At 45.9% G+C, this 130,790-nt stretch overlaps 4 protein-coding genes, 1 long non-coding RNA gene and 1 other non-coding gene across 6 annotated transcripts; 4 read left to right on the forward strand and 2 right to left on the reverse strand.

The window, feature by feature from the left end:
* The first annotated feature begins 7,430 nt into the window (after positions 1-7,430).
* LOC144104731 (venom metalloproteinase BumaMPs1-like) lies at positions 7,431-21,411 on the forward strand. The gene is made up of 13 exons (XM_077637892.1): positions 7,431-7,534; positions 7,979-8,151; positions 10,432-10,524; positions 10,827-10,965; positions 11,988-12,145; positions 14,299-14,370; positions 14,458-14,588; positions 14,676-14,725; positions 15,921-16,029; positions 17,236-17,403; positions 18,419-18,560; positions 19,349-19,489; positions 21,050-21,411. The coding sequence occupies exons 1-13, from the start codon at positions 7,489-7,491 to the stop codon at positions 21,122-21,124; spliced, it is 1,497 nt and encodes a 498-aa protein (XP_077494018.1). The 5' UTR covers positions 7,431-7,488; the 3' UTR covers positions 21,125-21,411.
* A 10,710-nt stretch (positions 21,412-32,121) lies between these two features.
* Positions 32,122-36,018, forward strand: LOC144104732 (uncharacterized). The gene is made up of 3 exons (XR_013308625.1): positions 32,122-32,255; positions 34,670-34,824; positions 35,946-36,018. It is a non-coding gene; the product is annotated as an uncharacterized LOC144104732 (long non-coding RNA).
* Positions 36,019-36,106: 88 nt separating this feature from the next.
* On the forward strand, positions 36,107-41,234 carry LOC144103762 (venom metalloproteinase antarease-like TserMP_B; the record flags this gene model as incomplete). The annotated part of the gene is made up of 5 exons (XM_077636416.1): positions 36,107-36,237; positions 36,327-36,376; positions 39,440-39,548; positions 40,577-40,744; positions 41,225-41,234. Coding segments are annotated over 5 exons (468 nt in total), but the record flags the coding sequence as incomplete, so codon positions are not given.
* Positions 41,235-53,377: 12,143 nt separating this feature from the next.
* Positions 53,378-65,126, forward strand: LOC144105692 (venom metalloproteinase antarease-like TtrivMP_A). Its single transcript, XM_077638798.1, has 12 exons — positions 53,378-53,542; positions 54,474-54,566; positions 54,957-55,095; positions 56,557-56,711; positions 58,226-58,297; positions 58,387-58,517; positions 58,605-58,654; positions 59,870-59,978; positions 61,963-62,130; positions 62,740-62,881; positions 62,982-63,122; positions 64,019-65,126. Exons 1-12 carry the CDS (start codon positions 53,432-53,434, stop codon positions 64,067-64,069), a joined length of 1,362 nt encoding a protein of 453 aa, XP_077494924.1. The 5' UTR covers positions 53,378-53,431; the 3' UTR covers positions 64,070-65,126.
* Positions 53,784-53,857, reverse strand: TRNAT-GGU (transfer RNA threonine (anticodon GGU)). The gene has a single exon. It is a non-coding gene; the product is annotated as a tRNA-Thr (tRNA).
* A 2,924-nt stretch (positions 65,127-68,050) lies between the features above and the next one.
* Positions 68,051-87,169, reverse strand: LOC144105693 (A disintegrin and metalloproteinase with thrombospondin motifs like). Its single transcript, XM_077638799.1, has 14 exons — positions 87,018-87,169; positions 86,384-86,553; positions 82,735-82,827; positions 82,523-82,646; positions 82,398-82,436; positions 82,212-82,336; positions 81,479-81,550; positions 79,000-79,133; positions 77,833-77,882; positions 76,558-76,666; positions 74,705-74,872; positions 72,571-72,709; positions 68,660-68,779; positions 68,051-68,144 (listed from the first exon to the last, which is right to left on the reverse strand). The coding sequence occupies exons 1-14, from the start codon at positions 87,088-87,090 to the stop codon at positions 68,103-68,105; spliced, it is 1,458 nt and encodes a 485-aa protein (XP_077494925.1). The 5' UTR covers positions 87,091-87,169; the 3' UTR covers positions 68,051-68,102.
* Positions 87,170-130,790: the final 43,621 nt, after the last annotated feature.

Here is a 130,790-nt window from a genome sequence, read left to right on the forward strand (position 1 = left end):
CTACTTTGTAGAGCTCACTGCTGCCTGAGGCCTCGCGCTGAGGCGAGCACTACCTTGAAGTAAATAAGTAGATATATAAGTGTATAAATACATAAACAAATAAATAAACAAGTAAATAAATAAATAAATAAAACTGTTCAGTAAGTTGAAAGAAAGAAAACTGACGGCAGCAGAATCCCGGACGTGCCGGATGGCCTCCGATCACGTGGTCAACCCTACAGAGTGTCTCACCTGAGAATGTACACAATTTTTAAAAATGTGCATTTTCAGTTAGAACAGCGCTTTTTTCGCCATACCATTGTCAGCGATGTAGTGCATCAGAATACCGCTAAGATGTGCTAACTAGCCGGATAGTTAACCGATACTGAATAGTTAAATTCTAACTACTACTGTTAGGCTCTTTAATTATTCAGAGGCGTATAGCCCACCATAAGTAATATTCATATCAGTTCTTAGAACTTAGAAAACGCGGTTACCCTTGGCGCTGTGGCACAACAAATGTTGGCTACATGGAGCCAAAATACAGCGCTTTCGAGAAGCATGCAGGCAAAGAAACCTCATCAGTGCACGTAACTCGTAGGAATAGCCAGAATTTGTTGGGCCACAACGCCATGGGCAACCATGTTTTCCAAATTCTAAAAAAATGATATGAATATTACCTATGGTGGGATACATGCCTCTGAATAATTAAAGAGCCCGACAGCAATAGTTAAAGAGATAGTTATTCAATATTAGTTAACCAGCCTGCTAGTTAGCACTTAGCTGCATTCTGATGGGTAACCATGGTAACCGTGGGTAACCATGTTTTCCAAATTCTAAAAACTAATATGAATATAACTTAGGTTGGGCTAGACGCCTATTAATAATTAAACAGCCCAACAGCAATAGCTATAAAGATAGCTATTCAATATTAGTTAGCCAGCCTGCTATTAACACTTAGCTGCATTCTGATTCTGATTAGCTGCATTCTTAGCTGCTACACCGCTGACAGCGCTGTGCCGAGAAAAGCGCTCTTCAAACTCAGCAAGCCAAGTTTTAAAAGTAGTGTAAAGTCCTAGGTGAAACACCCTGTATAACGGCAGTGATGGAAGTGGCGCTGAACCGTCACGGAAGCCAAAACACGGTGCTTTTTCGTGACTCTTGAGCATGGCTTCGAGCTGACGATGGCTTCTCACGGTTACAAATTTCAGTGACCTTAAACGCCGCGCGAAAATTGCTTAAGGAAGCAAAGGCTCTGATGAGGTGACGGCGGTCTGTGAGCAGAAGCCACTACATGCCCCTAGACAAAGCATGACGAGCTCGTGGAGCCTGTCGGCGTGCACCCGGCGTTTTTCTGAAGTAGCGGAGCAGTGCATAAGAGCAGCCAACTGCACTGCTTAATCGAACGACGCCGTTGTCTTACCGCAGTTAAGGACGACTAAAACCGAATTTTAAAAAAAAATTCGTTGGAGGCACTTTGCCTTCTTCCATTTCTGACCGCCGCGACCATCCGTTTAAAGTTAAGCGCTTGTCATGCCGTACATCTAACCATGCACATTCATTCATTCCACGCACTATAACCAACTGAAACGCTCTCCCTTCAGATGTTGCTACCACCACTGATCCGGAGAAATTTTATAAACTAATATCTGCCACTACTTCTGCGTAACATATTTTAGTGCATTGTTAACTTACCAGTGCATCAGGTTTTTGTCTTTTATTTCTGTTATTGATGATTCTCGTTTTGTTTTCATGCCGTTGTGGATAGACGTTGTATATATAACTTGCATTAAGTTTACTGACTGCTGCTCTGTCAATGTTTCCGTTTCTTGCCATTTATGCTTCCATGTTTAATTATGTCGGTTTTGTATCTTTATTCCAAGGATCCATATGTTTTTATCTAATTTTTGTTTGTAGTTTCTTGAATTTTTGGCTTTTTTATTTCTTTCTTTTGATTACTTGCCTGTGCCGCCCCCCCGCTATGTAATACCCTCAAATTAAGGGACTTTAGGGGTATTTTGTGTGAATAAATAAATAAATAAATAAATAAATAAATAAATAAATAAATAAATAAATAAATAAATAAATAAATAAATAAATAAATAAATAAACTGCGGGAAGGCAAAAACCATTTGCGACTCATTGGACTGATTTGAATTTGCGCGGTGACGTCACGCTGCGCATGCGCAGTTGTTGCTTGGCGGCGGATCACACCACCCGCCACAGTGGGCAGTTTGCTCACAGTCCAGTTGGCAGGTTGTGATCACGTGACAAGGTCACGTGACCTAGGATGCAAAGGACGGACAATGTCACGTGACGTAAAATGTAACGGACGGACAAGGTCACGTGGCCTAAAACATAACGGACGGACGCGAGTTTGAGCCATTAAACGCTATCTCAAAATAAATTCGCCGTACGTTAACTTTGCTGGTTAAACCGAAGACTCCAACCCTTAGTTACACGGCAAGCCTTCCATTATTTGATTATAATACTGCCCCACTCACACACTATACGAAACGACTGACCATCATAGTGTAACTCGCCAAAGTCTCGGCTATTAGGCACGGTTGAAGTGGAGGGCTCTGGACCATGTTTAAAAATTTCGTTAAACAAACCTGTTTTCTTCTCCCTCCCACATGGAAACGTGATTGCCGCAACCGAGTTCAAATCCTGCTTTTCACGCTGAATATCAGGACGTCATAGCAACCGACCTATAGCGTTAGCTCGATCATCACAACGGTCATCCGAATACGGCAATCGGTGGCAGCGGAAAAATCAGACGAGGTCTTTACTCTCTGGCATTGCAAGACAGTACAAGGGTTGCTTTTGAAAAGGTTGAACTTTATCTGTGTCATACGCTCCTTGATAGGGATGGCCCGTCAGAATGGCCAGACAGAAAGGATACTATCGGATGCAACTACAAATATCCTTCCTCTCCACGCAAAAAAAAAAATAACAGCACATTCATACCTTAAAGACAATTAACCTTTAAACTCATCTCTGTTCACGCTACCATCAAGTGTCACTCGTAACGCTGCACATTGAAATTTCCTTCTTCCGAAGACAAAAACGTCTACGAAGAAAGGACCATAGGTAATGTAGGGACAAAGCTGTGGAATGACCTTCCAGGCGCGATAAAGCAGAGCAGTACTTTTCCTGCGTTGTTAAAAAAAAAAAACAGTAAACCAGAGTGACACGTGTGCTTTTTCTTTTCTATGTTGAGACATTTGTGCTCCGAACGATTTCTTGGTTTGGTTTTAGGTTTTAGGGGGGTTTAACGTCCCAAAGTGACCCAGACTATGGGTGGCGCCGTAGTGAAGGGCTCCGGAAGTTTCGACCACCTGGAGTTCTTTAACGTGCACTGACATCGCACAGTACAGGGGCCTCTAGAATTTCGCCTCCATTGAAATTCGACCGAACGATTTCTTTTAGTTGTTGTTCTTGTTGTTTTAGCTGCATACATTAACTGTCTACATAAGAGTGTCAATGAATACAGATATTTGAATTTTTCTGTGGTATAAGCGCGTGCGTCGATTGTATTTAAATTTCTGTTATACCTGCGATTTACTACTAAAGGAACTTATTTGTATGGATCCCAACTACCATTAGGATAGGGATCCAGACGTTAGTGCAATCATGCCTCTGTAATGATTGAAACTAAAATTCAAATAAATAAAAAATAAATCAAGTTGCGACTGCTGAACAGTAGCATGCGACGAGCTGGCGAGCCGAATTTACCCAGCTAACCGCATCCATACGGCTAAGCGCGTCTATTGCTGTCTTCATTTGGTAATCACTGGAATTGTTTGGCATTTAGCGAGCAACGATATGGAAACGGCGCAAGTTGTGCGACCCCATAAGCATATCACAACGCCGCCTAAGACTCATACTTCTGCAGGGTTCTGTGAGGCTATAGGACGAAAACATGGAGCGGTATAAATTGATATGCAAAACAGTGAAAATAACGGTACCTGAACATTGTCCCCGCGAATGAATTGACTTTTGCATCCTTGGTCAAGGCAGTCAGGCAGGGAACTATTTTTGGAGACCGAAGTCAGAGCAAATAGGCGTACCACCTTTAGCAGTGTTGCATGCTAAGTGCGAGAGCAATTTTCCGGCCTCAGCATCTGCCTTGACATTTCCAAGTGTCAGATAGTCCTAACGCAGACGCCGCAAAAAGAAAAAAAAACACGAGGGAGTGTTCTTGGAGACTTAAAAACGCTGCAAAGGAACAGTGACATTTTGGGAATAATCCCGTATAAAGGTGTTGCTATTTTCCACCAGCAAATGAAAAAAAAAAGAAAAAAGCGAAAATTGAATAGAGCGATTTCAGTGCTTTCATTTTTGAGTAAGGCTTCAAACCCTTCACATGTGTGTCCAGGCACACGTCAAAAGAACTTAAGGATTTTTATTCTGATACTCGCACGAAAAGAGCTTTGCAGAAAATGCAGATTGATCCCGAAAACCTACTGCCTACACGTGACTTTGTTCAGGCACAGATTGAGTGCATGGTTGGAAATGTCAAATGAGTAAATAATTATCCAACACGCATTTAACACTTCAGTAGTGTTTTAAGAGATATGTTTAGAGTGCGAAGAATAACTCGTCTTACGAGATGCTAGCAACGAACAAACATTTTGATATTCGTTGCTAATGTCCACTTATGAAGACTCCGTATTTTCAAATCAAAATTTCCAATATTACGTCATGGCCTGTCTTCGAATTGACCTGCGGCGCCAGAAAGCCAGGTTCCTTTGTTTGTGTCTAGCGGACACTGTACGGCACTAGACTTCAAACTGAAGGTAATCGGCATTCAGTTACACCCCAATGTTGCCAATATACTGTCGACGCAACATGTCCCGAAAACAGGCACATGGACGAAAAGGCGCTGTTTCGACGGCGCTGTTTCGCTGGTCCTATTCACTCGGCTCCACTGCCGGCTGCCGACGCGCGGGAATTCCCCTGGGGGAGAGGGGGCGGGGGGGGGGGGGGGCGGAGCATCCTGACCCACTGAAGGAGCGACGCGGCTGACTGGCCTCGGCCATGGTCGCTGTGTGACGTCTCAAAAATTCTAACCAATACCCATCTCTGAACAGACATACGCAGGAGCGTGAGATGGAGCAGGGCGCGGGCATGAAAAAGTCGCCGGAAAGGGCTCGCCAACTTTGGCTCTCGACTGTGGCCTCACGGCTGCGTGTAGAAGTGTATTACCTGGCTCGGGTGTTCATGACAACGCAATGTACGGACTGAGCTGGTTTATGTACTCTCCTCAGAAGGTGTTTCAGAGTCCCTTTAAAGCCAGAAATCCTGAGAAAACCATGCCTTCTCATGTGCGCACAATGCGCGCAAATCAGCGAGTTCCTTTCGTAATAAGGATAAGCACAGAAAGTTGACACGTTTCTCATGATTTAAAACCGCATTAGACAGCTTCGGTAAACTTTTTTGTCACATTACACTTAAGACGGGTTTACTGTGCGATGTCAGTGCACGTCAAAAAACCGTACGTGTTCGAAATCTCCGGAGCCCTTCACTACGGCGTCCCTCATAGCCTAAGCCGCTTTGGGACGTTAAACCTCCATAAACCATAAACTTAAGACGGGATATGTCCAAACATTGCAACATGATCAAAGCGTACTCAGTAATGGAATAAGACTACATGCAGAAAATGTCTGTGCCCGCGCCTCAAAAGTATAGCGCCTAGACAGAATTTCCAAGAAAACTGCCATGCGCAATGCTGAAATGACACAGGAACGCTTTAATAAAGGACTATAGAGTGGAGAATCAGGCCGCTTACATGGGGCTTCGACAATCCGCTGTCCCCTAGGAAGAAACGAAAACTACCGTTCTACCACTACCCCATCCTTTACTACAGCGCCGCCTACCAGGTCTACCTGCATCGCATGACGACACCATAAATGTCTCTCGAGTCCCCCTCACACATAGCTACTCTTCAGGTCCCTCTCTCACAACATTAAGTGGGAAGTGTGTCAGCTAATGTGTGGTCATTAGTAATCTTCAATCTGAACAGGCTATTTTGGCGTTCACGAAATGGTAGTTTTCGCATTTACTACTCTACTGCCGCAGTCTCCGTCCTGCTTTGCTATGGCTGTCGATAAGGTTCACAGGGCGCTAATTTCAGGAGACAATTTTATAGCAAGTCTCAGTTTGCTCAGCGCTATCAAAATGAAACAAGAACGAGTCGCCTTAAATTCGCGGCGCCAGCTTGACAAGCTTCACTCACGCGCATGTAGTGTGAACGCGTGGACAGTGGAACAAAATGTCAAAGAATCGCTGGCCAATGATCCGAAAGTGATTAATGCACTGATTTAGAGTTGCAAGAGGCAACCTTATTCGCGCAGTGTTTGCGTGCGGTGTTTTCTTCGACATTTCACGAGATTTTTGTTTATGAATGAATAGGAGCAGTAATTAATAATTAACAAGCACTGACATTTAAATTTACCGGGAAACTATAACTGGAAAGATCCCTAAAGTTTGACGGGAGCAGATCTTCGGCTGTACTAGATGCCGTAAAAAAAATATACCAAGGTGACCTTAACCATGCACACTGGACGGCAGGTTTGTAAAAGTTACGACGTCAGTATCTTGTCCGTCGTTTGGCTGACAGATCTGACTTTTGGTGCACTGCTTTTTTATTTTGGTTTTATTTGGAACATTCGGACACAATTCGGTCGTGGACAGCAGGGCAAATGCCAGGTGCTCTCTGCCTGATGAGGCCCATGTGACACATGCACTGGTAAGCAAGTAAAGGTAAAGGAATACATTATTATACAAAAGCTAACAAAAATAAACAGCAATAAAAAACAGCGACACACACTCGCAAGTTTTCAAACACAGTATCCGCGATTTGCATGAAAGAAGAAATGGAGAATAATCACGGCAGTGAATAAGACAGCATGTTAGTTCTGAAGGCTTTCTTAAACCTTCAAGGGGATCTATACACTGCTGAAAGGTATCAAGGAAAGACGGATGGGTGTTGAGAAAGTTAGGGACTAAATTCATTAATGTTTGGGTACCATAACTGATTTTTACGGTGGCTAGTTTTAAGAAGCTGTGTCTCACATGCCACGTATTACTGGGCAAGCCCAATTTAAGTAGTTTAGTTGGATCTCTCAATTTAATTCCCAATATGTGTTATAAGTTTTAGCTGGTATAAGTGGCTAACATTAAGCACGTTACGCCTTAGCAACACCGGGGCCGTGTGTTCCAGCCGCTCAAGGGTATATAATGTTATCTGATTTGGCAACGTCTTCGTGTGTACATAAGGGTAATTCAAATAGGAAACGACATTCAACGAGAAATGCTACAGATAATGTTATCAACAAAGGTGACGGCCTGTGCGTGACAAGTAATATATCCTGAAACCTAAAGTTGGACAGAGAGACTAAATGTCAAGATGAGAGTCACCGCTCAGAGACGCCAAATGTCTGCTCCGAGAAGTCAACTACATAAGAGGCCAGCACTGTGCTTTGCGCGCATGCGCAGACGACAATGAGACTCATCGTCTTGGTTGTGCTCGTGACAGTGCCCACGAAAGGTAAGCCGCCTTTGTCGGATGAGGAGGGATGTCACCATGAATTCAAGGTGGTTGGCGCATAATGCATGGCAATTTTCAGTACTACCGCGTTATAATTTCGTTTCATTTCACACAGGTATAAATACAGGAGCGTTGACCATAGTCCGTTGATGGCAGGAGCGTTGCCATTTTATCCATTTATAGCAGAGTAGGAATCCCCCAGAACTCTATTAGATTCAAATATTTTGTGGCGGCATTTTTTTTTTTTTTTTGAGTGGGCTCTGCCGCTGTCGTAATCAGCTGCTGGTGCAATACGCCCCGGCAGAGAGCACAGGATGGCTTTCAAGATTCATCAACACATCTTTTTGAGTTGCATCCTCTCTCCTCTGTTACCTATGTAACCTTGAGAGAGTTAATTAATTAATTAATTAATTATTTATAGCCTGTCCCACGCGTTTACCGCAGGGCTGGAGCAGCCGATGCTGGTTTACCCCAGACTGCTTGAAGAGCGGTCCTCCGATGGAAGAATGCTGGTGCACGTGCATGACGACCTGACGCTGAGCCTCCGGAAAGCATCCGTGGCTGCTCCTGAACTCAAAGTTCTCATGGCGGAAGATGGCCGCCCCGTGACACGATTCGTGAGTAACGAAAGAAAAAAAAAAAGGGGGGGGGGAGTCAGCAAGTATCCTGCCCTTGGAGAACCTACCGAGAAACACATATTGTCAATCAAAACTAGTGAGCCGAGAATTTTTCTGTATTTAATGTAGTTTATTTGTTTTTGTTCATTTATTTGAAGTACTGCTAACCCCTCAGGGCGGGGTTGTTTCAGGGTGGAAAATACAATGACAATGACAATGACAAAAATACAAAAATTTGAAAAAATATAGAAATTGACAATACACAAATTTTCAAGCCAAGGAATAAGCAACGTAATGCAGAAGCTATGCTAGCCAAGAATATAAAAAAAAAACAGAAGGGTTATGCCAGAACCAGAGATAAGAGTGTTTGAATATCGTTTTTTTTTTATTATATGGTCATCTAGCTTGTTCTGTGTATAAAGTGACAGCTCTGCCTGGTGTAAAATCAGCTCAATATGAAAGGGAACATTCAGTTTGCACACAAGAACAAATTTTGCCATTACAGTTGAACCTCGCTATAGTGATGTTGAAGCTGTCCGGCGATTACTTCGTTATAGCCGTAGCTTCGATATAGACCGTGTTCACCGAACTTCTAGAGGGAATCGTCATGCTTTCGTTATGTCAATTATTTCGTTATAAATCGTTCCGTTGTAACGAGATTCGACTGTACTTGCGTACTGAAGTTGAAAATGTCTTATGGGAAATTATCGTTTCGAGAAAAGCTATTTAAAAATTTTGTTTCCTTAACACTCATGCTTAAACATAAACCGTTGGTTCTGCCTTGTCTTCAGTCTCCTTGTGCGCTCTGTTCCTGCGCTGGGTGTTCCATGAGCAGGCAACTAGCTCAAGTTGTGTTACTCTTGTTTAATGCTCATAATCATTCAACATTTTAAGCTCATAATCAGTTGTCATTCATGTTGCCCCTACCTCTACTTTAATAAACCTCTACACTTTTGAGTCGATCACAGCGGGAAATTTGCAGTAATTGGAATAATTCCTCACGCCGAATAGCTCCGGTATAAATTAGACACAGGCTTTTAACACGTAGTTCGTAGTGCACTAACCTAGAGCACCGGAAAACTCAAGAAACTGAGAAGGATGGAAAGGAGGATAGATAGAAAGCTTACACAACGCTCGAAAAGAACACTCCGCATCTCGGCAATATGTGACAGTAAATGAATAATAAAAGTTGACACGCATATTTGTGCATCACATTCTCTTCGATTTTCTATGGAATGTTGCTTGAGAGGACAACTACCTTCGAATTTTTGCTATAAGTAACAATCGATTCTATCGCTCATTCTGCCTGCGTTGGAATCTGCTCGGAAGCAAACGACGCATATTGCAAGAAAACTGGATTAAAAAAAATTTCCAGCGTTCGTTTTAGTCTCGGAAATTCATGATCACCTTCTGGAAGTCAATTCGATTTTAAGCTAGCCTCAGAGACACACTCCATAAAAATGTTTTGATGCAATCATGGCTTGCTTCCGAAAGCCGCCAGCGGTGGCAACATCTGTATTTTATTTTTGAACTTTTCTAGCTTACAACATCTCTTTTTTTTTTTTCAATGAAAGTAGACTCTTTGCAGTCAGAACGCGGTAATTTATCGCAAGGCGCTTCGGCACTCAAATGTGGTTCCCGCTGTGTTCGAGTTGGAGGCGTTGCGTTTAATATGCCTGCGCGTGATCTTGTAAACATCATTTTTTCGGTAGAAACCACGACACAGACATGATACATCATTGGAATAGTTCTGCGACATGCTTTATTATTTAGATGAAGATAGTATGGTATTCTGCGTAGATGTTCCACGGTTTCTTATCCCGCCCACTGAACGGCATGAAACCAATACATTTGATGCCACTACCGGCTCTTACACAGCAGTTCATAAAAAAAGTTCCACTAACGGAAGTCCCTGTGAAAGTAACATTTTTATTGTTCTATTGAGCAGGACAGCTAAATATAGATGATACACCGAGCAAAGTTTGTCCTTCCAGAAACACTAGCACTCTTGAGTGCGCAAGCACTTTAAGTTCTGCGATGGTCAAGCCACCCCCCCCCCCCCCCCTAAAAAAAAGAAAAAATTTAGCACTCTTGAGTGCGCAAGCACTTTAAGATTTGCGATGGTCAAGCCACCCCCCCCCCCCCCCAAAAAAAAAAGGAAAAATTAAGAGACATCATTTTACGTAATAAGGTGACGCTTTCTTTCATTTCAATTTGCTATGTTTGCTATGCTGTTGTGTGTTTCATGAGCACTGTCAGCAAATGTGTCCTTTATTACAGTACAACGGCGAGCACATCGAGCGAGATCTGTATGAAGATGAAGAAAAAATTGCCACCATCACAGTAAGGCAAAGCAGGAGTGGCGTCCGGATGGTACGTACAAATAAGATGCCACACACTTTTGAAAAGAGGCCAGTGTGACCCTTTGCTAGATAATAGCAATATACAATACCTCGCACAAGGCTTCTCAGGATAAATAATTTTTTTTTCCAAAGCACTCGAAACGCTTGTTTGCCAAAAAGGTTTTATTTATACTAGTTTAACTTAATTAAATGTACTGAACACAGAAAGCTATAAGTTTTCTTCGGCGTATGAGTAATTAAGAGCAAAAATGGAACGCCGGAACCGAACAAGTGCAAGTTTTCGAACTGCTTCTTATTTTTTGCTTGCACCAGGAAGGGCTAGTGGGGCCACATCACAGAATTGAGCCACTGTCGGTCTCAGAAAAGTCCGAAGAGGGGGCTGTTGCTCACCGCATTTACGAGATTGAGCAAAAGGAGATGCTGGACAAAACTATGAGGTATAGGGGCAAAGGTGAGAAACTTCTGTCATTATTCGGTTATGCTTCACATTTAATCTGCAGTTTCTTAATAGTTAGGCGTTAAATTTATGCATGCCCAGAACTTTAGCTATAAAGGCACATGATTGCATATAAAGCTGGCTAGTTCAAAGAAGACCTCGAGTTTCTATATCTCGAGCAGTCGTTCGCACCACTCTGCCTTATGTATCAATCCGACATACGCTTAGGTTCATCATCATCTTCATCAGCCGGACTACGCCCACTGTAGGGAAAAGGTATCTCCTATGCCTCCCCAATTAATCCGGTCCTAGAAATAATTCGCCAGCGCGATGTTTTCGCTATTATTCTGTTTTACCTGCAGAATGAAGGCTTATCGAAAGAACGAAACCTTACGAGAAAAACTGAGACGGCCGAGAAAGTTTTTTCAGACTAGAATTGTTGTCCGTACGACAGGATCGCAATCCCAGGAACGACATTATGATCCGATGGCACAGAACCGTCACCGCAGCAAAATACTGGCGCCGTACGGCATAATCCAGAACAATCTTGATTGACTGGCGGGCAATAACGTCATCAGTGACGTTACCATAGCGGAGAAATCTCATTGGCTAGAGGGCGTTATGTCACCAGTCCGGAGAATCGCCGCTGGCTGGATGGAGGTGGTGTAACCTGACCGGCCGTAACGTAACCAGGCGAGCTTCATCTGGAGAGGAGGCTCCAGAAATTGAAAAGGTCTAATCCTCCGATGCGTAGCAAAATCTTGCTTTTAAAGTTTGTCCTGCGCTTGCACCAGGTAGTTAAGGCATGTCATAGGCAACCAATTGGGAGAGTTGCGAACAATAAACAGCAGAAAACTAGCGTTCTAAGGAGGTACCTGCTGACATATTGATTGTTATGGTGCAATCTTGCGATATGCTCAAAAATTGTTTTCATAAACAGCTTCCGGCTGAAAAAAATGCGCTTGTTCAAAATTTCTAGGCACGATGTATGTGAACACTTTTTTGCCTCTTTGTAACCAGCATGTTTCGCATTACAGCCAAAGATATTGCCCTTAACGAAGGTGACCTTCAGGCCCGACAACTGGTACCAGAGGAGGTCACGATTGAAGTATTCATTGTGGTAGACACTGCGCACTACACGAAGTTCAGAAATACCTCGCTTGTGCTGAAGTACCTATGCGTCGTAGTCAACGCAGTGAGTTCCTGCTTTCGTCAGAGTTTCTCACCCTACTTGCGGATGAATTGGCTAGCAAAACTAAGGCTAAGGTGTACTGACGTCACGCGCTTGAGTATTTTGACACAACGCGTATGCGTTAGGTGTAAAAATCCGAGAGGATATCTCAGACTCTCGATGTCCGGATGTCCCGATGTCCCGATTTCCCGATGTCTGGATGTCAGGATGTCCGGATGTCTGGATTCCCAGTACTGGACACTACTTATGGGAGTCCAGAATTGCATGCAAGCTCCTTCTCATCCTCGCTACCCCGAACCTGACGAAGCAACGCCTCCTTGATTCAGGTTTCACGTGGCATTGGACAAATCTACATCGCTACAGCTATACACCTATTGCAACTGCAGCTTCCCTTTCCTCTTAACCTCCTTACAGGCTCCCACGCTCATATTCCCCCTGAAATTGAACTCGACGCCCCCTGAAAGTAATCATTCCCTCAGAATGCGCCGTTACCCCAGCAGACCAATGACGATTCGTTGTACGCCTTCCGCGCTGCGTCTATTTTCCCTTTGATTTCAGCTATTGTTTTATCTAGAGCTTGTTCTCTATAATTCATGTTGCTGCCTTTCTGTCGCTGAAGATCCCTTTATAATTTTCCGGTCCACAGCCTTCTGCGTGGTTCTTAATTTGTTATCAAGCTTTATCTTTATGTATCGATCACATACGCAATTACTGCCAGGATGCAGCCTTTGTATACTTTTGTTTTGAGCCATGTTGGTAAGCTGTGGCTCCTAACTTCAGAAGTGCGTGGCGTTGGGCTAGTTGGTGTCGCATAATGTAAAGAAATTGGCGCAAAAATAAAGAGCAAGGACATGGAAAATGACACATACGATGATTAACAATTTCTTAATTGTCAAATGTGTCTCCTTGTCCTTTGTCTCTGTTTTTGCACTAATTTCTTTACATTGTAAAAACTTCAAATTGGCTCCCGCATGCACACCTCCCGATTCTTCTCCTCTCGGTAATTTATCATTGTCCGTATTTATCATCGTCTTTACCTGGCCTAGATGAGCTCCGTTGCTATCTGTGATACTTCACTACCTATCGTGAACTGTTGATGCCTTCCCAGATTGTTAAAACAAACTTTCATTTTTCTTTTTTTTCCATGTTAATATGGAGGCCTGCCGTTGCTTTTCTCAGTTGAGTTTCAGGAGCATGCTCTGCAATTCATGCCGTGAATTACCTTGCAGGGAAATACCGTCAACAAATCAGGGGTCGCTGAGGTGTACACCACTAGTGCTTATGCCTAGTTCTTCCCAAATAATGTTTTTACTAGCCCTTGTAAAGATGATGTGAACAGGTGCGGAAAGATTGCGTAGCATTACCCGATACCCTTTCTTACTGGTACCACATCGCTTCACTTGCAAAGCACTATGATTGCTGGACAATGTAGGCATTTTCTATCCCTTTAACGTTTGCCTCCTTCATATGCACTATGGTTGTGCTAAGGGATGAATAAAATGGTTTTTAAATTAATTAAACAACTATACACAAGGCTTTGTTCTATTCGCACATTTAATGGGATAAATACAGTGTACTGTAAAACACCTGCTGGAAATCCGCATATTTCGTTGGTTGACTGAAATCTAAGCGGTGTCAGATTCCATCCGCAGTTACCGCGGTAATTGCGGATGCAATTGGTACTGTCCGCGTGCAGCGTAGAGTAGCAGATATTAGTGCTTATGGGCGTCAATACTTCCCACGGGAATTTTGTTCCGCCAGATTTACGCAAAGTAAATTTGCTACTTTGGTCGATCTATTCCGTGCAGCAGCATTTCTCACAAATTTATGAACCACCCATCCGCGTACCCTATTATTTACCTTCTGCGCAATATGCGCTTTTTACGATAAAATACCGTCGGAGTTGTTGTGCTGCGTGCAAAAATACTAGGGATGTTTACGTAGCTTAGCGAAAGCCCACTAGCGGAGACGCGTATACGATTGCCGGACGCTTTCTGCGCACACGCAGTGGCAGGGGTGGAGCAACTGCGCATGCGCTGCCGGCGTCCGGTAGATCAGTGTACACCTTACCTGGTTTGCCTGCGCTATGCTAAATCTCTCAACTGACTTTTCTCTTCATGAATGTTTCTTAACACGTCATTTTTTTTTTCTCTCAGGCAAACATTAGATACAGGGCCACATCAAATCCTAGGGTGAAGCTGATGCTCACAGGCGTAGAAAAAAGCGAGGTAAGAATGCGAGACGTAATACGTGTGTAATAACTAACAACTCTGTCCCGTGAAATTTGTTTTCTTTCTGCTTTTCAGCCTGAAGAGGAAAAGAAGTACGCTGTTACACCTGTAGATGGCTATCTTTTTGACGACTTTACAATAGCGAACTTCAAGCTATACGCTCACAGAAAAAGGAAGGAATATGGCTATCCAGACGCCGTCTATCTGATGACAGGGTACAGTTGTCCTCAGACTCTCTAGAAGCTTATTGAAGAGCTCTTAAAAATTTCATGACGCAGCACATTTTTTTGTAATTAATGCAGGCTCGACGTGATGACAATTCACAACGGGAAAGTTACGGACGGTGGTTTGGGTGAGTATGCTGGAGTTTTTGGTTATTTAAATGGAGCATTAAAGGCATACTCTTCCCAACGTAAACTGATATAGATGTTCCCAAAACGAGAACAATGAGCCAATGTGAGTAAAAATGCATCACGGTGCCTCAAGTGAAAGCAGAAGGAACTAGTACTTTAGGAAAACTATAATTTTGTGTACCTAAAGCCACCAGTCGTGAATAACGTATGAAGAGGAATTTATCGTCACTTTTTCAAAGCTCGGACCTTTCGGTTAAAGGCGTAGAGGACTGAGAGGTGCATACAGGATGTGCATATTTTTTTCTAGAAAAAAAAAAGCTGCATAAATATAAAAAAAAGAAAATTGGACTTGAAATGAAGAGGCGGCTTAGCTAGAGCCAATGTGCATGCCGTTTTTATTCTTCGTTCTATTTTTGTTGACGAAGACAAAAAGTTTGCGTCACCTGTGAGCTTTTTTCAGTGTCTCGTTGCCTTTTTTTTTCCGATCAAAGGAAAATTAAGTTGATAATTTAAACAACTCTCGGGGCGCTTCGCCCGCCGGGAGGTGTTTGGGAGCATTCAACGAGGTATGGGAGGGTGTGGCTGACGGCAGCGGTAATTTGAAATCTTTACATTCCGGTGCCCTCCACTACGGCACCTCTTTCTTCCTTCCTTCTTTCACCCCTTCCTTTATCTCTTCCTTTAAAGCGCGGTTCAGGTGCCCAACGATATATGAGACAGATACTGCGCCATTTCCTTTCCCCAAAAAAACCAATTATTATTATTATTACCTTCCGTGACGTCAAAACGAACTTCCTTGCACTCCTTCACTACTCTAAGGAGAAGCCTCAAGTTTATTCGTCAATTACTTCACTATTTTAAACGTTAGCGCAAAAACACTTGGCGTACTTCACGTAAAGCTTCTTAGATTTGATTCCTTGAATATCACGGAATTCTCAAAAAGTGGTGCAGTTGCCCTTTAAGTCCCAAATCAGTGTAAGGTAAGGTGAACACCTGTCACTTTTGAAGACTGTTTGGACTTTAGTGGTGCCGTGAGGTCTCCAGTAAACGGCTGATAATCAAACAGCGTTGCTTGTGGCAGAGACGGGACCTGATGCCTCAAGTGTTCAATGTTATAACGTGAGTGGCTTAAGTAAGTTCACGCCGTTCTAGATAGGAAAATGGCGTGCAAGGTATCGAGTCTTTCCATCGCAGGCATCGGCTTCGTCTCCAGTGTCTGCACACATTACTCCGTAGCCCTGGGAGAAGACAGTCCGGGACTTTTCACCGGAGTGCACACCTTCACGCATGAAATGGCTCACGTGTAAGATCATTCTTCGGAGCTCACTATACACTATGCATAATTGCGCCACGGTCTCTTCATTTTTGTTTACAATACTGTAAGCAATATGCGGGCTGTTGTAGAGTGGGGAAGAAAATACAAAAGAGAGGTATCTTATACAGTATGAAGGCACATGATACGGAAGAAATGCACAATAGAACAAGAAGCACAATTCGTTTTTTTTTTGAAATTATCATCTGTATTGGTATTGTGGAAAACGTGCGGATCCAGACTATTGAGTTCAACCATTGTTTTCGAGAGGAACGAGTACTTGAAGATGTCAGTTCCGGATTTGTACGGCATAATGGCGCATAGGTGGTTAGTACGAGGAAATATTCTGCCTAGTGGTCGGATATGCACAGTAGTGTCTAAATTAAAATTGTTTTCACGGAGCATGCAAAGAAACTTGAGAAGGGCTGTTTTTCTACATGTTCGGAAAGTTCAGCTTGATGTGCAGAGCTGTCACTGACTGTGTTTTGCAGAAAGCGACGAATATAAACCTTAAAGCTAACCTTTGCACTTTCTCAAGTTTGCTCATTTGGTATTGGCAATCAGGGTCCCATATTATCCTAGCATGCTCGCTGGTCTCACTAAGCTCTTATATGCTCGAAATGTTTACACCTGGTGTTGCATGTTGCAGTTTGCGTTTTATAAAGCAGAGTTTTCGTTGTGCTACACCAGTTGCATGTTGCAGTTTGCGTTTTATAAAGCAGAGTTTTCGTTGTGCTACACCACATACAGGAATACATCATTTCCCTTTACGGCGAAAAGGACCCCAAGCCATCTCCGGCCAAAGCTGTCCTGTCTACGTCTCAGCTGTTCTAAAGAGCGTTAGCTCTTATTACTCGCATTCGAACGTTTCTTTTCCGTCCGAGATTTCAAAATGGCGGCCAAAAATCTCAAGTCAGCAAAATGTATACAGCATGTAAGCAGGTATACCCGGGACAGCCGGCGTCTTTCCCCACTGACACTCAAGCGATGCCCTCAGAAAGCCCTTGCGAAAAAGTTTCCCACGGAAGCGGTAAACACCCACTGAGTGATTAATAAAACAAATGTGCTTTATCTGACTCTGTGAACTGTTGCTATGGTGAGGCGGGGGTTGGGATTAACCGTTACCGCTGTCGTCATCGTTTCACGGTCACAGTGGCATCATCTCAAGGTTCGCGTCCTCACACGCGTTCTTTCTAGCCTCGGCGCATACCACGATGGAGAGGGCCCCAAAGACAAGTCCGACAAGCACCCTGGTGCAAGGGACTGCCCCTGGGACGACGGGAACATCATGAGCTACGTTAACAAGGGCCCAAGCCACCACCAGTTCTCCGAGTGCAGCTTGAAACAAATTCGATACGTTGTGAGGTAACACCTTGCCTTTACACTCAACTCAATATCGATGGAGCACGCTATGGACGGAAAATGACAGCGATCACATTAAGAGACAGAAAGATAGCAGTGCGGTTATTTGAGGATATTTTGATTAAGTTCCAGGAGTAGCAATAGGAATAAACAGGGCGTGTAAACCGGAAACCACCACTTCTCTCAATTCAACTCGGACCAGATTTGGCACGTCGTGATGAAAAAAATCGTTAGCGAGACATAAAAGCCAGCCAACGCAAAAGCGAAATTAACTAGCGCAACTTTCAGGCAACGGCATGCGGCAAAAGAAAAAAAAAAGCACCAGTAGGAACAGCATCATTCTAAAAGCGCATCTTGTTCACACAGTTCACATAATGAGATATAGGAGCGTGTGTAATTTTTTTCATCTTCTCTTAAGCATGATATGCTTAAATACAGCGCTCTTTAAAGGAGAAATACATCCCGGCTAGATATTTCCGGCACATATTTTCCGTCCACGCTTAAGAACCTATCTGAATTAAAGCAAAGACCACCGACTTCTTCACAAGCGCACACTCATACCGCGTCCACGCATAGCACACGCACCCTACATGGTCGCGTACACTGTAAATAAAAATCACTCTTAACGGAGTAAAAAGGGTTTATTCACGGTCCTTCAGCGCAGTCCGTAATAGGGCCAAGGTATGTTGCCCAGGCCTTCGGGTAGATTTCCATCACTACTGTATCCATGGTGGCAGGTTATCTCTTCAGAACATGGGAGATTCTTTTTATTATGCTTGGGAATATGTCTCCACTGCCGAGAGTAAGCATTCCGTACATTTAGTTATCTAAATCTACCCGGGGCGTGGGACACCATCAGTTGTGGTATAATTTAGCTTTTTTGTTGTTTGTGGCGCACTGCTCGAAGGCTCTACGGAAGTGACTATTACGCTTTATTTGCTGTCACCATTTGTTTGTTCCGGGACAGTGGAAAACGTCCAGATTATTGTCAGCTCATCTGCTATTCATTCTGTTTTAGGAACGCAGGAAAAAGCTGCTGGAAGGTGTTGTCGAAGGGACACTTTATGAATGGCGTTTATCCAGGAATGACGGTGTCATTCGAAACGTTCTGCAGAGCTCTGCCGACTGACAAACAGAACTCGACATTTGAATACGCCAGCGTAAGAAAAGTTCATCCTTCGTTGTTGTTTACGCTTTAAGCCTGGTAACCTCTAATGTAACTTTTAATTTCAAATAATCTCTAGACCAGAAGGAAATTCCTAATAGTTTCGTAGTGTGAGATAACTTCGAAGAGTCTAGAAGTTACAAGGAGAAAAGAAATTTGCTCAGGTGTGTTTCTGAAGGTAACAAAGCGCGAGCTTTCTCGTGTCAATGTGCCAAATATATTTAAATACTTGAATCGCAATCTTGAAGATAATATTGTTTGGAGACCAATTCATTTCAATAACTGTTTCGAAGTGCAAGATGTGCGTGGCGGGTACTGCGGGATATACTAGCGTGGGATATCATTACAGTCAAAGGCTAATTTTAAAACACACAGGATAACATGAATAACTCTGAAAGCAATCAACAAAATTTCGCTAAGTTGGCAAACTATGACCGTTGCCTTCTTAGCTTGAGTCCGGCGGCCCTGCATACTTACCACTTTATCGTACCACCTTACCACCTTACCGCCCTTTACCATAACTGTAATGTTTTAATAAAGCTGCAAAGACCGAAAAAAACTATTCGGTATATCCGTAATAAGTCTTCTCCATCTGCAAGAATACCTTTTAATACATTTGTAAGGGTTAGTTGTACATTAAAAACTAGAAATGCACAAAAATTTGAAAATGTGCACCCATCATTAGGGTTACTAGGCTTAGAGCAGCAGCCCTGTCGTGTTTTTACTTGTTACACCGTTTAAGAAAGACACCAGAGTTGATGTGGCTATTTTTATCTTTGTCAGGTTGAAATAGCGACGTGCAAGGTGCAATGCTTTTTCCACAAATTCTACACTTCGGAAGTGTTCCCCGAGCTGGGCAGAGTCAAAGTACCCTTGGATTATAAAGCGCCAGCACTTGACTACATGGCTTGTGGGGACCACCACGTAAGACCCTAGTTACTCCACTTTTGCGGCACTAGGAGACTTATTTTGATCCGCGCTAGCACTTCGTGATGCGTGTAGTAATGAGAAAAAACATGGAATGCACTTTAATCCTCAACTAATCCTGTTCAGGTTGTTGTAGGCTACAAGTGCGGTTAGCCTTGCGTTAATCTGCCAGCAATTGTTTCACTTTAGTGAGGCTAAATAATAAAGTGCGAGAGTTCTCGGCACACTTCTGTTAATTAGCAGGGTACCGTCATCAAGCACGCAACCACCCACAAGTCTGCTTCAGTAGAACCTTTATAACGGAGAATGCATTCCGTTCAGGCGACCCGTTCGCCATGATGACGACCACAACTATGATGACGACGATGCTGCGCATTAGGATGAAAACGGATTATGGAGGATTAATTTACTGTTAATGATGACTCGGTTTAATGGAACTAGAAACGCGCATTTTTCTCTGCAACCTCCTCGCCCTGATTTGCCTGTCAAAGTAACGCACGATAGAGACAAGGCACGAGGATGGGATTCTTGATGCTAGCCAACCTTGCAACAAGAGGACTTGTCTTCGCGAAGACAAGGTCTGTTGTAGAAAGGCTGGCTAGCAAAAGTAGAGCACGGATAATTAGGTACTTTTAAATTTAATCTGCAGACGGTGATCAGACTGAACATCAGTTAAATGAACTGAACATGGAACAAGTGTGTCGTTTTAACGTTCTTCAAGCTTCCAGTGCTTCAGAACTAAGTCTAACATGAAAAAAAAGTATTATCCACCGTTTTCAACGCGCTTATTCAATAACACTGCTATACTGTTTTCAAAGGCTTTTTTTTTTCTGTTGTCAAATACAAATGGCAGTGCCACTTTTCTCACGTATTTCCGGCTTCACTTCTCTGTGGACTCATTCTGTGATCTCCTAAATAACGTAACATTTCCTTCCAGACAGGGAGAAATAGAAACAAGCTATTTAAGTGTACTTTCTGAGAAAAATATTCCGAATTCCATCAAAACAGTCTTAACATGCACTGAAAATGGCCTAGAGATACTCCATTTCATTTTCTTTAAACAAAATCGCGATCCACAAAATAGTATTTAGTGTCCCTTTAAGTAACTCGCATGAAATCTCAGGATATTTTCGCATTGAAAGTTCCTAAGGGCATATTTCTCACTTCTGTGGTGATTGGCGCAATTCTAAAGAGTGCGAGGAGGGACAAAGGAGGGGGAGCGAAGCAGGAGCACCGCGGCGTTGATTGGTCAGCACGCAGTGATGTCATACATGACGTCACTGCCACGTGCGGCCACGGCAACGCGCCATGCTGTGTGGTCCGAGCTCAGTGGGATCATGAGCGGCAGCACAGTGACGTCAGACGCACTGTACCAGAGAAGAAAATAAATAATGAGTAAACGGTATTATATTCACCAACGCAAACAGCTGTCCCACAGTCCAGCTTTACACAATAGTAACCGTCCTGCGAGTATCTTTTTTACAGATAGGGTTTCCTTGCTTGTCAGCACTTCATTTTGCCCACTCCTCTTCACGATTCTATGCCTTTCTTTTTCAGGCGTGCATCCAAGGAGTATGTGAAGACATGCGTTCATATTCAAGGCAGAGACCCAAGAACGAATACCGGTCTTGACAACGTCAGTTCAAGAGGACCGATTCCACGACGTCTAGCAGAGCCACACCGAAGAAATTTTGGTTGCGGCAAGGAATCACTAAAGCACACAGTTCAAGCTAACAAGATAACGCCGGGCTGGCCCGAGCTTTCTATATATACGAGAGTGGCATATGTCTGTAAAAAAAATGTTTTCAACCACCTCTACTCGTGTTATTATTCATACACAAGATCTAGTCCCAAGCAAGTCGGAATAGCTGCCGTTCAATCCCTGAAAATAAAATACCACTATCGGCTGCTTTAAAAAACTGGCACTGGCTTAACTTGGCTAACCCTAGAATTCAGCGAAAAGCAAGCACGCTTGCTGAGCGTCTGAGGCTCGCTAATGGCAGCTCCGCTACACGCTCGCGACAGCCGTTTTATATATACCCCCACACGACCACGTGGCTATGACGTGGTATCACGTGGTCTTACGACACCCCCATCGGATGTCATCACGTGGATTCATATCGCCCCATCGGATGTTTTTAAGGTCAAAGGTCACCCAATGTCAAAGGTCAACTAAAGGTAATGGGTCAATGGTTCGACACCATAACTGTACCGACACCATAACTGTTAGTGGTTGGGCAGAAGGTTGTTCAAGGTCATTCTCCGGCCTACGTGACGACTGCTTTAAGAAGTGTACATAGTGAAGCTTTTCGCTTCAAAATTAGCGAGGATAGCATTTCAGAATGCACATGTTGTAGATAGGACCAATAGCAGGATCCAATAGCACAGAAGTGGACGTATAATTGGGCGAAATTGACTCGGAATTGATTCTTTATCGGGGTTTAGCTTATAAGCCGAGTTTAGATAATTCGAATTCGAACTTTGTTCATATCATGCGAAGTTCAGACTAAAGGGAGGCTTTTTGAACACAAGCGATGCTGACGCAACCAAGGTGTTGGTTCGAATAATACGTTTTTTTTTAGAATTAGGGGAGTTGGAATTGACGAGGACTTACTAAACTGAAACACCAATGGAGTGTTCAGGCGCGTAGCGTATTTGAAGAGACCAACTTTAAAACTTTAGGACAACTTTCGACAAAGCCCCCCCCCCCCCCCCCCCCCGTCTCGCCTTTCTTATTTTCACTATAAGGCAGATTGACTGCGCAGTATCCTGATATATTTTTCATGTGTCTCTGGAGCGCCTTCCGGCCACCAGCACAGCATCATTCTTACGGTCAGTAGGCTACCATTCAAAGTTCTAGGAAGTGTAGAGCGTGCTGCGAGCTCAAACTTCACGAAATTTAACGCCAGTCATGCTCTGCGGCATACTCGGGCCTTTGCGTAAACTGTTAGAGAGATTCTGCCAAATCATCATGTGCATAAAATTCGTGCCGCGACGCCAGGCACAAGTCCTTCTTGCAGATTGCATTGCGAAATTCTAAGGCGCCGTTATCGACCTATTCGCAACGGTAAATAGAGAAATAAAGAAAACAACTTTCAAAAGAACATCGCCAGGCACGTGCACGAATGCTCTTCTGAACTATAACCGCAAAACTAAACCACCTTTGTGAGCAAACATGACTGCAAGAACCAACGGAGGTGATTATCCGGCAAGCGAACGCTGGTGATTGCTTATAAGGGTGAATGGGTTAGTGCAGCGTGTGCTGCACTTAAAAAGCCGCAAAATTGACTCTGTTATTGCAATGAGGTGACATAATATCATGCGGCTCCTCGTCTGACAGAAACAGCTTTTTTTTTTTGAAGCGGAAAGCTTCACTACGCTAGGTAAAGCAGTCGTCGAGTAGGCCAGAGAATGACCTTGAACGACCTTCAGCCCAACCACGTAAGGCGTGTATGACCATATGTGGTACAGTTATGGTGTCGAAACCTTGACACCTGGCCTTAACACGTGACCTTTAGTTGACCTTTGACCTTAAGAACATCCGATGGAGGTGTCGTAAAACCATGCTATACCACGTCATAGCCATTGGTCGTGAGGATATATACAGAACGGCTCTCGCGAGCGTGTAGCAGAGCTGCCATGGACAAGCCTCAGACGCTTAGCAAGCGTGGTTGGTATTCGCTGAATTCCGGGGTTAGCCAAGTTAAGCCACTGCCATTTTTTTCTGGATTTACAAAAATTCAGATTTTTTTTTGTTTCCTGGCTCCTTGTTACCACGTCTTCTCGAGGGGACCTTAAACATTTCAAAATAAAGAGTTTTTAGTTAAGCTTCTGTCTCTCTATTCACGTTCTTTTTATAAAAATGGGGGCACTTTCGGGGTGTGGAGTCACGTGGAAGGGGCAGGCTCCCAATGACGGCGCCCGCGTTCCTGACAGAATAACACCACCACTGCAATCGCAATAAAATAAGACGGTCTTTGTAGGCTAAATGCCCTGCGCACCTCATGACGTAGAAAATCTAGGACGGCTATTCTGCACTGTCGAAAACAGCACTGCCTTCTAGAGAGGTTCAGACTGTAAATTCGGATTTGATGGTGATCATTTTGTTACCAGTGCCACGAAAATGACATAAGGTGCATAAGCACAGGTAGCGTTATATCGCCAGAGGCCGATACACGTTGCAAAACGGCTTCATACCGTTTTGCACACGAAGCTGAATGCCCAAATGCAACGAACGCACAAATACTTGGCACACGCGTGACCCAACAAAGCTGCAAATGGCATTGAACTCAATGACAGAGTTTGCAGTATGGCCGCAAGAAATAACGCCTTTCATATGTACGCAGTTGAAGAGGTTTCGAAACGTTGCCTTGCGGCCATCGAAAAGTGAAGAACGGTCACTTTTTCCGAGTGACCAGCACGAAGATTTCATCCGACAGCATTTCAGAGTTTTACACTTCGCATCCTAAGTTTTGGTATCACTCACATTCAGTAATTCTGAGCAGTTTTACGTGACTTTTTCATCGCCACAAATTTAGAATCAGGCTCAAATGTACGTGTCCCTTGGTTCGAGCATTTGGAGGAAGCAGTCTTAAAAAAAGAAATTAATAAAAATTTATCTCGCGTAATCTCAGCATGTCACTCAGAAACGATAACAGTGCAGGTTTTACTATTACGATTCCCCGGAATGAGCAAAACTCCAAGCAACTGGAATGAAAATAAAGACTCGTTTCATGTTTTTAGTGGTCAGTTAAAGCGCTGAGCCACTGAAAGAATTTTTTCAGCGGTACCAACCACCAGCTGCCGAAACTATGCCTGCACTATCACCCAGAGGTAATCAAAGAATCCGTCTATTTCAACGCCAAGAGTTACAGAAACCACAAAAAAATTGGCAGTGGCTTAACTTGGCTAACCCTGGAATTCAGCGAAAACCAAGCACGCTTGCTAAGGGCATGAGGCTCGTCCATGGCAGCTCCGCTACACGCTCTTGACAACCGTTTTGCACATATACCCACACGACCACGTGGCTATGGCGTGGTATCACATGGTCTTACGACACCCCCATCGGATATGTCGTCACGTGGCTTCACATCACCCCATCGGATGGCGTTAAGGTCAGAGATCAACCCAAAGGTCACCCAATGTCAAAGGTCAACTAAAGGTCACGGGTAAAGGTCAGGGGTCAAGGGTTCGATACCATAAGTGTACCACATATGGTCACACACGGCTATCCTTGGTTGGGCTGAAGATCGTTCAAGGTCGTTGTGCTGCCTACCCAAAGAGTGCTTTGCCTAGCGTAGTGGAGCTTTTCGCTTCAAAATGTTTTCGTTTGTAAGACGCACAACTTCTACGCTGAACCAGAAGTGCCCTACAATGGGATAGCAACACATGCTGCGAATCAATTTTAAACAGCGCGTGCTGGACTCCTCTGTGTTTTCGCCACCTTCTCTTACACTAACCTCATCGTTATTATTATGATCATACTCTTAATATCCGACACTGAGTACCCGACACTGTATTCGAGATATTTTTCCGCTATGTCAGTTTTTTCCAGGACAGTGATTGTGCTGCACGTAGCAGTTGTCAGATTTTACTCCGATGTGCCTCTTCTTATTTATAGTAACAATGGTGGTACACTTCCTCATTAGATGGCTGGTTGGACTTGCAAGAAGGCTCTTCAGTCCTAAGAGAAAGACAATGGTCTCCACTTGAGTGCAGGAACTTTTTTCTGCTCTAATTTAAGCCACCTACATTTTACGTTTAGTGCTGGTAGGAGGTCAATAAGAAAAAAGTGGAATGACTAGGCGCTTTTGCACCACTTTTGGCGCCACTTTTGCTCCAGCCCCGCACACTTTTTGGACGTTTCTGGCTCTAATTAATTAACTAATTACTCCAGATGCACCTAATTATTTCCCCTACGAGATTTTTTGATTCTCTATTTATTTCAACCGTTCTTTTTCTTATAATACGATTTGTTCGAATGTTACCGTGATGACAAGCTCGTGATGACACGAAATCGCAAACATAGCCCTACAACGCTTACGCATCAAAAAAAATGCAGGTTTCCGCGGTTCGAGTGCGTGGGTGGCCTGTGCGTCAGTTGGCTGACAGGTTTGATTGTGTACTGGCGTTTTGCAAGAATAAAAAGTTCTTTTATTACTGCCCTCCATGCATGCGCCTTCTAAAATTTGTACGCAGGAAAAATCGACATTTACCCGACAAGAAGCAGCGACGCTGACGAAGGCGAATGTGACATTGCACAGCAAGCGAACTATACGCAGAGACCGTTTTGCCGGAGCCCAGTTGAATACAGTCCATCTTTATTCTAACGGGATATGGCGTTAAGGAGCCCGTGTCCCTGAAAAGCCGGGACACGGGCAGGGAAACGGACCCAACCGCGGCGGCAGCGTTTTGATGGAGGCGAAACGCAAAAGGAGCCCGTGTACTGCGCGATGTCAGTGCACGTTGAAGATCCCCAGGTGGTCGAAATTTTTCCGGAGCCCTACACTACGGCACCTCTTTCTTCCTTTCTTCTCTCACTCCTTCTTTTATTCCTTCCCTTACTGGGCGGTTCAGCTGTCCGCCGATATATGATACAGATACTGCGCCATGTCCTTTCCTCAAGAAACCAATTATTATTATTATTATTATTATTATTATTATTATTATTATTATTATTATTATTATTATTATTATTATTATTATTATTATTATTATTATTATTATTATTTCCATCTCATGATCTCGCTCAGCGGTCACTACCTGCTCTAAGTACTTTACCACTTCCAGTGCCTCGCTGCCAATTGTGAACTGCTGTTCCCTTGCTAGACTGTGAGACAGTTACTGCATCATTTCCTCTTCCCAACAATTTTCCACCTGGAAATCTTTAACGTGCACTGACATCGCACAGCGCACGGGCGCCTTTGTGTTTCGCATGCATCGAAACGCGGCCGCCGCGGTCGCGTTCGAACCCAAATGGGATATTGGCGGGAAAAACTGATGTCCTCTAGTGAATAGTCCGGATGATGATAATGATGATGATGGTGACATCGCCGGCGACAATGGTAATGAGAAATTTTGGTTTCCAAAGTAACTGAAAAATCGGCGACGTTCTCACAGAGTGTTAATTGCAAATTCAGCAAAGATTTTAGATTTTGGTTTTGCAGTTGTGCCTGCAGCTCGGGAAACCTAGCGAAACTTCTTATTTTTTGTTTTATCTCTGAAAGTTGGCTACTTTCGCCTTACTGACGGGGCCATCATTTCCCAGAGCGGCAACTTCAGCGCCTACATATTGAGGCACAATGACATTCTGTTGACAACTCTCCTCAGAAGGACCGTCTGCCCTTTGCGCCGTTTCGCGCGAACAGTACTCTGCAACCGGATCACACTGGGTATACGCCAGTGCATAAGAAACGCACTGGCAGGAGCGGTCAGGCGAAGAAAATGTCCACTTTAAAATCAGGAGCAAAGTACAAGAACACGGAGTAACCTTTATGCGAACGTCAGTTGTCAGGCGGGAATTGCCGTTACGGCAGACCGTATATAACTGTACTTGATCAGCTGTATTCCGATACAGTTTCTTATGGCCCTGGATGAGTGCCAAGTGCAAGAGGTGCCGCTTTAGCACTGGCCTGCGATCCCTTATGAAATGTACTTCACAGATTTCGTCTTCGTCGCCTTCATGATACATCAAGCAGAAGGTGAGATATCTCTTCCGCTAAAGCTCTGTTACCAGAAAATATTGCAGCTACAAGCGATCTTAGTTCTGAGATAACAAATGCGCAGCACTAGGTGACTTCGTAATGGCAGAAGTACATATATGCCGCCATGGTGGCTCAGTGGTTATGACACTCGGCTGCTGACCCGGAAGACAGGGGCTCGATCCCGGCCGCTGCGGTCGAATTTAAATTCAGGTGAAATTCTAGAGGTCCGTGTGCTGCGCGATGTCAGTGGACGTTAATGAACCCCACGCAGTCAAAATTATTCCGGAGCCCTCCACTACGGCACCTCTTTCTCCCTTTCTTTCACTCCCTGCTTTATCCCTTCCCTTTCGGTGCAGTTCAGGTGTCCGCCGATATATCTGGAGTACCCGGGTTCAAATCCGGCCGCGGCGGCCGCGTTTCGATGGAGGCGAAACACAAAAAACGCGCCCGTGTGCTGTGCGACGTCAGTGCACGTTAAAGATCCCCAGGTGGTCTAAATTATTCCGGAGCCCTCCACTACGGCACCTCTTCCTTCCTTTCTTATTCTTTCACTCCCTCCTTTACCCCTTCCCTTGCGGCGCGGTGGTAGATTCCAACGAAAAACTGAGACAATTACCGCGCCTTCCGTTTCCAGATAGCCAGACATTTTAGGCAGGATATTTTTCATCGCTCAACAAACTTCACTGCCCCAGATTATAGCACGTGAGTCGAACTTGCAAGTCCACAGTAGCGAGCTGGAGCTGCCGGTTATAGCAGAGTTATAAACTTCGGTTTCGGCTCACGCGTCCTGAGGGGTCTTTTGCCTCCGATGATAAATCTCACAGCACGGTTGCAAAACTTCACTATAGATTAAGTTCAGAGGTGACTGGCTGCACAGGTCACAGCCTCTGCGTTGATAAACTGCTGTCACGTGGACGTTACTAAATGCTTGTTTTTTGTTGGTTACAGCTGGTCAGTAACCGTCGCTGTCAACGCATTGAAAAAAAAAGAATCAGGCCCTGCTCACTTTTGTTGTTTAGCGCATAAACTTACTTGGCAGCTTTGCCATAAATGCGGCTTTGGGGTCACTAAATAGTACGGTACTAATTATTTATTCAACTTACTCACAGGCTCATTTTCCATGTCAGTTCTATGTCTTGTGCAATGCTGTCAGTGTGAGAGATTAAGTCAATACACGTCTTTCTTTTGGTCGCTATAGCGTTGCTCCTCTGACGCATCTTTTCTAAGAACCGCTCACGCATCGCTCCTATGTTAAAGTCATCCAGAAACACTAGCGGATCTTACGTACGGCTTCAGATGTCCCTTGATGAGGCGCTCAAACTTGTGGACGGGTGCAGTTGACGAAAATTGGGCGCGAGCCACCGCCATACCTTCAGGCCGTTATGACACAGCTTAAGCTCTATATACAGGGTGTTTCACCTAAGACATTACAATATTTTTAAGATAGGCTTCTTGAGTTAGGAGAGTGCTTTTTGCGGCATAGCATTGTCAGCGGTGTAGTACATCAAAATACAGCTAAGATATTCTAAGTAGCAAGCCAGTTAACTAATACTGAATAGTTAGCTGCAACTATTACTGTGAGGCTCCTTAATTATTCAGAGGCGTGTAGCCCTCCGTAAGTGGGCTAGGCTACACGCCTCATAATACGCATAGCTCTCACCAAGCTTTTTCAGCCCTGGATGCCATTAGCGCTAAATCAATATATCCACCGGACTAAAACAGCAGTTTGCAGCTAGGTGTTTTATTCGCGTTACACCTCTAATAAATAATCATCGTGTGCAAATCATAACTTTCATCACTGAATCGCACTCGATGAATTCCGTTACCGTGAGCCCATGCCTCGGCACGTGGGAGTTTTTTCACTTCGCCTTCATCGATGATGATGACAACGTTAATTGAAGCGGTAGCTTCGCTACTAGAGGTAACGGGCTGAGATCACCGTGTCCTTGCCATGCCCTTTAAGGCTCAGTTAAGGTCAAGCCTTCAGTTTATAAGTTTGGAGAACCGGTGAACAGTCAATGCTCAGACCAATTGTCAAGTCACTGCAAGAGGTCGAGGTCAAGGTCAAGTCAAGGTCAACCAAAATCGAGTCACGTGTTCGACTCTTGGCTCGCCGAGGAGCTACCACTTCTGTTTCGGTTTAATTAAAGCTCAACCACCGTTAATTTTGAAATGCGGCTGCCCCGGTTGAGCTACAACTTGAAAAGTTGTACAGCCTAACGCTTATAGAATTAAGTCCACGAGGCAGAGCTTGAGGCACGCTGGGATCGCCTTTTAGTGTCTGGCATGGACTTTTTCACATTTCACGATCTCGTAATGACGCCCCCATTAATATGCACATTTCGGCCACGGAAGCATTAATGCGTGGTTACCGAGCTAATCTTGGCACTGATGCAATCTGTTCAGCGCCGGAGCCACCCAGGCTCGTGTACCCGAGGCTTCTGGAAGAAAGGTCGGCTGAAGGGAGATTGCTGCTTCACGTGCACGACGGTCTGGTCCTGAGCCTCAGGAGAGCGACGGTGGCAGCACCCCGGGTTCGCGTCTTGACGAGTGAGAACGGGCGCTCCGTTACACAGTTCGTGAGTACGGAACACATTTCCCGGCCCTTTTGTTGCTGCTTCGCAACAAGATGCCACGGCTGCTTTCGTACGGTTTTGCACGCAATCATAAAATTTCTGACAAATTTATGAAATCCGAATCACATTTTAAACGAGTATAGGCATCTAACTTTTGGCTGCGTTTTCCTTCTTTATAATGAGGCGTAAGGCATTATTATACAGGGATTACCTCGTGTAACCGCCTACGACCGATAAGTAATTGATAATCGAATTTTTTCTGCCATGCTGTTTCGGTTTCAACAGCCGAACGATGACTGTGACGTCAAAGAGAGGGTATAGGTCACGTGCATAATCGTCACGTGCATAAAAACTGCATAATCGGAGCTTCTACAGTCGTTGTCATTCCAGCTCTTGAGGAAGGCTGGCTTCCGCACTGCGGTGAAGTGAAACGATAAAGTAGCGATTATATCGCAGTTTTTTCATGCCTTACGGGACCTAAAACCTCTCTTTAACGTCACAACTATCGTTCGGCTGTTGAGACCGAAACCGAGAGAACATAACAGAAAAAATTCGATTATAAATTATTATGCCGCCGTAGGCCAATATCACATGTTGATTCATGCATAGTAGTGTCTTCCGCATCATCGTGGGGAAGAAAACATGCCGCTAAAATTAGGTGTATGTACTCATTTAAGGAGCTTTTGTAGCATTTGATACCCGGATAGTTTTAACAACAGAAGTTTTCATTTTCATAGTCACAGTCAAGATATCTGTAGAGTGCTGGAACTCTAGTTTTCGGAGCTCCGGTTCCTTGGACATTCGGGATATTCAAGTTCAGTAAAATTTAATTACGCAATTTCATTATGGTGTGACTCCGCTGAATTCTCGGCATGATTGCCTCGGTGCCAGTGATGTCAATTCAGATCGACAATATTTATAGCCTCCAAAGTCGCCGCTGTTGCTTCTGTAAAAAATTGAGGATTTTCAAGTCCCCCCCCCCCCCCCAAAAAAAAGTCAGTCAGAGCAGGGCAACACCACGTTCATCGTTTTGAATATGTCCATGTTATTCTGTCACAAGAACTTGCTATGTATAATTATAATCAGGGAGTAATTACTGATTGGCATCCACTCAAACGCAGCCATACGGTTGCAAAGGAAAGCTATACAGCTCCCACATAAACATCGTAGTTGAAGGCAAATTCGTTCAAGTCTGGGGTTCGAACCAGGAACCAACGCCTCAATAGGGCAATCGTTTCACACACCGAGCTAACCGGGACGGCTTGCTTATGGTAGAGCGAGATAGAATTGATCAGTATCTCTAAAGGTAACGGTGAAAATGGGATGCTAATGAGGGTGGATGCTAATGTGTAATTATTTCTTCATTAAAAATCTACTCCACCTTGGGGACTTCCCCTAAACATCGGACCAGTGTACTGTTTTCTGGTGTTTTACAGCACGACGGGGATGAAATCAATCGAAACCTTTACGAAGACGAAAACAAGCTAGCCTCTCTGGAAATAACCAAAAGACAGACAGGTGTCACCATGGTGCGTAAGAATTATGTTTTCGTCCAGCAAATTCTTCTGCACAGATTGTGTCTATGACTGGCTCGCTGTACGTAAACTACTTCTACCATCGGAATGGTTAAAGAAATATTGCTGAGTGAAAATATTTGCTTCCATGATTATAGTCATATTTTTTTATCTCGATGTAATTATGTAATTTAGTTGATGCAATCGCTGTCGTTGGACTAGACCATCCACCATCTTGTGAAGTTTGTTTTCTTAGTGCTTGCTCGCTTCATTCCGCTTTAAAGACTGACAATTATTTTCTTTGTTTTATTTTAGCTCAAGTATGCTGACTGCTTTGCACATACTAAGAGCACACATTTCCAATTTTAGTAGTATCCACTTATTTATTCTGTATAAGATTTCTGCTTTGTATGGATGATTACTCAATATATGAGAGTGCTACTTTATTGCATTTTTGTACAATTGTTTGTTTAAATTCGACTGTAATCCTTCTGCAGTTTTCTGTGTTTGCTGTCGATTGTGTACGCGAGAAGCTGGCCCCTCCATCAGGCACTCAAATGCTTTTAGTCCCAGCCTCTCCTCGTACCTCAAAGGTAAAGAAAAATAAAATCCTGAAAAAATCCTGAAAATAGCTGTAAAGCTAAGTGATATCATAGCCTTTTATTTGGCATATCTAAATGTTGTTCTAGTAAGGTGCGATTATGAGCAAAAATTTCTATAAATAGACTCTCTATGCATTGCTAGAGCAAGAAAATAATGGTGTAAAAACAGTGAAACCCAATAAATTCGAATCAATTTATTTCAAACTTGCCATTCTTTTATCTGTTCTAGAGGGGGTTAGTCGGTCCTCATTACCGAATTCAACCGATGCCCGTGATGGAAAAATCAGGAGATGGCGTCGTCCCCCACTTCATTCACGAAATCGAGCACAGTGAATTCCTGGACAAAGTCCTCACGGCGAGAGAAGAAAGTGAGAATTTGTTTATGAACTCACCCATGGTCTCAGAAGTATTTATTACGAAATATTCTTAAACCGTGAGATAACCGCGTATGCCATCCCATATACAAATTCGCAGTACTCATTGTCAGCATTTGTGCAAGCATTGAATCTGAAAGCTGTCGCAGGCTCAAGTTTAGTAGATTTTGCTCAATAATTTCGCTTTTCGCAAAGTTGTGCAATAACCAGAGGAATCATAACGGAATTTTTGAGCTTTAGATTTAAGGTGAACCACATGAATAAGACTCAAAACGTGTAAAAGTGAAAAAAAAAATTATCAGGCAAGCGATAGCTGAAACATCAAGGCAGTACTATGGAAATCAGCAATTACATAAAAGGTATAAAACCGAGATTTTCGTAGAATTTATTGCCGTACGCGTGTCAAACCTGAAGGCAAGCACTGCGAAGCAAGGCGTGCGACCAGAAGTTTAAAATAGCATTTCCTTCCGAAAACTTGCTCCCTTTATCTAGTCGCTCTTCAGTCATTTTTTCGCACATTCTTTCGTTTACTTTTATTTCATTGGAAACGTGCCTAATGCACAAAACTTTTATTTCAAAAGGCGCGGAAACAATCGATGGGACAAATAACAATATAAAAAACTCGTGCACAAAGCAAACGTTCGGTAACTGCCTTATTCTGGTGCGTTATTGCCTCAACCGTTGCCTGAGGGAAATGATGAAGGATGGAGCAAAAGAAGAGAGAGAGAGGCGCTGTAGTTGAGGGCTTCAGTATATTTCGGGCTGCTTAGAGTTTTTTTAACGTGAACGGAAATTGTACAGCGCATGAGCATCTCTTGCATGTATAGCCTCCATCGAAACGCGGCCTCCGAGGCCAGTATTAAATCCAAAGTCCTCGTGCTCGATAGCTGAACGGTATAATCATTGAGTCACCACGGCAGGTGACTTACTACAGGGGGTCACGACTCCGTCTATCGGATATTTCGCTAAGAAAACTTGTTCCTTACCTCCAGTCTATTTTCAGTGGATCCTTTGCAAATGGTGGCATATCTTTCGGTAGAAAAAGACTCATAGGAAGGTTACGAGTACGCTATGGGAATGTGTGAGCGTTACCTGCGGCGTGAAACGGAAGAATTTTTTGACAGACGCGTCCTGCTGTTACTCGCCCCGCAATGTCTCGGCGCTCTGCCAAGTTCCCCGATCCGGTCATCAAGGTCAGCGCCTTCGCCAAAACGTAAACTCGCCGTGCAGTTACTGGCGTGCATCTCCTTGGCGTGCTGCCAAGGTCTGAGCTGCGGACGGCGCCGACGACGGCGCTAAGCTGAGGAATGAAGAGCTAACGCTCTAAAACGCTTTAATGCACACTGCTTGTGTTTTCCAATGCTTCTAAGCCGCCGGTGACGTCATTCATTGCCCTAAAGTATCCCTTCGCATCCAGGATAGAAACAAACTAATTGAGAAAAATGAAGCCGCGGCTAGTTTTTCATAAGAGAAAAGGTAGTGGTCTATTTTCTCAGGTTCGACACAATATGGGCACATTGGGGAGGCCGCCAGACCAGGTGCAAGAAGAATACGCAATTAGAATGTGAGAGGGAAAGGACCATAGGTGATCCTGCAACAAACCGTAAAGGAGATTAAAAGGGAAGTAGCTTTGCACTCGTTCGTAAAGTGGCATCAAATGCAATCTGGACTGAAGGAGAGATGTTATACATTGGGAGGATATCTGTAAAATGAATGTCTGTCTTAGGGATCAAGGAAAGACTGCACGAAACAAATCTGTGGAGTATGCAGGCGGAACCACACGGTAATTAAAGGGGTTGCAATTATTCCGGAGCCCTCCATTAGGACACCACTTTCTTCTTTCACTCCCTCCTTCATCCCTTCCTTCGCGGCACGGTTGAGGTGTCCATCTAAAGAACTGAGACAGTTACTGCACCCTTGACCCGCCGCAGTGGCTCAGTGGTTAGGGCGCTCGGCTACTGATCCGGAGTTCCCGGGTTCGAACCCGACCGCGGCGGCTGCGTTTTTGTGGAGGCAAAACTCTAAGGCGCCCGTGTGTTGTGCAATGTCAGTGCACGTTGAAGATCCCTAGATGGTCGAAATTATTCCGGAGGCCTCCATTACGGTACCTTATTATTCCTTTCTTTTTCACTCCCTCTATCTCTTCCCTTACGGCGCGGTTCAGGTGTCCGCCGATATGTCAGACAGATACTGCGCCATTTCCTTTCCCCAAAAACCAATTATTATTATTATTATTATTATTATTATTATTATTATTATTATTATTATTATTATTATTATTATTCTCTGTTATCATTCCTTGATTGAGTGGCCCCATGTTGTGCAGTGGTAGTGTTTTCCACAGGTTCCTTATTATTATTACTGCACCCTCTCCTTCCCTCCCCCTCTCCAAAATAAAACAACTGCAGACGAAACGGTTATTGAAGAAAGAAGATTTGGATCATCTGCCGAGCTTCCAGACACCGTGTACATCGAACTGTTTGTGGTAGCCAGCAAACCTCATCACCACCGCTTTTCCAAGACAGAACACCTCATATGGTATATATGTGTCATGACCAACTTTGTAAGTTCTTTTATGCTTGCAAATATTCTGTTGTACATCGCGGGAATATTACCTTAGATGAGCAGTGAAGCTGTCACACAACCCGCTCGCGATATGAAGGGTTAGCACTCCCTTAAGTTGTGTACTAATTGATATTTAACCTTTTTCAACAAGTTCTCAAGTACTCCTCAAAATTTAGGATTTCTGTTGTAAAGAAAGTACCTGGCAGGGTTGCCAAAGAGGGACTGGCGAAGAGGCTTTCTTCCCCAATTGGTCATCGATAGTAGCTGGATTGGCCACCTCTACGAAGCTGGAAATTGTTGTGAATGAATGCCGCGGTTAATTGTCGAGATTCAGTTGACCAACGTGTAATTTTGAACTTTAGTGCATAAATTTTTCTTAGCTGTAAATGAAAGCCATGCAGTTAGCTCATTTTGAAAGCATGGATGCTTGCCATAAGCTTCGAAAATTGATCAGAAGCTACATACAATCCATATACTACGCAATGCCCGCCGGTACCTTCCTCCAATGACGTCCGATGAACTCAACACCTGTGCAATAAATTTTCACTTTCAATTATGCCCATGGCCTTCACTGCGGTGTCCTTGGACCTCTCCCAGTAGTTTCTTTACTAGAAAAAGAGCCAGAAATTTTAAAATCCTGTCTTGTAGCAAATATTTCAGACTTTTCTCCTCTGACGTGCGAAAGAAAAGTAAACGGCCTTTTACTCTCAATTCTATCTTTCTTCCCCCTCGAAAAAGCCGCTAACAAATATAAACAAACGTGAAGTTAAATGACGAAAGAAGGCAGCGCTTGTTTTCTTGCCACGTTAATTTTTTACACATTAATGAGCTTTCATGGACGCATTTATTTTGTACTCTGTTATTTGCGACTCATGGCAATAAGATAAAGCCAGTACAACGGCGGTTAAACTATTTGTTCAACACTGTCCGAATATTTGTTCAGTCTTCTTTGCGCACCGTTCCTTATTGCTCCTTTTTTATTTTTTTCCAATTCCATGAATAATCAATTGCCAAAGCATTTCCTCTATAGGTTTCTTGCTAACTAAACCATTTCGCTGCATGTTATAGCCCCAATAATTTACGCACAGCGCTGTACCATCTTCACTTTTTATTTTTTAGGCAAATCTGCGATTAGCGCAGCTGTCCGCTCCAAGTGTAAAACTGGTTCTCGTCGGAATGGAGAAAAATCAGGTACTTTTTTTACTACGTGTTTCGCAATTTGCACCTCTAACGCTTTTCTTTGCTTCATATTTTGTGACGAAATTTTTTTTCTTTACTAGGAAGAGCCTTATGCTCTTTTAGTCGATGATGAGTTCCTGTTTGATGAACCAACGATAAAGGACTTCAAATCATACGCCACGCGAAAGAAGGTTCAGTATGGCAACCCGGACATTGTCTTCTTCTTGTCAGGGTACAGTTCTTCTGAGCCAGCCTCATATACTACTATCGTCATCAACGTATTTTCCCAATGGGTTAAAATATACTTATTTATACCCGCAGGTACGATGTATTCACAATATACAACGGGAAGGTTACTACTGCTGGTTTAGGTAAGCAATGAGAGAGTTGTTTTTTTTTTATTTCAATGCCCTAAGTGCCCATGCGGGCACTACATAGGGTGGGATTCACCAAATAAAACTTCATATACAACATAAAATACAAAGTGCTGAAAGCAGGAATAACCAAGCTAAGGAGCCAGGTACGAATTAATAAGATAAAGTAAAAAAATGGCTAGGAACAGGTACTTGAAGAATAACAAAAATTGCACATATAGCAAAATAGGAAAATAAAGTAGTTCAGAGAAGATAACAAAAATTCCACCTTCGGAAGTTACGAAACGTAGCATCTAACATTTCTCGGAACTTAACAGCCTACACACGCACACCGAAGCAAACGAAAACAAAATATTAGTGAACCACAAAGAAAAAAAAAAAAAACGAACATCACTCTAGGGTTTTTTAATTGGTTCTGGGGGGGAAAGGAAATGAAATGGCGCAGTATCTGTCTCATATATCGTTGGACACCTGAACCGCGCCGTAAGGGAAGGGATAAAGGAGGGAGTGAAAGAAGAAAGGAAGAAAGAAGTGCCTTAGTGGAGGGCTCCGGAATAATTTCGACCACCTGGTCGTACAGCACAGCACACGGGCGCCTTAGCGTTTTTCCTCCATAAAAACGCAGCCGCCGCGGTCGGGTTCGAACCCGGGAACTCCGGATCAGTAGTCGAGCGCCCGAACCACTGAGCCCCCGCGGCGGGTCACTCTAGATTGGAATATTCTAAATAGGACAAAAGAGCGGTTTGAAGTAGAAGTTTAAGGTACTTGGAGAAGCTGAAGTAGAAGCTGAAGTTTGAAGTAGAAGCTGAGTTATCTGTAGGTTCAGCTTCTTCGTGCCTTCCCCTCTCCTCTTGTCATTTTTGCTCTCAAAGGTCGGCGCTCCTCCGCCGGCCCCACCATCGAGGAGCGCGGGATTCACTGGGGTGCGTAGCTTCCTGAACGAACCACCGGGCGTGCGCTGCTGACTGGCCGCGGCCAAAGCAGCTGCGCGATGCCTGAAAGAATCTAACAAATAGCCACCTCTGAACAGAATTACCCAGGAGCGTGCGACAGAGGATGACGCAAGCATGAAAAAGCCGCTGGAAAGGACTCGACAGCTTTCGCGTGCGATTGTGGGTTCTCTGCTGCGTGTTGAAGAGTGTTATTTGACCCAGATGTTCATAATGAGAGAATGTAGTGTTTGAGCGAGTTCGCGTACTTTTGTCAGAAGGTGTTTTACAGTCTCTTTAAAAAAACCGCGTGTGAAGATAGGAGAAAGAGAGAGAAGGACGGAAAGTCAGGGAGAGGTTAACCAGGCGATGCCCAGCAGGCTACCCTACACGTGGGGAGGGGAACAAAGGAAAAAAAAGGAAAGAAACTGCACCTTCGCTAATTTTTGTCTTGTCTATTTCTTTCCGGCTTTTTTCTGCTTTTTTTTTCTTAACATTACTTGATATCAAGCCTCGCGAGACTAAAAACAAGTGAAGTAAGAAATCTGGGAGGTTGGCGGGTAGAACGAACATTTTCAAGTCAACGTTTCTCAAAGAATAAGACAAACATCGACAGGGCCTAGAGGTCAACACACGGTAACCCACGACATTAAAAAAAATATGAAGAAACTGAGCAGTGCATCAAGCTATATACAACGGTGCTGCCAAGAGTTATCGCGTCCCTATACACACTCTAGTTTATGAACACGAATTAGCGCATATGGGAATAAAAAGGGACCGAGCTCACCTCTAGAGCCCCCCATCTCTTATAGGGGCAGGACATGCTGCCCAAGTCCCGGCATAGATTTCGACAACGCAATATATGGAATGTTTACTTTCGGCAACGGAGGTACATTCCCACCGCACATCATAGTAATTTGATGCAGGTGATAATAAGAGGTGGCATTTCAAACGCGCCGCCTGAGGTCTTGAGGTTAGCAAGCAAGCAGAGTTGATTGAAACTTTGGTAAAGATTATTCGTAACTGCTTGAATTTCGCGTGATTTGAAGAGGGCATTTGTTTCCGTTGCCAGTCGTAAGTATTCCGTATATTTCGTGACAGAAATCTATCCCAGGGTATGGGCAGCATTCCATGTCTCTAAATAGAAGTGTGCTAGAAGACAGCTTACTCCCTTACTTCTATGCAAGCTAATTCGTGTTCAGAGTTTAAAGACACCCTCCACGAAGCAAATGAATGCGAACGACAGGAACTGTGTGAAGTTTCTCTGGAATCTGAGCGGCGCACTTGTTTTTGCAACTAGCACGAAAAGATGCTTGTTCTGGCGATGGAGCAAGCTCTGTTCGGTCTCACCTGCAATCACGTCCAACATTCCACGATCACGCACAGCTAATCGGACAATATCGCGTGTCCTTTTGAAACAGACGAAGAGCTAGAATAACAGCTGTGAACCCTTAAAAAAATTTTAGACAGTCGATACATTGTACATAGACTTGTCTATACAGTCTATAGACTCTCTATAGACAATCCATAGAGAACAGTCTATAGGCACAACAAGTCGTACACAGTCTATGACAATTAATTGATTTATGGCCAAACACTTTTAGTAGACTTTAGTCTATAGACAGTATACAGACTACGAATAAAGAAAAAGAAATATATATAGAAAGGTGATAGATTGATATCAAGTCTACAGACCGTTTTTATGACTGTCTATAGACCGTTTTTATTAGAGGCGGGGGAATGGGTTTGGTTCCGGTTCAGCTGAAATTTTCATATTCATTGAGCTTGATGCCACGATGGTTGAAAATAATCGTAGTGTTTGCTTTTTGATATTTGTGAAAAATATTGATATTGATTGGTATCTGTGGATGAGGCTACGTTTTGCAAGTTTGTGCCGCGTTCCCCCCCCCCCCCCCCCTCCCCTCTCCTCTAACTGAGCTCAAAGTGCGAGCACTTCTGGGCGACAGCGGAGAGGTTGCTGTAGATTTACCGCCGAATCTCGAAGCGGTGCCTTTGCGACTATATACTGAGTCATATGACTTATCCATGGCTGTTCACGGTCATGGTTATTCACAGTCGCGGTTATTCACATCCGGTTGACCTATGAAATGTTAACGCATCACCTTTCCAGGCATTAGCTACCTTTCCGGACTCTGCACTGAATTCTACGTTGGCCTTGGAGAAGACATGCCGGGGCTTTTCAGCGGGGCTCACACCTTGACGCACGAAGTGGCTCACCTGTGAGATTCGCCTCAGCGTTTCATCGCATGATTCCGAGCAGCTTGTGACGTCTACTGCACCCGAAAATATTTGCTCATAATACCGGCTTTGCGTTCGAGAATCTCAGCAGTACTACCGCTAACTAGAATCAAATACGTATACGATTATGTGTGTGCGTGCGTGCGTGTGCGCGTAAGACAGGTAGAGCAGTACGCTGGGTCTAAAAATTAACATGCAGGAAACCAAAGTAATGTGCAACAGTCTAGCAAGGGAACAGCAGTTCACAATCGGCAGCGATGTGCTGGCAGGGTAAGGAAATACGTCCACTTACGGCAGGTAGTGACAGCTGATCCCGATCATGATAGGTAAATAACTAGAAGCATAAGAATGGGGCGGAACGCATACGGCAGGTTCTCTCAGATCACGGATAGCAGTTTACCAATTTCCCTCAAGAGAAAAGTGTACAACAGCTGTATCTTGCCGGTACTCACCTACGGGGCAGAAACGTGGAGGCTAACGAAAAGTGTTCAGCTTAAGTTAAGGACAACGCAGCGAGCTATGGAAAGAAAAGTGATAGGTGTAACGTTAAGAGGCCGGAAGCGGGCAGAGTGGGTGAGGGAACAAACGCGGGTTAATGACATCCTACTCGGAATCAAGAGGAAGAAATGGGCATGAGCAGGGCATATGTAATGCGAAGGCAAGATAACCGCTTGTCCTTAGGATAACAAAGTGCATTCCAAGAGAAGGCAAGCGTAGCAGAGGCTGCAGAAGAAGTTAGGTGGGCAGATGAGATTAGGAAGTCTGCATGCATAGGGTGGCCGCAGCTGGAAAAGGACAGGGTTAATTGGAGAGACATGGGAGAGGAATTTGCCCTGCAGTGGGTGTAGGCAGGCTGATGATGATGATGATGATGATGATGTGTTTCAAATTCACGGTATCAATGCGTAATTACTATCAACCTCAGTTGGTGGAAGATTGGAATCGGATTCCATGCCGCCTTTCTTATCAGCGCCTCTCATGCGTTGTATATCGTGTCTGCTCGTTGAAGCCTCGGAGCGACTCACGATGGAGACGGCCCCGATTCCAATGTCCCCGGTCATCCGAGCGCCGTGAGCTGCGAGTGGAAGGCGGGGAACATCATGAGCTACGTCAACAGTGGGCACGCGCACCACCTGTTTTCCGAGTGCAGCCTGCGGCAGATGCAATACGTCGTGAGGTAAGTTCAGAGAACACGTATAATGAGGCTACGGTAAAGCGATATGGTTTGTGCTACGTCTCAAAGGATTGGTGGTCGAGTCAAGCAGAGCACGGAAAGCGGATTCTGGCACAGCAAGGTAAACATACACAATACAGAGAGCACAGGACGACTTTTTACTTGCCGCCAAACCGCGCTCATACAGTTGAACCTCGTTATAACGAAGCCTAATGGGTGCCGAGATTTCTTCCTAATGGTCGATGCTTTGTTACAGCCGTATACCCCTTACAAAAATTTCTTTAGACAATCCCTAAAGAACAGTCTATAGGGAATACAAATCCTAAAGACACTCTACAGACAATCTATAGATTTATGGCCGTGCACTTTTAGCCGACTTTTGTCTATATACAGTCCATAGGCTATGAACAGACAAAAATAAATATCATAGGAAGGCAATAGAGTCTGTAAGAAGTCTACAGACCATTTTTTGTAATGGTGTAGGTTCTCTTAGGCGCGGTTTTCAGTCACTGTGTAGATTGTAGTCAACTTAGTTGGCGTTTAATCGGCCTTCGACCTGACATGCCTTCACGCCAACTGAGCCCACCCGACGCGGCCCAACACAACTACACCAGCCGAGCAGGCCAGCCACGGCAACGTATGCATGTTTCCTTCCTCGGCGCCTCTAAAATGAGTTGGAGGAATAACGTTACGAAGGACAGGGTGATAGCGACCCAGAGTATGAGTGCTTGAACCATTACGCTTCCCTGCGTAATAGCAGTGTCCAGTGAAGAAGGAGTACGCCAGACCGGATGCTATCGAAGCACCATTGGATAAAGGTTTCCTCAACTTCTTCGAATGCGAATGAACTCGGCTCCTTTCCTTTCTTCAACCACAAAATTTTCTCCTCCGAATGGACATGGTGGGGAACTGTTGTTAATTGTTTAAATCGATACAGAGAGCGCAAATTGGACAGTGAACTGCATTTGGGATTCGTTACATCCCGTCATAGGAGAATTTTACTTCCTGCACGGGACATGCAAACTTCTTGGTCTTCTATGGGCGCATTTAAAAGAAATAGCGAATTTTTTTATATGCATTCTTTTGTTTTAATCCGTTTATTTGTGTCGAGGCTTGACTGTATTGTAGACCTGATATTCGTTAGGAACCGTGTAAAAAGTATAGTGCATCTATGCACTATATAATAGCAGTATATCCAGCAACTCAGTGAAAAGGTGACGCACCAAAAATAACGGCGATAGAAGCATAGTATAGTATAGCGCCATTGGTTAGACATGCCTGAAATAAAATCGGAGAAATGACGGATACTGTTCGCAGGCCACGAGCACTGCCAGACGCGTCCACGTTCGATAAACGAGTTGGTGTTTTCTTTGCTTACTCCCTTTCAGTCTGAGAGGAAAAGCTTGCTGGGTGTACAAAGGAGAAGCGCACTTCGTTCGAGGAACGTATCCGGGAATGGCGGTCACTTTTGAGGAATTTTGCATGGGCCTGGTGAGGAAGAAAAAGGACCTCAGATATGCGAGCGTCAGCGTGAGCAAAAACTTTTTCTATTAGCCCTTGTGCGCTTCGTCTGAGTGATATTGCCGCGAATCTTAGCAGTGTTTGTTCCTTCTTCAAAGCTGCCGTCACGCCGCTTTATCGCTTTGTTTGCGATGCAAGACGCGACCAGATTTGTCTCGATGGATCGCATCCAGGCGGAGCCGATTCTACGTTGTTCCCGAATGCTGTAGTAACTTTGCACGCTTTGTCTCGAGAGTTCGCTATCGGCACGGCCGAGAGCGGCGGACATTCTGCTCGACGACCCCCGAGTGATTCAATGCACTGTGGGCGCAAGTCAGGCCAAATAAATAGTTCCGTTTAGACGCCATTTTCCCTGTTTTCTGCTCTCCGGATTGCAGTCCCCACCACGTGACAATGTGTTCGCAGTGTCCACCATCTAGAACTCGTTATAAAAGGAAAGGGATGATCCCTTATTTTTAGGTGAACACGACAAGCTGCAAAGTACACTGCAGATACAAGAAAGATAGTGGAGACTACTATTATTCGTATCATGAAGCTGAAGAAGACGCCCTGGACTACATGCCCTGCGGAGATAATGGTGAGGTAAGGTGAACTTTCTTTACATGTGTAGTTGACCTCAGCGAGCGCGAAAAAAAAAATCACTGCCACGCAAAGCGGAACCTACACACTATAGCTGGATAAAGCACAAAGAAAGAATGCTTCTGCTCGCTGCCTTCCCGTGCTTCACTAGCGGCGATGCTGCAGCATTTATGAGACACGAAAGCGAGTAAATATGATCTGATGATCGGCAGGCGTTTGTATATTCGCGAATGCTTCTACAGCTAAATGAGTAGGCTCCAACCAATGCAGGGAAGGAAGCTTGGTGCATGACACATGTGAGACGTAGGACCAATACCACCATCGAAGGATAACGTGCAGCAGAGCCTTCACAACACCCCCAATATCAAACGAGCCGACAAGGCAGTGCCTAGGGGTAGCCTGCGGCTGTTGCGCAAGCAAGCGAATCCACCGCAGAAAGAGAGCAGGACTGATTACTGGCAACACAAAACAGTGAGCAAGGGTATAGGGGAAGCATCAGTCCGCTAGCCAACGTTTAGAAAAGTGGACTTGTCTTTTGTGCAAGTTGGGTTCTCAGTGACGAGTGTTAAATAATTCCTTCACTCCAATGAGAAGGATCGGTGAAGGGGTGAACATTTAGCGTTCCCCTGCTTTTATAATGAATTACTCGAATGCTCTTCCTAACATAAAACAATGGGGCACCGACGGTGACATACAGACGCAACAAAAACCTGAGAGATGCCCACGTTCGTGCTGAGCTCGATAAGCAAACCCCCACAGACAATAAGCTCCAGCTCTCGATCTAGGTGTGAGACTTGCAAACATTTACAAGGCTGCAGTGCAGAGTTAAAGGTTGCAAGCGATTTCATCTTCGACGTAATGACTAGCTTTAACTGCGCGTCGACTAATGCTATGTACTTGATAGAACGCTCCTCCTGTCAAAAGCAATACATCGTAGAGACAGGAGACTCAATGAGCACAAGACTGGATGAGCACCGTGCTGACAGAGAAAAACCTCTAGAAGGCTGTTTCTAAGCGATTTAATCAGCGTAGTCACAACTTTGATCACATTAAAATATTTATTCTCCAATGCGGCGGGTAATCTGCAAGAGATATAAAATACAGAGCGACATTCCTAATTCATAAACTTGAAACATCGCAACCAACACCGATAAACGTTTCCAAAAGAAACGTAATCTCTCAGGTATGCTCCATCGCTAAATTAATCCTTAAATAAGGCCTTAAACCAGCTGCTGTACACGGGCTGCTGTCGTTTTTCAGTGACACTTAGCCTCCACACTCCCTTCCGCCCAACCGTGCTTCTTTATTTCTTTTTCTTCTGGTGTTCGAGACAGTTCTTCGTAAACCCTTCGCAGTTTACTCAGAAAAACAAAAGCCTCCAATTCCCAGCGTGGCTTAATGAAAGACCGGTCAATTCAATCTGGCTTGGTGTTTCTTGCTTCCTCGGCTTGCTCTTATAGTTGCAAACAAAGGACCAATTGAATCTGTATAGTTCGAACTTTCTAAAGCGTTTGATTTAGTCCATCATTCAATAATTAAAACGAAACTACGAGCTTATGGTGTTAGTTGCCCTTTTTATGCATTTTTCGAATGTTAGCTCCGTGAACGTAACAGCCGCGTCCATATTTTGTATGCGCCCTCTAAGACAAACGATGTAACGGCTCTGTACTAGCTCCTGTGTTGTTAAAGATTTTAGTGAACTACTTGTCCACCGTTATTAAGAAGGCGCATATGCTTCGATATGAAGAGAATATTAAGCGGTTCATGCCTGTTTCGGATCCAGAAGAATGTGGCATGCATTGTGGAAAAGTGGTGCACTTACAAACGGCCTTATTTCAATATCAGCCAAAACGAGTGTTATTTCCTTTACTAGGGACCGTGTACCTATTGATGTATACTGCACCCTCGGCGGCGACACCTTGAAGAAAGCGAATAGCACTTGTAGTCTCACGGCTTACGTGAACTGTTGCTTGGGAGTTCATGAACATGGGAAATATATTATTAAACATGCTTCATCTGTATGCGGTTTTGTTGCTAGGATCGCACACTGTGGATTCCGTGACCAGCATTGTTTTATAAGACTGTTTTGTTCGCTTGTGAGTTCTGAGCTTGAGTTTGCATCAGTTTTCTCGAAACTGTACTGGCACTGTACTTGAAGATAGAATTCAGGAGGGTCAATGCAGTTTGCTTCACGTGTATTACGATAGGTCCATTGGTCACCTATTTTGCCACCAGTATACCTGAATCCCCAGTAAGAGCGGCTTCGAAGATCTGTCAACTAGTAGAGAAAAACGAATGCAATCTTTTTTAAAAATATCTCTAAGGGCTAATTGATTGCTCTCAATTCCTCCAATCAACCTAGGTTAACTCATCTACAAAACGGCCCCGGCACAAAAATATCTTTTTTTTTTTTTCAGTGAAAACACCTCGTCGTACTAACCTTGTAATACGTGCGCAGTTGCAGTTGTTATTTTAGCAATCGAAACGGTGGTCACGATATTGATATTTTTGAGTCCTTCTTTGATGCGTTCAAGATTTTCTTGCATTCGTGATTGGTGTGCTTGTTTTGTAGCATACACAATGTTGTTTCTTTTCATGAGTACAATAAACAAATAAATGATTACTTGACATGAAACAACATTCTTTGCCTTTCTTTCCCTCCTCTCTTGTCTCTCCGTTTTTCCTTTTCTTTCCTTTTTATTTACTTTGCCTTCCTCGTATATGGTATTTCTCTGCTGCTGTTTTTATCTCACATTTTTGAGGTCATAATAATAATAATTGTTTCTTTGGGGGGAAAGGAAATGGCGCAGTATCTGTCTCATATCTTTGGACACCTGAACTGCGCCGTGAGGGAAGGGAAATGGAGGGAGTGAAGGAAGAAAGGAAGAATGAGGTGCCCTAGTGGAGGGCTCCGGAATAATTTCGACCACCTGGGGATCTTTAACGTGCACTGACATCGCACAGCACACGGGCGCCTTGGCGTTTTTCCTCCACAAAAACGCAGCCGTCAGCCCAAATTTCTTTTTACAACGCCACCTCTTGCAGTCCCCCCTTGCCACCCTCCACAATCCGCGCCCTACCCCCTTCCCCGGTCCTTCCCTCCGCCACCCGCATGCGAGACGGATGCTTAAGCCTTAATTCGTTTCCATATTCAGGTCTGCATCAAAGGCTATTGCGTACGGAAGCCGACCGAAGAGGTAAAAACGACCCGCCCGTATCATCCGACTACAACGGCTGAACCTTCGAACGAACCGGCTCCAATACCGAGCTATTGCAACCCTGGATGCCAATGCTACTGCAGCTCCAGCGGCACCTTCCACCTCCCGAAGAACCACGAGGATATACATTTGAGGCGGTAAAGACACTGAGTACAAAAGAAGATAGAGAAAACTAGGCGAGAGTAGAACACTATATTTGGATTTCAAGTGGCTGGAGCCACAGTCAAGCTGCACTGTAGCAGCTTTTTCTCCGGCCACCTTTTTCGCCTTATAACGTTGCGGAATAAAGTTACTTTGATTGATTTGATTTGAAAAGTTGGCTCGCATTCTCTCGTGAAAGTAACGATGTTTTCGCAATAAAATTGTGTTTGCCCCTCATATAGTTTGGTTTAGGGGGGTTTAACGTCCCAAAGCGATTCAGACTATGAGGGGCGCCGTAGTGAAGGGCTCCGGGAATTCCGACCACCCGGGGTTCTTTAACCGGCACTGACATCGCACAGTACACGGGCCTCTAGAATTTCGCCTGTATCGAAATTCCATCGCCGCGACCGGGATCTAACTCGCGTCTTTCGGGTCAGCAATAGTCAAGTAAAACCATTTTTGTCCCAGATTCCGTCATTGAGTACGGATATGGGACATTTGTGCAAATACTTTGAAACAGCAATAGTTTGCTTTGCCGAGCGTGGTAGAGCTGGCGGTGGAACCGAATTCGCTATGGTTTCCCGGAACGACAGAATATGGTTGTAGCATTTTAGAGTTAATTAAGGTTTGAAAAGCAAAAACAGTTCTACGTTTTTTTCTGCGCCCAGCACCTTTCCAGTAAAGTAACCGCGATAGTTCTATACCGCATGCCCCTCCCCCCTCACTCTGCCACTCCCCCGCTTTTCGCCGGCCTTATATCCCAAGCAGCAAAGGACATCGGCCCGATATTGGAAATGTGTTGGCAAACATCGGTCCTACAAAGGACCAGCCACATTTCCTTTCCAGTACATCTCCGATATTGGGCCGATGTGCTGTGCTGCTTGGGAAGCGACGCGTTCTGGCCACTTTCTGCTGTAACGCGGCTGTTGTAGCGAAGAGGAGAGAAAATGCAGTCAATACAGGCTTCTGGGTGCACTGTAAAAAGCTACTTAATGAAAGTTACAAGCAGTAATGACCGCTAAAATGAAATTTACGATGACGATCGTTTTTCTCTCTTTAAAGGTTACAACGCATGAAGACTCATGATTTACACGTTAATTCGGAAGAATCTGCGTGTAGCGTTAGCCGCGGTTAAACTTGTATGGAAACCCGGTTTTCTCGAGTCGGTAACTTGCAGAGTCACACGCTCCGGTTACGGTACCTTGTAAACGGCTCGGTGAAGACGGCGCCATAGAGAAAATAAGAGAAAGTGTTTTTTGGGTCCAAGGCCACCTTCGTCCAACGCTCTGGGACTACCAGGAAAAAAATGGCATTGGCTTAACTTGGATAACCCTGGAAATCAGCGAAAAGAAAGCACGCGTGCCAAGCGTCTAAGACTCGTCCATTGCAGCTCCGCTACACACTCGTGGCAGCCGTTCTATATATACCCACACGACCACGTGGCTGTGACCTGTCATCGCACGGTCTTACGACACCCCCACCGGATGTCATCACGTGGCTTAACATCACCCCATCGGATTACATATAGTCATACACGGCTTTCCTTGGTTGGGCTGAAGGTCGTTCAAGGTCATTCTCCGGCCTACGCGACGACTGCTTTACCTAACGTAGCGAAACTTTTCGCTTCAAAAACAGGACAAAGATTTTTCATCTCCAAGGACATCTGCGTCCGACGCGGCTTCCCTCTCTTCCCAGCATGCAACGCGTGGCAGAGAAAACAGGGGAGGAGCCAGACTGGCTTCCGCCGGTTCCTTCCATGTTTAACGTTTCTGCAGCGCCCGGAGAGTAAGCATTCTGTGCTCTGGTACCATGCCTCAATGATAAAACTCTCACCACCACGCAACTGCACGTTCTTCGACGCATACACGTGTAAACTCCTGATCCCTGCGCGTCCTTTTTTCTACCGTATCCGACGCAATGCTATTTTAGAACATTCCCTTTTATCTTGACCGCTACCATGGCTGGAGCAGTGCTCAAGCTGGAAGTGGACGACAGCGTATATCTTTGTTCAGAATGTGGTGTCGTATTCGAAAGACACTCTTAGTTGTCACAGAGTCTTTTAACGTTCACCCCCCCCCCCCCCCCCCCCCAACGGTGACCGCCCTTAACAAAGACTTCTCGCCAAACGTATCAATGTCATTTATTTGATCTCTCTTGTGAGCCAGCGCGTGAAGGTCATGCTCTTGCTTCATGTGCGTCTAGCAGAAAAAAAAAAGGATCAAAACGCCTTGATCGATTATTTACGTCTGCCGCCTTTCTGGCTAGGCTACCGGACGCAGCGGCATTGGTTAAGGTGGACACCCAGGTTGCAGTATGTTGGGAATGTCAATGCCCTTTAATGCTGCTTACCTCACACGCAGTATTGACCTGAGTTCAGAGGGTTTAGATCGAAAGCGTTAGAAAATGCTTTCACATTATTAAACCACGAAAATGCTCGAAATTAAAGCGCAAAGCACGGTAACGCGTGCTGGGGGCGGCAGCACAAAATACCATCAAACCAGCGTGGCATACAAAGGCGAAATTGGAAGTTTGAATGAGACAGTCGCCAATTCATAAATAATGCAATGGAGAGAGAGAGAGAGAGCTGGTAAGGTGGCCTTATAGGAAATTACGGGAACTCTTAAGGTAGCACAGACACGAAATTTTGGTTGCGCGTTTTCTTTTTATACTGATGTGTAAAACGCTTGTATACATGGATCATCAGGTGATATTCACCTGCGACCGAAAATCAGCTTACAACTTATTTTTTTTTGTTTCCCTCAGGCTGTCACAGTTCAGTTTTAAGCACCCGAGTGATTATGAGGTCAAAGTCCAGTATGGGATTCCCTGATCACCATGAAACTACGATACACTCGCTACTTCACTGTTTCAATTTACTGCAGTGCTTAAGCCAGCGAACTTCAAGAGCCGAAATGACAATGAGTAAAGTAGGGCACTGCACCGGATTCAAGCCCGCGCCGGCTGCATTATCAGTGTACTTAGCTCAGGCCCGGTCCTGTTCCCGCTGCAGCTTAAGAGGTGAATTGCTCACTGTGCTGAAATTGATTCCTGATGTACAAATAAATAACTGGTCAGCAAAGGTGCTCAAGCGACAATAACGCTCGAAAAAAACAACAGTGGCAAATGAAAAAATAAGAGAAGATAAGGCGGGTTCACTTTTCTGCTTTCTGAACATGGATGTCGTCTGTTAATAGTTCCGGAATTCCGAGCGCCAAATGAAGAGAGTTGCATGTATGCGCAATTAACTACTTTGCTTTACCGTTACATTTTTATGGTAATTTTTACGGCCTGCGATGTCAATTGTTAGTAGTCCGACATTAAAATGCTTTCATCACACTTGTTGAAAATGAAGTACTTAAATCTTAATAATTGTGTTTTTGTCACTCTGAATTTGTTCCCTCCTCTCTTGTTTGTCTCTCTTGTTTGTTTGTTTTGTAACTATTTGTCCGGATAATTTCTTGTCACATGCTCCTCATTACATATTTTAACTCCTACACGTATTTGCTGATGTATAATTTTGTGTAATGCCCTCCCTGTTACGATCCCTGACGAGATTGACAGCAACAAATAAATAAAATAAATTATTATTGATACATCCTCACAGCTGTAGCAACATTTTCTATGACCCAAATTTCTTCGGTTGAAGTCACAGCGCACTGGCTGCGTTCTAATGGAGGAAAAAACCAAAGTCGCCTGTTAATTGCCTATTACGTGTTCAAAAGTTCTAAGTGTCATAAATCAATATGCTCTTCGAATCCTCGATGGCGTTTTGCACTGTAAAAATGTGCTTTTGGGTAAAGGTAAAGGCACACAATAAGAGGTCTCGGGACTCGGCTACCTGTCGCACTATCGAATGAAGGTGCTGAGGAGATTTATGAGCCTCCAAATGCCCAGTCGCAAGAGGTAACCAAAAAAAAAAAAAACAAGCCGGTGAGGAGTGCATTCGGTAGGACCGACGGCGTGTGTTTGTAGATAGCTGAAACGGCCCAAGCGAGCTGTGTACTTTAATAGCAGAAAGCATTCGCGCGATTTAGCCACGTGTCAGGCGTTACAAAGCCCTTCTAATAACGCCCCAGCAAAGCAGACCGCTGCTGGAGTTTGCACTTAAAAACCTTCGAAAGCGGCTTTTCGATACTGCTTTTCCATCACTGAGAAGTGCCATTAAACTTCCCATGCAGTGTTTAACGTGGCCGGACATATGCGTCTGGAGTTACCTGGGCATTGCACTGTGAGTGACGCTGATTAAACTAGACCTACAAATGACCTTTCTACGTGAACGAACAACTCTCCGGAGAGATTTTAGCGTCGGCGTTATTTCATTTGCTGGACGTTACAAGCAGCAGGTAAAAAAAAAAGCGCATTGTTTGTAATTTTCACCGGACGAGAAATATGCAACTACATCGGACACAAAAACAAAGTAAATGAGCGTTGTGCATAACTTATTCTCAGCCCAAGCATGGCCCTGTTTAATTGGTATCGATGATAAAATATTCCAAGTGCACTTCACCAGCAATAATGAATCTAGAGCAGGGCACATGCCCTCTATGTACGAGCCCGGACCCGGGCCCGGCCCATGCTCGACGAAACAATGCAATTTCCGAGCCCACGCAGTGCTCAAGAATGAATTAGCGATATTAAACCTTGCTGTCACCTCAGTCGCTCCGATGCTGAAATCGAAACAGCCCTACAGAAAAATTTATAAGTTATTCACCCTTCGTCCGCGAATGCCACGTGGGGATCTAAGTATATTAATGTACACGTTATTACAACGAAGAAAACACGCAACTAAAAATGTAGTTTCTACGCTCCTTGAATGGCAGAGAGGAGGACGTACTGCACGTCACATCTACCGAAGCTATTCGCGACACATCTTTTAAAAGGTTCTTGTTATCAAATGAGTCGTGGCTGCTTTGAGCATTAGCATATTTGCTGTTCAAACTCACGTCGCGTGCGCCTATCTTTATTTAGGACGCGACCTTCGACTCAGTCTTCCGTAACACACAGCGCGCAAATTTTACGCATGCGCAGTAAGTTGTGTGACGTCTTTGGCATCCCCCAGCAACAAGTCTAGATATGTTCTAATTCCTGTTTGTCATCGCCAGCGCTACATAAACTGCCGATGCTGAAAGCCCAGCTTTCATGCAGAGCGAAATAACAGAGCCTATGTTATTAAAACTAGAATAAGCACCCTCTCGCGGTAACCTTTTCTGTTCAAGACCAGCTGACGTAGTACCAAGGATCCTAGTTTGCACTGCAAAGGTCGCGTCGGCATTTGTTCGGAAAATGACAAACCAAAGTGAAGCACCGTTGGATGATGATCCAGACGTTTCGTCACCGAAACGCTCTACATAAGTGACTCGCGATGAACCTTCGCCTATATCTCTGGTCAGCACTCGACCGCACAATGTACTTCGTCCGCTTGATTTCTCTCTTGATTCTTCCAGCTAAAGGTAATATATGCTTCTGTGCTTCCCTTAACCACGGAGCTAACGTGGTTTGCCGTTTTATCGCATCGCAGTACGACCGACGACATATAGTATAACTATTATCAAGGTATCCCTTGATCTTCAGCCGATGGCACTTCGGCGTAAAATTTCACAGCTTTGTTTATTTCAGAAAGTGTATTATAACTTTCCACGGCTAAGAAACTCAGCCCCCCACACGCCGCTTCGCACTTCACGCCGACTTTTTAACTCTAAGTTAACAACGCATGCACGGCTCCACAAACTCGTTCAATAAATCTTTCCTGCCCAGGACCATTTCATTATGGAATGAACTACCCGATTCCATTGTCACTGAGAGAACCAAATAAATTCACGCAGTTATTTACAGCGCATTTCATGAACTGAGTTATTTCTTATGTGTGTGTTTTTTCTCCCTCATGTTGTTCTTGAGCCGCTGCGTCTTCTATGCTGATGTTTTATGTTAACGTTTTATGTCTGTAGAATAGTTGTAACATGAACCCGGTACGCTGTATTTCTGCTTGTTATTATTGACCAATGCTTATGTTTCGGCTGCTCCCCCTCTTATGTAATGCCTTAACCCAAGGGCCTTTAAGGGTAAATTAAGATGATGATGATGATGATGATGATGATGATAATGATTATTATGATGATAATGGATTTACGCATATATTGACACCATGTATCTAGACTACGATACGTTGAAATGGTGAATAAACCGAATGTCTATCCAATGCCCAATTTTGACATGTGCAGTAATCGGTAAAACGCACTGAAATCGACAAGAGTGCAGTCGTAGACGCTCACGTGAAGTACTGCTTCCGACAGCTTGAATGCTCACCGTTGATGGACCGCCGTACGTTGCAGGGAAGGATGTTGCCGTTGTTAATTGGCAGGATCCAACAACGCCTCGATGGCTGCTGCGGCCAGCCGAAACCACTATACGTTCACGGGCACCACTCTCGCTCGAGCTGATGTCCCCTTGGGGGCCTCGCTTGCTACGGTGCTGTCTAGCCGCCACCCCGATATCTGCACTGCTCACGTCATTCTTCGCACTTGAATGTGCCAATCATGCGCCGCAGGTTTAACCTCGGACGCGCTCGCGCGCGCGTCTCCGATGATAAAGCGTCGCGCGGTACGCGCGCTGTTTCACCTATGCGGAGCCTTGGCCTGCGTGAGCCCTACAAAAGTTGGCAATGATGATCGCGTACGAGAGTTGATTTCACGGGTGATTGCTGGCTGAGAAAACGGCCAGAGAAAAGCGGAAACTACGAACTTATATTCGAATGAAATCTTTAAGTGCCACCGCTTAGCAAAAAGACAGCTCACGGGAGAACACGCATAGCACACCCGTTGCAGAAGCACTCACCACGCTTCTACATCTTTCGATATAGATATTTCACACAAAAATATATAAGCCTTTGTTCTTAAAATCAAATTCTGTGTTAGCATATGTCTAAGTAAGCTTAGTTACCTTTTTTTGTTGTTGTAATCTGTACACTGTTGCTGCCGCTGTATTCTGTAGGATGGGGCTGCACTCCTTTGTCAGGCCAATCTAAGGCTTTTTGGGTGCACCTCGAAACATCAAATAACGTTGAAATAAAGGCGTTTCGTATTGTATTGTAAAATATATGTAAAAGATTCGACTCTGTTTCCTTGGAGGCACTGCTCTGCATTTATTCTTGGTCCGCGACGCTTCCTACACAGGACTGGAGGCGCCTAGGACCGTGTTCCCTAGGCTGCTTGAAGAGCGTGCCTCCGAAGGAAGCATGGTGCTGCGCCTGCACGAAGACCTGACACTCAACCTGAGGAAGGCTTCGGTGGCGGCTCCCGAACTACGCGTCCTGACGGAGGAAAATGGACGGTTGATTACCAACTTTGTGAGTGGAGAAGCCTGGTTTTATACTTGCGTAATTCATTCATAATGCCGGTACCGAAAGTATCACAAGTTTAGGATTTGCCTTGATACATGAAAATTCGTTAACCGAAATTCGTTAACCGACCAGAGTCCCTCATATAATAAGGGAGTAATAATTCATTGGCATCCACCCAAGCGCAGCCAACGGCTGCAAACGAAAGCTATCCAGCTTTCTCGGGAACTTCGTAGTTAAAGAAATATTCGTCCTGGTCCGGGGTTCGAACCCAGGACCACTGCTTCACCGGAGCAGTCGCTCTGCCAACTGAGCTAACCGGGACGGCAAGCTCATGGTAAGGCGAGAGCGAATTGATCAATAACTCGAAGTGGAAAGAGTGTAGGTCAAATGTTTTAGGGGAATCTCCCAAGGTGGGGTAGATTTGTAACAAGGGAGTAATTACTCATTAGCATCCACCCAAGCGCAGCCAACACAAAGGAAAGCTATACAGCTTTCTCAGGAACTTCGAGCTATTGATCAATTCGTTCTCGCCCTACCATAAGCCTGCCGTCTCGGTTAGCTCAGTTGGTAGAGCGACTGCTCCGGTAAAGCGGTGGTCCCGGGTTCGCACCCCAGACCAGGACGAATTTTTCCTTAACTGTGAAGTTTCTGAGAAAGCTGTATAACTCTCCTTTGTAGCCACATGGCTGCGCTTGGGTGGATGCCAATGAGTAATTACTCCCTTATTACAAATATACTCCACCTTGGGGGATTCCTTGAAACATTTGACCAGGGTCCCTTATCTTTGTGCCTCGCTCTGTATATCCCCCATGCAGAACCGAATAGCTCGTCAATTCACTCTTGTAAGCTGCGGTGTCCCTCATAGTCAGCGTACAACTAGGGGTTGCTAAACCTTAAACAGCATACCGTACTAAACCGAAGTTATCGTGTGTTACAGTACAACGGAGACGACATCGAGAGAGACCTCTACGAAGACGAAGAAAAAATAGCTACTGTCACGGTCACAAAAAGCCGCAACGGTGTTCTCGTGGTTTGTACAACGCATTTATTTTGTCTCATAATCTACGCAACCGAATTCCCATATTCCACATAAACGAGCAAAGGCAATATATCGTACGTGGTTGGAGTTATCTCTAAATTATTTGCCAAATTTATAGCGCTAACGTGGGCATAAAAGGAACAACTGTTCACATAAATCTATAAAAAAAGAAGCCGGAAAAATGAGAAGATTCACAGTTTATAAAAAAAGGATGCACCACTGCTGAAGCGTTTATAGAATTATTTGTAAAACTAGGATTAACTTTTTATATCAAAACTCGTCGGGTTCATTACACTACTATTATGCCTAATTTTTAAAGGCAAGCGAAATTCCTGTGCTCTGTAATATTTTTACACGTTTCTTACTTTCCATCATCCTTAGAAAGGATTAGTTGGACCCAAACACCGAATTCAACCAGTGCCAGTCTCCGCTAAGTCAGAAGTGGTTCTCATTCCTCACGAAATCCACGAAATAGAGCAGCAAGAATTCCTGGATAAAGCTGTCAGGTACAGACAGACAGGTGAGAAGTTGCTGTAATCTACTATTATAGCAGCAAATGCTTAACTTAATTAATACGAATTAGTTAGTCTTGAAGAACTTCCCTCCCTTGATACTGGAGAAACGCGTGCACTATTAATGAACTAGGCCTCTATGTTTTGCTGATAGTGAGAAAAAAAAAGATGGGTGATAACGGTAAGTAGCAGTGCCTAACAAGCTTGCATATTTCGAGACTTCACTTGATTAATTTATCAAATCATACAACGCCCATCGTTTGTGACGGTTGTCTCTCAAGGCACGAGTAAAGAATAGAGCACAAACAGCTGCACTAAAACAGTTATCGATTGAAAACAGCACAGATATTTCGGCCACTTTTCTCTTGGACGAGGTGGTAGCCCTAACAAAAAATCCTCCCTCCCCATCTTTTTTTATTTTAAAAGCTCAAGTTCCAGGAGGCCATGAACACGACTTGGGTCGATGATCACAGGCGGCACATTCTGAATGAACAGCGTATGTCTATGACGTTGCCCATTTTCAGTTGCGAGAAGTTGAACAACTTGAGTGCTTGGTCGTGGCGACCAGCAACTCTTACTGCGAATAAAAAGCAATGAGATGCGGTGCAATTGAAATTTTATTTTCAAACGCGGGTAGTTGAAAGTGACGTCACTAAAGTCGCTCGTGGGTGCAGCATTTTGGCTTTGGGCCCGTCAAGCTCGGCCCTTGTTTTCTCACCACTTGTTTTCTCGAACTGATTAAACATCTTTTGAAGAGCTCTACTAATTTCCATGAAGCGTTGATAGGCTGGCATACGTTGATGTCCTAGCGTAACCTCTGAATGAGGCAGCAGCCCGAGAATAACAATGCAATAATGAAATGCGTAATTCATTCAAGAAATTACTCATTAGTGTGCGATACCCAACACTTTAACTTGCACAACACGGATGCTAATGAGATGCAGTGAGTTCCATTCGCGCGAAATGTTCCGCTTTTTGTTAATGAAACTACGATTGTTTGGTGATCTTTTCACTGTAATTTACTGATAGAATCTGTAATGTGTTACTGTTCATCGAGGCATTCATCGATGCTAGCTTTCCCTCTTTTTCTTTTCTTACTATATTGTTGTCGATCTCTTATAGTTTGCTGATTCATTATCTAAGTAATGTGTAAGTCTCTGCTTTCTTAACTCATTACCATTTTATTACCCGTACCTAAACCCCTCCTACAATAATGTCATACAGGTTATATAGTTGTAAATTATAAACTGACAAAGAAACAGATAAATGAAATAAGTCATGTTAAGTGACGCGTCCGGTACTGGGCCTTAGGAGTACTGAATCACTGAAGCCTATTATCAGCAATTAAGTCCTTATTAGGTTACAGTTTATAGAAAAATATCGGGACAAAGTCGAGATCCAGGACGACATTGCCATGGAGGTTCGCTTTCTGGGTATGTACTAAATGCCTACTGTGTTTTCCATTACAGTTCAGGGAGCTCCCAGCGAACGGGATTCTCTGACTGGAGCCGAAATCCCAAATACTGTTCATGTGGAAGTCTTCGTAGTTTTAGACAGAGCTCATCACCGTCACTTCCAAGATACCATGCATGCATTGTGGTACCTCTGTGTTACGATTAATGCCGTAAGTTTCTAGTTTTCCCCTTCCAAAAATGGTGTATAGACACTGTACAGATTTTTATAGACTACTGCCTTTTTAGAGATATTTCTTTGTCTATTCATAGTCTATAAACTGTATATAGAAAAAAGTATAATGAAAGTGTATAGCCATAACTGCATGGACCGTCTATACACTGTCTACAGGGTTTGTATTGCCTATAGACTCTCCTCTAGGGTTTGTCTATAGAGAGTCTATAGACTTTATAGACAAAAGTCTATGAACGGTCTATAGACTTTACGGACAAAAGTCTATGGGCAGTCTATAGACTGTCTGAAGAAATTTTTGTAAGAGTTACGTTCTGTTCTACGCTATGAAATTCCTGGCGCTCGCACGCGGAAATCCAAGTTGCGTAAGTAATGTGCGCATAAGCTGTCTGGAGGAGCCTTTGATTTGTAAGGCAGAGGAGAGCGACCTGTGTTGCAGCATGGACAGTCCTGGACAAAATTTTATGGAATGTCAACTGCAGGAAGAGAAGTTACATACGCTCGATGAGGCTAACTAGCGCACCGAAATGCCCGGAAGCATGACGCAACCAGCCGAAATACCAGCTGACGAGGTTGCGAGACAATGCAGAAATCAATCTACTTCGGTTAATTACTGTACTTTTCCTGCTGCGCAGCTCGACGACATGCTAGGCGACCAGCTTGGCAGCTTCGAGTTTATTTAAGCTCTGATGTGGCACTTTTTACAAGGAACACATTTTTACTCAGATACTTCCAAACATTCAGGACAGAAACCTGTGGGAGGTGTTTCTCATCATCATCAGCCTGACTACGCCCACTGCTGGGCAAATGCCTCTCCTATGTCTCTCCAATTAACCCTGTTCTTTGCCAGCTGCGCCCACCGTATGCCTGCAAACTTCCTAATCTCATCCGCCCACCTAGCCTTCTGCCGCCCCTGCTACGCCTGCCTTCTCTTATAATTCACTCCGTTACCCTTAAGGACCAGCGGTTATCTTGCCTTCGCATTACGTGCCCTGCCCAAGCCCATTCCTTCCTCTTAATTTCGACTAGAGGATGTAATTAACCCGCGCTTGTTCCCTCACCCACTCTGCCCGCTTCCGGTCTCTTAACGTTACACCTATCATTTTTCTACCCATAGCTCGCTGTGTTGTCCTCAACTTAATCTGAACCCTTTTCGTTAGCCTCCACGTTGAAGGTTATGCAATATGAGCAGAGCGAACAAGACAAAGTGTAAGCAACGCTTGTGTCGTTAGCTCGCTAGGTCCTCGTCTCCTTCGCGCTTTTCAGTATGCGAGTTTCGCAATTCGGTCAAAACAAAGCAACTGATCCGTTAAACAAGTCCCAAATAAAAGAAAACTTATCGAATTTCAAAGTTCTGAAACCACTGCGACATTTATATGCTGCGCAGGAAGTGCTTTGGGCATTACGCGCTCGTCTCGCATACGTTAGGCACCGCATGCATGTCTTTGCCTTTTGGTACGAAATTAATTCTGAATCGTGATTATTGCGTTTCAGGCAAACCTTAGGTTCAGAGCGACATCGAATCCGAGAGTCAAACTTCTATTGACCGGAATCGAACGAAGCGAGGTAACTCGTTTTTTTTTTGCGTAACCCTGCATCATTGGTTGAGAATTATCTGTTTCACACCTTTTCTTTTCTACGGCTTACATTGACAGAAAGAACCATACATTGTTTACTCAAGAAAAGAATACCTCTTTGACGACGCAACATTGTTAAAGTTCAGAGACTACGCCCTAGAAAGGAAGGATCAATATGGCTATCCGGATCTTGTATACCTCATGACGGGGTACTTGTTTTCTCATTTATATTTTTTGGCAGGCGAAAAAACATAACGAGTGCATGTAGTCGAATTCATTTCACCGTATTCTCGCAGGCTCGACGTGTCTACCTACCAGGACGGCAGATTCACTGCTGGAGGCTTAGGTGAGTAATCAGCCAGATCCAAACATTTCGTGTATATTTAGGCTATAATGACAGCGATAAATGGTCACCGCTAAGATGATGTATCGACCTAACAGGACAAGAATCATTTAAAGATGACGCGCAGCAATTTGGTATACGTAATCATTATGAACTAGCTTAGTTACATAAATATAGTCTATTTTCCCTTCCTAAAGTGTTTAACTAAACTTCCCTTCTGGTAGATATTCGAAGGCCTTCAATTTGGCTGCTGCTCATTCGATATATTTAAAGTACAGTAAAGATGTGATCAGATGATATCAGTGTTAGACTGGGGTATTGATGACAAAAGCTGTAAGCGTGACAGAGAAAGAGGTTTCAATACAGCTTATTTTACGGTAGTACTCCTCTCAACCCCGTCTCCAACCGCGCTGAATCACATGAAAGTATTGCTGCGACATCCGTTTCACTGTCTAAAAGCACTTAAGAGGCACATTTAATTTCACTTTCCCAACAGCAAGACAGTAAGCAATATTCATACTTCACTGTCTCTGGCTCCAGTCCGACTAGCCTTCAGGTTTCTCCAAAAGACTGCACGTGGCACTGCAACCATAGTCGGATACAAGTCTAGAAAAAAGCGGCTTTCCCCGCCTAGGAACCCCCTTCCAGCCAATGGCGTCGACTGATTCTCATGAGTCTGCTAGCGTAACAATGCAGAAAGTGGCAGACCTTCATTTCATTGTTGGGATAGACCCTTCCCTTTATTGTAAAGCTACTCACGCTAGCAGGTTCGTGAGAATTGGCCGACGCCATTGGCTGGAAGAGGGTTCTTTGACGGGGAAAATACGCTTTTTTCTTGACTTGTTTCCGACTATATATATGTGCACATATAAGTGACTAAGTGCTTCCAACGAAGCTTCAAGGGCACAAAAAAAAATGCTGGCGCGGGATTAATTTTGTCAGGCATTAGTGGAGATGATTCCCCCCTGTTAAGGCTGGTTCACATGCAAGCAACTGAGCGATTGAGCGGTGCGTCGCAGCGAACATTTCCAACTCGTTAGAACCTCGACGATTGGGAACAGGTTTTTCCGCCCCGGCGGCAGGATTCGCTAGCATTTTCGCTTGAATATGAAGCAGGCTTTAGGTGTGCTTTCTCGAACGACTTTGAAGCAAAGTGCAGCTTGGTTCCTTTATTTTGCTTTAATAACATGTGCACTCGGTGCCGTCCCTTCATTGTAGGAATTGGCTACGTGGCCGGGGTTTGCAGTTCGAACTTTGTAGCGCTTGGAGAAGACAAGGCATGGGAGTTCAGCGGGATGCACACCCTCACTCACGAAATCGCTCACATGTGAGAAAACTTCTTTCAAAATAGAAGCCGTGAGCGTCTAGGCTCGTGAACCTCCCTACTTGCCTGGAAAGGCTCCTGTGTTACACAAACAAAAACGGCCTGACAACACATTCGGGTGGGGCTGTTAATATTAATCGCTTAGGTCAATGCACCGTACAAAGTTGCTTTCAAACTATACTTTAATCAAATGTTTTTGTTATCCTAATAGAAGCATCAACCAGCATAACAATAAGCACAAATAGATTCATAGATTTCTTCAAAACTAATTTTTCCACCCAGAAGGCTTCCGCAGGCATATGTGCTGTCACCATAAGCGACCACTTAACGACGTTCATGTTTACTATGTTACGAAAAACTAACTCTGATACACGACCTGATGTTCGTTTCACGAAACAGATCATAATCATATGAACGTTCAATCACTTTTTTTCTGAACAAATAATGAAGATAACATTTATAAGTTAATATATTCAACTCGGAAAATGACTCATTTAATTTCTTCTTTATAGTCTTTACATTTGCAGACTCTCAGTAAACAATTTAAGCTCTGGTAATGGAACTGAACAATAGCAGTCGGTTGATGTACTTGGTTTAGATTTCTACATGCATAAGTATATACTATGGGATAGAGTTTTTCATATAATTTCCCGATTTTCAAGACCAGTCGGTATAGCAGCGAAATTCAAATATTTCTTACCGCCCACAGTTAAGTTACATTTGTTGAATGCGTTATTTCAGCTGCATGTAAAGTACAATTTTCTTGAATACAGAAGCACCATATTTCGACATTCAAACCAAAGTCGTATCGTAGAAAAGAAAGCCGTTCATACTGCAGCGCTGAAATGAAATGCACGACGCAGAAGCCTTCTGACGCAGTTCCATACCGTGTTCATGAATAGTCTCTATTTTTTAACTTCAGCCAGAGAATGTAAACAAAATCTTCATAACAATCTGGCCCTCATTCGATCTAATGCAAAGTTTAAGAGAATGTAAATTCACATCGCGGTCACCAGAAATTTGGACTTGCTAAATTATGTTCATAATCGAAATGTAATAATAGACAATGTTAATGTATCAAGATCGAAGGCATTTTTTTTGCAGCACGAGCGTGACGGGCAAATTCGCTATGAATAGTACAATTATGAACAGTATAAGTATAACTACCAATAGCAATGAATAGTATATTTCATACTATTTCAATGAAGGCACGGGCCTCTAGCATTTCGGTGGAGGCGAAATTACTCTGCGATGTCAATGCCCGTTAAAGAACCCCAGATGGCCGAAATTTCCGGAGCCCCTCACTACGGCGTCCCTCGTAGCAAGAGTCGCTTTGGGTCGTTAACCAAATAAACCAGTATAATGATTTTTTTATCGAGCAGCAAATCATGCTTTCTATTATGTGTTCCTTGTTCACAATGAATTGCTTCATCATGATTATTAACTTCGTTTTAATAATATGGTGAGCTTAGCTTTCATTAGCACAAATATCACGCGCGTTTTTTATTTATTTATTTAGCATACTCCTAAAGGCCCTCCTTCCAGGGTATTACATGGGGGGGGGGGGGGGGGTCAGTGTAAAAACATGTACAAGGAACATCAATAACAAGCAAAGGAAAAATAAACAGGCTACGTATAACGTGGACAAAATAATTAAGCACCAGAGAGTAAATAAAAAACGGCCAATAAAACATATAATGTAGAAATGCTTTCCTAATTACCTGCGGACTGTACTACGTGTAGGCATATTCCTAACCGCTGTATGCCTTGAAAACGGGGGTTCGAACCTCGTCAGGTGATTTGTTTTTTTACTTTCGTTCGACCCTTGCGATCTCGGTGAATGTGAATAACTTTTTCTTCTGCTTTTCACCAAACCTGCACAATTGCTTTCATATAATTGTTTGCAGTGTTTTTTTTTAAGTGAAGAAGGCTGCAACAAGCATTACACCGAAAACGCTGGTATTCCGTGAATTTTACGCACTTAAAGCTTAGGTGCGGTGCATGACGGGGAGGGCCCTGACGTCAACGTTCCCGGTCATCCGGGAGCAGCTAATTGCCCCTGGCGAAGAGGAAACATCATGAGCTACGTTAACAAAGGCGCCGCTCACCAACAATTCTCCAAGTGCACCTTGCAACAGATTGGCCACGTCATGAGGTGAGACCGAAAGGGTTTCCTTTTACAGCGAGAGCTGTTAGGCGCCTGTCCATGGCTTGCACGCCGCCGTAACCGGTGGGGGCACCACCTGACTACACTAGTGGTCACGTGACTAAAAGCCTAAACGCCTTAACAGCTATCGCTGAATCTTGCGTTACACAGTCGTAACCACCCTGTGAGTTTTTCTCTTGCGAACATCTATAGGATATTATAAAAGAAAACTCTAAGACGAAAGCGCATGGATAACAACGCTAACAAAGTAAACAACTCTCATACCTTATAGTTAGTCGTTGATTCCAACATATTTTAGCTTTCTCTACTTGAAAGAATTAAGGAAATTTTCTTCTTGCGGTTGGCATGGGTGGAAAGAGGTAGCGCGGTTTAGTTTTGTTAGGAAGTTACGAATTAGCGTTCGTTAATGCCACTCCCAACCACCAGGGTGTGGATTCGATAACACGGGTTGTGGTGATGCACTGTGCAGTTGTACTTGTTTGGTGTTGGGAAGGAGTACTACATTTGCGGAAGCGAAGTTAGTTTTGGACGGGTTTATCTCCACACTTCACCGCAGTCTGTAAAGCGCCCTCACTTTACCGCTGTCTGTGCTTTCAGGCGGGCAGGTGAAGTCTGCTGGCAGGTTGTGTCAAAAGGACGTATCTTGAGAGGTGTATATCCTGGAATGGCCGTGACCTTCAGGGAATTCTGCAGCAGCTTTGCCAACAGCAGAAAAAACTCCACGTTTGATTACGTCACTGTAAGTGAGGAATACATTTTCGTGTTTTTGTCACCAATTGTTATCTCAGTGTTCTTTTGCTAAGGCACAGACATGATTTCCGCTCTTTCAATTCATTCAGGTCGAGCAAGACACCTGCAAAGTGCGGTGCTACTTCTACAGGTACGAGAAGGAGAGTATATTGTCTGAAGCAGCGAATCAGAGAATATCATTTAGCTTCAAAAAGGAAGCATTGGACTACATGCCCTGCGGAGAACACGAGGTACATAATCAAACCTGTTTCGTTTTGAGTAAACGATTAACGCAGGGATATGGTGAAGGAACAGTCGTGAGAAATGGATGTGGTTATGGTGGTGTATCAGGGGCAAAACCTAATCCACAGCGATGATCCGTACCAGAAAAAAAGGGGGTTTTGAGGAAAAGAAATGGCGCAGTATCTGTCGCATATATCTCGGTGGACACGCGAATAGAACCTTAAGGGAATAAATAAAGGAGGGATTGAAAGAAGAAAGAGAGAAAGAGGTGCCGCAATGGAGGGCTCCGGAATAATTTCGACCACATGGGGATCTTGCCACGAAAATTGCTTTTGGGCGCTCGGCTACTGATCCGGAGTACCCGGCTTCGAATCCAACCGCGGCGGCCGCGTTTCGATGGAGGTGAAACGCCAAGGCGCCCGTGTGCTGTGCGATGTCAGTGCACGTTGAAGATCTCCAGGTGGTCGAAATCATTCCGGAGTCCTCCACTGCGGCACGGCACCCCTTTCTTTGAAAATTAAAATTGGTTTTCGGTGAAAGGAAACGGCGCAGCATCTGTCTCGCATATCGGGGGACACCTGAACCGCACCGCAAGGGAAAGGATAAAGGAGAAACTGAGAGAAGAAAGGAAGAAAGAGATGCCGTTGTGGAGTGCTCCAGAATAATTTCGACGACCTGGTGATCTTTAACGTGCACTGACATCGCAATGCACACGGGCGCCTTTGCGTTTCTTCTCCATCAAAACGCGGTCAGGTTCGAACCCGGGTACTCCGGATCAGAAGCCGAGCGCTCTAACCACTGAGACACCGCGGCGGGTCAGCAGTGAGCGATTTCGTCCGTCGTGTGGATGGACTTTTACTGACGTACATCGCTAATTTTTGTTCTTTTTATTTCTTACTTACAGGTCTGCATACAAAGCGTGTGTGTGAAGAGACCTGCCTACGTAGATGAATAACTAGGTCAAAGTAATCGACGAAAGATGTGCCCCCTCACCGTGACCTTGGTATGGGTACTACAGAACATGGACGATCATCGCTGTCATGTCCAGCTTTCCTGGACATTATATTTCCTGCCTATGCTCCCGCTACAGGGCATCAGTGTTCATGCATATATGGACACTACTGGATAGCATCAACTAGAGCCATCTATTGACCGCCAGTACGGAACACCTCGCCACTGATGGGGAATATTTTAAACTTGTAATTTTGAGAGAACTACATAGTCCAGCAACATTCTTCACGAACATCGTGATCGTCGTGACGAACCCTTCTTTCCCGCTGTAAAGTTGACGTTATATTTCCCTATATATCGGCTGAAAAGGTCCATGGCTGTAACGGCTGTTGTATTTCAGAATCGCATTGACCACTTCAATGGCACCTGGTGACGGGAATGGAGGTCGATGAGAAATAGAATGCCTGCATCTATGGCGATGCAATAAAAAGGTATGCTATGCTTAGGAACTAGAGATGCCCAGAGATGGTGGCGCCGACGTTTCGACGAAGAACCTTGTCATGACCACCACCGCTGTACAAACTCGGCACGCTGCGTGTTCTAGCCGCTCGTAGAGACAACAAAGCCCTACAGCGTCGTGCCTCTGTGCGCATTGAGATGAAAAAATTTTGAGCACACTTTCAAGGATGTAAATGTATACTTGCGAAACCTTACTACTGATCAGTTAGAGAGCAAAGTATCTAGTGATTTCCTTTTCCCTTTCCACGTGCAATCAATAATAAAGTGTAGTACTCTGGAAACCAGTCTTGCGTTCGCCAGTGTCAGCACCGGAACGAGACACCACTTTGCGTTGGAATCTCTACATTCCGTTCATCATTCGCCGCGTTTTCTTTCGTTGTATCCTATTCTACACTAATTTCTTCTCAGTGTCTAGGTAGCCTGATGTTTTCGAAACTTGAACGTGGTGTCTGCATACTGCACGGTCACCAATTGGACACATTTATTATTGTGCAAATAGTTTTTGTGTGTGTTACCTCTCCCCCCTGTCCTCTCTTTCTGTCCCCTCACCTCTCATTTCATTTCTTCATTCTGCCTGCTATCCTTTACTTCTGCTGCCCCAGCTCAGGTGCTTCAGTATCGATGGCAGATGTCGGGGCTAGCAAAAATCTTTTCCTTGCTTTTTGCTATTATTTTAATAAACCATTTACTACTACTACTACACCAATTTGAAGTGCAAAATTGTTGCCATGTGAAGACATACTTCGTTCTTGTGAAAACTGGTAAGCCTTAGCACGATTATTTTTCTTTTTGGTGAATGGGTACACCTGAACACATTTGTAACCATGAGCCGCCATTGTTAATAAAGCTCATGGGCAACAAACATAGAACGAGCGCTGACAACCGACAGCAACGTACAGTCGTGAGCAATATGAAAGGAAGCAACCTTTTTACGCAAAGTTGCGAATTTTCGAATTTTCTGGTTGTTTGTTCCCTAAATTTGAGAACGACTTTTGGGGTATTATACGCGTAGAGGAAAACTAGTTAGAAAACAGAACATGCTTGCACACATATAATTAATTACGCAGTAAAGAAAAAATATATCATCTTTGTTCCCTTTCATATTGCTTACAATTGTGCCTTAATTCAGAAAGCGTTGGGACGCATTCTTGGCCTTGCTCGGGTCCGGTTCCGGTTTTTACACATGGGAGGGCGGGAGATGGTAGACTGCCATATGCGCATGCGCGCATGCTTGGGATTTCGGTAAAAAAAAAGGTTTACTTTTCCGAATAAATGCTGCTGTAAGCTCAGCGCTGCTGCCTTGTCCACTTCTTGTCTGTGGCGTCTTTTGAGCGCTGCTTGAAAAATCATAGAAATCGACGGACTCTCCCAATCTGCCGTTTGACTTCGGGGCACGGTGTATCGTGAGATAAAAACATAATGAGTTATGCAGTGGTGCTGGATGTCGCATCGTGCAGCTGCACTTCTTCCTACGTCATTCTAAGTCATATTGCTAAACATGAAGTAAGAGTGCCGAACAGTGACTATTCTGAATGCAGGTGGAAGTCGTTGAGTCAAAATTAAAAAAAAGCAAGAAAATGAACCAACGCAAAACACAATATATCGGAGCCTTTCAAATAAAGACACAGCGTTAAAATGTAGAATTCATAAAGGATTACTTTTTAGGTGTTTTGAGTACGCTAGCACTAGAGCCCCCCCTCGCCGATTTCGCTGTTGTTTGCCAGGTCCCTCGGCGACCTTGAAGAGTTGGATACCACCCACCTGTGTGGCAGGTTAGCCACTTAGGTCGCATGACCTTGTGACGTCACCACATCCTGCCTACCGGACTGTGTGCAAACTGCCCCCTGTGGCATGTGGCAGTTAAAGGCTAGCTGAGAGATATTTGCTCGGTAGGAGCAACCTGAGTTTCGTAAGGCACCACCGGTGACAGCCACCTGTCATCGCAGGGCTGTATAGCGCATTGCTTAACCGCTGCACCACTGCGCCAGGAGTTGTAAGAAGGCCCCCAGGAATCTATGAATATAAGATAGAGATGGAGAGAGAGATTTTAATGATTACAGGAAAGTTGTGCCAGGCAGTTAACCTGCCATGCTGCTCCAGATGGAAATGCCCAACGAGAAAATAGAGAGAGCTGGAGGAACAGAAGGGCGGAAAGGCAGGGAGGTTAATCAGGCGATGCCCAGTACGCTACCGTACACGTCGGGAGGGGAACAAGGGGGGGGGGGGGGGAGAGAAAACGCGGCAACGAAATGAGTTTTTGACGTGCCTGTTGATCACTATGGCAAGTGGACAGAGGGCGCACGCTTAAAGTTTTTAGTCGGGAACTCAACCCCGAGTCCTTTAAGAACTTCAGCAGCGCCTTCGCCGCTGTCCTCTGTGATGGAGGTTTTCATGAGAGAATAAAAACCGAAATACTAGTGCACCTAATTCGCATCTGGCCTGACCACGCTAAATCGTCTGTAATTTTTTTAATTAAAACTTACAAGGTAAACTTATGCACAGTAAGCGCCTTTCGAAGCAAAATTTCATTCACACGCCGCGCGCGGTGCGCTATGTGCATTGAAGCCGTTGGCTACGGGCATACCTGCGCATTATGGGGGTCATCACAACCCTCACCTTACTCCTCCCTCCCTTGACATCAAGCGCGATGTCCACCTCGGGCAACGTAACATCGCACAGCGCTGATAATGCATTCCCGATCCTGATATTCTTGCCTGAAGGTGCGACAATTTTGCGACAGGTGAAAGATGTGTAGAAAGAGCAAACTAATAACGTAATTACTAAGGCGACGATTGAAGAGTCTCCTGAAGATCAAAGTTTTATTGTCACTGGCGTCCTCTACCACAATGCTATGCGAGAGCATAGGTGGTTAAAAAGAACTACAATATTTTTAATGGTTCGGAAGTAACAGCAGATTTGCAGATTACGCAATTTGTTTAATTATGTACATATTTAGGGAACAAAAATTCTTTGCGAGAGGAAGAGTGACTTATTGAAAGAAAAGGTGGAGACGCCAAAAAAATCTGCGTGAATTCTACAAATATATAGTGCTGCATTCTAAGCACCACCACGTAACGATAACGGTTCTCAGGGAACTAAACCCAGAGTCCACAGTCGAACTACTGAGGAATTTGCATAAACAAAGAGCTCGTTAGGGCACCTTTAGGAGCCACCAGCGATCGACAGAGGTAGGAGCCTGCTGAAAGCGACGCGCGCATGAAGGTTGAGAAAACTTTCATGCAGCCATCGCCGAGTACTTGCTGAATAAGGTGCAGTATTGTAGCGCCTCATTCTTTCAGTTTTAGGCTGCGTTTGTATCAACCTCCAACTTCCGCACCACCTCATTAAAGAACTGCAGTCCCAGTCTGATGCTGGTTAATCCGCATATACTTGCTGGACGGATGCGCTTAGGTCACTGACGGCATCAAGTGCTTGAAAATTGTATTGAAGTTACCAGAAGTCGATGTCCAACACAACTCACATTGTTTTTATTTACCGTGCCTTTCATAAAAGCGTCTTCATTTCTTTCGTTTTGGTCTGCATTCGCCACTGTAACACTCCTAATGAAAACCAAGGAGAAGAAAAATTAGTTCCTGTGTTTACCTTATTTAATCCGCATTGAACTCTTGCATCTACCTTTTGTGTTCTTGCCAATTATTCCACGCACTAGCTGTAGCCGAGCGCTCTGCAGCATCGGGCATGACTTGAGCGCACTACCGATTTACTATATTAGAAAATTGACTTTTCTGTAGTTACTATCATACAACTGGTTGTGAAGCTAACTTAGATCGCAGATTTTTATGAAAGCTCCGTTTAATCGAAGGTTCCAGTTATTATATAGCCGCTAAATAGATTTCAAGTATTTTCTTTCCAAATGCATACTTATACGACTTAAACACCGCAGGAATTGCCACGCTTAATCATTTTTCCCGTGATACAGGCAAGCTAACACCAAAGTTTTGGTTTTCACCCTTTCGCGTCCATCTTGCGCATATGTTTCCAGCCGTACATCTGCCCTCGCTACACTGACTTACTCTCTCAGACATCGCGTGGTTAGGAGAGCAGTGAATTTTACCTGTTTGTGGCCGCAGTTTGTTCCGTCTAGGCACCAGTACTCTGCCCGATCTGTTGGGCGCCTGTACAGGTCAGTGCCCGGGCAACACGTTATCTTGCAAAGGTCTCTTCCAGTTCTTCTCTACAGAAAGTAACGTTGCTCATCTTACTTAGGTTATATGCATACTTCTAAAGTACATTTGCTTAGAATAATAACAAGGATTTACTTAGTTTTGACTGAGGACCAGTCTTCATCTGAGTGGTACATGATTGTTCAAGCCAGACGAGTGTGTGTGTGCGCGTGTGAGAGTGCGTGCGTGCGCGCGTGTGTGTGTGTGTGTGTGCGTGCGCGCGCGTGTGTGTACATGTGTGTGTGTGTAAAATGTGATTTGCTGTTAACCGTGCAGATTACTTTCTTAAAGCTCTTCTAGAACTGTCCATAATGGAATACATCGTGATACCATCGTGCCAAATATCGAACTGTCATCAATACAGGACTACAGGGTTTGTATAATTTATTCGTTGGCGTCTGCAACAAGAAGGTCCTTTCAAGGTCCTTTCAGGGAGCACGCAAGAGGCCTAAGGAACAGGGAAGGTGCTAACCTTGTCGAGCACTGCGTAATTGCAAGGATTGCACACCGATGTTTTCGGGAGTGAGGATTCTGAGCAGAACCAATTTAAAAACAACCCGTGAAACGATAGAGGCATACTATATTCATAGAGCTGGGTCAGAACGTGTCAGCGATACTTAATAATAATTGTTTTTTTTGGGGGGAAAGGAAATGGCGCAGTATCTCTCTCATATATCGTTGGACACCTGCACTGTGCCGTAAGGGAAGGGATAAAGGAGGGAGTGAAAGAAGAAAGAAAGAGATAGGTGCCGTATTGGAGGGCTCCGGAATAATTTCGACCACCTGGGGATCTTTAACGTGCACTGACATCGCACAGCACACGGGCGCCTTAGCGTTTTTCCTCCATAAAAACGCAGCCGCCGCGGTCGGGTTCGAACCCGGGAACTCCGGCTCAGTAGTCGAGTGCCCTAACCACTGAGCCACCGCGGCGGGTCACGATACTTTGGTCATTTTGTATAATGCACACAAGGCGTTCCTTTGAATGTTTTTTTTTGCGATAAAGATGTGATGAGATTCTTTTTCCTATTTCTCTTTTTTTCCCTTTCACGGTGTGCGCCTGCGCTGGTCTGAGTGCATTTAAGCTGTTGTGCGTCTCTGAATAAACAGTTGTCAGTCAGCACTGTGTTCGTCCTTCTTTTCTTTGGCTATGTGCCGTTGCGCTGAAAAACTGAGCTCCAATCAAGAACACCAACTAGCCCAAGAACTAACTCTACTGAAGTCCTTTCAAGCGCTTCCAAGATGTATATGTAGGTTGCACTATATAAGCAGGATGCCACCCTGTGGAAGAAATGCAAGTGGCCGGCTCCTCAAAACATGTTTGTGGGTTATGAACCACGTCTTCATAATGGAAGTGATTCATACTCTGCCAGCCTTCAGAAAAACGATTGTCGCCGTTTTCGTCTATAGAAATTATACGAAATGATGCGGAAAACATGGCGGGTACTGTCGGATGCAAAAGTGGTATATAGCAGTCACGGTGTCATAGCTCGTTGCTCCTCTGGCGCCTTTCGGTGCTTACGTCTGTCTAGAGCGCCACGCGTTGAAACGAGCGAAATGACATGCATGCCTATGGATGAGAATGGTCACCTCCTCCTCTGTCCACACATCAAGCGGTGTTGGAAAGTGGCGCGGAAATCAACTCTAACTGAAGAGATTTTTCTCCCAGAGTACGTTCATTCAAGTTTTGTCGTACTATATAATACACTTTTCCTTTATCAAGACTAAGGCATTCAGTTTTTTCTTTTGCTAATTCAACAAGGGTTTGCGTTTATCGATTTGAAAACGAGACGAATATCGTTTCATGCAATACAACGGTAATGGGTGGTATTAAGAAGTAGGCGGTACCAATGTCAGCAGGTACGCTATTTGTGGCAGCGTTGTACACAAATGATTTCGCACAGCATAAAATCTATTTTTAAAAGACACCGAGTGAAAAGATTGGGAACATGCTCGTCATTGGGAACTCACTGACAAGCAACTGGCTGGACTAAGCTCTGCTTTCGGCTACCGCCGCAGGGTCGCAGAGCAACGTAATTTCGTACGCTTCCGGAATAGGGCCCCCGACCCTGCCTGACTTGCTCTAGTCCTGACATGCACCAAGCAATGCGCGACATATTGCGCGCTTGTACTCTAAGCGCCAAATGAAACGCAAACAGGTCAAGTGAAACGGCAACAGCAAAACGAGAACATTTTAGTTGAGGGAGACTGAATACCATCTCACTAGATTTTCACCTGGAAGCGTCCGAAGCAGCACAATATTGGCAAAGGATGGTCTCACACTGGTCCACTGTAGGACCAGCATTTACCAATGTACTTCCAATATTGGGCGTGCAGGCTACAGCTGCGGCGGCCTGTGACTTTGTCATTCTTTGTCATGCTAGATACGGACCACATTGCTCTACTACTTATTGTTTTACGCCCCCCCCCCCCCCTTGTCCCTCTTTATGGCGCTCGGCTGCTGGCCCGAAAGACGCGGGTTCGATCCCGGCCGCGGCGGTCGAATTTCGTTGGAGGCCTGTGTACTGTGCGATGTCAGTGGGCGTTAAAGAACGCCAGGTGGTCGAAATTTCCGGAGCCCTTCACTACGGCGTCTCTCATAGCCTGAGTCGCTTTGGGACATTAAACCCCCATAAACCATACCTTATCCCTCTCCCGCAGTGCAGGGTAGCCAACCGGAACATTGTTCTGGTTAAACTCCCTGCCTTTCCTCTACCACTTTTCTCTCTCTCTCTCCAATACTGGGCAGATTACCTCTGCTGCTCACGGGAAGACCACTGCATAGAAGTAAGTGTCAGTACATACTTTCTCCAGCGGCTAAAACTTTTATGTTCTTGCGTTCGCGTTTAAGTTATTTTGTTCGCGTTTCATTTGGCGCATGTCACATCTGACTACGATATAATCAAGAGCGTGCATCTCAAATTAAGTATTTTCTGACGGCTGAGTACGTAGCAATAAATCAGATAACGTGCGTGAGAAAATGAAACCTTGCGTTATTGTAAACACACAAAAAAAACTCCAATTTTATCCCCCTAAGCTCTCTCCCATTGGCAGAATCCGATGTATGACGGCAGCCGCGAAATCCTTAGAGTGAAATGAAATCAGTGCAGCTGCAATGTACAGCATCGCTTGAACCAGCGGTCCCTACATCAACTCGCTTTCGCTACGGCTGAGACCTCGGCTATCGACGTACTGTGAAGTCCCTACAAACATCCGTGTTGCCACCACTCGAATAGAGACATAAACTCAGAATGGAAACATGATTCGCTGTATTATTCATTCTCAAAAACTAACGCAGGGGCCGCTGACGCGAGGGGGGTGAGGAGGGTGTATTTATCGAGGCTTCCTTGCATTCAGCTCTGCCCAAGAAACCCTCCCAAGAAAGCTTAGTAAAGGGTCGCCCGAGTCCAAGCATACACTGCATTGGCAAGGAAATAGACGTAATACTTTTCTTTCAAGGGCAAAACACGCAACGCGTCAATATGCAAAGTTCTCCTACTATCATGAGCAATATGGCACAAAAAATTAAGCATTCAATTATTGATTACTTCATAATTGTGTGACAAGCACAATTTTCTGCGTTTTCGAACTTTTTTTTCTCCTGACACATATTATTTAAAAGTCATTCTGAAATTTAGTGTAGTAATAACAAGAAAGTTCGAAATTTCGAGCAAAAATTTGTTCCGTTTCATACTGCTCACGACTGTATAGTACATATCCCTGTTGAAAGTTTCTGTGGTCCAAGCTGTAGCTTCTAAAGGCGTCCTACGCGAGGACGCTTGGGAATGTGGAAAGAGTAACTCACTGTGCACTCTTTTGACGCTGGAAATCCGGATTCCCTCCGACAGAATTTGTTGCGGGACAGCATGTCACCGGGGTATCTTCTCGACGGCTTGGGCGGTTTACGCGCCCACGTGCTGGCAATGCAGGTTGCGGGCACAATTCTCTAGACGCGAGGGAGGGAAAGAAATGCATTTTCGAACAACGTTAACGTACGCAAGCGGACTGGCGGATTTATTTCAGAAACAGCTAATGCAATAGGGACAAAGGCGTGAAGGACACAGATGAAACTGGGCGCAAACTGTGAATGAAGCCTTATTATTACGTAATGATTCCGCACGCATCGCAACACTGCACAATCGAACGAGAAAAAAATTGTTGGATCAAGGTCATGTACCCAATGGTCATAGTCATATGATCACGTGGTCATACTACCATAGCTTGGGCCGTACTACCATGCAATTGAGTTCTGTTTGACCTTGTGAGGCGTTGAAGGTCATTGTCGGCGTAGTTCCCACTATCCCAAATCGAATGTCAAGGTCAAAGGTCATGATCAGGAACCGAATGGTCATATGATCACGTGGTCATACTACCATAGCGTGGGCCATACCACCAAGCAGTTAAGTTCGGTTTGACCTTGTGAGGCATTGAAGGTCACTGTCGATGCGTTGCCCACTGTTCCAAATCAAATGTCAAGGTCAGGTGCCCAATGGTCATAGTCATGTGATCATCTGGAGTAGCGTGCCAGGCCGAAAACCCGGCAGACCTTTTCCTGTTGAATTAAAATCCCTCCTATTCTTCTTGTGACCACGTGATCATACTACCATAGATTCGGCCATACCACCACTAAGTTAAGTTTCGTTTGACCTTGCAAGACATTGAAGGTCATTGTCTCATCCACACTGAAATCCGAAGTTGTACGCTGCGGCGTAGAGCTCACGCTCTAATAAACCTACTGGCCGCACATGGTGACACGTGACACATAATTCGCGCTCTTGATGCTGAAATTATTTATTCAGTAGCGCAAAAGAACGAAGAACTGACTTACACCCGGCCAGTTCTCAACGGTATCATGCAAGCGTCGAAAAAAAAAATTAGGCAGTTGCTTAGCTCTGATTAAGCCTGGATATACAAGCGAAAAGCTAGCAGCAGCCGCACTCTCCTTCCCTTCCATGTCGAGTGCGCACGCCTATTCTCTGGCAAGCCAATTATATAGCCCCCTTGCGCATGCACATGATGCACATGTGCAGTAGCGCGCGGCTGTGCCGAAAGGTCAGGCGACGGCTGCGGCGAGGAGCGACCACCTGCGCGGCGCGTGACATCACTCGTTTCCGCGCATGCGCATAACTCACCAGTTCGGCCCACGCGAATCTCGGCTCTGACCCGCGTAGTGAAGCTTTTCGCTTCAAAACGGCCGTGCAGCGCTTTTTGACGAAGCGAAGCCGTGAAACACGCCGAAAACGGCAAACCCTTTGCGCGCATGCGCGCATTCTCGCCCGTAAAGCCGCCTCGTTTTCGTCATGCGCCACTGTACAGCCAATTATCTCAATGCTCGCGTGATACTGTTAGACAAGCGGCCGCGTGTACAGTCTTACGGGTGTGCGGCAAAACTAACCGATCAACCTCTTAATCCATGCAAGGTAAATAGTACCCTTCTCCTCACCTTTCGGGACCTATTGGTCTGTAGGGCCTAACCTATTGGTCGGTAGGAGTGCTGTAAGGGCTTGACAATACGGCTAAGGAGCAAACCTCGTTACTCGGTTAATTTCGTCAAAGGGGGTACAACGCATCACATTTGTCGTTCATAAAATGCGCTTCGAAAGTTTCCCATCCAACCGACGCAGCATCCTATACTACAACGAGAGCTGTATTTCCCAAACTTGTTTGGGTCCTTTCAGCTGTATGCATGGTGTTTCACCTAGGAGTGTAATCACTTTTTATAATAGGATTTCTGACTCAGAAGAGCGCTTATAGCATTACCAACGCTTTAGCGCATCACAATACATCTAAGACGTACCAGATAGCTGCCTGGTTAACTAATATCGATTACTTAACTTGTTAACTATCGCTGTTAAGCTGATTATTTATTGAGGGGCTTGCGGCCCACCGTAAGCAATATCCATATCCCACTTTGCACGCAGGTGGCAGCCGACACTCACCTGAGGAATACTTGAAACTGTTCCTGCGAGCAGCTTGAAAACCGAAACTGGTTTTCGTCCTTGTAGTCGTAGCTCATGATGTAGCCGTCGCTCCAACGGCAGTGGTACGCCCCGTGGTTTCCGGGAATTCCCGCTACGGGACCGGCTTGGTCGTGGCTGGATCCCATGCTGTCGGAGACAAGCGCAATGCCTGTCGGATCGCAATTACACTTCCACTGCAGCACTGAAGCACCAAGCTCTCACGGTTGCACCCGCAGAACGCTTGGGCTCTAGGACCAGACGTCCGCCATCTTCCGAAGGACAAAAGCATCCGGAAGCCGCGAGCCCCACTTGAATCCCGTAGACACGTGGCTGATAACCGTCCTAGCAGCACATAGTCGAGACGGCGCTGGGAGGGTCCATTTCATGCCAAGAGGGGTGCTCGCCAGACAGCGCGTTTTCATCCTTCAAGGGTTTGACTAAAGCATCGAAGCTGCCGCAACGAGCTGCTTTGGCGCACTGTCTCGATGGGCCTGCTGTCAAGTTTCAGTCGCACAAAGCGCTTGGCGCCGCTCTAACATAGTAGACGCTAGCCGGGAATGCCACCGTGAGGTAGGGCTTTTCGGTCTCAAGCACGGCAGTAGCACCCAGACGCAGCCGGCGGCAAAGCGTGTTTCAGTTTATTTTGGGATCTCTAAAACCTAGCATCCATCAAACAAGTGCCTTTGGTTCGAGGGAAAGGAGGAAACCGATCGCTAGACGAAGCCAAGCACGACGCAGGCATTGTAGCTTATCAGGTGACGATGACGCGGCAGATGCGGCCCAGCAAGGGTGGCGCTGTGATTAAAGCTCCCAAAATAATCTTACTGTGATCGCAGCGCAGTTCGGCTTGCTATGTGACGAGTTCGAAAGCGACTTCCTCCGGTAGTTGCGAGGAGGAAAGCGGCCGCCGGAGAGGGGAGAGGACCTTTCTGTCTTGTTCGGCGGGCAGACGGCGGGATCTGCGTACGCAGAGCTGGGTTTAGAGACAAGCAGATTTTTCTTTTTCAGCGCATTTGACAAAGCGCGATTCTTCGATATCATACATCGGCGCTAAATAAGTCTTCGGCGAGATATATATACACCTATTCGATTTTCGAAAAAAGAAAATGAAAAGTGACCCGCGCTTGCTGTGGCGGCTGTACACTGTTTTAGTTTAGACTTTTACACATGGTAATCGAAAGAAAGCCTTATAGATTTTTCAAACCGGGCGCTGAAAGGTACGTAACACACCTCTGCACACAAGTTCCCTCCAACCAATGGGTGAATTTTGTAGCCAACAGCACATTTTTTATTTCCGATGAGGCTTTTAATGTTATCGCAATAAAACTATGTGACGCCAGGTTACGCTCGTGTGTTCTCTCTCACCTATGTTTTATATCGTGCCCCCTACGCATTGCCCTTTAAGCTTTTAATGGTTTAACAAATGACGATGATGTTAGCTATTGATATACAGTCTTGGTCAAAAGTCTTAAGGCCGCAGCGTTCAACTGCAACGAAATGAATGTTCCCAGAATAGTCCGTGTAGCAGATCATTCAAAACATAAGTCAAGCAGGAAGCTTCTCACTACAAGAAGAATTCTTCTGCTAGCATTTCAAGGTCATTCGGTCTTTAATGGTGTCATAATTGTTCTGTTATGCGACTGAAGCGAAAAGCCTTTGGCCTTAAGACTTTTGACCAAGATTGTACTTCCATGAGGAAACAGAATTTGAGAATTTGCCCATTTTTACATCTGCAACATAAGCAATACGCCGGACACCACAGGATTAAAGCTACAAAAAGGAATTACGACAACAGAGCAGACGCCGCGCGGTTTTCGATTCGCTTTACGTACAGGTGAGCGAGTTCATGCGCTGCGTGGACAATTCCCGAGTAGCCCCTTCCAATGTCGAGGCTTTCGGCGACTCTCCGCCTCGAGCAAAGGCCTCCTGTCATCGCTAGGCCTGGAGGAAAGGAGAAATCGCGCAAGGAGCGAGATGCAACTGACATGAAGATCAAAATACAAACAAAATTCACACCCCTTACAAAAAAAACATTTAGACAGTCTAAAGACTGTCCATAAACTTCTGTCTATAAAGCATGTGGGCTTTAAAAGACAAGAACAGTCTATAGGTAGTACAAATCCTATAGACAATCTACATAGATTTACAGCCATGCACTTTTGGTAGACTTGTCTATAGATCCTTTTTGCAAGGGACCACTGTCATCAAACTCAGGCTTCGGCACAAGTCCGGTAGTTCTCTACCAGTCGAGAGCAGTTCGCGCTCACAATTCGCAAGGCCTGTCTCTTGAAAGCACAGACGGCAAAGCGCTTGAATATATTGTCCGTTCCAAGGGCTCCGGACTTGCCACGAGGCATCTAGCCACATATAGCGCCCGTTCCAAACAGGCAGCGTGTGAGCATGCTATAGCACTGCCGTGAATGTGGCAGCGCCTATTCACATGTAACTAGTCTCAAACGAGGTGACATGACTGGATGTCGCGAGGGCTGTCCGGATCCCGTGGGACGGGCAATATATTCAAGCGTCTGGCGCTCTGTAGATGCACGATATTAAAACTAAAGCACACAAGAAGCGACAGAGATACTGCGACACGTCAAGAATGATGGATTAAAATGCGTGCTAATACTTAACTTCCAAGATGTATTTTTCACTGACATAAAACCGTAAATAATAGTTTCAGTGCTGTATCAGATCTTCGAACTCGAAGTGGTGAAATTGACGAGAATCGGCAAGAAGCGTCATGCTGACTCATCCGTTGGAAACGGGAGAGCCTTAGATTAGGCTTTTTGAAAAAAAAAATGAAGAGCTTCGGAAAATTTTATTACAAGCCGTTTTTAGCTATGAAGAGCTGGGGAACTCATAAAACATACTGGCCTGCTGCTGTTGCTGCCGAAAATAGTACGCAAGAAAAGTTACAGGTGTTTCATTTACTTAAAAGTAATTGCTTATGTGATATTCAGAAAATAAGCAACCGGATGTGCCAGGAACACTGGATGTTTACAGCCAGTTTTTTATATGCGCACTATGCGTCTGCGGTTGGTTATCGCGACAGAGTTTACGTACACACTATCTAACGGCGCTCTCCTAGAATTGCTGCAAGATCTTACCTGCGACACCCGGTCTCATCCGCCCAGTGCTCACACTGACCATTGTGCGCCTGGAACAAACAATGGCCTCCATAAAGTGATTCAAGAATTCAAAATCACCCATAACTTTGAAAGATCAGAACAGAAATACTTTTGTTCAAAACTTTATCAAAATTGTTTTTTCCTAAAATTTGTAATTTTATTCTGAATGAACAAACTGTTTAGGCCAAAAGTATGCACAGCAGCTTTGCCGCTATAAATGGCATAACTCACTAGGGACGCCAAGTTTTTGGTGATTTTGTGTTTACAATTGTGCTTGAGACATTACTAAACGCGGATGACCACACTGAATTCACCTGCCATAAATAATTTCTAATTAAAATTTTCTTCCATGTAGTTCTGACTTTAGCTTCAGCATCAAAACTGAAGCTACGACGTCACAGCCACGGTTGAGGTCACATGACGCTTACAAAAATTGAAATGCAGTCTCTGCTCCTTCGTTTTGATTCGCTCCAACTCTTACACCAATTTTCCTCAGCATTCGCTATGCCATCGCAGGAACGAACCACAATTATAGCGAAATACATGTATTCCTCACCAGACCTCGAATTCAACTTAGACTTGGCAGCTTGTCCGGCTGTCGAAAGCGAAATAAACTGCATCGGAGAAAAAAATTCCGCGATATTTTTTTTTTACCGGACGCATCCAAAATCTACGTTTCATTCTAAAGTAAAAATACGAAACGAAAATTTGGTGTCCCCACTTCCTTAAGCACTGTACCGTATGACAAAAATTACGTTTCTGCTCGACACCGAATACCAACATTCGCAAATATTCGTGACGCGCTGTATTTACGGGACACGCGACGAAGCGATACCTCCGAGGAAGAGAAGGTTAGGAGTGGAACAGAGTAGAGCATCATGTAAGCAGACATCCTTAAAGGGACCCTGAAACGATTTCTGTAAGCATATTCTAGTGCAACAGATCTGCAGGAGTGGTCTTTGAGGGCATTCGAGTCAAATTTGAAACCTGTGCGTGGGCCCTATAATTTAGAAATAATTTTTCAAAATCGCTCCTCTTGGTAGCTTGCTACCGATTAGGGCGACACCTCATCGTGCGTTCGTCAACTAAACGAGCTTTCGTGACATTCGAATAATAAAGAGTGCGTTTAATGCCAAATTAACTTACCCCGTAATTAGCAAAACGGCGTCAACACCTTTGAAGTCAGTCAAGCGTTTTTCAACATAAGACTGCAGGTTCTCAAGCGTGTATTCTGCGATCATATCGGAACCGTGCATCACGACATACGGCTCCTTCCCACGCTGCAGAAGGTACAAAAAACTTAGCCTGTTTGTCGCTTAACTCAGAAGACAGAAAAAATCGCATCACATAAAATACAAAAGAACACAGAAAGAAGGAGCTTCAGCCACACATTTTACGATATTTTCCGCGTTTACTCATTTGCCTTGTTACCTTTGGTACTAAGCACCTGGGAAAAAAAAAAACATTTAGTACACGGCCAATGATTTCCTGTCAATGAAGTAAGCCAGTGAAAGACAGATATCCCCATCAGTATCTGTGAAGTTTTTTTTAACGGCAAGCGTTCTGTGTCCCACGGTATTTGCCACTGTTTAGAAGCAGCAACATTTACATGCATGTGAAGCGCCATCAAACTATTCTCGCGTTTTACTGTGGCAGCGAATGGACAATTTAAAATTCAATCCTCAGTGACTCATTTGGTGATTAAATATACACCATGGCGATCCCAGTAGAATAGAAGTTGAATTAGGTTGGTTTGGTATATGGGGATTTAACGTCCCACAGCGACTCAGGCCATGAGGGACGCCGTAGTGAAGGGCTCCGGATAATTTCGACCACCTGGGGTTCTTTAACCTGCACTGACATGGCGCAGTACACGGGCCTCTACCTTTCGCCTCCATCGAAATGCGACCTCTGCGGCCGGGATCGAACCCGTGTCCTTAGGATCAGTAGCCGAGCGCCATAACCCGTAACCACTGAGCCTCCGCGGAGGCTAGAAGTTGCGTCCCTTCGACTTGCATGTTGATTAAAAGTTGCTCCGCTTCACTTGCGTTCTGCCTGTCCGTCAGTCGCTTTACTGCAAGCACAGCGCGATGATTGCGCGGATGCAATAATTATTACAATTTTAATGGCGTAAGGGCATCTTTGGTGGATGAGCGCTTTGAATCACGGTGTTTCGCTGCTACCAAGATGGGCTCAAAGACCCATCCTGCAAGCATTTCATTACGGAGAGGCCGAGCAGCACACCAGGGGAAAGGTTGTACAACCGTCCACAGAGTTGTCTAGAGCGCTCGAGGGGAGCGCTCTGTTGTGCATTTCTGACAATCGCCGCTGCTTGCCGGGTCCGACATGCAGCTCTTACAGACATGAGGAATCAAACAGAATCCATGGGAATGTTCACGCACACGATGACGTCAGGCTTAGAGCCCTAGAACACTTAAAGAAGACAGAAGCGTATTCTCTAACTCTACACCATCGCTGCATTCTGATACGTGCAACGTTAAGAGACCGGAGGCGAGCAGAGTGGGTGAGGGAACAAACGCGGGGTAATGACATCCTAGTCGAAATCAAGAGTATGAAATGGGCTTGGGCAGGGCATATAATGGGAAGGCAAGACAACCGCTGGTCCTTAAGGGTAACGGAGTGTACTCCAAGAAAAGGCAAGCGTAGCAGGGGGCGGCAGAAGGTTAGGTGGGCGGATGAGATTAAGAAGTTTGCAGGCATATAGGTGGCCGCAGCTGGCACAGGACAGGGTTAATTGGAGAGACATGGGAGGGACCTTTGCCCTGCAGTGGGTGCAGTCAGGCTCATGATGATGATGATTATGATGATGTGTATTGTATGGTGTGACGTCGTTTGAGCGCTCTTAGATTAGTGTGGATGACTGTACTCACTGGAAATCGGCGGAAAACCGGTGGCATTGGGGAACACAACTCGCTCCTTCCGCACACGCGGTCAATGCTCAAACCACGCTTCAGCAGATTAACATAATGAGCGGCTGAGGTGAAAAGGCAAACGCAGCGCCACAACGCTAGTTATCAAGAGAATGTAGGGGCACCTAGATGTTCAGGGAAGAAAAATGCCTTAAGTGCGCCTAATGTCGCGAATTCGATCCCGGCAACGGCGGCTGTAATTCGATGGAGGTGCAGTGGAAAAACACCTGTGTACTGCGATTTCGGTGGTTGCAGAAAAAACCGAAGTCGCTCAAAATTTGCTCTTTGCCCTTCACTGTACAGCTGTATCCGCAAAAATCAATTGACCAATCAACGATTTAATCAAACACTCGTGAAAATTACAACATGAGCCATAGAAAACCCAGTTAACTGAATCTAAAAGCTCAATCGCGCTACTTAAAAAGCAGGAGCTAACAGACTTCTAGATATTCACAACAATAAAGCCGAACTTACAGCTTGCGCTGCCATGGCCCGCAAAAATCAATCAATCAATCAATCGATCGGTCGGTCGGTCGACCGATCAATAGTTGTGAAAACTACAATTGGAGCAGTAACGAGAACACAGTCAAGTGGTTCAAAAAGCTCAATGCGCGCTACTTACAACGCAGGAGTTTCCAGACTTTTTTAGATATTCACAATATTAAAGACTAACTTAAGACGAATGTAGCACGTACCTCAGCCCGCTCGACTCCAACCAGCCTGGGTACGATGCGTGGATAGTGCACACTTTCGTATCTTAACTTGACCTTGGGAAAAATATCACAAAATTGGTTAGTGTGACAACAGTATGCCTTTTAGATTGCCCGTAACCGGATATCTATGTGCCTGCGCCCTCTCATCCTTTGCATCAGGCCTTAGTGCACGTGCACAGCACGTGATTTGAATCCCAGCTATGAATGCACCGTGAATACTCTCATCTTCCTACCATTCATGAACTCTCATAGCCACCCGCTTCCTCCCTTGAACCAGCTTCTAGCATAAATTAACAAACTAGAGCTGTCTTCCAAAGGCTGACTTCATTGTTTTTTTTTCGTCAATTAAATTCGTTGTATACACCTTTCTGCTGCAGACCAGACAAGGGCATAGACTTTAGGCCTCCTTTTTTTTTTGCTGTAAATGTCTAAGCTGAATTTTTCTTGACAATGATTGCGCATTGATTTTCCTTGAATTGTTATTAAAAAAAAATTTATACACCAACGGAAAGGCGCCAACCTGTTTATTCTGCTGATTTTATAATGCATGACAGCTCATATTAATCTGGCTTGCAGAGTCGGGACAGGAAAATTCTAAAGCCGAATTCGCTCGCTTTAGAAGAAGTAAGCAACTGGAGGTGTGTTGACTTGAAATAAGCAATGGCTGATTGTTTATATACAAAATTTAACTGACGGAAATGACCAAGACACTTACGCCATTGAAGAATACTACGAGGTAGGCTATGAGACGTTTTGTGGTCTGGAAGTCCTTGTTGTGTTCGTAATCTGATATTACGAACACGTCCGGACTAAAAACCTCCGGAAGATCTCCCCTGGCCTCTGAAATCGATAGTACGCTTAAAATAAGATCCAAGGATAGTGACAAATAGTGCAGACATACCTATTTGTAAGTGGTCCGGCGAAAGATCGAAATCCATAACTGACGCAGTGGTAGAAGAAAAACAGATTTATATTCTCCAATTTGGTATATCACTGCCGTCTTCTGAATGTTGGTGACATTCTTACCTGAGTCATTAAATGTCGCTGTCTCACTTCGTACTTTAAATATCTTGTGGGCAACCTGTCCTATTTCAGACCTTTCACTTTCAAAAGAAGGTTCGATACTGTACGAATGGTTTATAAGGCCCTCCTGCATTCCAGAAACCAAACACATATATGTAGCATTTGCGAGGTGTTATCCGGCTGATAAATGTTACGAATACAAAGGTGCAGTATACCATTAGAATTCCGTGCGTAGTTTCGTGAAGAAGGAGAGATGCCAAGCTGTGTTTATCCTCGTAAAGCTTTCCTTCGATTTCTTCTGATTTGATCTGTCGTCACAAACACGATGAAAACAGCACACAATTAGGGTTGATCGTAAAAGACGTCAATGAATATTATAGTCAGCGTTAGTGTTACTTCCAATCGATAATTGGAGAGTCGTACTGACACCAACAAGCATTAGCAAATATGTTCGAAATCTTGCAGCCCTGTCCGCATTCTGCGCAGGTTCATAAAGCACGTCAATAGCCCTTAAATGCCTACTAGTGTTACGTATCAGTTATTTTTTCCTATAATTCAGGGCTCTGCGCAGGCTAGTTCTCTTCCAGAACCTAATCACGTGAGATTTCAACTGAACAAGGATGGATAGCTGGGCGAGTTGGCAGTAGTAGTGCATTGTGTGTGGTACAGCGCGAAACAAACGAAAGACAAAGTACAAGACTTCTGTCTCTTTCTCGCTGTACCACCCACAATGAACTATTATTATCAACTAGACCTGCTATCCAACCTTCTTCAGTGCATTTCTATTGCACAGGGCCCCATGGGCCCTTCCATGTTTCACAGCGCTCATCTGTGTAGTCTTATGCTTTGTCTTTCGTCTGTTTCACGCTGTGCCAATCACAGTATGAGCTTCACGTTGTCGCAGCAGTATGAGCATCCTGTTCCTCTCCTCCGCCAATTTCTTTTAACCATTCTAGTAATTCTATAAACATTTTCCGTACACAATTTAATAAAATAATCGACCAATGAATTTTTACGCGATAGCGTATACAGCTCGTTCGGTCGAAAAGCCGTCGGCATAGTTTAGTAGTCGGCACCGCCTGTCGGAGATAATCGGGGGGTGCGAAAAAAAAATTGTATCATGGTAATTTCTGGTTCTAGTGATTGATGATTGATTGTGGTGTGATGGGAGATGAAGAGTTCATGAAATAATTGTAACTGATTAAATATAGAAATAAAAAAATGGCGTAGGTTTAGCTCTGGTAAAACCTGGAATGACTTCTTTCACTCCCGCCTTTATCCCTTCCCTTACAGCGCAGTTCAGGTGTCCAAAGATATATGAGACAGATACTGCGCCATTTCCTTTCCCCAAAAAACCAATTATTATTTATTATTATTATAGCTACAGCTGGCCGAGTGGAACTTGGTCACGTGACCAACCACGTGACGAACCACGTGATCAGCCACGGCACCGCGCCGCCGGCAGCTGCTCCGCACCACGTGACCAACCACGTGACCTCGAAATGCTACCGTAATGCAGCTATCGCTACAAAATGGGAAAAAGGGGGGTTCAAAGGTTTCATAGTGCTCAGAATGAAAAGACAATGTTTGATGATGCTAATTAAGAAATTTTAGAGCGTGCAGTTGATCAATTAATTAAATGGAACAATTGAAAAACCTAAAGAGTTGCATCAGCATCAGATGATGCACCAAACGGCGTACGCTATCGCGTCAACTCATAAGCGCAACATAGGAGTTCTCCGACGTTTCTACGCCTCTTTTTAAACTACGGGCCATGCTGCTGAGGGAGGGGGACACGGATTAGCTTTGACCGTAACGACTTCCACGTAGCGCCTTCTGATTACGGTTTGTACTTCACCAAGTAGCTCCGTGGTTATGGTCCAAAAACAGATCATTAACGAAGCGTTTCTGTCGTTGATTAACAGGCCTACGGCGGAAGTGACGTTCTCGATTGCGATGTGCTTGACGACGAAGCGCCAATCATCTTTCTCCGTCCTGGTATTGTGGGTGGAGCCCAAATGAAGGAACGCCACTCTCACTTTTCCCTTCGCATTAAGACAGATTTACAGAGGGCTAAATTTATTCCACGGCCCTCTCACTGCATCTTTCCTTGTAGGCCTCAGTAGCACCTCTTGAACGCGAAAACCTATCAACTGCGGAAAATGTTAACTCTCGAAGAAATAAATAAATAAAATAACTATTTCTAAAGGCCGCTACATACGTCACTGCATCTTCTTGGTGAATAGCCTTCCATAGGTCACACAAAATGCCAACCTGAGGGCGAGCGAACGATATTAATAGTGCTTCCAAGGTGCCTGAGTTATTTACATGCAGTATTTCGCACCTCATTTGCAGAAAATGTGGCGCAATCAGTAAGCTCAAAGGAAGCAGTGTGCCCATGTGCGAAATGTTACTCTACAGCCCTATATGCGAGCTTCTACCGGCTGCGTCAAAGCAAAACGCAGATATCAGGGAATACGGCAATAAAAAACAAATATTCACAAGCATCCCAGCTGAGAAAAAAAACGTCAGTATGGCAGTACTTTCTGTAGTTCTGCACCCACAAGGGACAGCACGATACCACAAAAACATTGTGTTGGCACAAAAATTTATATCGTTAATTCAAGTTCACGGCCGAAGATGCTATAAAAATTCGTTGTGACGACAGAAAATTTTGTTATGTTTTCCGATAGTGATAGCCTATACGGGGTGTTTCACCTAAGAATTTGCATAATTCTTAAAAATAGTCATTCTGAGTTGGAAGTGCTCTTTTTGCGGCAGAGCATTGTCAGCGACGTAGTACATAAGAATACAGCTAAGACGTTGTAACTAACAGCATGGTTAACTATTGTTGAATAGTTCTGTTTTGAACTATTACTGCTAGGCTCTCAATTATTAAAAGACTGCTTTTAGAATTTCGAAAAAGCGGTTACCGTCGGCGCTGTGGCCCAACAAATTGTGGCTACTTCGACGAGTTACGTGCACTGGAGGGGTTGCTTTGCCTGCAAGCATCACGAAAGCGAATGTTTCTCTGCCTGATGTATCCAAAACTTTTCGCGGCACAGCCCCTAGGGTAACCGCATTTTCGAAATTCTAGAAACTCTAAATTATAAAAAATTCTAAATTCTACACCGATGACAATGGTATGCCTAAAAAGCGCTTTTCTAACTCAAAAAAACCTGTTTTTAAAAAGTGTGTAAAGACAGGCTAAGCAACCCCTGTATGCTCACCTATGGTATTTAGAGACACTTGAGTCAAGCAACAGCGTTGTACAATACTGAGCGCGAAGTTAACAGACTGAAATGCCGCCTTTTTTATATTCTTTAAAGACTAACTGCTCACCAAAGGGAGGTGATTTTTTATCGCTAACAACATGCTGTGAGTGGTTCGCGCCTGCTAAGACCAGTTCACCCTTGCTCAGTATTTAAAAATCAAGCATTAATAATAACGCAAGTTAAAACGTATAACACGAAAGATGAAGCAACAGAAGTATTTCCAGTTTCTGAGAGAAATTCTTTCGCCATGCCTACGGTTGCCTAACCACCACGCTCTACCAGAGGGCGTAACAATCGGTTATCGGTACTCTGCAAATCGTAATGAACTCAGGAGAAATATAAAAAAGTAATCTTCGCGTAGCGCGACATATAGCAACATGAGGCTCAAGGAATCTATAAAAAGTACCTTTGTGCTAATGCACTGGAAGCAAATGGTTCGTCCAAGTAGAGATGTCTGTTCTTCACAAATAATAAGGATTAGAGAATGATTAAGGCATGGCAGTCGGAGCAAATAGTGGTAATGTTGCTGCGTTTGATAACAGAACAGAGACTGCTTTGTGATGTTCCCTAATCTAAGCTGCCCACCCACCGTCTGAATGATCCTCTTGTTGTCCTCAAACGAGCGCACCGTTAGCGTATCACGCAGGACGGACGCCTTTTGGAGGCTAAGGAGATTGCCATCGCCCAAGTGAACAGTCTTCGCAGCGTTGTCAATCCTCGCTTCCAGAAGGGACGGATAGACTATCGCTTCGGGTTCATCTGAAAGGTTGAGAAACTATAGCTCAAGCGAGTGTTTCCGCAAGTGTTTCAAGCGAACTTAAAAAAACTTGAGTTTTTTACTACATATTATGATATGTACACCGTGTCCTAGCCCACGTCAGCTAAACGCTATAAAAATAAGGAAAAGGAACCCACTGCAGTGAGGAAATTTCATGCAGTTCTGTGCACACGACCTCACAAATAAATAAAGGTGCGCTTTGCTTCAAACATTTTTCCTTTTAAAATTAACTGGTAGTGCAAAGTTTTTTTTTTTTCTAAAGCCATGTCTATTGCTTCTGGGCTTAAAGTTGGCGAGTAATGATAGATGAAAGAAAAGGATGGGTCAAAATTTTAAAAAATTTCACATCATTTTTGTTAATGACTAGAGCCTGGGTCGACTTTCGAGGATAGAAAGTAGTTAATGTGCAAATATGAACCAACAAAAGAAAAAATCGTCTACGTACGACTGAGCTTGTTCAAATGCACTGCCGCAGGCAAAATGAGTGCTAATAAGTATGCAAACATCAAGCTGTCCATCTCATTGGCTGCGCTCTTGCTTCGGGGAGATTCAGACGCACTCCCGAGCAGCTGCTTTCGTGGCTCCGAAATTTAAATAAATCTCGCCGTATATTTTGCCTGCAGCATCCAAACAAAGTTCTAGATATCAGCGCAGCATTTCAGCAACATGACTCGCCTGAAAATACCAGATCTCTCCTCGTGGGGCGTAAAAAGATGCTGGCCAGGCTTTTCAAAATGCCGGGCCAACGCACGAAATCTCAAAAGGCCGCCTCCGAAACGCGACTGGCCTCCACTGCCGCCCTTCGACGGAGGATAAATGCAAAGTGCTCCTGGGGCCGTATTCTATAAGAACTGATTTGAAACGGATACCATTTTCTAGTTGATTTGGAGTGACGTCAGCGTGATGGCAGCATCAGCCGAAAGGAGCAAGAGGCCAATCACAGAAATCACAATGTAGCGGGTCACTAACCACATGCATCGGTTAACCGTTTGCTGCTATACGCAGACAATGACGAGGCTTGGTACCAATGAGCCAATGATTAATTAAATGATTAATTACGTCACCGAACAGCGGCCAGTGCCAAAGGACCAAATGGATCCGAAATGGATAATGGCTCCCTACGTAACACGGCCTTTGTACTTGCAATACAATATGTTGGCTTAGTTGGCTTTTTTTACTTCCATAACTACAGCGCACTTGGCGGCACAGAGAAGCGCTCTGTTGTGTGTCTCCTCCTCTGTGTCGTCAAATGCGCTGTAGTTATGCAAGTCCTTGCGTGATGATTTTGGTGCACGTTAAAAATTGCCGGGTGGAGCAAACCGATATATCTGCAGTGCATCTGTGCAAAATATGCAGAGACATGGAGCAGCTTCAACACATGAAAACATATTTCAGCGCATGCAAGAACACAGATCTGCTTTACTGTACCGGCTGTTTTCGGAAAGCATTGATGCAGGGGTCACCTATTGGATCTCAAAGCCCTCTTGCAAAGGACACTATAGCAGTGGAAACCACTGAACGAAATGCCGCCCATTACTTCGTTTTCTTCACTTTAGGAACGCGTAGACCTCTTAGACGTCGGAACCTTTGACGCTATACGCGTTCTTCAAGATTTTAATATCGGATCTAAGCGACCGTCGCACTAAAGGTACTCCCGACGTGTTCCGGCAGTAGTCGTTCCTTGGCTGCAGGTATCTTTGCGGCATTTATGTAACACAGTTGGCGGTGACGCAGCCTGAGTGCGAGACACGATTACGCATAATTATGACGCGATAATTAGGCACGCGGAGCCTCCACTGGTTCCCTTGGGAAGCGAACTCACAACTCTCCCGCTCGCTGGCATGCCACCGCATGCAGAGGCCCTCCCTGTTTGCGCTTTTTTAGGAAGCGGACAACCTCCGTTCCATAGACGGGCAGAAGCGAAGCCTTCGCGACGCTGCGCTGTCTTTGGCCGGGAAATTGCGGGCAGCCACTCATCTCGCGTTGGCTGGCTATAGGCCGCAGTTATCGGCCCAGTCAGCTAGACGGCACAGTAGAGATCAACCACGAATGGGCCAGGTGGTGAGATGACCCGTTTCTGTCATCCTGCAAATGCTCCCCTTTTAAGGCTACTTCCAGGAAACAGCCGCGGGTGTGATCTGCTATAGTCGGATACTATACTCAGGAAAGCGGCGGACTTTTCCCGTCAAGGGAAAACCCCTTCCAGCCAAAGGCGTCGGCCGATTCTCATGTCCCTGCTAGCGTGACAATGCAGGGAGCTGCGCCACAGTGGAGAGAGGCGTCTATCCCCGATTACAGAGGGAAGGGATCACCTCTTTTCATCTACCACTCCCTGCTTTGTCACACTATAGCAGGGTCATGAGAAGAAGCGCTGGTGTGTGTGTCTCCTTCACTTGTCCCGTCCTTAGCGCTTTGAATTTCTTGTCATGCACCAACTGACCCAGCTGGTTCCCCTCTTGGAGGGCCATGAGAACCGGCCGACACCAATGGATGGAAGGAGGTCCTTTGACGGGGAAAAGCCGCTGCGTTCTTGACTTGTATCCGACTACAGTGTGCTGGCCTTCATTGCAGTCGCTGATCGAAGATGACAGTGCTTTTTATGAATGACTCCTGGATGGCAGGGTTGCGCTTCCCCCTCTTCTCACCACCGCCCTCCCATTGAACGCGCCCCTACGTATACCTAAGAATCTCAGTCTTATAGCACGATCCTGCGGTCGTGCCTCGAAGTGTCGCACACAGGGTGAAATCCTTAGATATTGACACGCTGACATCAGAAAACCTCAAGAAGGTAGACCATCTTAGTTTGCCACAGGAAACACGTGTCGCAGAGCTGCCCTCCTGCATTTGAAGTGCCTGTCGTATCACCGAAAAAAAAGTGGATCATACCCGTTCGTGCCTTTTCCTGCTTACTATAGCTTTGGTGAGCGCAGGAAAGTCAAAAATTAAAGTATTTGCCTACCTCTGGTCTAGACGCAAAAAAATGCAAACCAGCCGCCGGTAATTTCCAGTCACGGTAACCCAGTCTTCTCCCAACGCAAATGTTAAATACTTGTCTTGAAACCAGGCGTACATAAGCAAAACCAGTCAACTTAATTCGTCAAAAGAGAGGCGATTTAACTTTAACGGTCTCAGCGGCATGCGACGCGCATAAAGCTTGCTTCTGCACAAGAATCACCTTAAGAGGGAGGCAGCAAATAAATTGGCCAATTTGGTCGAAACGTTCGATTTCTCAATCTTTTTTTCTCCTAATCATCGGGTCGTCATCTGTATTGTGAAGAAATATTATAGTGATATATACAGTAGAAATGTTTTTAAAAATCCGTTTTAAATGCGTGGTCATTGAAATCTGTGAACTAAATGTGCGTCTGATGGCCCCAACGCGTTAAGGATTCTGTAGCTTTCCGATGACAGAGTACTGACATTTTTGTATCACAGTAAAAAGAAGAGATCAGAGCGTCTGATGGTTGCAATGACGCATTTCTGTCAACAAATGCATACGTAAACGAGAAAATGAGATAACAACCTTTAAGTTTTATTTTCTCAGCTGTCACATTTTCTGCGATGGCCATAACTCATCCCTTCGCCATTTCGTAAGTAATGGCAGTAGAATCTTTCTTTTTCTGGGGGAGGGGGGGGGGGGGGTCAAATCTCCCGAGATGTCGACGAGTACAATAAATGTCTCGAATTTTGCATGTTTACGCGCAATATTTCTTGTTATTTTTGTAAGAAACGTTATCATGTAAATATGCATCATCATCATCAGCAGCAGCAGCATGACTACGCCCACTGCAGAACAAAGGCCTCTCCCGTGTCTCTCCAATTAGCCCTTTTCTGTGCCAGTCGCGACCGCCCTCTCCTCGTGAATTTCTTTATCTAATCCGCCCATCTAACTTTCCGCTTGCCTTCTCTTGGAATCCTCTCCGTTACTCTTAAGGACCAGCAGTTATCTTGCCTTCGAATACGCATGCTGGAGTGCTGGACACTTGAATTAAACTAACGGCTTTATTGCACAAAGCAGATCATTATGAACATGGCGACATGAAAAACTTGTGTACTTTATCTTTAGTTATTCAACTCACGGGTGATTACCTTACGAGGGTGTCAGCTGTAATTACTCAACTGTAAAAGCTAGCTTAAATTTTGTTCTGGACTGTGCATTAAAAGTCACTTATTCGTGCCAAACTTGGTGACACTTCATGCTTATATAACGAAAACAGTTTTAATTGCCGCGTGCCCGCTTAACTATATTCACCTTCTATTCATCAGCAGCAGCAGCCTGACTACGCCCACTGCAGGACGCGTAGGCATCTCCCATGTCTCTCCAATTAATCCTGTCCTCTACCACCTGCGGCAACCTTATTCTCGTACACTTCTTATTCTCGTCATCCCACCTAACCTTCTGCCGCCCCCTGCTACGCTTGCCTTCTCTTGGAATCCACTACGTTACCCTTTAAGGACCAGCGGTTATCTTGCCTTCGCAGTACATGCCCTGCCCGAGCCCATTTCTTCCTCTTGATTTCGACTATAGGATGTCATTAACCCGCGTTTGTTCCCTCGCCCACTCTGCCCGCTTCCGGTCTCTTAACGTAACATCTATCATTTTTCATTCCACGGCTCGGTGCGTAGTCCTTAACTTGAGTTGAACCCACTTCGTTAGCCTTCACGTTCCTACCCCGTAGGTGAGTACCGGCAAGATACAGCTGTTGTTCACTTTTCGCTTGAGGGATGTCGGTAAACTGCCGTTCATGATCCAAGAGAACCTGCCATATACGCTCCACTCCATTCTTATCCTTCTGTAGTAATTTACCTCTCATGATGCAGATCAGCGGCCCCTACCTGCCCTAAGTAGATTCTTTACCAGTTCCAGCATCTGGCTACCAATTGCGAACCGGTGTTCCTTTGTGAGACCGTTCAATTTTACTTTGGTTTTCTGTTACCTTCTATCACGAGACGCAAAACAAACCGAAGCACAGAAATCTGTGTACTCACCAGGAAATTCGTTCAACTTTCGGGGCCCACAGCCCCCCATGGCTCGGTGCATAAGGCTACGCCGACCGAGCACGCCTCATCCGGCCTCTTTTGGGCGCGAACAGATGCATCCGAGAGCAACACCACCACGTCTGTCCGACAGGGCCTTCACTGACAGCATGCGCGTGATCTAGCAAGCGGCCAGGTAAGGACCGAGCAAGCAGCGCACAAGGGGGTCAAGCGCTGCGCGCGCGCTTCGTGATTCCGGCGGCGCAGACCAGCGACTGGCGAGACGTTCATGGTTAGCGCTCTGCGGGAACAGCGTCCTTCCGCGCAGCCCCGTCATTTGTTGGCGTTGAGCTGCGGGTATCGCCGAGTAGTTTGTTCCAGCGGTGAGGGTCTCATTCTTTTATCTGTGCGTGCAATCACTGTGGTCAGGGTGTGTTGCTGGGCGAGTTGGTTTGACATTGTGAGCACTGAAGCGCTGGCAGACGACGGACGAAAGGAGGACTGTGTGTCTCGTCCTCCTTTCGTCCGTCGTCTGCCAGCGCTTCAGTGCTCACAATCACTGCGGTCTTTCTTGGAAGAAAAGCGGAGTAGTCTTTGATCGCTGTCGCACGCGTGTGGATGTAGCTGCGCCGTCAGCAGTGCCTCGTGTGCCGCGGCTAGCGGATCGTCATAGTTTTTAGAAGCTCGTATGCTACTGTGCTGTGACGCAAGTTTTAGCTTGTACCTTGCTTAGACGGCGGTGCATGTTTTATATTTTAGTGTCGCTTTGTTAGCCTGTAATAAACTGTTTTCTGTGCTTTTGGTGTGTTACTCGTCGGACAATGCGGAACTTGCGCTGAAGTTTGCGGTGCCGATTGCAGCGCCATAACACACTGCCTAGCGAGAAGAGCAAGCAGTTTTGGGTAGTACTCTTAGTACTTTTCCGCGCCACCTTCAGGCGCTTATTGGCGTGAGCCTCCGCGCTCTGTCGAAGGCGCACGTGCCGTGCGTCAGCTATCCGGGCTACGCCGAGAGAAGCTAGGCAATGAATGCTGTCAGCCAAACGCGGGTATCTAATCGCGCAGAGTGTGTTTTCGCGTTTGCAGCGGCCCGAGCGGCTGACAAAAGCAGTTTTGAATCACCGAATGGAACAGTTGCAGTGCCACCTTGGCAGCGCAGGTTCCCCATACCATGGCTCGCGAACCCTCCTGAAGAAGGAGCTTTCCTCAAGCTGTACTTAGTACCCCTATTATATAAGAACACTAGCTGTGTACTGTGCGCACTAAGCGCAGATGCGCTAGGCACAACAGACATAAATGCTCGACCGTCTCCACTCTTTGTTGAATAGCGCTACTTGTACCATTGCAGCTATCCGAACAGCGCAGAAACAAAGCACCTAATACATAAAATATGCTTTTTCAAGAGGCCCTGCCACAGCGAAGAACTCTGGCCACTATATCTTGGCTTTCGAAACATCGACAAAGTTTGAATGTTTTGTTTTCACACCTTTGTGACACAAGCCACATCGACAAACATTGCACCATTTCCAATTAACTGCGTGAAATGTTTCGCCAGCAAAATTTCATGATCCATTTTATATTCTTTTCGGAATTTTTATTCTCTGATAATTCCGCTCTCCCCCTTGAGAGACACCTTCCTTCTCAAAATCCTTAATACCCACCGATGAAGGTATTACACTTCAATAAAGGACTTTCTCCATCATAAAGGTGCGAGTATGTTCAGCTGTCAGCACAGAATATTTATTTTAAAAAACACAATAAAAAAAGCGTCCGCGCGATCCAGTTCAAGAAAGGTCAGCTCGGCCCCTCAAAAACACCCACGGGGGCACAGGCCTTTGGGCGAGTTGGTGCATTGCAATCACGTACAAGTGCAATAAACATGGACCCAGAAAAACTTGGACAACACAAGCGCTCGTGCTGTCCAAATCTTTCTCTCTCCGTGTTCTTTGCGCTTGTGCGTGACTTCAAAAACACCACTTGGGACTGTAGTACGGAAAGTATGGTGAAGGGAAAATGTCCGCACTGAATGAGGATACAACACATCAACATAGGCTTTGCTTCGCATAAAGCCTGATATATCTTCGAAACCTGGTCTTATCGATAACAATCAACGTTGTGAAGCATAGTGGGCTATTGAAAAAAGCTGCGCAAAAAGCAAATATTTACGGTGCAATCACCGTTAATCTACAGTTCCAGATTTTCATATTCGTCAGCGTTTTTCAACACATTAAGCGCGCGAAATATCACGATTTTTTTTTATAAAAAGAAAAGAAGGTCCTGGGAATTGTTTGCATGCTATTCAGCACGAAAGCTCGGCAAATTCGGCAAAAGATGCATGTGTGGTGCGCGCGAAGTTTAGCTGTCCAAATTTTGCTCACTGAAAATTAATATGACACGTGGTCAGCGGGTCCGAAAAATGAGGGGAATAAAAACATCGTTCAAATAGCCGCAAAGAGCAAAGTTTTAGCGTTGCAAGAGAGATGTTCGTGCGTGTAGCCGCCATTTGTGTTGTAGCCTTAGTAAACTCTGAGTTTTGGACATTTGGCATGCTATTCTGTGCCAACGCATAAAAAGCTAAAGGTCCCACATTTTACAAGAAGTCGAGCAATGATATCATAATAAGCCCCGTGGACGACTAAACTACATGGCGAGTCATTAAAACGCGCCAGAAGATAGGCTCATGAATATCACGACTTTTCACTGGAAATCAAATAACTTCACTCGGTTCCTTTTCTTTGTGTGCTTTCCAGCGCAACTTTAGACGTTATACGCAGACTCCCATGTTCGTGTTGCAGCATCGTAGAGCTTTAACAGCATTTTCGCGCAGACACAAATTGTAGAGTAAGGCCAGTAGCGAGAATAGGTAGCTTCTTCCTGCACCACCACTGATCATGGGATAAATAAATATAATTATGCAGGCGAATATTGCGGAACTGTTGAAAAATATTGTTTAAAGAGAAACTGAACGAAATGCAGGTCAGAAGGTATAAAACAGTGAGAGCAATAGTAAACGGTGTTGTGAAGTTATGAAGGATAGGGGTGTGAAAAAAAATGAGCCGACGCTGCGGCAGCGATAAAATATCGAACGTTAACACACCTAACATAGGTCGCCAGTTCGAATCCCTGCCGTAAGCTAGACTCTAACGTAACTAGTAAAGTTATACTGCACGAAACGCTGAATGGTATGACACTATCCGGAACATTCTGCGGCAAACAGTTGGCCCACTAATTTTACACGAATGTAGAGATTAAGTGGCCTGATTTTTATTTATTTATTTTCACAATATCCTCAATCATCAAAGCTTGCAGAGGGGAGTAGGGTTGAAATGGTATTGCATGCAAAGAAAATGAATAGGCGGCGACATCTGCTACAGCAGTGAACGTTTGTGAGGCATGCATCTTGGTCGAAGAGTAGCAAGCTGTATGCAGACGACTTTAGGAAAAACAGTATTAATAACCAAACTGCACAACATTAGAGTCAACAATAACAAGCCTTTAAAAGGCACTACATATTATTAGCAACAAACACCTAAGAATAAAAAATAGTGATAAGAAAACAGACAGTTCAAATTGGTTCAATAATGGCTGCATTTGGGCGAGTTGGTTTTCCATTCTGAACGTAAAAGCGCAAAAACACAAGGACACAGACTAAGGCTAAGACTAAGACTAAGACTCTGCCTTAGTCTGTGTCCTTGTGTTTTTGCGCTTTTACGTTCAGAATCAAATTGGTTCTTTCACAAGTACGAAAACATAAGGGGACACATCCATGGAAAGAGGAAAAAATACAAATCATCTACTTAAGCATATCATTTTTTTATGACATAGAAGGATTGTAATCAAGATCAAAACGTCATGACTTTGCTTGAGCAATATCAATAAAAAGTCGTTACAACAGTTAGGCCACGTCATCAACAAACATAAACGCGGATAAAGCTTTTCTGAAAATGGCATAATCGTTGACGCATGCTATTTCAGCCGGGATGCCTGCCAGACAGGGATATATATATATATATATATATATATATATATATATATATATATATATATATATATATATATATATATATATATATATATATATATATATATATATATATATATATATATATATATATATATATATATATATATATATATATATATATATATATATATATATATATATATATATATATATATATATATATATATATATATATATATATATATATATATATATATATATATATATATATATATATATATATATATATATATATATATATATACCGGATCGACATAGTTTAGTTTCGAGTTGTGGTTCTCGGGCATCACGCTGCCGCCTTTTATTATTTTATTCCATTATGTAACCAGCTCGGTTACCATGGCAACCACTTGGAGGCCGCCGTCTTGGATTCAATCTGTGGAATCAGCATAACTCACTGCTTAACTCAACTGCATAACTCACTGCATAACTCAACGCAACCAGTAGAGCAAACGCTCTAAAAGAGAACTGCCATCTTGACCACGTCTCCAGCCAAAAGCGCGGACATGACTTCTGCTGCTGAAGCCCGTAGTGTTCACGGCTTACGGGTGCCATCTTTGAGGTGCCCCAATTTGCTGGCAACGATAACATAAAAATGCGAACGAAAAGCAATAAAAGTAAATAGTAATCAGTCTCAAAAGCTCCATTCAATGTTTGCGCCCTTGAAAGGACCCGTCGAAGGGCAAAAAAGCTTCGCAGAGCACAAAAAATACCAAGGAAAGGCAATAACAGTGTCAAAAGTACCATTTAATTCTCAAAGCATTGTCGGGACCCATCCTATAGCCAAGCCTTAAAAGCGGTGAATGCAGTTTTTGAGAACCATTTCCTCGCATTTTCTGCTAAAAGGCGCGAGGGCGTTTGTTCACGGCGTCGCAATCCCCGAGTCACCGCTGAGCCGAGAAGACAAGCCGTCGCTGGTCTGCACGAGAATCACGGTGTACGTGATGACGGAGCCAGCCATCTGAGGAAGCAGGGAAAAAGAAAGGGGCAAATGTAGCCGTTAATCCCCTGAAACATTAGGACAAAAACTTCAACTATGCAACAGCTAACAATTGCTCCTCACATAGCGAGGTTAGGGAAATCGCATTAAGCCTAACTTTGTCGAACGCAGAATGCATGCCCGATTTTCACTCACTATTGAGTTTTGGTAGACACGCGGCAAACAATAAAGAATAAAAATAGATTTATTTAAGATAAATAATTGGATACGAGATCGTACACAAACACCACTCACGATAACAGTAAACACTACCAACTGCATGCATGGCCACTCATGTACGAGGCAAGTTATGTCCAGCACCATTTGCATCCAGCGTTTCGCGCGTCGATCTACCAATGTTTTTCACTACTCTCGCGACACGTACATAAAAAAAAAAGCAGGCGTTTTGAGATAGTGGAGCAAACAAGCTATGTGGCAAGTTCACGCGCAGCACATTTTCGGACATCTTAGTCGCCCTAACGGGTGTCTTGTTTGTATATTTTCTTTATTTCTAGCTCGAGGGGTAAGAGGCTGCTGAACGCCGCTCCTAATTTTGTGATTTAAGAAAATTGTGTACAATGAAGAGGCAGACGATTTCAACAAATCGCTCCGGCTCTCAGTTTTTAATTTCACACCAACAGGGAGCCTTGTTTAAAGGAGGTCCCATAACGAACGTCATGTATTTCCCCTTTTTTCAATGCAGCAAATGTCCGAGTGATCCTTGCGAACCGTGTAAGTTAAGACTATTCATGACTTGTCACAGTCATCTGTAGAAACAATTGCAACTCATGGAATGCATACTTTGACGCTCAAGGCTTCAGCAGCCCAAACTTACTTTACCTTATGCTATGTAGGACTGTATAAAGATTTTTTTTTTTCGCGAGCGAAGATGGTAACAAAGGGCTTAAGCTTTCTAATGTCATGCAGCAAGAGCCAGGGAGAATGGTTAAGCGTACCGAGACAAGAAGTCCCCGGTCCAGGCAGAAGAAATTGGCAGCACTGAGACGCATTCCGTCAGGGTCGATGCTGTCATGCAAGAACTGGATCTGCGTGCAGTCAGTAATTTCGTGATCTGTAGTCCATCGCCTACTCTCACGGTGATGAAGGGGCATTACGCAAAAATTATGCTAGTCTAGCCACAGGTTTTCCTTGTAAAGGCGTGGAGCATCAATCTTTTGTTGTGTGTTCTTTTTTCTTGAAAAGATTAGTAAGTAATAATGTCTAACCACACAGAATTTGCCTACACCCAGTAAGTAATTTTAATCAGATTCCTCTTCCCATGCAGCTTCGGTATCGGTTTCAGCAGGCGAAAGGTGTCTCCTGCCGTCACAAGGATGTTAGGGCCTATTTGAAGCATACAACAATCGCAATATATTCACTGCTATGTCATTTTAATTGACTCCAATTCTTTCGCTAGCCTGCCCCAAGAGCTAGAATTACAGCAAGTGAACAAGCAGCTATTACAGTCCATTTTCTGTATGCCTCACATGGTCTCTATCCTACTTGTGAGGTCGCAATCGCCGTTCAGAGGCTGGAACCGATACTGAGCAGGAGAAGAAATCAAATTTAAAAATTTACCAGGAGCTGGCGAATTCTAAATTGTGATCAATGTTTACTAATGCATTTCAAACCATTAAAAAGAAAAACAACCAAGCAATAAATTTGGTGTCTCTTGTGTGCACGGAGTGCCAAAAGGTGACCAGTTACAGTGCTGCTGATCGTATACCTTGGGCAAAAAGTTGGATTAGGAGCTGTAGTATTGCACTAATTAAGAATCGGTTATAAGCGCTGATAGAGAGAACGTGTTTAATATCTGCAAAATATATTAATGACACGAATGCAGCACAGAAGCCAAATAGCGATCGTCTCGTAGTATCAGTGAAACTTCAACTTCGACTGGTAATTATGATGTATACCGCATAATTTGTTGGCAGTGAGATCATCTCCTATCTCCCGCTACAAAGAATAACTCTTCAATTCTCGCAGTAGTGTTCTCCTTATGGTTCAGCGTATTTCAGGGACTATCGTTTGTGGCATTTTCAGGCATTCATAAGCAATGTATGGAAGTAAATTAAAAAGTGTAATAGGTGAACTGCAAAGTGGAGCACTTACCTGCCGTGTGTATGCATCATCCGAATGAAGGATGGTTGCCGTTGTTGCCACGTTCCGGATATTCTGGGCCTGAAACGGAAGTTTTGATGCATCGTGCACAGTGCTAAACTTTATGCACACCTCAACGAGAAAGCTGCATGCTACGGGCTATGAAATTCAAATGCATAGTAATTGAGCTGCCAAACAGAACGCTGAAACTTTGAAGCGGTAGCGCTCAAGCAGGGCTGATATCAAGTGCTGCTGTGCAGAACCTGTGTTTTCTTTTGTAGCGATAGCATTTAACATTACGATAGCATTTCGAGCCTTCAGCGCGGCGGCGCCACCCCCCTGTGGCTGCGCCGCCACGCTGTCACGTGGTTGGTCATGTGGTGAGGAGCAGCTGCCGGCGGCACGGCGCTGTGTCTGATCACGTGGTTGGTCATGTGACCAGCCATGTGGTGCGGAGCAGCTGCTGCTGCCGGCGGCGCGGCGCGCCGGCGAAACCGAGCTGCAACAGCTGTGCGCATGCGCCGTGTCAAGTGAGACGAAGATGAAGGAACGCCCAGCGAAATGGAGCGGCGAAAGAGTGACTTTGCAGTTCAACTGAGCAAGTTCCACTCGGCCATCTGTAGCTATCGCGTCACTCCAAGTTTAGCCAGAGCTAAACCATCGCCAATTTTTTGTTGTGCTGTTTAGAATGGCGAACGGTTACTTTCGTTGAGCTAGGGTCACTCACATGTACAAGTTATGTTTATATTTTTGCTGGCCGTCCTGGAAGCCATCATGCAAATCCGCTTTTTTAAAGCCATGCTGTTACTCTCGGTACTCGAACTAATCAGGCACCAATGATTTTTTTTTCAGATCGCGTGATTCTAAGCGGTATAGTTAACGCATTTAAGATCAGGGTGCTTTACAGCACATCAATATTCACTTTAAACTGATTTCAACGTTGTTTGGTGCAATGAGTCGTTAACATACCCAGCAATTCTGGACAAAAGCATTTTGGAGCGAAAAACCATTTATGAATGCAATTCTTGCGTATAATGTAAGATTTTACCATACCAATCAACATATCTGCAGATCACCTGACGGCAGTCTTGAATGTTTTTTTTTTTCTATTAACGTTTTTGCTCCCGTCAAAAGCGTTCCCAATTGGTTTTCTATGGGAGTCCTAACTGTTCGATGCGACCGATGGAAAGTATTTAAAAGAATAATTTTGTTGCACATCGGAAGAATGGGCCATTGCCCTTATTATTAGCGCAAAAGTATCCTAAGATTTTCGAATTTTCAAAATTTTTGTCCGCAATCGCTGGACATGATTTTGCATCTATTTTATTGCTAGCTTTCTTGGAGGTACCACGATGGCTCCGCAAAACACCCACTCTTTGCACTTTACCCTCCCTGCTTACAGCAGACGGCGGAGATTGACCTCTTACCTCCGTTCGCAGGTCGTGACTCAGAACGGCCAGGTCGAGAAGTGCCAGCGCACAGTGAGCACCATAGGCGAGGCCCAGCCACAGGTCCAAGTGGTTGCCATGGCCGATGAAGAGGCAGTACAGAGTGGTGCAGTGCACCCACAAAGTTAACAGCGAGAACGCCACGATGCCAGGCGCCCAGATGCCGCCGATGCAGTTCTTCAATTCCCGTACACTACACAGGCTCTTGCGGATGTTCTCTACAACCTGCGCAGCCGACTGGCCGTCGATTCGGGCCTCCCTGATGCATTTCTCGCACTTTCGCAGGGCCATCGCGAGAGACCGAACGTAGCAGACTAGTACTTCAGAAGCAGTACTCAGTACGATGTACATGCTTAGTTCGTAGGTGCAGAACACCACCTGAGACAGGATGCGGAGCACCATCTTAGCCACCTCGGAGGTAAAGCTGAGTTTGGAGGCTTTCAAGAAAATCTGAACTGCAAAGGTCAGAGAACCGGCGAGCGTTGTCAGCGCTGTAACGGCAACTCCCAGTTTTCGAAGTTTTCGAAACCACGCACATGTCGCTGGTGGCAGTCGAACCAGGTAAGAAATCCCCGATGAAGCCTCGAATAGCGTTGCCCTGCGGAAGAACTGATGCAGTCTCGTGGAAGAGACTGTCATGCAAAAGAAATTGACGGTGACTTTGAAAACCAAGAACAACTGCAGTGTGGACAACAAGTATTCAGTGAACATCGTAGTGAAATCCAGGTGGCTGAATCTCACGTACACTGCCCAGGCTTCGAGAGTTAGCATGAGCGTGAAGCAGACGGCCGAGTACACAAAGTAGGGACTTCGCCATATCACCCTCGATTCTTTTTCCGAATATTGCCCTGTAAAGTCACGAATGAAGAAGCAGCCGACAAGGGCGAACAGCCTTGCGTAGCGAGAGAAGCGTTTCACCATAACGCACTCTCCAGTGAACTTCGGCGTTCGTCGTCGCTTCCTCAGTGGCTCGATGCTCCGCCAGGTGTTAGACATAAACTTCAGAGCACCTGAAAACAAGTATTCTGGGCTTATCGAATGCCCGAGCATTTCTCACAACAATTTACTCCAAAGAAGCCGAGCACCAGGCAGGAAAAACTTCCGCCCATGTATCCCTAGTGGGCAACCGGCGGCACTGAGGATCGAACCCCGCACCTCACGCATGCGAGGCGGATGCTCAAACCACTAGGCCACCGCTGCGGTAATTTCTAAAGGGTTAACCTATCATCTCTTATTGCTGCCGTTCCCAAAACGAAAAAGCAAAGCTATACGTACATTTTTTGGTTCTTTTAGGCGTGCTCAGATATGTACTGCAGCGTATACGAGTAGTAAATAATGCCGTATTCCGACACTTACCGTGTGCAGATGTCATGGTCACAGTCCCGCCTGTCCTTTCCATCTTTATGCTGAGCGCTGCCACACTTGACTGCGTCGGCCCGGCCATTTTATTCGCACAAAAACAACTGTTGTTTACGGTTCCTCGCGGTGTTGGCGACTTTCCAGCAATTTCCGGGCTCACTCGTAATGCCGGAGACATGGGAGGGTTGTCGCGATCAATGCCGTAGGCGTCCGACCACCTAAAGATCATTAGGGAGCTCGCGTGCTGTCGATGATATTTCATTTATGCAAATGTAATAAGGGTACGTTGTACAGAACAGCAGCTGGGAAGCAGGGAACATCAAAAGCTAATTCTTCAGACGTATTTTCTCGATGGCCCGTGTATGCGGTACATCGCATCGAACTGTTTGCGAGGTTAACGAATCGCATCGCCGCCTGCAGGCGCAAAAAGAAAGCACGACGGAAGAGTCTAAGAAACATGACAGCCATGTTCAGCGGCTAATTAAATGTGCCGGCAAACCTGCTCTCAGGAACACACGTCAAAATAAACACCAAAACGTCGAGCGCAGATGGCTTGATAACACATTAATCAAAAAGAGCAGTCACAAGCGTTGAGCCTTGATACACACATTTTCGAAAGCCCTCTTGTCTTATATCTTGGCCAGTGTCGATGTATCGGAGAACAAACACGAACACACCCCCCACAACCAATGTGCGGTGTGGCGAAATTCGATGACTGGTCGAGAGAGGTCACGTGACCTTGTGATGTCAACGAAACCTGGTCACCGGACTCTGAGGAGCCTGCCCACCGGGGCAGGTGGCAGTAAAATAATGATTGGTCAAGAGACCTCACGTGACGTGCTACTGCAGCTAGCAGTCTGAATGTGACTGTTGATGTACCAAAAATTGTAAAGAAACTGACGCAAAAACACAAAAAAGTTGCAACAGAAATTACGACAAATGTGAAATCTAATGCTATAGCACTCCCCTCTTAGGATGACTTAAGCGCCGCAACTGTCTTTTTTTTAATCAACAGATAGACACAAACCAGAAGCTAAGGACATCAGAAATGCTGAGCACACAAGTCAAAAACAGTATCCACAAAGAATACCTTCTTTTACATTATAAGCATCGCACCTACGCTTTGTGGGTGATTTACCCAGACAGGAAATTGCGCGGAAGTGCTATCAATGAATCCAGGTGGCGTGCATGCAGGAACCGTCAAACGATGCTGCACGTGGCATCGCTAAGTACGCCGTGGCCCGGCTGGTCGATTTCATCTCCCGCAAGCAGTCGAGTTGCATGCATGTAGCGGTGCTCATTCTCCTATGTTATTCGAATCAAAATAATCTTCGACAAACGAAGCCATTAAGGGTCGGATTTCTAACGGGAAAACAATGTCGCGCTGTAATAAATTTATAGTCATAAAGCGAGTACTGCCGCATGTGGTTTTGTTCTTGGCAGAGCTGACGCAAATGTACCGGCGCTGTGCCTGCGTGTGTGAGCATGTGTGTGCGCGCTCATGTGCGTGCGTGTGTGCGCGCGCATGTGTCTAAACTCACTCGGCAGCGGAACGAGTGTCCCGCAATTACAATGAATGCTGTGCTTTTGTTAAATGTACTTCAGGTTTAACGTATGAGAAACGTGTTTACTGAACTTGTGCACGTGAAGACAACTTATATTCTGTTTGCAGGTAATGTAGCAAGAGTTGCCCGAATTGAGAAAAACTCGAATAAAGGAACATATAAACATATGTTCCTTTACGAACAGTGCTACCAGCAAAGCGCGTTGTGCCAGGTTGTACAATCCAAATTGTAAACGGCAACGGTGGTGCGGCGCACTCAGTTAAAAAAAATCAGTTTTAGCATAGCATATATCGCGTACACCCGCTCCACTTACCGTGGCCGCCAGCCGCCAAATGCGCATACGCAGATACGCCGACGGGCGAGGTGCCAGCACGTGGCGCCATCTACGCGTGCGCCTTCAAGGCTTGCGGCCACGTTCACGGCCGGTCTCGAGTGAGCGTGCGCTCGCGCCGCCTCGAGACCGGCCGTGCCACGTTATAAGCGGCGCCCACAACAAAGGCTGGAAACCGCCCGGAAACAGCACGCCCATGAAACTGCCGAGGAACAGAAGACGAGGCTCAAAAAGATGCGTGAAGTTAGGCGTCATCGTGTACCAGAACAATCATATACTGTCGCGGTGCCGATGCCGGCTTTGTAAAACCCTCTACGCAAGACAAGTGCAGAGTTGGTTGCGTCGTATCATAACTAATGCTCACGCACTCCAAACAACCGTCGTTGTGGTTTCTGTAACATTTTTATCTTACCTGCATTAAAGTTGAAACTTTTTATTTGTTGCTATTTATTTAACCCAAAGTATACCTAACAATTCCACGATAAAACCACTGAACAAATAATAAAGCTATATTAAGCACATAGAAAAATATGTCACTTCAACCTCTTATCGGTGGAGCTTTTTCACAGAACATCTCAAGAAAATTTGCTATGCTTTTTTGACACTGGTCAAGAAACCATATCTGTGGCACGCACTGGTTTTCCTACTATAGTGATGAGAGCAAGTTTAATGAAAAGTTTGTAGGAAGACATGACATACAACCCAATAATTGTTTAATTTAGAAGTTTGTACAAAGCGGAAAATACGATGTGCTATCGAACTATAGGGCAGTGTCGGGCCGACAGGGCGGACCAAGTTTGGGCGCGCTTTTACTTCGTTGCACCTGGACACGCATTCGATCCGGAGGCCAGGCTGTTATTGGTCTGCACTAGGATCACCGTGTACGTGATGATGGAGCCGGCCATCTGGGAAAAGAACAAAGCACGAATTCTCAATTCTCAGCCACTAGTACCAAAGTTAATAGGAGGCGAGGCATGATAAATTATAATCAGTGTTTATTTGATATACCCCGGAGCAACCACTTGTTGTTTGTGCCGGACCTTTGAAACAGTGTCCAATTAAAAGTAACAAAAGCAAGGGGTACATAACAAATAATGCAAAACACAGGAAAAGCTTATGAAGAAGGAAAGACCGTGGCAACAAAAAAAAAACACATAGGACGGTCACCACTGTGTAACGTGAGATTCAGATACATCTACTACGTGTTCATCACTTGATGATATTTAGAGGTATATAATTTGACAGCGACATGCATATGTGTATAGGCATAGAGCCTCTTTAGTTTTTCCACATACATACATACTCGTTTTCCGCCGTTCCGAGACACGGCGCAGCCTATCTCCTTGTGCGGCGCCTATCGCAGTAGCCGCCGCAGACAGATCGTGCAACGTTTATTCCTCCGCTCGCGCCACTCTCCCCCTCGGTGGTTACCATGGTAACCACCTTCCACTTGCGCATTTATATACTCTCCCCAACTCTCCTGCTTCCACGGTAACCCTCTTCCTTTCATAGTAAACAGGCAGGTGGTTCCGTGGCAGTGACCCTCCGGTTGGGGATCCCTTTGCTCGTGCCATACCCTCTTTCTTTCCCCGTAACCCCCCTCTCCGAGTGGTTCCGACTACTCCTACACTGTTAACAAAAAAAAAACACCAAATGGGAGTAAATGACTTGTCCTCTAGCGAACACCCAAAAGGAGGTTTTATTACTCCATATAAATGGAGTATTTTATTTACTCCCTTATACAAGGGAGTTATTTAGGAGTACAATCGAGTTACTTTTCTACTACCCACTGAAATGGCGCCCAAAATGGCGTCGTGTTTATTCATCTTCATCCAGGCTCATTCTTACAGCAGTGCCAGGTGCGGAAACGGCCAGTAGCTGCGGGGACCGCCGGCAACCAAACTTGGCAAACTGCGCTGCCCTAATGTGACCCCGCGTGACGCGTTCTTTTCGCCGTCTGCAAGCCCAGCGGCGGCGTAAGCGGAGGCGGAAGGAGTCCTCTGCTTGTCGTCTGCTTTTGCTGTACAAGCTTGTTTGGTTTGGTGTGTTCGTAGAATCAATAGTTCAAAACTGAGGAGTCGCGGAGAAGTTTTCACGGTCATGCACCACGCTATATTTGACTGAAAACCAGAGCAGAATAAGTTGAAAATGAAAAAAAAAACCCTGAAGGCAGTGTGGTATGACAGTGTTTGCTTTCATAACCTCTCCTTTAAAGCTTGGCATTTCGATATGACTGAGGAAAAATGTAGCCTCATCAGCTCATTCATGAGCTCAGCGTTGAAACCATGTTCTATCACAGTTCTATGATATGCAGCGCACTATAATCTGCTGCAACACACCGCAAGAACCACAATGAAAACAGGTATGAGAATTAGGCCTAACCGGGGGCTGTAACGGAGTGGTGACACTAAGAAAAAGAGGTCAGTTATGGTTAGACCACTGGAGGCTTCACAAGAGCAGTTCAATTATGTAGCTTTCTGTAGCGGAAAACGGCGACAAGCCGATATCTTGTACCGCGGCAGGCGCCCGTGAAGGCGCAGAAGTGAGGAGAGATCCAGCGACGGTATCAGACGAGTGACCAGAAGCAGACGAGACGCTAGGTGGCGTGGCGGGTGGCGCAAAATGATGTTTTTTTTTTTACTCCACTGGGGACTTGGGGTGCATTGAGACCAAGAAACTCCATATAAAAATGGGAGTTATAAGGAGGAGAATCCTCCTTTATGCCCCATTATTTAGTGCAGGGAGTAAAATAATTAATTTAGCACATTTTTCCTCCATATTGATGGAGTAAATGTCTCCGCATATGGAGTATAAAGGGTGGCGCCAACCATTTAAACTCCCATTTGGGTTGATTCTTGTTTACAGTATACTACTACTACTACACCATCGTCGCAAACCCAAGGAACGAGCGCTTAACCGCTGTCGTAAAAGAAATACTGAATCGTCGAACTGAGGATACCACAGTAGGGTACAGAAAAACGCCTCACCCGTATAGGTCGCACAAAAAGAACGTGGTGCTCAGGCGCCATAACGAAAAAAGAAACATGACACACATGAAAAATACAATTCATCTAATAAAAATTATGTTCATTGCAGAGGAAAACTGGACACAATACAAAGGAGAAAAGACACACCTGGATTCATAACGTACAATAAAATTTAAGGATCAAGTGCATAAATTCGCTTTGCAAGTTACGACGTCCAGGAAAGCTGAGTAAAGAACTGAAGCAAGGCGACATTCCATTTCATGCTGCTTTCTACGTATTAAAATCCGGCGAGCGCGAGCAGCAAATGTCCGAGTGCACGTGTTACTAGCTTTTAAACGAACGACTCCGCGGGTCCCACTCCGACCCGTGACGTACCGAAACAAGCAGTCCTCGGTCCAGATAGAAGAACTCGGCTCCGGAGAGACGCATGCCATCTGGGTCGATGCTATTGTGGAGGAATTGGATCTGCACAAGGCGGACGATATGTGCAATGATTTACACAACATCACAGGCAACACAAAGTGCAAGAACTTCGGCTAGAATTAAATAATACGCCAAGGTGATGACAAAAAAAAAACGATGACACAGGGACAGCTGGACACTGTGCGCCACCTGAGTAGTGAACTGTGATCCGGGGGCTTTGGACAGTGAAATTTGAATTCGCTGAGCAGAAATTTTCATTAAGAAAAGCCCACAACGGAAAGAGGTTAATTATCGAACTCTGATATTATTCCCGAAGCATGCGAGCTGGCCGGAGGACATCAGAGAGGCATTCCCCTATATGAACCTCAGTATGACCCGCAAAGCCCGACTACGTGTCACATTGGGCGCCTGGTCTCTTTGGTAGCTCTATAACCGCCATGCTACCTATCAGTGGAAAGTGAAAGGAATTGCCTTTATTGCCTTGCACCCTTTCCGCATTCTTTTCTCTAAAGAAAGAATACCAGAATTTTTTCCCAAAATTCCTGCCGATGGTCAGACTTCTGCAGACAGTTTGCAGTTCATTTTCATTTTAGTTAGAAGTGAGGGAGGGCGAGACAAAAGGTGAACTTTAATTCACTTGACGGCGCTCCGGCCCCATTACATGGCAAAACAGCGAGGTGTCGGTAATAACATTTGGTGCACTTAACAATTTAGGCAGTACATCCCAGTACATTTACAGACATTGTAGCTCTTACTACGCATAGTTCAGTCTTTTTTGCTGTTAAAGCTAAAGGCACAATATGAATGACAAATGTGATCAGCGAATAACAGCAATTGTACATAGCAACAAACCCACAAAAATCCAAAAGACATAGGAGGAACACACTGCAGGAAACCAGAAAAATTACATTTACGAGATAAAGAATGAATGTATTGTCTTCTTATTAACATTTTCAATATTAACTTAATTTCGGCGAAAACAGTTTAACAGAGTGGGCAGAGTATGTGCAAGCATACACAGTAGTACGGCTATGGTACAATAAGGAATGCACCGAGTACCCGTTTGTCAGTTGGGCAAACATTGTAGAAAGCGAGGTGACAAAAGCTGATCGAGGACCTGGGAAGCGCACAATCATCCATCTTTTGCTTCGAAACAGCCGCCTGAACAACACAGGTAAAGTCACCTGAGCAAGGGACTCTAGTCATACTACAGCGGTTAAGGCAATTGCTTAAAAAACTGCAAACAGTATAGGAACTGCGTCATGTTAACCTGCTCCCTCTACCAATGCCCCAAAACTTTGTTTCAAAAATTACTTGCCCTTTATCGCTCTGGCTTTATTATTTCTTTATTTTAGGTACAACCTCTCCCTTTGGGCATAATATCACAACTCGTAAAATTCTGGAATGAGCGTCATACGTTACAGAAAATTAGCAAAAGTCGTGAAAGTTTTCAAATATCTGATGTGCCAAAGCGAAGACTGGCCATCACTGTGGCATTTCCTGAAGGCATACAAATACTAAGCATTCATAGGACCTACAGAATCGTCACTTAAAAAAATAGCTGCGGAATGAGCATGCGCAAAATAAGGATTTTACGCCTGCTACTCCCAGTATGTGTCGAACAAGAGAACAAGAGCTTAGCCTTATATACATATTCAGCACGCACACATTCACCTCACTGCTAACGGCTTCCTCCCATAAACCAGAGATCAACATCATTCGCTCTTTTTGCTGTCCACCACTCGCCCGGCGACTTCGCTTCCCCATGCCGGAGGCTGGTTTTCACCAGCACACATTTCTTCTACCTTGACAAGGGTCATCCTCTCTTCCTTACTGAGGTTACAGCGGCAAAGGGAATCCACCACAAAAATACAAACGTTTGTCCGCATAAATGCTAAGCATTTCAGAATTTCACGATACTACACCACAAGATAGCAAGTATACCTATATGTGGCAGCAGATCACTGAGCTGGTGCAGACGGTCAACATGACAAGTAACCAACGGAACCACCTGCCCACCTCAGTTGCCAGAATTACAGATGCGATACTGTTAAGATCTGTCCCAGTTGTTTGTATCCTAATTCGGTTTTGTAGCGATAGCTACATTACGGTAGCATTCTGAGCCTTCAGCGTGGCGGTGGCACGTGACCGTGGCGGCACCGCCACGTGGTCGGTGACGTGACCAGCCACGTGGTGCGGAGCAGCTGCTGCCGCCGGCGGCGAGGCGCGCCGGCGAAACCGAGCTGTAACAGCTGTGCGCATGCGCCGTGTCAAGTGGGACCAAGATGAAGAGTTAACGCCCAGCGAAACGGAGCGGCGAAAGACTGACTTTGCAATTCAACTGATCGAGTTCCACTCGGCCAGTGTAGCTATCGCGTCACACCAGGTTAAACCAGAGCTAAACCACCACCAATTTTTTTTCTGCATTTGCCGCATTCTCGTTGTACTTTGAGGCTTTACTTCAAGCTACTAAATGAAGGCACAGCACACGAAAGGCGGGACTGAGAAAGAGACAAACACAGCGCTGTACGACTGAAAGGCTTTATTGCTCGCACGCAATAAATAGCGAAAAGGAGCACAATAAACAGAACAGCATCAGTGATGATTGTCAAAGAACACAACAAAAAAAGCACACAATCACAACCTCCACAAGCGAACTTAACTGTTAAGATAGTCCATTTCTTTTTGTGTTAGCGCGACGGAAAGTTTTCTGACGCAGTTGTCAAGTCCCCGGTGAATTAAAAGAGCTTCCACGATTTCCCGCGTACGGTGGTCCTTATGTTTATACAGTATTTTAGTACGGCCGAAAAAAGGAGTACATTTACAGGATAGCCAATGTATAACCAAATTGCTTTTGGGGGGTGGTTTTAGGGAGCGTTTATGCTCACTTAGGGGATCATTGAGGCAGCGCCCTGTTTGGCCAATAAAAAATCGCCCACAAGATAGCTCTATCTTATAGACAACATTTTTACGGCACTGCACATAGGGTGATTCGTGATTTTTTCCGCATTCGGCAGGGGGAGGTGCTTCACGGTTTACGGTTTTACACAAGCGCTGCAGTTTTTTCGGGGCAGAAAAGATCACTCTGACACCGGGCTTTTCCTGCAATTCTTTTCAGGTTATGTGATACCTTGTGCACATAAGGTATCACCGCGTAGTTTCGGTTTTCTGCTGCAAGCGAACTCGTTGTTTTTGTTCTGAATTCGGCAAGAATTTTCTCCGCTACAGCACGCAGGATGTGGTCTGGAAAGCCGGCCGTTTTCAGCCTCATGATCTGGCTTCTGAAGCTTGATTGCATTTGATGGGAACATGACCTGGAAATGGAATTTTTGAGGGCGGCTGTCGCGACGCCTCGTTTTACTATTTTTGAATGAGAGGATGGGTAAGACAGCGCTGTGTTTGTCTCTTTCTCAGTCCCGCCTTTCGTGCGCTGTGCCTTCATTTAGTACCATGTACCGACTAGCCCAGACAGACACCTTATTGCTTTACTTCAAGCATTTCACTCCCTTCTGTAATGCCCCTCGAGCCCTGGAGGAACCTAGATAAATAAACAAGACATACTGACAAAAGAATAGAACATCAAGAAACTGTAGTCGTGGTTTGGCATAGTAGATTATCCATACCCTTCGTTTTCTTCATGCTATTTATAACCAAAACCACCCGCAAAGAACGTACCTGCCATGCGTAAGCTTCGTCCGCTTGTTCTATGGTCGCATTTCGGGCTAAGTCTTTAATTCTTCGGGCCTAAAATAAAAGTTAATGCATTAATACGCGCCACTATGTCGTGGCTACCAAGCTCGAATTTCTGATGTAGTGCAAAGTCATCCTGGCAAGACTGATTACCGTGTTTTTAAGAATTCCAATACTGGCTGTGTGATCAGATTACCTCGAAAGTCTAGACACGTTGCACTAACTGGCTGTATAGCGCGTTTTCTTTCAGTTGTTGGATATCTGAAGTCCATGCCAAGCAAAGTTTGCAGTTGCAAAGTGTTATGTGTACTGTGCAACAGAATTATATATGCCTGCGATTCATACAAGATATATGCGGATGAGCTAGGTGCGAAAGTCTGTACACTGGCTGTCAAGGATGTCGGTAGTGGTGTTCCGCTTTGGCTGTCTTTTTAACTTCTTGGTTTTTAGTTTGCCTCGCATCCTACAGTGACTCTGCACTAAACAGTCGTCACTTTTGCCAGGCTGAACCCCTGTTCAGTTACCGAAATCCTCGTAACAAATCGCCACGACATTGCACTCGCCTATAATTTAGCTCAATGACAGGCAATAAAAGCTTGCATGCCTTCAGTGCAGAAATTCACAGCGAGTATTTATCAAGGTTTAAACGGATTCCTGTGGGCATGCACACAATGCCCCGTGAAAAGTTCCCTTACCTCGTGGAGCAAACTGTGACTGATCAAGGCGAGGTCGAGCATGCTTAAGGCACAGTAGCAGCTGTACCCCAGCCCGCACCAGAGATACAAGTGGTACTTTTCGTCGGCGAAGAAACAGTACCAGGTAATACAGTGTATCCACAAGAAGCATAGCGAGCCTGCCAGGATCGCCGGCGACCAAATGGCATTGATGCTCGCTTTCAGTTCCCTTATCCTGTTGAGGTTCTTGCGCACCTTCTCGACGGCCAAGCCAGCGGTCTGGCCGTCGATTCGTCCAACCAGCGTGCCCCGCTGGCAGCCCAATAAAACCCGTCCCTGTGATCTCACGTAGAATACGAGCACCTCTGAAAGAGTGCTCACGACGATGTACATGATGCACTCGTAGAAGACAAACGCTGTCATGGTCACTATGCGTAGAAGGGTGCCAGCCAGGAGGAAGCCTCCGGTCCTCTGCCCGTTATCCGAGTAATCTTCAACAACAAAACCGACGCAAAATCCAAACGTAGTAAAGACAGAAACTGCTACTCCGACTTTTCGAACGGTCTTAAACCAGCGTCCTCTGCCCGAGCTTCGACGAAGCAAATCAGAAACACCGCTGGACGCCTCGAACAACGCTGCCTTCTGAAAGAATGTCAAGAGCTTGGCAGAACCGAATATCATGCATAAGATGTTGGCGAGGCTAGTGAACAGGGAACATAGGTAGACCGTTGCCAACAGGTGCCTCGTAAAAGAAGAGTTTGTCCTGCAGTTCTCTCGGTGTTTATCTTGGAGCTTGTTCCAGACTTCCGTACCCAGGAACAACGTAGCCCTAGCTGCTGCGTACAGCGTGTACAGACTGCGCCAAGTAGCCCTCGCTTCGTCGACGGACGTGTCTCTGAGGCCCCGGATGAAAAAGCAGCCGAAAAAGCTGCACAACTTCGCGTAACGGGAAAAGCGCTGAACCATAAAGCAGCTCGCAGTGGGTTTCTTTGGTCTGAGGAGCTTTCTGGGTGGCGCGACGCACAGCTTGCCTTCGGGCATAATCTTGCGCGGGTCTGGAATAAACGTACGAGGCATTTATTAAAGAAACGAAACCGCTTTGACATCTAAAGCAGTGCACAGCAAGTGTTATGTCGTAGGCTACTAGACACATGTCCAACATTCTCGGACAAGAAATTTGAAACTGCGAAAATTGTAAGATACTATTATGGAAATATTGAAGGTAACGGTCCATTCTTGTGATATGCAGCAAAAATCTTTTTTCTTTAATATGTCCTGTCGTTCCCATCGAACAGTTAAGACTGACATATAAAACCAACGAGGAACGCTTCTGGCGAAAGCAAAAACGTTAATAGAAGAAGAAAACAACTCGACTACCGTCGGGTGAACTTCAGAAGAATTGTTAGAATGAAATCTTCCAATATATGAAAAAACTGAGCTCATACACTGTTTCCCGCTCAAAAATGTTTTTGTCGAGACTTGTTGGGCACATAAACCGGGCAGAGCCAGATCGGTTGCGCACAAGGGACGTTAACGAGAGGCAGGTCAAGACAAGCGGAATCCAGATACCAAGCGTTCATCCTGTCTTGCCTCTGTACGTCCCATATGCTAAACCCATAACCTATCTGGCTGTATCCTATATGAATCAACTTGCCTAACAGCACACCCTGCTCACCTACATCAGATGCCTCGCATTTCATCTGCTTAATGCGCATTCAGAATCAAGCCACCCTGCTGCGCCTCAACCCCAAGCACATCCTTCGCAAGCAGTGCCACTTTCGCAAGCATCCTTCGCAAGCAGTGCGTGTATCGCATATCGTATGAAAATCTCCACAGTTGGATGTAAATGCACGACAAAGATCCGCAGGTGGTCAAAATTATTCCGGAGCCCTACACTACGGCACCTCTTTCTTCCTTCCCCCCCCTCCCTTCAGTCAGTCCCTCATTTATCACTTCCCTCATGGCGCGGTTGAGGTGTCCGCCGATATGTGACAGATACTGCGCCATTTCCTTCCCCCCAAAACCAATTTTCATTTTCACTTGGATGCTATACAGCCATGAATTGTAGAGAAAGCGGAGCGGGAAGCCTAATGGCGACTGTAACATAGAGAACAGGAGGGTTCTGAAGTGAATGACTGGTCAGGAATAATAACGATTTTTTGGGGAAAGGAAAAGGCGCAGTATCTATCTCATATATCGCTGGACACCTGAACCGCGCCGTAAGGGAAGGGATAACGGAGGGAGTGAAAGAAGAAAGGAAGAAAGAGGTGCCGTAGTGGAGGGCTCCTGAATAATTTCGACCACCTGGGGATCTTTAACGTGCACTGACATCGCACAGCACACGGGCGTCTTTTGCGTTTTGCCTCCATAAAAACGCAGCCGCCACGGTCGGGTTCGAACCCGGGAACTCCGGATCAGTAGCCCAGCGCGCTAACCACTGAGCCACCGCGGCGGGTATGACTGGTCAGGAAAATTAACGTTTTTCGGAACAGATATGGAGGCAAATATTTTGACAACACATACGTGAATAAGTGGTTTGAGTGCAATAAAACACTGCCTTAATTGCGCAAGGTTTTAACACATCCATAAAAAAGCAAACGGTCCTTCAGGGCACAGGTGATACCACACTTACTCAGTGCAACAGCCATAAGTCGCGTTCCCCTCAGTCTATCCTCTCTTCTCAGATCGACCGCTGGCGCACATCTACATGGTGCGGCATTCTGTCACCTTCGAATTTCTTCTCATTCTTGCGTTTAATGACTTTGGCCCTGTGTATTTGCGCAACTCAGACTTGAAGAGGTCAAAGTCCTTTTGTAAACGGATGTTTTTTTCCTGCCCACACGTGCGGGTTTTACTCAAAAGGAACGTTTTTTTTTGTTGTTGTCGCTGATGAAAGCAAGAAGCCTTTGAGCGAAAGAAAAAAACGACGAACACATACTCATGACGAAAAAGATAAAAGGGGACATACAAGCACGCTCCTCACGCGAGCGGTCAATCAATGGAAAAACGAGCTCGCTTAACATTTATGAAATACGCAGCAAGGGAAACTTGAACCTTCCAACATCGTTATAAGTGTGCAGAGGGGAAATTAGACCCAGGATTGTACGGGTGAAGCTCTTCGCATAGCGCCGAAGTGGTGCGAAGTGAAGCGGACACGCAACTTTGCGCACGTGGCAGTGCGTATTAGAACAACGTATTACTGTCGGTTCAGCCGCCGCGGTGGCTCAGTGGTTATAGCGCTCGGCTGCTGTCCCGAAAGACGCGGGTTCGATCCCGACTACGGCGGTCGAATTTCGATAGCGACGAAATTCTGGAGGCCCGTGTAGTGTGCGTTGTCAGTGTACGTTAAAGACCCCAAACGGTCGAAATTTCCGGAGCCCTCCACTACGGCCTCCCTCATAGCCCGAGTCGCTTTGGGACGTTAACCCCTCACAAATAAAATCAAAATTACTGTCGGTTCGGGGCATGAACTCAAACACGACTGCTGAGGAGACTGCCATTGCGGTACCACTCGCTTCCATATACCACATGGGCACACGTACGTGACAATCATCACACCAGTCCGACATCCACAGTAATTACATACTCACAGGCCGCGCGCCTTCGCGAAGAGTATAGTTACCATAAAAACGCAGCCGCCGCGGGAGTTCCCGGGTTCGAACCCGACCGCGGTGGCTGCGTTTTTATGGAGGAAAAACGCTAAGGCGCCTGTGTGCTGTGCGATGTCAGTGCACGTTAAAGATCCCCAGGTGGTCGAAATTATTCCCGAGCCCTCCACTACGGCACCTCTTTCTTCCTTTCTTCTTTCACTCCCTCCTATATTCCTTCCCTTACGGCGCGGTTCAGGTGTCCAACGATATATGAGACAGATACTGCGCCATTTCCTTTCTCCAAAAAACCAATTATCATTATTATTACGGCGCGGTTCAGGTGCCCAACTATATATGAGACAGATACTGCGCCATTTCCTTGCCCCAAAAACCAATTATTATGCAAGCTGCGCGCGCGCTCTCACCAATAGATCCCGATACATTCCCACAGTTCGCATCGTTTGGGCCCCTGGTCACGCCTCGATCCCTTCCCGACAACGAGAGCGCCCACGCGATCGTCCGAGGATCAACATTCCAGGCGCTGTCGACTGAAGCAGATACAGAGGGCGTCTGCGCGGCTCTGCACACTTACACCCACATCAAAGAATGTTACCGTACATACAAGAGAACAATGCCATCACCGCAGCCAACACTGACCAATGCCGAAGCTGTGGTATGGCGTCAACTTCAGACTCACACATATCACAAGCACTTGTTCTTCCCCACCCTCTACCCGGACAAATGCCAGAGCTGCCAACAGCACCAAACTACACTGTATACCATTCAGTTTGAACCTGCACACCACCCGCGGCGTCCCTCCCATAACCCTCATACAGTCACTGGTAAAAATTTCTTCCCGTGACTCTAAACCCTCGCAGGTAATAGTGCAGCTTCAGAATGATTATTATGAAGTGATTAATTAGTGTTTGCGATGCTTCCCACATGTCAGGCAGCCTAAGGTAGCTTAAAAGGGCAAGTGTATCTCAAAATGCCCACGCAACATGGCTTCGGAACGCATCTTCCGATACGCGGAGCGCGCTCATTTACCAGGCAGAAACGTGCATAAACGGCCCATCGGCATCCCAACTTTCGCGAGAACCTGCTGCCAGCAAGAGCAGCTGAAGGCCTGCATAGAGATTCTTCTCTCATTTAGCAGGCAGAAACGTGCATAAACGGCCCACCGGCATCCCAACTTTCGCGAGAACCTGCTGCCAGCAAGAGTAGCAGGAGGCCTGCATAGAGATTCTTCGCTCATTTACCAGGCAGAAACGTGCATAAACGGCCCATCGGCATCCCAACTTTCGCGAGAACCTGCTGCCAGCAAGAGCAGCTGAAGGCCTGCATAGAGATTCTTCTCTCATTTAGCAGGCAGAAACGTGCATAAACGGCCCACCGGCATCCCAACTTTCGCGAGAACCTGCTGCCAGCAAGAGTAGCAGGAGGCCTGCATAGAGATTCTTCGCTCATTTACCAGGCAGAAACGTGCATAAACGGCCCATCGGCATCCAAACTTTCGCGAGAACCTGCTGCCAGCAAGAGTAGCAGGAGGCCTGCATAGAGATTCTTCGCTCATTTACCAGGCAGAAACGTGCATAAACGGCCCATCGGCATCCAAACTTTCGCGAGAACCTGCTGCCAGCAAGAGTAGCAGGAGGCCTGCATAGAGATTCTTCGCTCATTTAGCAGGCAGAAACGTGCATAAACGGCCCATCGGCATCCAAACTTTCGCGAGAACCTGCTGCCAGCAAGAGTAGCAGGAGGCCTGCATAGAGATTCTTCGCTCATTTAGCAGGCAGAAACGTGCATAAACGGCCCATCGGCATCCAAACATTCGCGAGAACCTGCTGCCAGCAAGAGCAGCTAGGAGGCCTGCATAGAGATTCTTCGCTCATTTAGCAGGCAGAAACGTGCATAAACGGCCCACCGGCATCCCAACTTTCGTGAGAACCTGCTGCCAGCAAGAGCAGCTAGGAGGCCTGCAGAGAGATTCTTCGCTCATTTAGCAGGCAGAAACGTGCATAAACAGCCCATCGGCATCCAAACTTTCGCGAGAACCTGCTGCCAGCAAGAGTAGCAGGAGGCCTGCATAGAGATTCTTCGCTCATTTACCAGGCAAGAAACGTGCATAAACGGCCCATCGGCATCCAAACTTTCGCGAGAACCTGCTGCCAGCAAGAGCAGCTAGGAGGCCTGCATAGAGATTCTTCGCTCATTTAGCAGGCAGAAACGTGCATAAACGGCCCATCGGCATCCAAACATTCGCGAGAACCTGCTGCCAGGCAAGAGCAGCTAGGAGGCCTGCATAGAGATTCTTCGCTCATTTAGCAGGCAGAAACGTGCATAAACGGCCCATCGGCATCCAAACATTCGCGAGAACCTGCTGCCAGCAAGAGCAGCTAGGAGGCCTGCATAGAGATTCTTCGCTCATTTAGCAGGCAGAAACGTGCATAAACGGCCCATCGGCATCCAAACATTCGCGAGAACCTGCTGCCAGCAAGAGCAGCTAGGAGGCCTGCATAGAGATTCTTCGCTCATTTAGCAGGCAGAAACGTGCATAAACGGCCCATCGGCATCCAAACATTCGCGAGAACCTGCTGCCAGCAAGAGCAGCTAGGAGGCCTGCATAGAGATTCTTCGCTCATTTAGCAGGCAGAAACGTGCATAAACGGCCCATCGGCATCCAAACATTCGCGAGAACCTGCTGCCAGCAAGAGCAGCTAGGAGGCCTGCATAGAGATTCTTCGCTCATTTAGCAGGCAGAAACGTGCATAAACGGCCCATCGGCATCCAAACATTCGCGAGAACCTGCTGCCAGCAAGAGCAGCTAGGAGGCCTGCATAGAGATTCTTCGCTCATTTAGCAGGCAGAAACGTGCATAAACGGCCCATCGGCATCCAAACATTCGCGAGAACCTGCTGCCAGCAAGAGCAGCTAGGAGGCCTGCATAGAGATTCTTCGCTCATTTAGCAGGCAGAAACGTGCATAAACGGCCCATCGGCATCCAAACATTCGCGAGAACCTGCTGCCAGCAAGAGCAGCTAGGAGGCCTGCATAGAGATTCTTCGCTCATTTAGCAGGCAGAAACGTGCATAAACGGCCCATCGGCATCCAAACATTCGCGAGAACCTGCTGCCAGCAAGAGCAGCTAGGAGGCCTGCATAGAGATTCTTCGCTCATTTAGCAGGCAGAAACGTGCATAAACGGCCCATCGGCATCCAAACATTCGCGAGAACCTGCTGCCAGCAAGAGCAGCTAGGAGGCCTGCATAGAGATTCTTCGCTCATTTAGCAGCAGAAACGTGCATAAACGGCCCATCGGCATCCAAACATTCGCGAGAACCTGCTGCCAGCAAGAGCAGCTAGGAGGCCTGCATAGAGATTCTTCGCTCATTTAGCAGGCAGAAACGTGCATAAACGGCCCATCGGCATCCAAACTTTCGCGAGAACCTGCTGCCAGCAAGAGCAGCTAGGAGGCCTGCATAGAGATTCTTCGCTCATTTAGCAGGCAGAAACGTGCATAAACGGCCCATCGGCATCCAAACATTCGCGAGAACCTGCTGCCAGCAAGAGCAGCTAGGAGGCCTGCATAGAGATTCTTCGCTCATTTAGCAGGCAGAAACGTGCATAAACGGCCCATCGGCATCCAAACATTCGCGAGAACCTGCTGCCAGCAAGAGCAGCTAGGAGGCCTGCATAGAGATTCTTCGCTCATTTAGCAGGCAGAAACGTGCATAAACGGCCCATCGGCATCCAAACATTCGCGAGAACCTGCTGCCAGCAAGAGCAGCTAGGAGGCCTGCATAGAGATTCTTCGCTCATTTAGCAGGCAGAAACGTGCATAAACGGCCCATCGGCATCCAAACATTCGCGAGAACCTGCTGCCAGCAAGAGCAGCTAGGAGGCCTGCATAGAGATTCTTCGCTCATTTAGCAGGCAGAAACGTGCATAAACGGCCCATCGGCATCCAAACATTCGCGAGAACCTGCTGCCAGCAAGAGCAGCTAGGAGGCCTGCATAGAGATTCTTCGCTCATTTAGCAGGCAGAAACGTGCATAAACGGCCCATCGGCATCCAAACATTCGCGAGAACCTGCTGCCAGCAAGAGCAGCTAGGAGGCCTGCATAGAGATTCTTCGCTCATTTAGCAGGCAGAAACGTGCATAAACGGCCCATCGGCATCCAAACATTCGCGAGAACCTGCTGCCAGCAAGAGCAGCTAGGAGGCCTGCATAGAGATTCTTCGCTCATTTAGCAGGCAGAAACGTGCATAAACGGCCCATCGGCATCCAAACTTTCGCGAGAACCTGCTGCCAGCAAGAGCAGCTAGAGGCCTGCATAGAGATTCTTCGCTCATTTAGCAGGCAGAAACGTGCATAAACGGCCCATCGGCATCCAAACATTCGCGAGAACCTGCTGCCAGCAAGAGCAGCTAGGAGGCCTGCATAGAGATTCTTCGCTCATTTAGCAGGCAGAAACGTGCATAAACGGCCCATCGGCATCCAAACATTCGCGAGAACCTGCTGCCAGCAAGAGCAGCTAGGAGGCCTGCATAGAGATTCTTCGCTCATTTAGCAGGCAGAAACGTGCATAAACGGCCCATCGGCATCCAAACATTCGCGAGAACCTGCTGCCAGCAAGAGCAGCTAGGAGGCCTGCATAGAGATTCTTCGCTCATTTAGCAGGCAGAAACGTGCATAAACGGCCCATCGGCATCCAAACATTCGCGAGAACCTGCTGCCAGCAAGAGCAGCTAGGAGGCCTGCAGAGAGATTCTTCGCTCATTTAGCAGGCAGAAACGTGCATAAACGGCCCATCGGCATCCAAACATTCGCGAGAACCTGCTGCCAGCAAGAGCAGCTAGGAGGCCTGCAGAGAGATTCTTCGCTCATTTAGCAGGCAGAAACGTGCATAAACGGCCCATCGGCATCCAAACATTCGCGAGAACCTGCTGCCAGCAAGAGCAGCTAGGAGGCCTGCATAGAGATTCTTCGCTCATTTAGCAGGCAGAAACGTGCATAAACGGCCCATCGGCATCCAAACATTCGCGAGAACCTGCTGCCAGCAAGAGCAGCTAGGAGGCCTGCAGAGAGATTCTTCGCTCATTTAGCAGGCAGAAACGTGCATAAACGGCCCATCGGCATCCAAACATTCGCGAGAACCTGCTGCCAGCAAGAGCAGCTAGGAGGCCTGCAGAGAGATTCTTCGCTCATTTAGCAGGCAGAAACGTGCATAAACGGCCCATCGGCATCCAAACATTCGCGAGAACCTGCTGCCAGCAAGAGCAGCTAGGAGGCCTGCAGAGAGATTCTTCGCTCATTTAGCAGGCAGAAACGTGCATAAACGGCCCATCGGCATCCAAACATTCGCGAGAACCTGCTGCCAGCAAGAGCAGCTAGGAGGCCTGCAGAGAGATTCTTCGCTCATTTAGCAGGCAGAAACGTGCATAAACGGCCCATCGGCATCCAAACATTCGCGAGAACCTGCTGCCAGCAAGAGCAGCTAGGAGGCCTGCAGAGAGATTCTTCGCTCATTTAGCAGGCAGAAACGTGCATAAACGGCCCATCGGCATCCAAACATTCGCGAGAACCTGCTGCCAGCAAGAGCAGCTAGGAGGCCTGCAGAGAGATTCTTCGCTCATTTAGCAGGCAGAAACGTGCATAAACGGCCCATCGGCATCCAAACATTCGCGAGAACCTGCTGCCAGCAAGAGCAGCTAGGAGGCCTGCAGAGAGATTCTTCGCTCATTTAGCAGGCAGAAACGTGCATAAACGGCCCATCGGCATCCAAACATTCGCGAGAACCTGCTGCCAGCAAGAGCAGCTAGGAGGCCTGCATAGAGATTCTTCGCTCATTTAGCAGGCAGAAACGTGCATAAACGGCCCATCGGCATCCAAACATTCGCGAGAACCTGCTGCCAGCAAGAGCAGCTAGGAGGCCTGCATAGAGATTCTTCGCTCATTTAGCAGGCAGAACGTGCATAAACGGCCCATCGGCATCCAAACATTCGCGAGAACCTGCTGCCAGCAAGAGCAGCTAGGAGGCCTGCAGAGAGATTCTTCGCTCATTTAGCAGGCAGAAACGTGCATAAACGGCCCATCGGCATCCAAACATTCGCGAGAACCTGCTGCCAGCAAGAGCAGCTAGGAGGCCTGCAGAGAGATTCTTCGCTCATTTAGCAGGCAGAAACGTGCATAAACGGCCCATCGGCATCCAAACATTCGCGAGAACCTGCTGCCAGCAAGAGCAGCTAGGAGGCCTGCATAGAGATTCTTCGCTCATTTAGCAGGCAGAAACGTGCATAAACGGCCCATCGGCATCCAAACATTCGCGAGAACCTGCTGCCAGCAAGAGCAGCTAGGAGGCCTGCATAGAGATTCTTCGCTCATTTAGCAGGCAGAAACGTGCATAAACGGCCCATCGGCATCCAAACATTCGCGAGAACCTGCTGCCAGCAAGAGCAGCTAGGAGGCCTGCATAGAGATTCTTCGCTCATTTAGCAGGCAGAAACGTGCATAAACGGCCCATCGGCATCCAAACATTCGCGAGAACCTGCTGCCAGCAAGAGCAGCTAGGAGGCCTGCATAGAGATTCTTCGCTCATTTAGCAGGCAGAAACGTGCATAAACGGCCCATCGGCATCCAAACATTCGCGAGAACCTGCTGCCAGCAAGAGCAGCTAGGAGGCCTGCATAGAGATTCTTCGCTCATTTAGCAGGCAGAAACGTGCATAAACGGCCCATCGGCATCCAAACATTCGCGAGAACCTGCTGCCAGCAAGAGCAGCTAGGAGGCCTGCATAGAGATTCTTCGCTCATTTAGCAGGCAGAAACGTGCATAAACGGCCCATCGGCATCCAAACATTCGCGAGAACCTGCTGCCAGCAAGAGCAGCTAGGAGGCCTGCAGAGAGATTCTTCGCTCATTTAGCAGGCAGAAACGTGCATAAACGGCCCATCGGCATCCAAACATTCGCGAGAACCTGCTGCCAGCAAGAGCAGCTAGGAGGCCTGCATAGAGATTCTTCGCTCATTTAGCAGGCAGAAACGTGCATAAACGGCCCATCGGCATCCAAACATTCGCGAGAACCTGCTGCCAGCAAGAGCAGCTAGGAGGCCTGCAGAGAGATTCTTCGCTCATTTAGCAGGCAGAAACGTGCATAAACGGCCCATCGGCATCCAAACATTCGCGAGAACCTGCTGCCAGCAAGAGCAGCTAGGAGGCCTGCAGAGAGATTCTTCGCTCATTTAGCAGGCAGAAACGTGCATAAACGGCCCATCGGCATCCAAACATTCGCGAGAACCTGCTGCCAGCAAGAGCAGCTAGGAGGCCTGCAGAGAGATTCTTCGCTCATTTAGCAGGCAGAAACGTGCATAAACGGCCCATCGGCATCCAAACATTCGCGAGAACCTGCTGCCAGCAAGAGCAGCTAGGAGGCCTGCAGAGAGATTCTTCGCTCATTTAGCAGGCAGAAACGTGCATAAACGGCCCATCGGCATCCAAACATTCGCGAGAACCTGCTGCCAGCAAGAGCAGCTAGGAGGCCTGCATAGAGATTCTTCGCTCATTTAGCAGGCAGAAACGTGCATAAACGGCCCATCGGCATCCAAACATTCGCGAGAACCTGCTGCCAGCAAGAGCAGCTAGGAGGCCTGCATAGAGATTCTTCGCTCATTTAGCAGGCAGAAACGTGCATAAACGGCCCATCGGCATCCAAACATTCGCGAGAACCTGCTGCCAGCAAGAGCAGCTAGGAGGCCTGCAGAGAGATTCTTCGCTCATTTAGCAGGCAGAAACGTGCATAAACGGCCCATCGGCATCCAAACATTCGCGAGAACCTGCTGCCAGCAAGAGCAGCTAGGAGGCCTGCATAGAGATTCTTCGCTCATTTAGCAGGCAGAAACGTGCATAAACGGCCCATCGGCATCCAAACATTCGCGAGAACCTGCTGCCAGCAAGAGCAGCTAGGAGGCCTGCATAGAGATTCTTCGCTCATTTAGCAGGCAGAAACGTGCATAAACGGCCCATCGGCATCCAAACATTCGCGAGAACCTGCTGCCAGCAAGAGCAGCTAGGAGGCCTGCAGAGAGATTCTTCGCTCATTTAGCAGGCAGAAACGTGCATAAACGGCCCATCGGCATCCAAACATTCGCGAGAACCTGCTGCCAGCAAGAGCAGCTAGGAGGCCTGCAGAGAGATTCTTCGCTCATTTAGCAGGCAGAAACGTGCATAAACGGCCCATCGGCATCCAAACATTCGCGAGAACCTGCTGCCAGCAAGAGCAGCTAGGAGGCCTGCATAGAGATTCTTCGCTCATTTAGCAGGCAGAAACGTGCATAAACGGCCCATCGGCATCCAAACATTCGCGAGAACCTGCTGCCAGCAAGAGCAGCTAGGAGGCCTGCAGAGAGATTCTTCGCTCATTTAGCAGGCAGAAACGTGCATAAACGGCCCATCGGCATCCAAACATTCGCGAGAACCTGCTGCCAGCAAGAGCAGCTAGGAGGCCTGCAGAGAGATTCTTCGCTCATTTAGCAGGCAGAAACGTGCATAAACGGCCCATCGGCATCCAAACATTCGCGAGAACCTGCTGCCAGCAAGAGCAGCTAGGAGGCCTGCATAGAGATTCTTCGCTCATTTAGCAGGCAGAAACGTGCATAAACGGCCCATCGGCATCCAAACATTCGCGAGAACCTGCTGCCAGCAAGAGCAGCTAGGAGGCCTGCAGAGAGATTCTTCGCTCATTTAGCAGGCAGAAACGTGCATAAACGGCCCATCGGCATCCAAACATTCGCGAGAACCTGCTGCCAGCAAGAGCAGCTAGGAGGCCTGCATAGAGATTCTTCGCTCATTTAGCAGGCAGAAACGTGCATAAACGGCCCATCGGCATCCAAACATTCGCGAGAACCTGCTGCCAGCAAGAGCAGCTAGGAGGCCTGCATAGAGATTCTTCGCTCATTTAGCAGGCAGAAACGTGCATAAACGGCCCATCGGCATCCAAACATTCGCGAGAACCTGCTGCCAGCAAGAGCAGCTAGGAGGCCTGCAGAGAGATTCTTCGCTCATTTAGCAGGCAGAAACGTGCATAAACGGCCCATCGGCATCCAAACATTCGCGAGAACCTGCTGCCAGCAAGAGCAGCTAGGAGGCCTGCATAGAGATTCTTCGCTCATTTAGCAGGCAGAAACGTGCATAAACGGCCCATCGGCATCCAAACATTCGCGAGAACCTGCTGCCAGCAAGAGCAGCTAGGAGGCCTGCAGAGAGATTCTTCGCTCATTTAGCAGGCAGAAACGTGCATAAACGGCCCATCGGCATCCAAACATTCGCGAGAACCTGCTGCCAGCAAGAGCAGCTAGGAGGCCTGCAGAGAGATTCTTCGCTCATTTAGCAGGCAGAAACGTGCATAAACGGCCCATCGGCATCCAAACATTTCGCGAGAACCTGCTGCCAGCAAGAGCAGCTAGGAGGCCTGCATAGAGATTCTTCGCTCATTTAGCAGGCAGAAACGTGCATAAACGGCCCATCGGCATCCAAACATTCGCGAGAACCTGCTGCCAGCAAGAGCAGCTAGGAGGCCTGCATAGAGATTCTTCGCTCATTTAGCAGGCAGAAACGTGCATAAACGGCCCATCGGCATCCAAACATTCGCGAGAACCTGCTGCCAGCAAGAGCAGCTAGGAGGCCTGCATAGAGATTCTTCGCTCATTTAGCAGGCAGAAACGTGCATAAACGGCCATCGGCATCCAAACATTCGCGAGAACCTGCTGCCAGCAAGAGCAGCTAGGAGGCCTGCATAGAGATTCTTCGCTCATTTAGCAGGCAGAAACGTGCATAAACGGCCCATCGGCATCCAAACATTCGCGAGAACCTGCTGCCAGCAAGAGCAGCTAGGAGGCCTGCATAGAGATTCTTCGCTCATTTAGCAGGCAGAAACGTGCATAAACGGCCCATCGGCATCCAAACATTCGCGAGAACCTGCTGCCAGCAAGAGCAGCTAGGAGGCCTGCATAGAGATTCTTCGCTCATTTAGCAGGCAGAAACGTGCATAAACGGCCCATCGGCATCCAAACATTCGCGAGAACCTGCTGCCAGCAAGAGCAGCTAGGAGGCCTGCATAGAGATTCTTCGCTCATTTAGCAGGCAGAAACGTGCATAAACGGCCCATCGGCATCCAAACATTCGCGAGAACCTGCTGCCAGCAAGAGCAGCTAGGAGGCCTGCATAGAGATTCTTCGCTCATTTAGCAGGCAGAAACGTGCATAAACGGCCCATCGGCATCCAAACTTTCGCGAGAACCTGCTGCCAGCAAGAGCAGCTAGGAGGCCTGCATAGAGATTCTTCGCTCATTTAGCAGGCAGAAACGTGCATAAACGGCCCATCGGCATCCAAACTTTCGCGAGAACCTGCTGCCAGCAAGAGCAGCTAGGAGGCCTGCATAGAGATTCTTCGCTCATTTAGCAGGCAGAAACGTGCATAAACGGCCCATCGGCATCCAAACTTTCGCGAGAACCTGCTGCCAGCAAGAGCAGCTAGGAGGCCTGCATAGAGATTCTTCGCTCATTTAGCAGGCAGAAACGTGCATAAACGGCCCATCGGCATCCAAACATTCGCGAGAACCTGCTGCCAGCAAGAGCAGCTAGGAGGCCTGCATAGAGATTCTTCGCTCATTTAGCAGGCAGAAACGTGCATAAACGGCCCATCGGCATCCAAACATTCGCGAGAACCTGCTGCCAGCAAGAGCAGCTAGGAGGCCTGCATAGAGATTCTTCGCTCATTTAGCAGGCAGAAACGTGCATAAACGGCCCATCGGCATCCAAACATTCGCGAGAACCTGCTGCCAGCAAGAGCAGCTAGGAGGCCTGCATAGAGATTCTTCGCTCATTTAGCAGGCAGAAACGTGCATAAACGGCCCATCGGCATCCAAACATTCGCGAGAACCTGCTGCCAGCAAGAGCAGCTAGGAGGCCTGCATAGAGATTCTTCGCTCATTTAGCAGGCAGAAACGTGCATAAACGGCCCATCGGCATCCAAACATTCGCGAGAACCTGCTGCCAGCAAGAGCAGCTAGGAGGCCTGCATAGAGATTCTTCGCTCATTTAGCAGGCAGAAACGTGCATAAACGGCCCATCGGCATCCAAACATTCGCGAGAACCTGCTGCCAGCAAGAGCAGCTAGGAGGCCTGCATAGAGATTCTTCGCTCATTTAGCAGGCAGAAACGTGCATAAACGGCCCATCGGCATCCAAACATTCGCGAGAACCTGCTGCCAGCAAGAGCAGCTAGGAGGCCTGCATAGAGATTCTTCGCTCATTTAGCAGGCAGAAACGTGCATAAACGGCCCATCGGCATCCAAACATTCGCGAGAACCTGCTGCCAGCAAGAGCAGCTAGGAGGCCTGCATAGAGATTCTTCGCTCATTTAGCAGGCAGAAACGTGCATAAACGGCCCATCGGCATCCAAACATTCGCGAGAACCTGCTGCCAGCAAGAGCAGCTAGGAGGCCTGCAGAGAGATTCTTCGCTCATTTAGCAGGCAGAAACGTGCATAAACGGCCCATCGGCATCCAAACATTCGCGAGAACCTGCTGCCAGCAAGAGCAGCTATAGGAGGCCTGCATAGAGATTCTTCGCTCATTTAGCAGGCAGAAACGCGCATAAACGGCCCACCGGCATCCCAACTTTCGCGAGAACCTGCTGCCAGCAAGAGCAGCTAGGAGGCCTGCATAGAGATTCTTCGCTCATTTAGCAGGCAGAAACGTGCATAAACGGCCCATCGGCATCCCAACTTTCGCGACAACCTGCTGCCAGCAAGAGCAGCTATAGGAGGCCTACATAGAGATTCTTCGCTCATTTAGCAGGCAGAAACGTGCATAAACGGCCCACCGGCATCCAAACTTTCGCGAGAACCTGCTGCCAGCAAGAGCAGCTAGGAGGCCCGCATAGAGATTGTTCGCTCATTTAGCAGGCAGAAACGTGCATAAACGGCCCATCGGCATCCCCACTTTCGCGAGAACCTGCAGCCAGCAAGAGCAGCTAGGAGGCCTGCATAGAGATTCTTCGCTCATTTAGCAGGCAGAAATGTGCATAAACGGCCCATCGGCATCCAAACATTCGCGAGAACCTGCTGCCAGCAAGAGCAGCCATAGGAGGCCTACATAGAGATTCTTCGCTCATTTAGCAGGCAGAAACGTGCATAAACGGCCCACCGGCATCCAAACTTTCGCGAGAACCTGCTGCCAGCAAGAGCAGCTATAGGAGGCCTGCATAGAGATTCTTCGCTCATTTAGCAGGCAGAAACGTGCATAAACAGCCCATCGGCATCCCAACTTTCGCGAGAACCTGCTGCCAGCAAGAGTAGCAGGAGGCCTGCATAGAGATTCTTCGCTCATTTACCAGGCAGAAACGTGCATAAACGGCCCATCGGCATCCAAACTTTCGCGAGAACCTGCTGCCAGCAAGAGTAGCAGGAGGCCTGCATAGAGATTCTTCGCTCATTTACCAGGCAGAAACGTGCATAAACGGCCCATCGGCATCCCAACTTTCGCGAGAACCTGCTGCCAGCAAGAGCAGCTGAAGGCCTGCATAGAGATTCTTCTCTCATTTAGCAGGCAGAAACGTGCATAAACGGCCCACCGGAATCCCAACTTTCGCGAGAACCTGCTGCCAGCAAGAGTAGCAGGAGGCCTGCATAGAGATTCTTCGCTCATTTACCAGGCAGAAACGTGCATAAACGGCCCATCGGCATCCAAACTTTCGCGAGAACCTGCTGCCAGCAAGAGCAGCTAGGAGGCCTGCAGAGAGATTCTTCGCTCATTTAGCAGGCAGAAACGTGCATAAACGGCCCATCGGCACCCAAACTTTCGCGAGAACCTGCTGCCAGCAAGAGTAGCAGGAGGCCTGCATAGAGATTCTTCGCTCATTTACCAGGCAGAAACGTGCATAAACGGCCCATCGGCATCCAAACTTTCGCGAGAACCTGCTGCCAGCAAGAGCAGCTAGGAGGCCTGCAGAGAGATTCTTCGCTCATTTAGCAGGCAGAAACGTGCATAAACAGCCCATCGGCATCCAAACTTTCGCGAGAACCTGCTGCCAGCAAGAGTAGCAGGAGGCCTGCATAGAGATTCTTCGCTCATTTAGCAGGCAGAAACGTGCATAAACGGCCCATCGGCATCCAAACTTTCGCGAGAACCTGCTGCCAGCAAGAGTAGCAGGAGGCCTGCATAGAGATTCTTCGCTCATTTAGCAGGCAGAAACGTGCATAAACAGCCCATCGGCATCCAAACTTTCGCGAGAACCTGCTGCCAGCAAGAGTAGCAGGAGGCCTGCATAGAGATTCTTCGCTCATTTAGCAGGCAGAAACGTGCATAAACAGCCCATCGGCATCCAAACTTTCGCGAGAACCTGCTGCCAGCAAGAGCAGCTAGGAGGCCTGCATAGAGATTCTTCGCTCATTTAGCAGGCAGAAACGTGCATAAACAGCCCATCGGCATCCAAACTTTCGCGAGAACCTGCTGCCAGCAAGAGTAGCAGGAGGCCTGCATAGAGATTCTTCGCTCATTTAGCAGGCAGAAACGTGCATAAACGGCCCATCGGCATCCAAACTTTCGCGAGAACCTGCTGCCAGCAAGAGCAGCTAGGAGGCCTGCATAGAGATTCTTCGCTCATTTAGCAGGCAGAAACGTGCATAAACGGCCCATCGGCATCCAAACTTTCGCGAGAACCTGCTGCCAGCAAGAGCAGCTAGGAGGCCTGCATAGAGATTCTTCGCTCATTTAGCAGGCAGAAACGTGCATAAACAGCCCATCGGCATCCAAACTTTCGCGAGAACCTGCTGCCAGCAAGAGTAGCAGGAGGCCTGCATAGAGATTCTTCGCTCATTTAGCAGGCAGAAACGTGCATAAACGGCCCATCGGCATCCAAACTTTCGCGAGAACCTGCTGCCAGCAAGAGCAGCTAGGAGGCCTGCATAGAGATTCTTCGCTCATTTAGCAGGCAGAAACGTGCATAAACGGCCCATCGGCATCCAAACTTTCGCGAGAACCTGCTGCCAGCAAGAGTAGCAGGAGGCCTGCATAGAGATTCTTCGCTCATTTAGCAGGCAGAAACGTGCATAAACAGCCCATCGGCATCCAAACTTTCGCGAGAACCTGCTGCCAGCAAGAGCAGCTAGGAGGCCTGCATAGAGATTCTTCGCTCATTTAGCAGGCAGAAACGTGCATAAACAGCCCATCGGCATCCAAACTTTCGCGAGAACCTGCTGCCAGCAAGAGTAGCAGGAGGCCTGCATAGAGATTCTTCGCTCATTTAGCAGGCAGAAACGTGCATAAACGGCCCATCGGCATCCAAACTTTCGCGAGAACCTGCTGCCAGCAAGAGTAGCAGGAGGCCTGCATAGAGATTCTTCGCTCATTTAGCAGGCAGAAACGTGCATAAACAGCCCATCGGCATCCAAACTTTCGCGAGAACCTGCTGCCAGCAAGAGTAGCAGGAGGCCTGCATAGAGATTCTTCGCTCATTTAGCAGGCAGAAACGTGCATAAACAGCCCATCGGCATCCAAACTTTCGCGAGAACCTGCTGCCAGCAAGAGCAGCTAGGAGGCCTGCATAGAGATTCTTCGCTCATTTAGCAGGCAGAAACGTGCATAAACAGCCCATCGGCATCCAAACTTTCGCGAGAACCTGCTGCCAGCAAGAGTAGCAGGAGGCCTGCATAGAGATTCTTCGCTCATTTAGCAGGCAGAAACGTGCATAAACGGCCCATCGGCATCCAAACATTCGCGAGAACCTGCTGCCAGCAAGAGCAGCTATAGGAGGCCTGCATAGAGATTCTTCGCTCATTTAGCAGGCAGAAACGCGCATAAACGGCCCACCGGCATCCCAACTTTCGCGAGAACCTGCTGCCAGCAAGAGCAGCTAGGAGGCCTGCATAGAGATTCTTCGCTCATTTAGCAGGCAGAAACGTGCATAAACGGCCCATCGGCATCCCAACTTTCGCGACAACCTGCTGCCAGCAAGAGCAGCTATAGGAGGCCTACATAGAGATTCTTCGCTCATTTAGCAGGCAGAAATGTGCATAAACGGCCCATCGGCATCCCAACTTTCGCGAGAACCTGCTGCCAGCAAGAGCAGCTAGGAGGCCTGCATAGAGATTGTTCGCTCATTTAGCAGGCAGAAATGTGCATAAACGGCCCATCGGCATCCAAACATTCGCGAGAACCTGCTGCCAGCAAGAGCAGCTATAGGAGGCCTACATAGAGATTCTTCGCTCATTTAGCAGGCAGAAACGTGCATAAACGGCCCACCGGCATCCCAACTTTCGCGAGAACCTGCTGCCAGCAAGAGTAGCAGGAGGCCTGCATAGAGATTCTTCGCTCATTTACCAGGCAGAAACGTGCATAAACGGCCCATCGGCATCCAAACTTTCGCGAGAACCTGCTGCCAGCAAGAGTAGCAGGAGGCCTGCATAGAGATTCTTCGCTCATTTAGCAGGCAGAAACGTGCATAAACGGCCCACCGGCATCCAAACTTTCGCGAGAACCTGCTGCCAGCAAGAGCAGCTAGGAGGCCCGCATAGAGATTGTTCGCTCATTTAGCAGGCAGAAATGTGCATAAACGGCCCATCGGCATCCAAACATTCGCGAGAACCTGCTGCCAGCAAGAGCAGCTATAGGAGGCCTACATAGAGATTCTTCGCTCATTTAGCAGGCAGAAACGTGCATAAACGGCCCACCGGCATCCAAACTTTCGCGAGAACCTGCTGCCAGCAAGAGTAGCAGGAGGCCTGCATAGAGATTGTTCGCTCATTTAGCAGGCAGAAATGTGCATAAACGGCCCATCGGCATCCAAACATTCGCGAGAACCTGCTGCCAGCAAGAGCAGCTATAGGAGGCCTACATAGAGATTCTTCGCTCATTTAGCAGGCAGAAACGTGCATAAACGGCCCACCGGCATCCAAACTTTCGCGAGAACCTGCTGCCAGCAAGAGTAGCAGGAGGCCTGCATAGAGATTCTTCGCTCATTTACCAGGCAGAAACGTGCATAAACGGCCCATCGGCATCCAAACTTTCGCGAGAACCTG

Source organism: Amblyomma americanum, chromosome 9, assembly GCF_052857255.1.
Source record: "Amblyomma americanum isolate KBUSLIRL-KWMA chromosome 9, ASM5285725v1, whole genome shotgun sequence".
Classification (NCBI taxonomy): Eukaryota; Metazoa; Arthropoda; class Arachnida; order Ixodida; family Ixodidae; genus Amblyomma; species Amblyomma americanum.

Bases quoted from the DNA above. Each gene is read 5' to 3' on its own strand.
- LOC144105693 (XM_077638799.1), bottom strand. From the start codon at position 87,090: ATGGACAGCTTGATGTTTGCATACTTATTAGCACTCATTTTGCCTGCG. The intron at 77,883-78,999 runs GTAAGTTAATTT...TGTTTGTTCCAG, and splicing joins GCCGTTTTGCTAATTACGGG to GCGCACAATGGTCAGTGTGA. The intron at 68,780-72,570 runs GTGAGTTACTCT...TACTTTCTGTAG, and splicing joins CAGCGTCAAAAGAGTGCACA to AGAAGAACTGGAAGAGACCT.
- LOC144105692 (XM_077638798.1), top strand. From the start codon at position 53,432: ATGGTGCTGCGCCTGCACGAAGACCTGACACTCAACCTGAGGAAGGCT. The intron at 56,712-58,225 runs GTAAGTTTCTAG...ATTGCGTTTCAG, and splicing joins TCTGTGTTACGATTAATGCC to GCAAACCTTAGGTTCAGAGC. The intron at 58,298-58,386 runs GTAACTCGTTTT...TTACATTGACAG, and splicing joins CCGGAATCGAACGAAGCGAG to AAAGAACCATACATTGTTTA.
- LOC144104731 (XM_077637892.1), top strand. From the start codon at position 7,489: ATGAGACTCATCGTCTTGGTTGTGCTCGTGACAGTGCCCACGAAAG. The intron at 12,146-14,298 runs GTGAGTTCCTGC...TTTTTCTCTCAG, and splicing joins TATGCGTCGTAGTCAACGCA to GCAAACATTAGATACAGGGC. The intron at 14,726-15,920 runs GTGAGTATGCTG...TTTCCATCGCAG, and splicing joins AGTTACGGACGGTGGTTTGG to GCATCGGCTTCGTCTCCAGT.